Here is a 144,179-nt window from a genome sequence, read left to right on the forward strand (position 1 = left end):
ATCCACCTGCCAATGAGTGGGACATGGGTTTGATCTGGGAAGATCCCACATACCGCGAGCAACTAAGCCCATGCGCCACAACTACTGAGCCTGCGAGCCACAACTACTGAGCCCACGTGCTGCAACTACTGCAGCCTGCATGCCTAGAGCCCATGCTCCGCAACAAAAGAAGCCACCACAATGAAGAGTAGCCCCTGCTCTCCACAACTAGAGAAAGCCTGCGCACAGCAAGGAAGACCCAATGCAGCCAAAAATAAGTAAAATAAAATAATTTTTTTTAAAAAGATACTGTTTGTTGGCTTTGTTAAATACGCAGGTAAAATTTTATGACTAATTTTATGACTAATCGTAAAGAATGGAAATAGAGTGTTTACTTTCCACAGCAGGTAAAGGGCAAAAGTATGTAGGAGAAACAAACACAAGAGGCTTCTTTTCATCAAATAATAAATAACATCAACTAGGCTAGTAATTATGAAAGCTTTGTAGAGTCTTCAGGTATTAAAATTGGGTTGGGGTGGGGGGTACAGTGCTGGCAATTTCACAGTAATAATTAAAACTGGGCAGAAGAAGAAGAAGGGATATAAGAAGACTGTTGGTGGCATTGGTGGTGGTAGAAGCTGCAGGGGCTGTGTTGGCACAGACTGAGTTCTGTTCATGCCTCAGGCAGAGGCCAGGGCAGAGCCACAGCAGCTGATGAACCAGTGCATGGCTGACAGGTGCCGATACTTCTGTCCATCAGGTTGGGCACGTGCACTGCATCTCACAGAAGCCTTCCTCCTGGCCCCGGCCTTGGCCAGAGCAGTTTAAGGGAGCAGGCAGGAAGGAAAAGAGGCAGGAGAGCAAAAGGACATCTCCCCAGGCAGCACCCAGGACGGCTACGCCCTGCCACACCCTGCTTACCCAGTGAAGGAGGCTGAGGCAGAAGCCAGAGGGAATGGGCCCTGGCACAGGCCTCGGAGGAAAGACCCAGACGGACAGAGCTGGAAATCAGAGGGAAACACTGGATAGCATGGGCCCTGGCAACATGGGAAAGTGTGCCCAAACACAAGTGCTTCTATAGTTAATCACTAACTCCTTTCCTTCCCATATAAGAATCACAGTACCCTGACCTACACCCACCTCTGACCCTGCATGCCCACGAGTTCCCTTCTGCCATTTGCCATTGTTAATTTATTAGGGAGTTTGAGATTAGCAGAGGCAAACTATTATATATAGAATGGATAAACAAGGTCCTACTGTATAGCACAGGGAACTATATTCAATATCCTGTGATAAACCATAATGGAAAAGAATATTAAAAAAAATATATATCAACTATATGTCAATAAATTAAACTTAACAAAAAAAGAAAGTGTTAACTTATTAAATAGGAAAACATGTTTAGAGGAATATACCATAGATTTGAAGAGACATAAAAATGCATCTGAGTGATAATAGCTAATACTTACATCCTCCTTACTCTAAGCCAGGAACTATTCTAAGTGCTTGACACGTAAAATCACGTTTAATCTTAATGTGCTCAAGATCACACAGCTGACAAGAGGCAGAGCTTGGATTCAAACACACACTCTGGTTCCAGAGTCTTCACTCTCAAATACTGTGCTACTTCTGAACGGTTGGAGGACATTTTGCCTGAAGAAGGTACAATTCCAGTTTGGGGCTATGTATGGAATGTTTGTACCCCACCCCTATAATTCATATGTTAAAGCCCTCATCACTGGAAGCAACCTAAGTGTCCATCGACAGATGAATGGATAAAGAAGATGTGGCACATATATACAATGGAATATTACTCAGCCATAAAAAGGAACAAAACTGAGTTATTTGTAGTGAGGTGGATGGACCTAGAGGCTGTCATACAGAGTGAAGTGAAGTAAAAAAGCCCTGATCCCCAGTGCGATGGTATTTGGAGATGGGGCCTTTGGGGAGGTAGTTAGGTCATGAGGGCAAAGCCCTCATGAATGGGATTGGTGCCCTTATAAGAAGAGACACATGGAAAAGATGATCTCTCTTTGTGCCACATGAAGACACAGTGAGAAGACAACCATCTGCAAGCCAGGATGAGGGCCCCCAGAGAACCCGACCATACTTGCAACCTGATCTCAAACTTCCAGCCTCCAGAACTGGGAGAAATGTTTGTTGTTTAAGCCACCACGTCTATGGTATTTGTTATAGCAGCCCAGACTGATTAAGACAGTTGAGAAATGATGGGTTATCTTCAGATATTTGAAGAGCTATGTATGGAAGAAGGGTTTAACTTATTCTGTATGGACCAAGGAGATTAGAATTAAGAACATGACTCTCTTCAGCCTACTTTATCACAGCTGGAGGTCCCCAGAGAAGAAATAGGCTTTCTCAGAGGGTGCTGAGTTCTCCACCACTAGAGGCTAAATGCACCCAGGGCTGATAACATGGAGAGGATTTCAGCCTTGAGTGGTAGTTGAATGAGACTCTCTGTAAAATCTCTTCCAACTCTTGAGAGTCTGTAGGATTATTAGGGTCAAGACTAAGTGTTCAAATCCAAAGAGCTAGATGTTGAGGACTCACCTTTTACAACAGCAACATTGTTCCTGGGCATCTTGGAGCCAGAGCTTGCATTTGTATATCTTAAGACTCTACACACCTGGATACTCTTCCTTCAGCGCTCAGCTTAAGCAACACCTCCTCCAGGATACGTCCCCCATCCCATCCCTAATACTGGCTTAGGTGTCCACCTCAGCCCACCTTACTTCTACAAAGCCACTTCTCACACTACACTGAATTATCTGTTTCATCATCAATCACTCCCTGTATTAGTGTCCTAGGGCTACAGTAACAAATTTCCACAAACGGGATACCTTAAAACAATAAAAATTTACCGTTTCACAAATCTGGAGACTAGAAGTCCAAAATCAAGTTGTCAGGGGGCCAGGCTCCCTCTGAAGGCTTTAGGAGAGCATCCTTCTTTGTCTCTTCCTAGCTTCTGGTGGTTTCTGGCAAACCTTAGTGTTCCTTAGCTTGAAGTTGTAGCTCTCAGATTTCTGCCTCTTTCTTCAGACTGCCTTCTCCCCTCTGTGTGTGTGTCTCTGAATGTCTCTCTCCTCTTCTTATAAGGGCAACAATCATATTGGATTTAGGGCCCACAATCCTCCAGGATGAACTCATTTTAATTTAACTAGTTTCATCTTCGAACCTTTTATTTCCAAATAAGTTCACATTCACAGGTTCTGGTAATTAGGACTTCAGTATATCTTTTCAGGGGACATAATTCAACTGACAACATCCCTCAACCTCCTATGCTCACTAAACTGCGGGATCTTTGACGGCTATTTTTATTCCACATATTTTTATTGTGTCTGTGATGAATCACGCTCTGTTCTGGACACTGAGAACAAGTCACAGTCAAGGTCTCTACCCTTAGTGAAGCTTCCATTCTACATGGAGGCAGACAGCTTAAAAAGTGGCCATTCAATGTTAAAACCAAATACAAACATATTTGTGTGTGCATGTATGTATGTATTTATATAAATCATTGATATATGTTTGATGAAGGATACTAACACAAACAGTAAAAAAAAAAAAAAACCGAAGGATAAATTATTTCATCTAGACTCTGCTTTTTGGCAAGTTTATCAGAATCTAAAACTTTGGTGGTTCTCTGTCCGTTGTTTGTTTTCTGGTATTGTGTTCTTAACTCTCATTTGACACCCCTCTAAGCTAACCTCTCCTAAAATGTTTCTTAGTAGCAGAAAATAAAGCTTGTAAAATGTATTCCTAAACTTTTTTAAGCTCAAACTTGCAACTAAAGAAGAAAACACTTGTGCCCCCTCTGTCTTCCAGGGCAGTGTCAGTTCTGCTCAGTCTCCGTTTGGTCCAATGCCAGGTGAGTATTGCAGTTCAAGGGGCAATTCCTTCCCTTTTGAGCTAAATCAGGCATTTAGGCTTGCATTCTTTCATAGCTGCCTTACAGCACTTTCAAAATTTTGCAGCTTTAAAACATTTATTTTTAAAATGTAAAATCAGGGAAGGCAGACCTCATTCAGTCATTCCTGAATTTGGAACGCATTCTGTCCAGCATAAGCTTATTGGGCAAAAGCAATAGCAATTAAGCCCTTGATACAGTTTTAAAATGTTTAAGATTCTGGCACTGTGGTCTGATAGATTATGCACTTGCTTCAGAACAGAAAGAGAGAGACTTGAGGGCAGGTGGAATAACAATTATTTACTGGTGCTTTCTATATGCCAGGCACTTAGTTAAGCATCTTACATTCATTTTAATACATATGTCTCATTAAGTACTCCTGGTGGGATGGAATAGGGGCATTCTTAATAATAATTTGAGGCACTCTCATATGTGTGTGTATACACATGTAGACATACACACACACACACACACACACACACACACACATGTTCCTTCCAGATCCCAACTCAGAAGGGCATACGGTTCTCAATAATTTTGGTAATCTTCAGAGCTGGAAAAGGGAAAGGAATAAGAGCAGGAGACGATCCCACATATCTGAATGTCTCTATGCTGTGTTTCCCAATCATATTTATTGTCTCTGGAATCTGGTTGTATCTGCTCCATTCTACAGAAGAAAATTTCTGCAGCCTCTGTTATCATCTAGAATTATTCTTCCTCTTTTTAGGGAGAAAAATACATGCTTAAAAAGCAAAGGGTTTTCTTCTCTGTGTTTTTTTATTTGGAAATTGGAAATACAGACATGAGATCCTGGAAGCCTTGTTTACTTATTCTTCATTCTGTTCTCAGCCTTAACCACTACTGTGGATATAAATTCATGGCATGAAACAAAACCTTATTTATTGATATTAATTTTCACTTGCACAGTTTTTTTTCTGGAGAATTATGCTTACGATGAAACCTATAACTGCAGCTTTCAAATTCATGAGCAGATTAGAAGTTTGGGGCTATAGAATTTAAGATGAAAGTGGAGTGAGTGGAATTGTGCTTTAAGTTTCTACAGGGAATTTTGATTTCCTCTGAATGAATGAATAAATTCACATGTAATTGTTGAACACCGTATTATACGACTGGGTTTACAGAAAATGTGTAGGACATAAGCTCTGCCCCCATGGAGCTTGCAGGTCGACTGGAAAGAGGGCTGTAACTCAGGTAAGAGAGTATCGAGCATAATACAAAGTGCCACATCAGGTGGCAGAGGCCAAAGTGCTGTGTCTGGAGAGTCATGTACGACTAAGTCAGGGTAATAAGAAGGAGGGTCTTGATGAGTCTCTCTTCTCTCCCTGTGAAACAGTGGGCAGGGTGGGCAGGGACAAAGCTCAGAAGCGGTCCACTGTGGTTGGGGAAGGTGAAAAAGACAAGCACCCGCATCGTCCTCCCAGCTCAGCCTCTCTGTGACCTGAGGGAGTAGGTCTTAGCTAATTGGATCACATCCACCACCAGCTGGGGAAAAAAAATCAGTTTTACAGCCCTTGAGTCTGTGCTCCTGAACATGTTCTAAGTGATGAAGGGTTTCCTGCTACTACTGAGCTACGAGATCAGAAAGTCTTTAGCAAATACATCTCTTCTCCTCTGGGACTATTTCACTGGCCTTACCTTAAACGAGATTCTTCTCAGTTTCAGCCTCTCCAGGTTTCTACCAAGGGGAGCTTTCTGTGCCACGCATTCCCTTCTCACGCTTGCAGTGCCCAGGTGAGCTGAGTGAGAGACTCAACGTGGCCACAAGAGGGCAGCAAATAACACCAGACTCATCAAAGCCAGAAAACATTTTTTGTGGTCCTCTAACTTTGCTTCACAGAAGCAAAGCAAGCAGCTGTTTCTGGTGCCTAATAGGTACAAGTCACGGCCAGTGTACAAAAAAATTAGAAGAAGAGTACAGCCTGCCTCTGATTTGGGGCGGGGTTATTGTCTCACCTTATCTAGAGATGCTGAGTCTCACATAACATGCCCCAGAAGCAGCCTCTTGTAAACGGTCCTGTATCTACGGGGACAGAGCTCAGAAGCTGTGAAAAAGATACTTCATTAGAGGAAATGTAAATGCCAAAGGCTTCTTATTCTACCTCCTTAAGCCCAAAGAGATAGAATAAGCACAGCGCCTAGCACAGCACCTGGCACACTGAAGGTGCACAAGAAGTGAGAGACACTGAACAGTTATTGCTCCATCTAAAGTGAACTTATCCCCAAAGGCAGAGCGAACTTTAAATGTATGAATTATTTGGGCTGGACCAGTTAAAAGAGGTGATGCCGCTATATTTAATGCCTTTCAAGACATTTATTTATCTATTTAAATGTTGGCCTTGGCGTCAGGCCTGCGTTGGAAATACCATTTCACACGTGGAGAGACCTGGCTGCAACAGAGATGCCTTGACTTCCTCCGAGGAAACTTTTGCCCGTTTGTTTTCCCCTTGGCAACAGGCTCATGGGTGATGTCAGGTTACTATGGTGACAGGAGATCCCTCCTATCCGACTCGGACTTCCACAACAGTAAGCAGTTCGCAAACGATGCCTGCACCCGAACTGTGGCGAAGGACTTTGCCTGCGAGTCCTCGGCAGGGCAGGGCCACCCGGCCCACCTGGACTCCTACTTCCCGGAGCTCTACGGGGACCACCGCCCCACGGCCCTGACCCCCAACAGCGGCTCCCTGTTCAGCGCCTCACCCCTGCCACAGCTCCTGCCGCCGCCCTTCCCCAGCGAGCCCGCACACTTCGTGCTGGTGAGTATGCAGAGGCTTAGTTTAGGGGGTCACTAACGTCGGGGCTCCCGCGGCCCTGGTCAGCCCATGTGCTCAGCAACCAGGTCTGCTCGCCCCGGAGACCCCAGGGAGGCTGCTCTGCGCCGCCCCGGGAGATGCCAGGATCCACGCCCAGGGAGCCCTCCCCAAAGATCCGTGCCAGCCACGCGGCAGGAAGCTCTATCCAGGGATTTGGGCGGGGACGACTGATAAAACAGGATATATATCCATTTTGTTAATATTCTACCGATTGTGCCAGATGTTTCCCCATTATTCCTCCCGTGCGTAAGGAAAGAGCACTGAAGTTACCTCGCAGACAGCGAGGCTGTCAGCCAGGGCAGGTGCGTCAGGACTCCTCTCGCCCTCCCCCTCCCTGCCTCCCCTCTCCCACGATACTTCTACCCTCTAGAACCTTGTTCTCTCGCAGTCCTTCCAGAGACGAGTTCATAAAGAAGAATGCTAGTAACTTTCTTATACTGTAAAGCCCTCAACCACAAAGGCATGAATCTCTGGAGATGGGATTTTAGACAAAACAGGCTGTGGGAGAGTAGGAACTAACATTATGGAGTATCTACTGCAGCCAGGAACTTTTATGTGCATTTGTTCATTTGATACTTGCAACAACTCAGGGTATAGTTATTAAAGCCCCATCTCACAGATGCACAAAGTGACGTACTCAGAATCAGGAAGGTAGTAAGTGGCCCAGCCATGAATCGAATCCAAATCTTTCCAGCTCCAAGCCTATGAGGCTCTCTCTATCTCCTTGCTCACTGAGGGCAGGTAGCCCTCCTAGCCCACTCAGAAGCCCACTGTGTAGCTTAGAGTCTACTTCTTCCACGAGTAAATGATGAAACGCTGTCAAAATGTTCACTTTATTATTTTCACATTTAATGTTTTCTGGGGAAAGGACTCTCTCTCTCTCTCTCCACACACACACACACACACACACACACACACAATCTAATTCTACAGTAAGAAAGGAACTAAAACTTTCACTGCCAATGTCAAACACCAGAGGGGAGAGCTGCCTGGTAAGGAGGCTTTGGACAGCAGAGGGAGGACACCTAGTCTGCTTTGGAAGACATGGGCCAGCAGCACCCTGTGTTGGGAAGGAAATCTGCCCATGTCCGACGATCACCTAATGACTAACCCCAGTGACCTTTTCCATCCTCCTCAGAGGGACTCGTGGGAGCGAACGGTGCCCGAAGGCCTCAGCCAGCCAGACCCCGTGCCGGCCGATGCCCTGCAGAGCTTGGCGCCCAGCACAGGCTGCCTCTCCCAGCTAGAGTCGGGGAGCACTGCCCAGCACAGGAGCTCGAGTTGGGGGGCCCCCCTAGCGGGGGTTCAGTCCTACTCTCTGCACACACTGGAGGATCTGTACCACATGCAGGGGTACCCAACCCCATCCCCCTACCCCTTCACCTCTTTCATGACAATGTCCAATGACCCACCACCCAAGGTGGGGCCCTTCTCCCCGGACGAGGGGGCAGACACCTCTGTCCTCCAGGACCCTTCTCTGTGGACCAAAGAAGATGGGAGCCTGGCATGGGGGGCATATGAGTGCCGCCGAGCTTACTGAGCGCGCCAGAGGACTTCTGTGCTTTTCTTTGAGTCAGTGTCTGTATTCACAGACTGTTGTGGTGTGGCAGCTCTTTCAGAACTGGATTTTCAGGATAAGCCATCGTGCCACCCTTTGTTAATGGACGATAATGGCATTTATTTGTGATCCTGCCACTATAACCCCACTGAAACACACCACAATGTGAATTCAGTGTGTCAGGGACCATATTCTAGTTAGACAGCCTGACAGTGAGGTCTCTGGGGGAATTTAGTAACCCATTATGTTCTGAATCTTTTGTTATCTTTGAAGTATCATTTTTAGCACTGATAGTTTTTTCTTAAATTACATTAAAAACTTCATGCAGATCATAAAACATACTGATTTCCCTGTCCAGTTTTTCTTAGTTATGAACTATGTGTGTTCTTCAATAAAAGAGAATGCATAGGATATAATATAGATTAGGGTGCATAAAACAAAACTCATTTTATATCATGTGACTTTGTAAAGTGTGAAGCATTATATGCATTTATCCCCTTACAGTGACTTGCAAATAACAATAACTTGCAAGTAACAAATGTGACACCACATATAAATGCTTTATTGTCATTAAAATGAGGTCAGGACACTATGGCTTCATAAATAACATGGTTTTGACTCTGCACTAAAGCCCAGGATGTCCAAAAATCAGGCTAATCCAAAAAACAACAAAGACCAAAGGCTTTCTTTGATCATGGTAGCCTTAATTAAGCTAGACGTTGTCTCTCTGATGGAATAAACCGACAGTTATCAGAATGCATTAGCAAAATGGACATTCTATGATCAAATAAGAATGCATGCATTGTAAGGAAAACACAGAGAGCAGTCCTGGGCTGTCGACAAGAAACAACAGACTACAAAACACCAAGAAGCAAAGGTCTTTGGAGAAGGACATGTTGTCAGGTCCTTTGACAACATGGCCTTTGAAGAAAGACCTTGTTGATGGCTCACTGGTCAGAAATATATAGCACTTACTATGTATAAATGAAGAAACTGACATTTGAAGCATCAATCTGTCTCATGTAAGTCTGACTGGTGTGGACTCCTTTGGCAATTAAATTCCCATAGTAATTCCCACCAAGCAGTGTGCCTGTCTGCAGGCCAAGCCCATCATAAACACCTTGCACACACTTTAACTTTGCAAAGTGTGAGTCAAGGCTCACAGGTCACACCCACAATCTTCCTCTTGTCTTCCTACCACCTTCCTTTCTTTATTCCCTTCACCACATTTTTCTGACCCATCGGGTCTCTCCTGACACAGTGCTTTTTCCCTCCATCTCCTGGGGACCCAAAGCCCCTCAGTACAGTCTCCATTGCATCCTCTGTGACAGGGTTCCATGCTCTCGGTAGGAGTCTAGAGAGTCAAATACACATATTAATTCACACTTAGAAGTGAATAATTGATATTCTTCCTTCTCTAGGCCTTCAAGGGTATATTCTGGTTGAGCAAACACACACATAATTTGTGGAGTTCTCACAGAAATACTTGAATAGGAGCCTTCTTTTACCTCACACCCTTCATCCCCCTCCTGGGAAAGCATCCCTGGAGGAACAAACCAAGGAGCATTCGTGGTCCATAGCTGCTGGGCTGCACTCTCCCGGGTCCCCCGCCTAATCCTTCCCTCCCACCACTCCTTTTCACAACCTGATCTTTACTTTGCCCAATATTTGCTCTTCAATGGAAGGGGGCAGCTTCTACCATGGGAGAGAGCTGCCCTTCTCAAGTCTGCTGAGACTGGAGACCTTAGTCCTGGTTGCCAGCATCTTCGGTAGAGCCATCTGTCATCCAGCCTCACTCATACCTGGACGGCAGGCCCCACATCAGGAGGAAGAGATCTGGCCCTCCCTATAGATGCAGGGTCTTCACAAGGAAGGGTCTCGAAGTCACTTTTCTAGATTGGTTGTATAAATTTTATAATAATTACAGTCATCTACTGCTTACCATTTGTTACTAAGTAGCACAAAACACAATAATCATAAGGTTATGTGTAAGTCATAAATATGTGTTCCTATAACTTTAATTTTGGTTTAATTATAACACTAAATGTTAGGCATGCTTATTTCTCTTAGTTTGCTATTGTCTATTCACCTATTATGTTCATCTTCTCACAACCTGAGGATGCACTGGCTCTCAGATAAGTAGAGCTCAGTGACCAGTGGTGTCTACATTCTACTTAGAACATCCAAGCCCTTTCATAGTGTTTGGCAAATTTAATTTATAAAAAAGGAGACACACACAGGCCCATACTCTGTCTAGTATCCGTTTCAGTTCTCTAGTCTAAAGGATCAAGTGGAGTGGGGAATGGTGCTAATAATTCCAAATGGTAAATGACTTTTAAGAATTCTATTTAGCTTGACAGTGTTGCTATATTGCATATATTTTAATTTGGTTCTGTTTTATTGTTCTGGGAATTTACAATACTTTGTTAAAAAGTGAAACCAAGATATAAACTTATGCTAGGAAAATAAATTATATTTCCCTATTCCATTTCCCATTCAAGTACTCTCTATTTCCTACTGCATGCCAGGGACTAACTGCACCTTTATGTAATAATGCAGAATGCCAACATAAAGATTATACATGTTCTCCTCTCCCTCTCCTTCTTAAACCTGCTCTTCTCAGACTCACAGCTTTCCTGGGGAAGCCAGAGAAAATTTAAGTGTTCAGGTTCAAAACACCATCTCTTTTAGGTCCCTTAAGATTTAAAGTAAGCAGAGATGGTGATGTCAAATTCAAGCTAAGAAATCTCCCTAGTGGATAATGTCCAAAAAAAGTGGAAAGCAAAATTTTCCCATGCAAAAGCTAAAATATAGGCAATCACCCCATACATCACTGAAAACAGATATTATAGCATGTAGTTGAAAGTGTTTGTACTTCTCTTACAATGTTATACAAACCCCAAAGAAAGAAGAAAACCACAGCTTTACCTCATTTATTTAATAACTGCTTTTAAATCAGCGTTATGACTTGCTACAGCTCAGTTAATAATACAATATGATGGCAAGGGGAAGACTTCAGTACTAGAGTACTGTACAGAAAATTCCACAAAAGGAAAAGAATTACTAATCCCAATAGTAAAATATATATTTGCATACATACATATATATGTATATACACGTAAATGTAAACGTATATAAAGGAATTACTAGTACCTCTGTGATCCATTTTTAATATGTAAATCTAAATAATACATTCACAAGAAATAAAACATCAGGTATATTTAAAGAACTGAAATAACAATTGATGTCCAAGGTTTAAGTCACATTACGTTACAGTCATTCTACCAACCACACATCAAAATTATACTCTTTCTTTATGTTCTATCATTAGGTTCTGTCTAAGGTATCCTCTCTGTTCAAAACAATATTACACTGTTCATCTTACACACCATATTTGATAACTACTGACTCTTGAGAGGTTAAGTGCAAAATCGTACACTCTCGCTAAAAAGGATTCTCTAACTAGATTCATCAAGGGAAGGACAGTTCTGTGTCCTCAGCACCTGGCTTAGTGTCCAGCAGGTTGTAGGTGCTCAGTAAATCTCTGTTAAATTGAGGGAAAATTATACCACAAAGATGAGTAACAACTTCCCCAACACTGTGGGTGACAATTCTGATGTATAAGAAAGTCCTCACCATGCTTAGTATTTAACTTAGTCATACTCTTTGCAAATCATGACAGTACTGGCTATTGAGTTGTAGTGGTAATATATTTAAGACGACTGATTTAATATTTTTAAATGTCTTTAAGAAGGAAAACTACTGGGCTTCCCTGGTGGCGCAGTGATTGAGAGTCTGCCTGCTAGTGCAGGGGACATGGGTTCGAGCCCTGGTCTGGGAGGATCCCACGTGCTGCGGAGCGACTGGGCCCGTGGGCCACAGCTGCTGAGCCTGCGCGTCTGGAGCCTGTGCCCCGCGGCGGGAGGGGCCGCGATGGCGAGGGGCCCGCGCACCGCGATGAAGAGTGACCCCCCCGCACCGCGATGAAGAGTGGCCCCCGCTTGCCGCAGCTGGAGGGGGCCCTCGCACGAAACGAGGACCCAACACAGCCAAAATAAATAAATAAATAAATAAAGTAGCTATAAACCCATTGCTAAAAAAAAAAAAAAAAATTTAAAAAAAGAAGGAAAACTACTGAACCTTTGAAGTAGCATAGAAAAATGTTTATATATTCATTTAGTATCTATGTAGACTATAAATATTGCTAAGAATTCTTATAAATAAAAGTTATTCAGTGTTTGGTATTATCTCTGGTGTGATTAAAACACATATGATAAATAGATCAGGAATTAGAATCCCTAAAGATCAGGTTAAATAAATAATAAGAAAATCTTCTATAATTATTTGTAAATGATGACACCATGTTATATTTGATCTTTGCTATAAAAGTGTCCTCTAATCATAATCTCTGATAAATGTGTGGGTTTGCAATATGCAATGTCATTGTCAGTATATTAAAAGCCAAAAGGAAAAGAGAGAAAAAAAGAAAAATTTACAAATTCCAAAAGGAAAAAAATGTGGACAAAGCACATAATACCTAAGAATTAGCTTTTCAAATTGGGAAAATTGATAGCCATCCCTGCTAACCTTCTCTCTTAACCAAATATCTTGGGTGGATAATCTAAAAGTTTAAGGCTTAATAAATTAATTTAATCATAAATGAAATATCACTTATTTCTTAACCTTGATAATATATTCACAGGCTTTTATCACAGTAATCGTTATGTTTTTGTATGTCACAAATGTTGCATAATAAAAATGTCTTAGGAGGGTGGGAGGGAGGCAGATGCAAGAGGGAAGAGATATGGGGACATATGTATATGTATAACTGATTCACTTTGTTATAAAGCAGAAACTAACACACCACTGTAAAGCAATTATACTCCAATAAAGATGTTAAAAAAAATGTCTTAAGTAAAAGATGAACTTTTCAAGCAGAATCTGATGGTATCTTCCTAATTTAAATGATAAACTATCAAATGCTCATTCCCCATGGAAGTCTCTTAAAGTAAAAACTTTGGATATATTTTATGGGAAGAGACTGACTTACCACAAATCATTAAATAACCTTCATCTAACAGTCTTCCTGGTCATCTTCATATTGACCAAACATTCACATTGGACCCGGTAAGTACTTGTTTCCTCCATGTTTTTGGAACTTGATATTTCCCACAAGGTTTGGTAACAGTGTCCCACAGTCAGAATGACAAAAGAACTTTGCATTAATAAAGAGAATTTAGAGCCATAGTCAAATTTGGAGGGAATAAACTCCCTCTTTTTCTTCTACTGGAAGTCTTTTCATATTCATGTGTCTCATGTGTCTAATTTAATAATATCTTCTAAATATAATGTTCTGTAGTGTCATTTGCATACAAAAGCCTGCCAAAAAATTTCAGTTAAAATATTCGGTTTAAAACTTTTAAAAAAATGTATTCTATTCCCATTATTCTGGTGCTACAGGACTTTAAGAAGGCCAAGGACCAACTAAAGGGTTTCTGAGATCTGTGGCTCAGAGATTTGAAATACTACAACATATGAAGAACTAGAGAAATTACAGATGGTGAACCTTAAAAAGAGAAGGTTTGCAGTGGGGGAGGAAGGGGACATGATAACTTCTTCAGGCTTAGCCCTCGGCCTGGTCAGAGCAGATCATCAGTATACGCTTGTTGAATGAATGAATGAATGAACAAATGAATGAGCCAAACAGACCTGTAATGAAGGAGCAGTGGTGTGGACCTGGGAGAAAAGGTATTCCATGTTACTCACCAAGCAGCTGATGACAGAAAGCAGGACTATCAGTCTGTATTTCTGGTTCTTGGTACCAGGCCTGGTACATAGATGGTGCTCAGCTGATATACTGCATTGGATTTTGTCTCAGCCAATGATCATTATATTTAAAGCAGTCCAACAGTGGAACAGGCGGCCTGACACACTGTGATCTCCCACTTCCTCTATGGGCTGCCAGCTCAGCCAAGTGGCGGAGGGAGCCTGGGCCAGACAACCACCGGCAGGGATGTTGGAAAAACACTCCAAGTCTGTCTCAGTCCCTCAAAGATCCCTTCCAACATCCAGACATCTGGATCCTATGTTATATTTTGAAGCAAGTGAGCCTATTAAAACCCGCAACATTTTTTTCACTCTTTTATTTAAAACCCCAAAGAGATGATCAGGACCTCAGGGCAGACACCTTGAAGGTGACCATGACCCCAGCAAGAAAGAAGAGTTTCCGGTCTAAGACGCACAAACTGTCATTAGCCTAATTAGCAGCTTCCCCTCCCGTCAGCCTCTTCTCAGGGTTCCGGTGATCCCAGTGTTCACAGACCACTCTCCAGTCAGTATCTGCACTGCCCCAGCCTCCCCACACACCCCGACAGTAGAGCAGACAGGACACGCTGTCCACGCGCGCAACTCTGACAAGTGGGTTTGCATGTCTCACGGGCAATATTTTCCAATGTCAGTCACAACGCACTGGTGGGTCATTATATTAGTGACTCCGAATCAACATAGATTTTTTCATGAATAGAATGAGATGGAAAAGATGGAATAGAAATTTTCAGGATATCTCTTATGCCTAGGTGTACATTGTTCCATGAAAAGTTTGTTTTGTAAACATATAAATATTGTCATAGATATAGTATGTGAACATGTAAAATGAATTTCCTAGTGTGGGTTGAAGTCCGAAAAGTTTGAAAGCCTCTGCTATAAAAGATGAGGAAGACAACAATGTTAATTAAGAGGAAGGGTTTAGCATCTGATCTATCAAAGTTTGATTCCCAATCCTGCCCTGTGTGTGCTCAGTAATCTTGGTCATGTTGCTCATCCCTCTGAGCCTGTTTCCTCACCTGTGACATGGGGAGGCTATACCATACAGGGCCTGACATGCAATAAACACTCAATAAAGGACAAACTCTAAAAAGTCCATGAGGAACATCCAACTCCACGGGGTCTCAGAGCTGACCCGGTTATTCCAGGCCTCATGACACACGCGGCCTCACAAGGAGGGTTCACAGGACCCAATTTAAGAAGAACTCTCCCTCACCCCCACAGGTGTGGCATGTGGCTCTTAAACACCTGTGCTGGGGTTCTGCAATTATAGAAACAGGGGGAACGAAACTCCTTATTGTTGAGCTAAAAACTGGGGGGCTTCTTTCTCAAATCAGGGCTCAGGCCTAAGGAAACCCAGTTTTCTGAAGTTGCTGGCTAGCAACAGCACTGGAACATCCATCTCAGCAGCAGGGGCCAACGCAGAAGCCCCCAGAACTGCTGTCCTTCTTTGGGCAGAGGCTTCTGGAGGAAGGGACAAAGAGGTCTTTGCCGTCTCTACAGAGCCCGTGACTTCCAAGGAGCTCACCTCTCACTCAGCCCTGCCTGCCTTCTCCAAAGGGCAGCCAATCATCAGCATCAATTTCAATGATGTTGCCAAGCGCGCTCAATGGCCTCCTGCCGTCCCCGTCCACTTCCACATGAAAGGAGAGGTTAGGAAGGAGACGAAGCCTGAAAAAATGAGACAGCACCCCAGAACATGGGAAAACAGACACACACAGAAAGCCAGGGAGAAAAACAGCAATGTAGGTAAGAAATAGAAAGCAATGACAAGAAGAGAGACAAAGAGAAAGAAACTCAGAAAAAAATAAACACAGAGGCCATAGAGGAAGATTTTTTTAAAGCAAACCAAAAAATAAGTATAAAACAAAAAGGAGGACAAAAGAGGAAAGAAGTTATGGAAGAAGCTATGAGGACAAGAGACTGTCCCTAATTCTACGCTGCTTTGCTCACTGTTCCTTCAGAAGGGGCTGTGCCCACACACAGCAGGACAGGGAGAAAGAAATAGGGGCTCTCTGAACTCCCAGTGTCCTTCGCCTCCTCATGAGTCTGGTCTTGAGGTACATCAGGGAAACTCAGGACACAAGCTCGGTGCCTTTGGAGAAAGAGAGAGGCTCCAGAAGCTGATAGATTCCAGCTGGGCTGGGGACAAACACACCCCACACCTACTGCCAGGTGCCATCTCAAGTGTTCCCAGCCCTGATTCCCTCCCCCAGAGACACAGCTTCAGTTGCCAAGCAAGTCTGATCCATCACAGACCCTGGTGTCTTGTCACTCTTCGAGCCCCTTTCTTCCATTTCTGTGTGCTCCTTCCTGCATCCAACACATTCCAGGGCATTCGGGTATTTTTCTGGTGGCCTGAGGGGCTCAACTCCACTTCTTGCATTTCAGAGAATTCAGAGAACAAAGAACAGAGGCCTGTAACCATTGCCTGTCCTGGCAACATGGAAATGTCTTGGCTTATCTGGAAAGGGAGCGCCACCCTGCCCTCCCTTGGGGGCCAGGAGAGGATTTGGCCTGGCACCCACTCCCTCTCTGGACCACTCCTGTCTCCTCAGCTTCCAAATCACACAGACGAGGTACAGCAAGTGGTTGGAGAACGTAACCCAGCACAATCCCTGGTCATTTGTGAGGGGCTTAGTCCTGGACCAATGACGCAGTTGACTTCATATCCCTCCCACCTCTCACCCAAAGTGTGAAGGCCTGACACAAATCCATACCCTTTCAGCTAGAATGAGCAGAAGCCAAGCTTCTCATTTCTCTCAACACACGCTCCTGCAGCAAAATGGCAGGGATGGCTCTAGAGGGATAAAGAGGAGAAAAAAGGGAACTTCACAGTGAAAAATACACCAGCCTCAGAAACTCTCCAGAGGGTGAAGCCCCACAGGCATCCCCAGCTCTGTGGGGAGGAGCAAAGGGTCTTAACAGGCAGGCATTCTGTATTGAAACCCCAGTGTCTGGGGCACAGACAAAGAGCGGAAGAAAGGGGAGGGAAGCCAGCACGTGGCCAGGCGGGGCCAGAAGGAGATGAGGCACAGAGCTGAGGCCTCTGCAGGCCTCCAGCCTGCAACCTGGGCCCAGAGTGACTCCTTGCCAGGCCAGACCTACTGGCTGCCATGTTCATTCCCCAAAACCTGAGATTTTCTCTTAAAACAGAGACTGAAGAGATGGAAATCAGTCAGCCCGGCCAGCCTGGCTCAGGTGGTCCTGAAGGGCAGCCTAAGTCACTCAAGGCTCCCAGAGCTGCCTTTGAGGCAGAAATACAGAGCATCTTTGAGGACTCCTGCTCTGTCTGTGGGAAGGTGGGCAAAATGCTCAAAATACAATAAAAGCAAGGGCCAGGCCCCAAAGGGGTCTCACTCCCTGTTTCTGTGGACTCTCTGTGGGGTGCCTGTGTGCAGGATTTCTGCAGAAGATAGTCCATTTTGTTAAGCCTTTGAATATTCAAATTGAAAGTATCGCGCAATCATTGATTGTCAAATCATGGGTTTCTAGAGGTTTTAAATACTTGGCATGAGGGGGAAAAAACTCAAACCTATACCCGAAGGTATAAAACATTAATTCTGTTTGCCTCCTGCTCCAGGAACCTGGGTGCAGCTGGATGCTTTGTGAAACTTTAAAAATGTTGCATCTCTGCCTCTCCCCCTGCACAGGAGCCCTCCTAGGCGCTGAGTCCCTGCAGCTGCAGCATCCAGCCACCAACCCAGCTTCTGCTGACCACGATGTCGGGTAACTCGGCTGCTTGTCCTGGGGTAGGGTCACGAGGGCAAGGGGCGTTTTGATCCGGGTGTATTTCCACGGCTTTTCCTGCATGGAACAGAGAGGCACAAAGTCAGGGCATGCAAGTAGGAGCCGGGGATCCGGAGAGGGCACGGGCCACGCTGTGGCCGCTCCCACTCCGCGCCTGGTCCCGAGGGCAGAGGCCCACAGGCCCAGTTGGCCGCTGTGGCGTCCGCGTACCCCGGTCCACCACCGGTCCTTTCACTTGGCCATAGTTGTGACCCTGGGACTTCCCGGCGCGGACTTTGTGCGCCCAGCAGCGGCGGCGGGAGCTAGAGGCTCACGGTGAACCCGGGACTCAAGCCGGCTGAGCCGGCCGCACAGAGCTGAGCCGTGGCGGTCCCTGTGCGGACCCCGGGCCGCACCCGCTGTCCGCGGGGCCGCGGACGCGGCGAGGAAGTCGCAGGGAGACGCTGGACCGCGGAGAGGGCGCGGCGCCCAGGCCCTGCGGGCCAGGCGCGGGATTCCTTGGGTCTGGGCGACGAACACCGCGACCTCCTTACCCGGGGAGAAGCCTAGCTCCCAGGACCCGGCCCGGGGGGCTCCCAGCTGTCCTGCTGCGGTCTCCGCAGTGACCAGGCGAGGCGCTGGCGCCCCGGCCCTGTCGCCGGGCGCCCCGGCTGATCGCGCGGCCCGCCCCTCCCCGCGCGGCTCTCCCGCGCTCACTCCAGGGTCGACGTCAGGGCGGGAGTCGCTCCTGGGATCCCGCGGCCACCCCCGCCCGCAGACGCCAGCCCGGCCCGACCTACTCACCGCGGCTCCGCGGGGCCCGCCCGGGGCCGCGGCTGCCCCCGCTCCCGGCGCGCAGGACGCCCTCCCCGCCGACCCCTAGGGCGCGCTCGGCCTCTCCCGCGAGCCGGGCACCCAGGCCCGGCCCCGCCAGCCCCAGGGGCGGCCCCTTCCGGAGGGCGGCCTCCCGGCCGAGTACGCGGTCCTCGGCCGCCCCGCACGCCTTCCCCAGCTCGCGCTGCGCGGACTCGACTCGGAGTCTTCGGGCGCCGCGGAGAAATGCCTGCCCCAGAAAGGGAGGGGGTGGGGAGAGACGGGAAGAGGAGCGAGCTGGAGCGGAGACTAAGGAGGGAGGAGGAAAAGATGGAGAGCAGGAAAGGCGAGAAAGGGGGTGAGGGAGAGAAGGCAGAAGAAAAAGACGGGAGGGAGGGAGGGAGTTCTCGGGCCTGGTTTCTTTACTGGGGTCAGTCTGGCGAGTCCCTCACCGACCCAAGGACAGGGCTGGCCAAACCCACCTGGCCGCTGCTTGCCCCAGGGCTGGCTTCCAGACCAAGGGCACGTAGAGGTCAGAAGCTCCCCAGAAGCCACGTCTGCCCTGGCAGAGACGGAAGGGACTGAGAACTTACACTGGAGTGGGAGTGGAGTGGGCTAGGTCAGCTGCGGCGGCGCCCAGCCCCTCCCCAGGTTCTGGTGTGGGAGGGGTCTCCATCCTCTCCCAGACCAGAACCCTAGGTTCCCCTAACTTAGCCAAGGGGTGAGCTCCCCTAGACTGGTCTCCACATTCCTGAGCAGAAAAACCTGTGCTATTGGCCTAGGGATAGGGCTCAGCCTGGGGCAGGTAGCCCCACAGATTTCCATAGGTTTTGTTTCCACTGTGGCCCTGAAACCTGCCCACGGTATCTCTTCATCCTTTCGAGTCTGAGAAATTTGAGTTTCTTTCCCATCTGTCTTTTAGCGTTCTCTTTGCATTCTCCAGACCTAGAGATCTGACGTCAGGTGCCATAGTTTATAAAGAAGAACCCCCCCGCACCCCAGTCTGACACCCAAACCTCACACTTGACCACTGACTCGGTTGCCTTTCCCCAGAAAAACCTAAGGTGTATCAAGGTGTCCGGGTGAAGATCACAGTGAAGGAGCTGCTGCAGCAGAGAAGGGCACACCAGGCAGCCTCGGGGGGAACCGTAAGCATAAACCCTTCACTTCTTCCCAACTCGTGTTCAGCTTCATTCAGCCCTGTGTCTGGGAAGGTGTAGGCGGCCACCCTAGGCCCCAGTCACCATCCCCAGGCCTGGCCTTCCATAGCTGTTCTTATAACGTCTGTGCCCACCTTCATCCCAGTTCACCACAGAAAACCACGGAGAACAGCTGGGGCATGTTGTGGAGCTCAAGATTTGGGGGAGCCCATCCCTCACTGATCATAGTTGAGTATAAGAGCATATTGGTCCAATACAGGGAGAGAAGCAGCCAGCAGGTAAGTAGGTTGTTATTTTGTAGGAAGACAGTGTATGTGCCCTCACATACGCAAGAAAATCTCTCCCAGAAACTTCCTTTTAGGGAGCCCTTCAAGGAGAGGATCTCCGTGGAACATCTTCCCTGCCACCTCATTCTTCTGGAACCCAGCCTCTGAGGTCATTGATCTGTAAATCACCAGGCACTGAAATTTCCCAGCTGAAAGGGGTCGTGTAGCCTCAGAGGAGACAGCTTGAAATATAGAACCTCCTTAAGATGTAATGAAGCCTTGAGCAGTTCCAAGTTATCATGCGATTGATCTGGGCAGTCATAAGGGTACCCTGCCACTTTATGTATATCCTAAAGCAGAAAGTACTACAAAGAGTGCTCAGGGCAGCAGCAGAACCAAATAAACTAGGTGGGGTTATCCTCCAAGAGAGGGCAATTCATTGCTGAGAGCCCTTGATCACACAGTTGCCTCTGGGTTGGTTTGGGTGTGAATGTCAGATATGAAGGATAGAGCCCATATTGCCAGCGGTAAGACTGGTCCTGTCTCCAGCTTATTGGCATCTGTCGCACAACAGTTTTTGTGTCCAGTGCTGTTTGTGTGCAATGCCCGACTTCATGCAACTGGGCCTTTTCGGGAAGAGGCAGATGCCGTAGGGGTGATCAACACAGGTTTTAGAACCAATGGACTGGGTCAGACCTCAGCTCCTCCATGGCGTGAAGCCTCGAGCAAGTTACTCAGTCTCAGTTTCCTCATCTTTAAACTGGAGATAATGGGGTTTTGTGAGGATTAAATGAGTCACTGCACATAAGCACTTAGAAGAGTGCTTTCCACTTAGAAAGTGCTCAATACATGTTAACTATCATTATTATTATTTGCAAAAAGCAGCTAAAATAAAAGTACAACCAGGGATTGAAAGCCAGCTATTCAGTAATGTTCATTCATACCCTTTGCTCAGAGTTTAGAGTTCTGGTGTGAGCTTGCTGTGATATGGCATGCACAGCACAAATTTTTCCATTTGCTGGATGTAAAGTCAGTACCTCCATGTGTAGAATTTCAGCTAACACCATAAAACTTCCTTCCATTTGTACAGGGTTTTCCAGTGGTTCTTTTAAAGCACTTTTGCACACTCACTATTTCTTTTAATTCTTATGACAACCAGGGGAGGTAAGTAGATCGGGGATCTGTATGCCTCTATTACGTCTAAAGGTCAAAGCCTTACAGTCACTAATGGTAGAGCAAAAAGTGGAACCAAGATCTTCTTATTCTTAATATTTAAAGAAACTTCCCACCCACTGGCTCTTAAAATTCATCTTTCTGCAGATCCAGCTGTGCTGAGCAGGAGCCTGATAGCCTCAACCATCAACCCCTTCAGTTCAGAGATTATTATAAAATTAATAAAACCAGGAACAAGGGAACTGCGAAGTACTGCTGGTGCCAAAAAAAAAAAAAAATCATCAAGACGTTCTTAACAAAATGTAATCTTTTGTTAAGGAGCTTTGGTACCTGGTAGAATACTGCTCCAGCTGCAACCTGCACTGCAATTGCCCACTTGCACATGGCAGTTTTATTACTCTTGTCCTCTTACAGGTTGGTTTGGCCACTGTTCCCCTGTTAGCTAGCTGCTGGAAGGAAGGCAAGGCTGAAACATTTCACTTGTGTATCTGACCAGTATCTGTTCTCTGGAGCAGTCTGACTTATCTGAATTTTCTGAATTCCTCCCTGAGAAATAATCAAGCAGTACTTCTGAGCCAGTGCCTTTCAGGACCATGCAGAGCAAAGCCAGCCCTACTTTGCTTTCTGGAAGATTATATCCACCCAGGTCCTCAGAGACATGGAGGAGTCACACAGAGATGATTTAATTACGATAGCCAAATGTAAAATCTCTCACTGGGAACCATCAGAAGATCTAGGATTCTAGGAAAGCTGTGAGGTATACTCAGTAGGCAGGGATGGCAGGTAACAGGGCATGGTGTATGCCTGCTTCTGGTTTAACAGAGATCATCTCCAATTTGTTCAGTGGTTTAAGGATACCTCTGGAAAGCGTTAAGCCAAGGAAAGAGTTAACTTTATCAAAAAATAAAGCAGGAAGAAATTTATCGTAATTTGCTATAAAGTCAGAGTAGAATCCACAATTTGAAATTTTAAGAAGGCAATCCTGAATGGAAGTTATAGATTGAGACAAATATTAGGGTCTCAGTGCCAGGAGAAACATGTGTATGCCAGATTTGTCAGTTTGATTAAAAAACTTACTTCGGCCAGATCAATTTACAAACAGCCCTACACACATACATGCATGCACACACAACTCTTTTACCTTTAGGATAAAGAGAAACTGGAGTTAGTACTTATCAAAAGACATAATTTACCCTTTTCTTACCATTAATTTTTTTTAAACGGCCTTGATGTATTTTTATAAATTGTAGATTGTGGATTTTTGTGCTGTTTGAAATCTAAGAGAGAGGAGACTTTGTATTCTTGCAGCAAAGTAGAAAGTGAACCCATGACTAGAAAGATAATATCAAGTAGGGTATTGTAAACATACCTGAGGGAGATAACCTGGGGAGGCCTACAAACGGACCATTCCGGGGGAGGAATGGGGTTAACCAGAGCTCTACACTGAAGCAGAGTTTTTAAAACTCACTCCTTGCAAGTGCTTGAGCTTAAGCTGCAGCCAAATATTTGCATAAAGAACTGGTGAGGGATTCCAACTTCCTGGTTCATGACATTACAGCATGGATCGTTTTCAAAATTAACACCACCTCCTGTTTCAGCAGCGGCCGACTGTGCAGGCTCCCAGCGGCTCAGTGTACAGGAGTGAGAATACCCTGTAAACCAGGAGAGAGGCATGCTGAGCTCTGCTTCCCAGCACAGATTCTCAGAGCAAGGCTGGTCCCTTTAAACTTTAAAGCCACCACCTGAAATCTAAAAAAAAAGAAGTCCTAAATTACTCAGTACAATTATCAATTTAACTGGAAGACACAGGCTGCTTTACTTTGAATAGTTAAAAGGAACAGTCTCATAAACTTCAGGTATTTAACTATCGTAGTGAAAAAAAGCAACTTTTATAGAAAATAGTAAAAAACATACCGAGAGGTGAAATATTTCCCAGCCATTAACTAGAATGTAGATAGGCTCCAGTTCACTGACTACAACTTTAAGAAAATATTTTCTATTTTAATATTTCATAGCTAGGAAGAACATGTGACTATTTTTAGCTATCCAGGATTGAGCTGCCAGATAGTATATGAAAATTTTGAGGAAAATGATTGACTAAGTTACGGATAGTTGGGATTAAATAAATGTTAATCCTTATTTATTTTAAATTAAATAGTTTAATAGAAAGGCTATTTACTGTGTTTTCTTGCATTGTTCATTTATGTCATATAAAAATCATTTAAACTAATTTTTATCAAAATTAACAACCTGTATAATTTAAGTGGGAGATATTAGAAAAAAATCCCCAAGCAAAAATAAAAGTTGAATCCGAAGAAGATATAACATTGGTTGTATTTCACAACAGTGAGTTTTTTTCAGAAGAAAGAATCTGGCTTACCTTAAAGCAGAAGGCAACACAGTTCACGTCAACATGTCTTAGCTTTCCCTTTAAAGAACTTTTATTTCACTTTGCTTTGTGGTCATCTTCTTGCTTTGGCAGCTGTCCGGAGGCAACAATGTCCACCTTTCAGACCCAGTCCCACCATCTTCTGCAGGTCAGTAAAGCCAGCCTTACAATTCCCTCAAAAACTCTTCCAAAAGTCCATGTCGAAAGGCTTTCAGTACTTGATTCAGGGGTTAAGATAGGCACCACCATTTAATTGGAATCCAACCAATCAGAAGGTGAAAAAAGGCATGGTGACTCCAGATACAAGCCCAGCAAGGAAACAAGTACAACATTTTGTCCACATTTCTGAACTGTCTATTCCCTGCTACCTACTCTGCGCCAAGAGCTTGTTCTTCACATTAGTTCCAGGTCCTCATCTCCAAGTAACTAAACTCGATTAAAAGATCAGAATTGTTTTCAGAAACCTGTTATCTTTTTTAGTGTACTATTAGATGGAATACAGAACATCCTGAGGTCCTAGAATAATGCCTTTGCTCTTGTTTCGCTTAGTTTCTAGCCAACAGGGGCTTCCCTCCCCTTCTTTTCTCTCTTCCCAGAAAGCAGTTCAAACAAGTGTAAGTTTTCTCAGCCCGTTACGAATAACTCTATTACATAAACACTCCTACCTATGCCACTCAACGGCTCAGAGTTTAAGGAGGTCATATATAAGGAAACCAGTGCTATGGGAGCTCCTCACTGAATGTGCCACTTTAACTTAACCTTAAAGGAGCCTCGCGACTTCAAAAACTCCAGTGTTCTGTCGTTCCTCTGATGGACACACTCTAAACCTATCTTCTTTGAGCATTTAAGGGTAATAATCAGAAATGGGGCCTATTAATACTGAAATGGAAAAGGGAGGGGTTTCAGAACCATTCTTGTTTGGTATTTAACATATTAATTCCATGATCATGTGTAACATGTTCACTAAGGAAACATTTTGCTTTTTGTAATATAAAATGAGCAATACTAATTTGTTCTCGACATTCCTGGTTTCTCTACTTATAATATGCATTGCCATTTGTAATACTCCTCAAAGTTTAAGTTACTGAGTAAGTGTGAAAACTTTTGGAAAACAATTAACCCTAGATCAAGGGAATTATTTCCCATGGCATCAGAAGTTTTCTTAAAGTCTCAAACAACACTACACGTTACTTCTGAGAGATAAGGTTCACTTGGACTGCAGACAGGGACTGGGTGTTTGTGCTTTATAGTCTAAGAAAGTGGACAGTGGAAGTTTGAGCTTGACTGTGACAGTTGGACAGAAATGGGATCACCATTGTTTTCTTTTGCCCAGGCCACATTTACAGCCAGTTTCCACATTATTAACCAGATTCATTTCAGTGGGCTTGAATTATCTAAGGCAACGAAAAAATCCAGATTGCCTGCCTGCTTACTTTTCTCGAACTTCTTAAGCCCCCTTTCCCCCTAGAGGTAGTAAATATTCAGAATATAGAACAGAACGCCATTCAAATCTGTTAAGTGCAATTTTTAAACAAAAATCTCTCCTTTTCCTTTTTCTTCTAGGACAGTATTTTGAGCCTGAACCAATTCCTTCCACACCCAATTATTTCCAACCCCGAGAATTTTCCAGTTGTGTTTCTTGTGAAGAAAATCCAGGCTTCCTCGACCAGATATTTGATTCCTACCTTCAGACAGAGACACACCCGGACCCTTCGCCCCATTCCATGCAAAGTACTCCACACTATTTCCCAGACAGCTTCCAGGCTGCCCCTTTCTGCTTTAACCAGAGCCTGGTAATTTATCTCTGTTCTTTACAAAACTTCTTATTGTTTACTATGGGGCAGAGAGTTTGTATCATCTCGTGAGAAATCATAAAGACACTATCAACAAGAAAATCATCCAGGAAACAAGCAAAGAACCATTTAAAACTCAATGGAGGTAGAAATAGCCACGCACTGAAGGGCAAAAACCTTTGGATACACACGTAATTATGATTTCCCAAGTCAGCTACGCCCTAGTACGTTGGTGTGTGGCCATAAAAAGAGGTTTCTCGGCAATACTCATTTAATGTTTTTAAACTGTAAAGTTCAGAAATCTACTCATTGGAAATCACTGATTTAAACAATGGCCCTTGGATTTTGAGTTCTAGAAATTGGAATTAAGGCTGTTTCAACACAGTACAAACTGTCATCTGATAAGGGATTTTTTGTTTTATTCTGGCACTGAATTGGCTCTACTAACTGGTTGTTTTGGGCTGCTACAGGCACAAGAACTCATTTGGGTCTGAGATGGTTGGTAGAAAAATGAAGCCCTAATAGTTGAAAACGTTTGGATTGTCTGTTCTTCATGGACCTCAAATGTTTGAAAATGTGTTACCACTTAAAATGGAAATAAGGTGTCCATTGGTGGATACCAGTTGTTGAAGATGTCTTTTAGTTACTCATATAGTTATTTTTAAACCTTAGAAAGTAGTTTTTTAATGTAAATACTTTTTTCTTTTGGTTTGTCAAAAGTCCGTGTAGGTATCTGACTAAATTTTAAGGGGATAAGAAATTAACTGCACAGGATATGCACACAGGGCCCCAGTCATTCACGTCTCTTCCAGCTTCCAAGTTAGGCTTTCTCAGTAACAATTGTGGACCTGCTTAAGAGGAAGCAGAAAGTACCTTTCTCTGCAGGGGTCAAGACTTTAGCGCCTGTAACAGTAGTTTCGAGTCTTGGAGTCTCCCAGACACTGGCTCATTGAGGATCTCGGTTCTACCTGTGTATGTTCACCTTGTTCTCCACAGTCAAGGGTGAGGAGAAGCATCCAGGGGGTGCCACCTGCAGCTTATATCGTGGCACACCGCAGGATTTGATGTGCAGGTGATGAAGCACAATGGGATTTTGTGGTTTAAGAACAAAGCATGCTCTAAAGTATGCTTATAACAAAGAAAGCCAGTGAAGCAAGGCAATTTATTGTTGGGAAAGAAATAGGTTAAGTATAGAATGCGGTGTCATGAAATCACGCCAGCCAGCAAATAAAATTACTTCTGCAGACTTGGGTTGGGGTGGGTGTTTTGTTGTGCTTTTCTTTTTTTTTTTTTTCCCCCTAATGTTCTTACTCTGAGTTACTAAATCTACTCTATTCAGTTCTTTTAATCCTGTCTAATTTATCAAGCTTTCTGTTCCTTGGTTTTCATCTCTCTAGACCCCAGGATGGCCTTCGGATTCCTCCACTCTCTCTGGTTCCTTGGACTGCAGTTACTCTCCTGTTCAGCTACCTGCATACACTCCGGAGAATTACGACTCTGCCCCTTCTCTGGACACCAGAAACTGGGGCTACGCCTCGGAAGACTACTCCTACCCTCACCTGCCCTCACACACCCAGTGCAACCGCTCCTCCTCTGCCGCCGCCTCTGTCTGCTGCTCTGCATGCTGCGAGGCGGAGCACTCGGACACCTTCAGAGCTTCAGAGTGTTTTTCCTACCCCAGCACAGACTATGGGAACTTCACGCCCTCAGCAGCAGCAAGCAGTGATTTCTGTAGGAGGGAAACAAACTGGGACATCTGCTATAGTTAACAGAAATTACATTAGTTTGGAACATGGCATACATACATCTATTTTTTTACCACCTCTAGATGACAACTCAAAATATGCAACCTGCTGACAAAATATCACAGGCGCAGTTTACGTGTCACCATTTTCAATTTTCTGACACTAATTTAGGCATGAATATGAAATTCAGACCCGGTCATAGTGCCACGCCTACTTTGTATGCTTACAGTTAAAAATTGTTGTAGGGAATATTCGTTTTACTTTCTGTGTAACGAACAAATTATAATTTTTTAACTAATAAATAATTTTGTATTATTAAAAGTTGGCTTTTTTTTTTTTTTTTTTTTCCAATACTCATTCCCCAGTTGATTTGAGGAATATCAACTAATTCTGGAAATCACTAATTACTCTTCAGTATTTAATCTCACTTGTTCACGGATTGAAAATTATTTTAATATCGTGAGGTGCCTTGGCTCCCATGGAGATGGAGGGTAGACACGGCTGTGATGGCTGGAGAGGGACCATCAGCCTCACCGCTAGATGAGGGTGTACGTCTTGGGGCGACATCGGAGAAAGACATTTATGAATCATTAGTTTCTCATATCCATCAGTAGTCAGTGGAAGGTTAATATGACCAAAAAGCACATCTTGCCTACAGCACTGTTAACCTGTAGATAATTCTTTTTCATTTCCAAAATCCTTTTTTGTAAACTTTTGGGGCAAATACTTGATCTTTCTCTTGAGAGCTACCATGCAGTTGATGTACCAAAAAGGTTAGAATTCTCTGTTACCTTCTATTTCTGAATTTCTGCTTTAGGTCTTTAAATATACATCACTCGTGTTTACAGATTGATTTGTAGGCTTGACCATGTTGTTTACAACTGAACTTCCTCTGATTGATCTATTTGAACAAGGCCAACTGTCTTTCAAGCTGAAGAGGAGTTACTTAAGCCATCTGTGCTAGACTATACTGTTAAATCCTGTTTGCAGAGGGCGTTAAGGCACAGGACTTCATCCCTGCTGTGAGGTCTGGGGGACATTTTCCTCGTCTTGAGATTCAGCACAATGGCAGCAATACTGGTACTGTTGGTACTGGCCACAGCTACCATTTTCTGAGCCCTTCCTGTGTGCCAGAATTGTCTAAGGGTTTTCTCACACATTTAATTCTCTCATTTAATCTTTGCAACAACATTGATAGCAAAATGGGAGTCTGAGGCTCAGAGAAGTTGTCACCTGCCCAATGTCACCCAGCCAATAAGTGCCTGAACTTGGGTCTGAAAAACACCAAGTGGTGCTTCCTACTCTCCACTGGTGAAAAGTTTGTCGCCATTTGTGAAAGACTGTTCAGGAACCTGTGGAATCATCCTGCATTAAACCCCTGTACACACAAAGCTGTGTTCCCAGCTGACTACCAAAAATCAGAGCTCCCCAGACGGGTCAAGCTGTCCACAGGATACAAAGATGCCAAGCACAAGAGCTGCTAGAGTCCCCCACTCTGGGGACTGAGGGGAAGAAGGTGACAAACTGCTACCTCGGTGGGTTTCTTTTGATCAGGAGACAGATTTGCTTTCAAACTGACACCGTCTGATTGTCCCCTCACTGGGGACTCTGCTAAGGCTTGGGCAAACAGGACGAGTTACAACCTGCCTCATGGAATAGATATGCCAGGGGAACAGAACAATTACTGCCTTTCTGAGATGCCAATAAAACTAAATTTTTAATAGTTTCGAACTAAACTGAAACTGGCCTATTGTCAACAAACGTCTGTTCACACAACCCAAAGCCCCTGCACACCCTGCACCCCACCCCCAGCAGCTGTCCCAAAGGGACAAAGAACAGAGAACCCATAGATGTCCAGTGTTGACACCAAAATCTCTCTTTCCTGGATGCCATTCTTTTTTTTTTTTTATTCCCCACTTCTATCCTCTGCCTTCTGAATCAATGATCTTGCAGCTCTACCAAACAGAGAGCACTTCCTACCTCCCTGTTTCTTGTTCTTTCTTCACATGCCTCTGAGGTTTTCCCTAAATCTGGCATGGAAAAAGATTCACTTAAAAAATGGGAGACAAGAGCTAATATCGCTACTGTGCATTACAATGAATATCTCCAACCTTAAAATGGTCTTTAAGATCTTTGCAGAAATTTGGGGCAACAGATCACCTGGCACATTACAAAGTCTATCACAGCCCACCCAGTCTCTTACCCACTGCAGCTCACACAACAGCTCGGGAGCCCCGCAGCAGCAGTGGGGCAATCTAGAAGGCTTCTCATCAACAGATTACTGGGAAGCTGGGTAAAATACAGGTGCCTACACCTCAGTGTGAGAAAGTATGATCAGTAAGCCGGTGGTAGGGCCCAGGCATCTGCATTTTTAAATGTACCTAAGTTGATTCTGAAAAACACTTGAAAAACACTGATGTATTCAATGTCTGGATTGTTCCCTTGTAGAACCTAGAAGCACAATAATAATAGCTTACACGGACTAAGCTCTTTCTATGGGCCAGTGACGTGAACATTATCTCATTTAATCTTCAAACAAGCACACCCGATAGATACTATTATGGTTCTCATTTTTCTCAATGATAAAATTGCTGCTTCGAGAGATGAAATAACTTGCCCGAGGTCACACAACCTATAAATCGGGATCAGAGTTCTCCAATTCAGGTTATCTGATGCCACAGTCAGAACTTCCAATAGTCTCAGTATACTTTCCATGCATTAGACCTGGAGGCATAATCTGTTTGACACTTGATCTTTTGCCTTAAAAGTCATATATGTATCTGTACATGTATATCTGTAGCCAGTTCCTCATACCTCAGAGGCATTTAATAAGATTACAAATGGAAATTTAAATGAATGAATGTTATTCAGAACCATTAGAGAGATCAATAAAACAAAATATCAAGTGCTTACTGTGTGCAAGATGGATTACATGCCTTCAAAATCCAGTCAAAAATTTCAAAGAGGGTGTGATTTTAAAAATCTGAAACGGGGAGGATGGGCGTGGACTGACTTTCAAATTCTTGGGAAATTTACATTAGGGGTCAAGCCTTGAAGCCTGAGAGAGATAAGACGAGACAAAGTTTAAAGCAGTAAACATTTGGAAACTATTACCTCAAGCAATGGGCCAGAGCGGTGACATTTGGAAGCTTGCCTAAGACTGCAGGTGGACGTCAGAAGGCAAAGCACAGATAAGGATAACTGGAATGATGATGGGGCCAGGGCAGGAACGGGGAGGGAGGGGGCGCAGTGCTCCTTTTTGATAGAAATTGTTTTTTAAAATCATTGTTCATTCCAGAAAGATGAAGGCTACAGTGAGTTCAAATCAAAGCCAATGAAAACTGTGACTATAATAGACTAAAATAAACACAGATTTACAATCGTTTCTAAATCCTCAGACCCTCTGTGATACCTGCACAATGGTGGCAGGGCTGCTCAGGAAAATTAACCCTCACACTGCCTCCCTTCCTCTCACAGCTAAGGGGATGGGGATGCGCTGCCTAAGATACAAGATTTGGTCCAGGGTGGGGGGCGTATCACAAAGCCCGAGTGACTAGATTTTAGTGTGGCAACGGAGGGGGGATTCGGGGCTAGGTGGCTCTGTGCTTTAAAAGGCAGGGAAAGTAGACCCATTTCTTCTGCTCCAATAGGCCTCTGGGCAGGATGTAGGAGCTGGAAGATGAACAAATCTGAGTGGACACAGCTCTGCACGGTAATGAAGCTTCAAACTCATTGAGAGCAGGAATCTGCGTCCATTTAGAAAACAGTTTCTCTTGCTTAATTATAAAGAACATGCAGTTGGGTCTTGGAAAATGTGTGTGTGTGTGTGTGTGTGTGTGTGTGTGTGTGTGTGTGTGAGAGACATTCATTCATTGCCACTTGGGTGATCAGCAGGAAAGAAGAGATATTCACTTTTAACCTGTCAGGACTAAACCTGTCAAAGCTCACACGGGGCTGTCCTATCGAGGCCCACTTCCCTCCCTCCGTGTAACTCATAGTTGAATAAGCCAGATTTTGAGAAGAGCTCTGCTGGGGGTTACTCTAGTCCTAGGATTGCTCTGATGACCAGACGAGATCAATTTGTCGGTAGGTGACACTTTTCCTAAAAGTGGGTAGGGTAACAATTTCACTGTGGTTGTGAAAAGAAGGAGGTGTTCTCTGAAAAGACAGTTTTTCAGAGGGCAGAGGAGCTAGCATAAGAACAGGGGCACATCCTTAAGTGGGCTCCCTGGGAGAGGTTTAAGTTTGACGTGGTTTTCTTTCAGACGGTGAGCATAGTCCCATTCAGCATTATGCTTGAATCCTCCCCTTCCCACATTATAATTCCTATTGGTTACCCCCCAATGGCTCAGGAAAGTCTGGCTCCCCATAGGGCTCTGGGTGGAAGTCCAGAGAATAAAGAGACTTTAAAGGGAAGCCTGCCCGATTCACCCCTATCTGCCGAGACCCGTGCGGAGTTGGCAGCATCTAATGCAGGGACTTGTGGCCCAGGGTGAATAAGAAATGACCTGCAGGGGGCTTCCCTGGTGGCGCAGTGGTTGAGAATCTGCCTGCCAATGCAGGGGACACGGGTTCGAGCCCTGGTCTGGGAAGATCCCACATGCCGCGGAGCAACTGGGCCCGTGAGCCACAATTACTGAGCCTGCGCGTCTGGAGCCTGTGCCCTGCAACGAGAGAGGCCGCGATAATGAGAGGCCCGCGCACCGCGATGAAGAGTGGCCCCCACTTGCCGCAACTAGAGAAAGCCCTCGCACAGAAATGAAGACCCAACACAGACATACATACATACATACATACATACATACATAAACCCAAAGTTTAAAAAAAAAAAAAGAAATGACCCACAGCCAGTGAGTGGTGGCAATGGCATCACAGGGAAAGGGCATCAATTAGTAGCAGCAATTCCAAGATCCAGCTAGAGGATGACAGTGCTTGGAAATGAAAGAGGCTAACAGACAAGGGGTAACTTTAGGACAAATAAAAGAACGCCTTTACACAGTGGGTAATAAACTTTAAAAAATTACCCGTACAAGTTGAACATTTAAATAGTTTCAGGAAGGGGTTGAGATTAATTTGGCTGATAATATTTCAGGGCTGGAAAGGGACCCAGACATCATCTACTTCAGGAGTCTTCAACCCTGGCTGCGAATTACAATCACCACGGAGGTTTTAAAAAAATATTGCCATCCAAGCCCCAGACTAATGAATCACAATCTCTGGGGTAGAATTTGGGGATTAGGATTTTTTTAACTCCGTATTTTAAAATTACAGGAAGTTGCAAAAATAGTACTTAAAGTCCTATGTACCCTTCACAGAGCTGCCCTCACTGGTGACTGACATCTTAAATAACTACGGTACAATAGCAAAATCAGGAAGGTGACATTGGTACAATGCTGTTAACTAGACTACAGATCTTATGCAGTTTTCACCCTTTTCACATGCATGCGTTTATGTGTCATAGATGTGTGTGTGTGTCTATGAAATAAGCATTCGTATGTTTTAAGAACTTCCCCCGAAGATCCTAATGCAGAGTCAGGGTTGAGAACCAGTGGTTGTGTCCAACCAACCCTCATTCCGCAAGTGAGGAAACTGAGTCCAGAGGGGCAAGGTGACTTGTCTGAGCACACGACTGTCTTTCAGGAGAGAAGTTCTTTGCTGCACATAAAGCTGTTACAGGTCAACAATGAGCTACTGAGAAAGAGCTGACGGACAGGGGGAGCAAGAGGTAGAAGGGGCACGTGCCTAATTGCTTAGGTCCCCTTAAGGGACAAACAGAAAATCCAACCTCTGGCAGCCCTTCAAACCTCATAAGGTTATTGAAAGACATTTTTTAAAGTTTCATAAAAAGCATAGGCCCTGGCCAACAGAAAACCTCCCCCACCTTGATTATTACTATCAGAGAGCTCTGGCCTGGAGGGATCGCAGGCCTGGCATCACGTGGACATTCTCATATCCTTCGACCATTTCTCTGTGTGGCTCCTTTTTCTTGCTTCATGTTGCAAAGGAACTTTCAGTGGCAGGGACACATAGTCGGCCTTGTTCAGATGACCTCCTGCCATGCTCTCTCTGGGGACCCGTCTTCCCATCTCCACTGAGGCATTGAGCCAAGTGGTGGAGGCGATCACCTACTCTCTCTGGGGCTCTGTGTTCCATTTTATGTGCATTTTGGCCTGAGGAAGCCACAGGAATGTTTCCTCCTTCTGTAGTAGCCTACTCCTACACCGAGATGTTCCACAGTTTGATGGAACTGCTCTGTCCACCAAACACGGCACAGCCGGGGGAGGGCACGGAAGGTGGCCCCATGCGGGTGAGATGACTCCAGCCTGAGCACTTCCCCTGCCTGAGTAAATCTCTCTACGTGCCACCCTTTATCTGAGACAGAAAAACACAGCCAGGACATCCATCTAAACTTTAACTGGAGTCTGGCCCCAGGGCAGCACAGTGGGTTGAGGGCCTGCAGAGATGGGTGTGGCAGGTGAGAACCCTGGGGCTCCTGTCCCCCGCTCTCCGCCCTCCTGTTCGGCACACGCCAGCTGAAGCCAGTTTGAGCTGGGTCTGAGGGGCCAGGCTCGTCCAAGCAGCTTGTTCTCTGCCACAGGCTCAGCAAGCAGAGGTAGACAGACTGCAGGACAGTCTTCCTGTGGCTTCTTTCAAGTTCTTCTTCAAGAGTTTTAAGCGCTCGTTCACCGAGCTTTGTGAATAAGAAAATGAAAAGGCTGAAGTTTTCTCTGTGTTCCCAATGTTTTGCAGGAAGGATCAAAGCTAAGATGGGCTTGGCTGCCCTTTCCTGAGGCTTCCTCTCCCTGCGGTGGGAATGGCTGGAGGAAGTCCCCCACCCCACCCCCTACAGACCTGGCTGATCACCTGGAGGAGGTCACCTGGGGAGGACGAAATGAGCCTCCTGATCTGGGTAGCCAAGCAGAGCCTGAGCCTCCGTGTTCCTTCCCACCCCTGCAACGGAAGAAAGGAGCATTGGCTTCTGTCTGTCTCCTTCCTGCAGCAGGACGAGGGGAGTGGGAATCCAGCTCCCCAGGCACAAAGCAATACAGCCCAGACTTACAATCTTTCGAGCCAGACAGACCTGGGTTTGATTCCTGGTTCCACCACTTATTTCCTCTGTGATATTGGACAAGAGCCTTAACCTCTCTGGGCTACAATTTAGTGACCAAAGCACACAAATCAACGGAGTAAAACCTACTCATTCAGAAAAACTCTTCAAAATTGGTTTTGTCCTGGAAACAACTTATGGAATACTATTTTTTTTTTTTGCATGGATCAAAAGGAGCTCATACAGTCAAGGGGAAGCAATGTACAACATGAGAAATATAGTCAATAACATTGTAATAACATTGTATGGTGACAGATGGTAACTAGACTTATTGTGGTGATCATTTGTAATGTATAGAAACATAGAAACACTATTTGTGCACCGGGACTTACAGCGTTCTAGGTCAATTATACTTCAATTTAAAAAAAAGAGCTCAGAAAGTTGGGTCACATTGCATGGCCAGAGCATCCAAGACCTTTCCAAATTCTCTAAGACATTGAGACGAGAGGTCATCATGTCTCGGAGAGAATGGGGATTGTGAGAGCCTCATGAGTGTTACAGGGGTCTGAGAAGAGTCACATTTCTTCCTTTGGAAAAGACTTCCCTAACTATCTGGTTTTTCTCCTCTCTCTGCACTTTAGGAGAAAATCATGGTTTTGCTGATTTCAGCTGGTCACCCCTGCAGGTAGAGATCCCCAGTTACTTTGTTTCTGCTAGGCCACCTACCTGCCACTATCTCATTTGGTCCCCAAAACCAGCCAGTAAGGTAGGTATTGTTATCCCATTTTATAGATGAGAAAACTAAAATTCAGAAAGTTTGAGTCAAATGCCAAGCCAGTAAGCTAAAGGAGCATAATTCAAACCTAAATCTGTCTAATCCCATAGCCTATGACCTCCTTCCCCTAGGAAGGGCCCTAGGTGCTTCTAGAACAGAATTGTCCTGAGGTTCACACTACTGACCCACTCTTCATCCATGGACAAGTCAGCGCTATCTATCAGCAGAATGAGGGCATCTTTGACTAACAACAAAATGCTGAATTAGAAAGCTGTGGGGTAAAACATGGTACAGAACAGAAAAGGAACTAAGAGAATTTGATCAGATATTATCATGGCCTCTGCAAAAAAACTGCTCCACTACAACTCTGTTTCAAATGATGCCATGGAACTATTATTTTTAATGTCCTAAAGAAAAATCAAAAGGCTCCTTTAAGAAGCATCCTTGGGAAGAGCTTGGAGTTTCCGGGCTGTCCCACATTCAAAAGACATGTATTGTGCAACTACCCTATATAGAACACTGCACCAGGCACTCTGCAGGTGGAAACGTGACTAAGATAGCCCCTGTCAACAAAAAGTCACAATATTATATGAAATTCTCTTCTGTAAAATATATCAGAAGAGATGCAAATTGAAGTACCACACCAAAAAAATAATAGAAATATGAGTAACGTGTATTGACCCCAAGTAGAAGTACTTAATAAGTGGTGGCTATCTTTGTTCTTTTCTCTAATAAGTGCACACAGGTGGCTAAATGTTTTTGTTGAGTGATTTTCAACGATCTCATCCTGTGGAGTGACTCCGAAAGTCTCTAGGTGTTAGAATGAGAACAGGTGATGTTCAGTGAATGAAGTACTTGAGGTGTGCCCAGGTATTTGGATTCAGCTAAACGTCACTGTTTAACAGAAATGTTTTTATATGGTTAGTTCTTTTTTTTTCTTTTTATATTAATCAGTCATCAATTTTATACACATCACTGAATACATGTCAATCCCAATCGCCCAATTCAGCACACCACCATCCCCACCCCACCGCAGTTTTCCCCCCTTGGTGTCCATACGTTTGTTCTCTACATCTGTGTCTCAACGTCTGCCCTGCAACCCGGTTCATCTGTACCATTTTTCTAGGTTCCACATACATGCGTTAATATACGATATTTGTTTTTCTCTTTCTGACTTACTTCACTCTGTATGACAGTCTCTAGATCCATCCACGTCTCAACAAATGAGTCAATTTCGTTCCTTTTTATGGCTAAGTAATATTCCATTGTATATATGTACCACATCTTCTTTATCCATTCGTCTGTCGATGGGTATTTAGGTTGCTTCCATGACCTGGCTATTGTAAATAGTGCTGCAATGAACATTCGGGTGCATGTGTCTTTTTGAATTACAGTTTTCTCTGGGTATATGCCCAGTAGTGGGATTGCTGGGTCATATGGTAATTCTATTTTTAGTTTTTTCAGGAACCTCCATATTGTTCTCCATAGTGGCTGTATCAATTTACATTCCCACCAACAGTGCAAGAGGGTTCCCTTTTCTCCACACCCTCTCCAGCGTTTGTTGTTTGTAGATTTTCTGATGATGCCCATTCTAACTGGTGTGAGGTGATACCTCATTATACTTTTGATTTGCATTTCTCTAATAATTAGTGATGTTGAGCATATTTTCATGTGCTTCATGGCTGTCTGTATGTCTTCTTTGGAGAAATGTCTATTTAGGTCTTCTGCCCATTTTTGGATTGGGTTGTTTGTTTTTTTAATATTGAGCTGCATGAGCTGTTTGTATATTTTGGAGATTAATCCTTTGTCTGTTGATTCATTTGCGAATATTTTCTCCCATTCTGAGGGCTGTCTTTTCGTCTTGTTTATGGTTTCCTTTGCTGTGCAAAAGCTTTGACGTTTCATTAGGTCCCATTTGTGTATTTTTGTGTTTATTTCCATTACTCTAGGAGGTGGATCAAAAAAGGTCTTGCTGTGATTTATGTCAAAGAGTGTTCTTCCTATGTTTTCCTCTAAGAGTTTTATAGTGTCCGGTCTCACATTTAGGTCTCGAATCCATTTTGAGTTTATTTTTGTGTCTGGTGTTAGGGAGTGTTCTAATTTCATTCTTTTACATGTAGCTGTCCAGTTTTCCCAGCACCACTTATTGAAGAGACTGTCTTTTCTCCATTGTCTATCTTTGCCTCCTTTGTCATAGATTAGTTGACCGTAGGTGTGTGGGTTTATCTCTGGGCTTTCTATCTTGTTCCATTGATCAATGTTTCTGTTTTTGTGCCAGTACCATATTGTCTTCATTACTGTAGCTTTGTAGTATAGTCTGAAGTCAGGGAGTCTGATTCCTCCAGCTCCGTTTTTTTCCTTCAAGACTGCTTTGGCTATTCGGGGTCTTTTGTGTCTCCATACAAATTTTAGGATGATTTGCTCTAATTTCGTAAAAATTGCTGTTGGTAATTTGATAGGGATTGCATTGAATATATAGATTGCTTTGGGTAGTATAGTCATTTTCACAATATTGATTCTTCCAATGAAAGAACATGGTATATCTCTCCACCTGTTGGTATCATCTTTAATTTCTTTCATCAGTGTCTTATAGTTTTCTGCATACAGGTCTTTTGTCACCCTAGGTAGGTTTATTCCTAGGTATTTTATTCTTTTTTTTGCAATGGTAAATGGGAGTGTTTCCATAATTTCTCTTCCAGATTTTTCATCATTAGTGTATAGGAATGCAAGAGATTTCTATGCATTAATTTTGTATCCTGCAACTATACCAAATTCATTAATTAGCTCTAGTAGTTTTCTGGTGGCAGTTTTAGGATTCTCTATGTATAGTATCATGTCATCTGCAAACAGTGACAGTTTTACTTCTTCTTTTCCAATTTGGATTCCTTTTATTTCTTTTTCTTCTCTGATTGCCGTGGCTAGGACTTCCAAAACTATGTTGAATAATAGTGGTGAGAGTGGACATCTTTGTCTCGTTCCTGATCTTAGAGGAAATGCTTTCAGTTTTTCACCATTGAGAATGATGTTTGCTGTGGGTTTGTCGTATATGGCCTTTATTATGTTGAGGTAGGTTCCCTCTATGCCCACTTTCCAGAGAGTTTTTATCATAAATCGGTGTTGAATTTTGTCAAAAGCTTTTTCTGCATCTATTGAGATGATCATATGGTTTTTATTCTTCAATTTGTTAATATGGTGTGTCACATTGATTGATTTGCGTATACTGAGGAATCCTTGCATCCCTGGGATAAATCCCACTTGATCGTGGTGTATGATCCTTTTAATGTGTTGTTGGATTCTGTTTGTTAGTATTTTGTTGAGGATTTTTGCATCTATATTCATCAGTGATATTGGTCTGTAATTTTCTTTTTTTGTAGTATCTTTCTCTGGTTTTGGGATCAGGGTGATGGTGGCCTCATAGAATGAGTTTGGGAGTGTTCCTCCCTCTGTAATATTTTGGAAGAGTTTGAGAAGGATGGGTGTTAGCTCTTCTCTAAATGTTTGATAGAATTCACCCGTGAAGCCATCTGGTCCTGGACTTTTGTTTGTTGGAAGATTTTTTTTTTTTTTTTTTTTAGAAAGTATTTATTTATTTATTTATTTATTTATGGCTGTGTTGGGTCTTCGTTTCTGTGCGAGGGCTTTCTCTAGTTGTGGCAAGCGGGGGCCACTCTTCATCACGGTGTGCGGGCCTCTCACCATCACGGCCTCTCTTGTTGCGGAGCACAGGCTCCAGACGCGCAAGCTCAGTAATTGTGGCTCACGGGCCCAGTTGCTCCGCGGCATGTGGGATCTTCCCAGACCAAAGCTCGAACCTGTGTCCCCTGCATTGGCAGGCAGATTCTCAACCACTGTGCCACCAGGGAAGCCCCTGTTGGAAGATTTTTAATCACAGTTTCAATTTCATTACTTGTGATTGGTCTGTTCATATTTTCTGTTTCTTCCTGGTTCAATCTTGGAAGGTTATACCTTTCTAAGAATTTGTCCATTTCTTCCAGGTTGTCCATTTTATTGGCATAGAGCTGCTTGTAGTAGTCTCTTAGGATGCTTTGTATTTCTGTGGTGTCTGTTGTAACTTCTTCTTTTTCATTTCTGATTTTATTGATTTGAGCCCTGTCCCTCTTTTTCTTGATGAGTCTGGTTAATGGCTTATCAATTTTGTTTATCTTCGCAAAGAACCAGCTTTTAGTTTTATTGATCTTTGCTATTGTTTTCTTTGTTTCTATTTCATTTATTTCCGCTCTGATCTTTATGATTTCTTTCCTTCTGCTAACTTTGGGTTTTGTTTGTTCTTCTTTCTCTAGTTTCTTTAGGTGTAAGGTTAGACTCTTTACTTGAGATTTTTCTTGTTTCTTTAGGTAGGCTTGTATAGCTATAAACTTCCCTCTTAGAACTGCTTTTGCTGCATCCCATAGGTTTTGGGTCGTTGTGTTTTCATTGTCATTTGTCTCTAGGTATTTTTTGATTTCCTCTTTGATTTCTTCAGTGATCTCTTGGTTATTTAGTAACGTATTGTTTAGCCTCCATGTGTTTGTCTTTTTTACGTTTTTTTCCCTGTAATTCATTTCTAATCTCATAGAGTTGTGGTCAGAAAAGATGCTTGATATGATTTCAATATTCTTAAATTTAATGAGGCTTGATTTGTGACCCAACATGTGATCTATCCTGGAGAATGTTCTGTGCAAACTTGAGAAGAAAGTGTAATCTGCTGTTTTGGATGGAATGTCCTATATATATCAATTAAATCTATCTGGTCTATTGTGTCATTTAAAGCTTCTGTTTCCTTATTTATTTTCATTTTGGATGATCTGTCCATTGGTGTAAGTGAGGTGTTAAAGTCCCCCACTATTATTGTGTTACTGTCAATTTCCTCTTTTAGAGCTGTTAGCAGTTGCCTTATATATTGAGGTGCTCCTATGTTGGGTGCATATATATTTATAATTGTTATATCTTCTTCTTGGATTGATCCCTTGATCATTATGTAGTGTCCTTCCTTGTCTCTTGTAACATTCTTTATTTTAAAGTCTGTTTTATCTGATATGAGTATAGCTACTCCAGCTTTCTTTTGATTTCCATTTGCATGGAATATCTTTTTCCATCCCTTCACTTTCAGTCTGTATGTGTCCCTAGGTCTAAAGTGGGTCTCTTGTAGACAGCATATATATGGGTCTTGTTTTTGTATCCATTCAGCAAGCCTGTGTCTTTTGGTTGGAGCATTTAATCCATTCATGTTTTAGGTAATTATCGATATGTGTGTTCCTATGACCATTTTCTTAATTGTTTTGGGTTTGTTTTTGTAGGTTCTTTTCTTCTCTTGTGTTTCCCACTTAGAGAAGTTCCTTTAGCATTTGTTGTAGAGCTGGTTTGGTGGTGCTGAATTCTCTTAGCTTTTGCTTGTCTCTAAAGCTTTTGATTTCTCCATCAAATCTAAATGAGATCCTTGCTGGGTAGAGTAATCTTGGTTGTAGGTTCTTCCCTTTCATCACTTTAAGTATATCATGCCACTCCCTTCTGGCTTGTAGAGTTTCTGCTGAGAAATCAGCTGTTAACCTTATGGGAGTTCCCTTGTATGTTATTTGTCATTTTTCCCTTGCTGCTTTCAATAATTTTTCTTTGTCTTTAATTTTTGCCAATTTGATTACTATGTGTCTCGGTGTGTTTCTCCTTGGGTTTATCCTGTATGGGACTCTCTGTGCTTCCTGGACTTGGGTGGTTATTTCCTTTCCCATGTTAGGGAAGTTTTCGACTATAATCTCTTCAAATATTTCCTCTGGTCCTTTCTCTCTCTCTTCTCCTTCTGGGACCCCTATAATGCGAATGTTGTTGCGTTTAATGTTGTCCCAGAGGTCTCTAAGGCTGTCTTCATTTCTTTTCATTCTTTTTTCTTTAGTCTGTTCCACAGCTGTGAATTCCACCCTTTTGTCTTCCAGGTCACTTCTCCGTTCTTCTGTCTCAGTTATTCTGCTATTGATTCCTTCTAGTGTAGTTTTCATTTCAATTATTGTATTGGTCATCTCAGTTTGTTTGTTCTTTAATTCTTCTAGGTCTTTGTTAATCATTTCTTGCATCTTCTCAATCTTTGCCTCCATTCTTATTCCGAGGTCCTGGATCATCTTCACTATCATTATTCTGAATTCTTTTTCTGGAAGGTTGCCTATCTCCACTTCATTGAGTTGTTTTTCCGGGGTTTTTTCTTGTTCCTTCATCTGGTATATAGCCCTCTGCCTTTTCATCTTGTCTATCTTTCTGTGCATGTGGTTTTTGTTCCACAGGCTGCAGGATTGTAGTTTTTCTTGTTTCTGCTGTCTGCCCTCTGGTGGTTGAGGCTATCTAAGAGGCTTGATGGGAGGCTCTGGTGGTGGATAGAGCTGACCGTTGCTGTGGTGGTCAGAGCTCAGTAAAACTTTAATCCACTTGACTGTTGATGGGTGGGGCTGGGTTCCTCCCTGTTGGTTGTTTTGCCTGAGGCAACCCAACACTGGAGCCTACCTGGGCTCTTTGGTGGGGCTAATGACAGACTCTGGGAGGGCTCATGCCAAGGAATACTTCCCAGAACTTCTGGTGCCAGTGTCCTTGTCCCCACGGTGAAACAGAGCCACCCCCCGCCTCTGCAGGCGACCTTCCAACACTAGCACGTAGGTCTGGTTCAGTCTCCCCCGGGGTCAGTGCTCCTTCCCCTGGGTCCCGATGCGCACACTATTTTGTGTGTGCCCTCCAAGAGTGGGGTCTTTGTTTCCCCCAGTCCTGTCAAAGTCCTGCAATCACTTCCCACTAGGCTTCAAAGTCTGATTCTCTATGAATTCTTCCTCCCGTTGCCGGACCCCCCAGGTTGGGAAGCCTGATGTGGGGCTCAGAACCTTCACTCCAGTGGGTGGACTTCTGTGGTATAAGTGTTCACCAGTCTGTGAGTCACCCACCCACCAGTTATGGGATTTGATTTTACTCTGATTGCGCCCCTCCTACCGTCTCATTGTGGCTTCTCCTTGTCTTTGGATGCGGGGTATCTTTTTTTGGTGAGTTCCAGTGTCCTCCTGTCAATGATTGTCCAGCAACTAGTTGTGATTCTGGTGTTCTCGCAAGAGGGAGTGAGAGCACGTCCTTCTACCTGGGGTGGAGTTTCTGTCTCTCTAAATGGTTAGTTCTTATGAGCTAGTCATGGTTATCAGTTACATCATGATTGGTTAAATATTTTTTAAATAATAAAAAGTTGTGTTCCTTTAGAAAAATGGGTGGGCTGAATTATGAATCAATTAGCTCTGTCTTCTACTCTTGAGAAAAATCCAACTGCTTAGGTAACGTAGCCATAGGCCAAGGCTGTGAGCCCAACTCACTTCATGTGCACATGGGTCTCTGGGGGCTCTGGTTAGAGTGGAGACTGAGCTTGGGCAGGTAGGGTGGGTCTGAGATCCTGCATTTCTAGCAGGCTCCCAGCTGAGGCTGACACTGCTGGTCGGCTGGGACGGAACCTATGTGTTTATGGAGTTAGTAAACTCATCTAGGTATCTTCAGTGCCTTGCTCAGCCACACTCTGAGTAGCAAGGGACCAAGATGCTCATTCACTTGGTGGCAGCTACACAAATTGTAGTAATGGTGTCCAGAAGTAAAGAGTATACATTTTAGGGCTAGTCTAATGGACCCAAACATATAAAACAGAGGCAGGCATCATAATCCTCTTGTGATGACTTATTAATCTGAGAGTTCATTATCGATTGGATATCCTCACTTCAGGACCTGAAGGCTTTCCAAACTTGACACTATACTTCCTTTTGGAGGTAGTACAATATAGGAGCTAAGAACATAAGCACCAACCAGAGTCACCCCAGGTTTGAATCTCTAGGCACATATGGTTGTCTAAACTACTTAACCCTTCCTAAGCTTCAGTTTTTTCGTGTGTAAAACAGGCGTAAAAATAACACTTGCTTGCCTCCTAGGATTGTTTGCAGACTCAGTGAGAATGTACATGAAGCAGCTAACCGGGTGCCTGAAATTAGCTATTTACCTTAAGGTTTCAAATAAACCTTCCACGGAGACTTCCTGACCCCAACTCTCATGCATCTCTGCATTTTGGTCAGTCTCTAGCCATGAAAAGCCAAGATTTCACCCTTAAAGTTGGATAATGATATATGCTTGTCTGCAGTAATATCTTACAAGTAGAGTTGAACAAATTCATTTTTTTATTTTGTGTTATATTTTCAGACAGATTGGGTCAGACACTTACAGCTCAGATATTTTTTGGTTTTTCCAGCCACTAAGGCTTCTTGTTGCCAGCAGAGGAATAAAGAAATGCAGAGAACAGGGAACTTTAGACTCTCCTAGTTGCCGTCCAAGACCTTTTCTGCTGCTAAAAAAGAGTCTGTGCAATGGAGACAAGCAGCTGAGGACTGACCCTGGGCTGAGGACAGGACACGCCATCCAGGGCAGAGACAAGCCACCATCAGCTACTAAATCTGCCCCAACAGAGCCACAGCCCAGGAAAGTAGCCCAGGAGGGCTTGGGGAGGGAAGGCGGCACTCCTGCCTTGGTCTCTGCACTGGAGTCACAGGCCAGGAAGGACACAACCTCACTGAGAACCACACTGACAAATGTTTCAAGACAGTCTTTGCATATGCCAGATCGGGGTGCAAGTTCAGGCCGTGGTCCCTGGCCTCAGGGATCCCACGCTTCTGTTAAGGAGGCAAGATTGTCAGGTGTAGGGACCAAATCAATGCATCCAAACAAGGAAGGGGAAAGGCTGGGGAAAGAGAGAAAAGAAGAAGAGGAACAGAAAAGGTTAAAAGAAGAAGGGAGAGAGCAAGAGAGTGAGAGTGAGGGGAGGAGAGGGAGAGAAGGAGAAAGCAAGGACTCTATTCCTAGCATGTCTCAAGTGCTGATTAAGAAGAAAGAGAACAAGCATGAGGGCGCTAGCACATCCACTGTGGGACGCCTCCTGACTCCTCCGAGAAAAGGGAACGACCCACCGCATAAGCCAGGAAGAAGAGGTAGACACTCAAAGAGAGACTGATGTGTTCGCCAGCTTGTGGTACTGGGAAGGGCAGAACTGGGTTACCTTGGCTTCGAGGAAGACTTTGAGGCATCCTCTTGGTCCTCTATTCCCTTCACTTACAGCCTATGAAGTAGGGGGTGGGGAGGACGGGGAATTACACTCACCTAGAGGCTGGAGGGCTAAAGCTAAGAAGTCAGCCAGCTCCTGAGCCCCAGTCTCCAAATCTGCCAATCAAACCACTGCGTCTCCTATATACACCACCAAATGTAAAATAGATAGCTAGTGAGTGGGAAGCAGCCGCATAGCACAGGGAGATCAGCTCGGTGATTTGTGACCACCTAGAGGGGTGGGATAGGGATGGTGGAGGGATACGCAAGAGGGAGGAGACATGGGGATATATGTATACATATAGCTGATTCACTTTGTTATAAGGCAGAAACTAACACACCATTGTAAAGCAATTATACTCCAACAAAGATGTTAAAAAGAAAAAACACCACTGCATCTCCAGCTCTCGGCCTGACTCATGCAACCATTAGCTGCCTCTTTTTCGAACCTCAGCTCCCCATGTGGAGTGGGGATTGTCTCTCACTCTCCAAGCTGGGAGCTGGGCAAGTTAAGATCAAGCAGAGGTCTCAGAATCACCCGCAGCCTGATTTGCAGAAATCTGCTCCTCCTGGCGGAGTGCTATCCATCATTCACCTCCTCTTCCTCCCTGCTCGTCGCTCGGCTGCCACGTGCTCTTGTGGAGAAAACAGTGCTAAGGTTGCATCCACAAAAGCCACAGCTTCTCCTCCAGCCACTGTGAATTGTTCGTTTGCTGGAGGAAAATAAAATTTTTGTTTGATCCACGGGTCTGCCTCCTCTAAGGGGTCATTCTACTTTTTGAAACTCAGAAAAGAACCCCGAATTTACCAGAACTGCCTTCACCCTCTCGCCAACTCTGCATTGTGTTCACCTGACTGAGACTTCAGAGCTGTAGGCTGGTCGACCAGGTTTTTGAGAATAAAGTTGATTTCAGACTGAATTGATCAAAATCAAAACCCCAGGCCAATCTAGACTATTCTGTAGTGACTCTCCATAAAGCCAGACCTCCCCTCCCCAAAAATGTCTTTGCAGAACCACCTTGTAGTCCATTTTAGAGCTTTTTTAGCAACAGCCATCCAGAGAATTTTTACAATCCCCTGAAACAGTCAATCTACCCTATCTTCTCCATGCTGCAGACTGATGGTGCCTCATATAATTAGCCAACTTCTCATAAAATGGCAGATTTGGGGCCTGAGATTGTTCTCAGAGATACGCTATGCAAACATGCAGTCGGTATCACCAGAGGATAGGAATTTTGTTTGGAAAAGCACAGTGATTAAGAAGCCAAAGGAAGAACTCAAGGTCTCAAACTGGACCACTGGCCTAGAACTTTTTCGAGAGGATCCCGGGGAATCTAGATGAAATTTTCAACACATGAGGCTCAAGCCTGGTGTGACATCTTGTTTTCACTCTGGGTTTCTTACACAAGTGACCTCGGGCAAGTCACTTAAGTGATCCGAGCTTGTTTGCTCAATAATAATCATCATAACGCCAACCTCACAGGCTCTTGTAAATGCCAAGTGAAAGAAAGTGTAGAGGAATGCAGCCCTCCTGAGATGAGAGGGGGCTGAGAGAAGTGGAAGAACTTGCCCCGGATCACCTGAAGTTTAAACCCAAGCTGCAGTTTAAACCCAGGTTCATCTGACACATACTGTGTTCTTTCTCCACTGAGCCCCGGATATGAAGGACGAGAAACGTATACATGCATTTGCACGTTATGATCACTATAGCTCCCTACTGGGTGATGCATTTGAGCTAAACTCTCCTCAAACCCAGTTCCAGCCCAACAGAGACTTTGTAGGGGCAAAGTTTTATCACAGTCACACAGCCTTTCTGAGCAATCTGGTGAAGCACAGGATTTCTGGAAGCTCAAATTCCCTCACACAGTTGAGGACCGGGAGCTGGGGCTCCCCCGAGTCTGCACAAGCGAGACACTGTGGCAGCCTCACACCACACCCTTGTGTTCATCCCTGCGCACTCCCTTCTGAGCGCGATTTTGGAGCTTAGAACTCTCAATATTCCAGAAGCAGTGATTACCATTACAAATAATGATTATTAACTTTATGGAGCACCTAGCAAGGTAGGTCAGGGTCTTTATAATATTTGATATACAAGCTGAAACTGAGCGTAGGTATTTTTTACCATTTCCATTTTGGGTAAAGGAAGCTGAGGCTTAGAGAGGTTAGGTGACCTGCCCCAGATCATACAACCAAGAAAGGAGGGCAGGATTCAAAGCCAGGTCCTCTTACACTGGAACCACGCTTCTCCCAGGATGCAGTATGTCTCATTGTCACAAAGGGCAGCCGCCAAGGCAGTGGACCCCGGCACCCGCCCCCCACATCGCCAGGCCAGACTCTCAAAAATGCAAAAGTTGCAGGACAGTCAGCAATGCAAATGCACACACAGCCCAAAGTGGATCTACCCTGACAGGCAACCCAGGTGGCCACTTGGCCATGGAATGTGCCCAGCCTGATAAGAAGGCAAATGCCTGGCACCTTGTGGAGCCAAGACGCAGGTCGGGTTTCACTGCTGGACTGTGGCAAGGTAGGAGCTGTATGTGGTCTCCACCTGCCAGGACCGGCTGGCACTGATGCCCACTGCCTGTCAGGCGTGGCAAGCCCAGCGGTGGGTCCCAGGCAGAACTTCTAATGTCTTCCAAGCAGGGCCCAGCTCCAAGGGCCAAAGGCAGCAAACCAAGGAATAGAGCTCCCCTTCAACCTCTGCCTCTCCACACCCCACCCCTCTTTCCAGGTCAGCTCAAGCCCACCCTCCGTCATCCAGATTCCGATGCCAACTCCAGCCAATTCTACCTGGATGATCTCGAGCAGGTTATTTCACGTGTCTGAGCCTCAGTGCCCTCTGGTGAGTAAAACACGCGTGAAAATGTCCCCCTCCCGGGGCTACGGTAAGGACTGAGGGTCCAGTCCTGTGAAGCCAGCACATAGTAGGTCCTCAGTAAATGCTGGGCACCTCCTCACTTCTCACAGCCTCCCGCCTCCCTGAATCTCAATCGCTCTTATCACCGGTCTCGTTCAACTTAGCATTTTATTAGACACTGGCTTGGCTGTTCATTGGCTCATCATTTTCTATTCATGTGTGAGTCCTGTCTCTCCCAGAGCTCCTCAGAGCCAAGAAACAAGGCTAATCTTTCTCTTGTCTCCCCATGGAGCACGCAGCATGGTCTGGAACCACAGTATGACCCATCAGCTGCTAATGGGTTGGAGCTCCTTAGTTTGTTAATAATACATTAAACAAAGAATGAAACATTCTGTGAGGGAGTTTTCAAGTATCATGTGCTGTACTGTGTGATTGACATAATGACGTATTTCACCCTGGCAAAATGAAGCAGATGCTGTTTTGATTTCCATTTTACAGGTACTCAAGTCTTAGGGTGGTTATTGAAGTTCCCATAGTCACAAGGACAGGAACTGGAAAAAGTCAGGACTTGAATCCACATCTGTCCGTCTCTAAAGCTCATGCTTTTAACCATTATCTTAATCCCAATTAGTCAGGGACTGTTCTGTAGGGCCAGAGTGTCCCACAAAAGAAAGTCCATGAGGAGTTAAAGAAAAAGGAAAATTTGACAAAAAAGGACCAAAACAAGTCCTGTCCTCTCTGATCCAAGATTGACCCAACTGTCATCCAAACACAGCCCCCAACACACTCTTGCTAAACCCACACAGAAAGCGATGTGTCATATCCAAAAGTGGGGAGAAAAATCCTTCTTCTTAGAATTTTCTCCTTAAATGTTTTCCTCTTCAACACCACAGCCTAGAAGGACCATGGGATGGAAGAGACCCAAACAGTTTCTATAAATTGAAAGAATAATCTTGCTTTTCGGTGATCAGCTTTATGGCAGGAACCAAAAAAGTGCTGGCTTTCTAGTGTTAATTCCACCTGTCACACCTCAAATTAAAGCCATTTGCATATTGGCTAGAGGGCTTTGAAATTTAGAAGTTCATATGCTATAACTTGAAAGCCAAAAAAATCAATCAAAACCAGCCAGGACTTGTTCCCGGGAGATATAACTGAAATGCACAAGAATCTACCCCAGCAGTTTGGGGTGCTTTCCCTGCAGCGAGACTGTTGCCACCATCCGGGTTTCAGCCAAGTTTGGCCCCCTCTCAGGAGCCCAGCCTGGCTTTGTCAGTTACTGTAAGCCTAGGCTCCAAGCATGGGGCTAGTCAAAGATGCTTTGAGCCCTTCTTGATGCTTCCAGACTCAAGGAAGACAGAGCAGATGGTCAGAGAAGGTGGCCTCAGGATCAACACCTTAAGCAGATGAGGAGTGATTCCAAGCACAGAAGAGGAAGGAGCTCCTATTCTGGGCCAAGCCCTTTGACATGTGTGAGTCCCTGTAGCTGAACCAACCAGCTCAGAGGTCAACCGAGGCTTAGAGAGGTAAATTGACTTGATTAGTGTCACAAAGTTAGTAAATGGAGTCAGGATTTGAGCCCAGGCCTGCTGGCGCCAGAGCTCACCTCTTTGCCTTTGGTGGCGTCTCCTCGAAAGCTGACAGGGTCCTGCACCGCAGCTTGCAGACATGAGCGTGAATGTCACCTGCACATACCACAGCCAGCAGTTCAATAGCTTCATGGTGGGTCTCAGGTCAGATGGACCGATAACTGGGGCAGAGGGTCAGGTGAGGCAGCCTCAGGGATCACCGTCCGACTGGTTCCACATCCTAGCATCTGGCAGCAGAGATGGGGGGCTGGGCACATGCCAAGGCCATGGCCCAGGACAAAGGGCAGGCTCACAAAGGCCCTTGAGGCCACCTGGCCCCTCTCTCCCTGCTGGCTGCAGGGCCCTGGGCTTTACAGGCCTGCCCCAGACCCTGTTATCTCTCTCCAGGCTCCTGGCTTGGCCCTGCTCTGGCTTAGAGACACACAGAGGAATGCAGGTGACTGGCCCAGCATCCCCACTGCCCCAGCCATGCAACATAATAAACGTGCATAAGGCACATGCGCTCCTGGCTAAAAATCCATTCCTCATGGGTGCCAACCATCTGAGTCTAATAGTAATAGTAAGCAGACTATCTGTGGCCACGTGGCTCATTGTTTACAACAGAAAAGATCTGGGAGAAGGGAAGTAGCAAGTATTGAGTGTCTCCTCACTGCCAGTCACCAAGCACATAAAGTATCTCTTTTTTTTTTTTGTACACCTTTATTGGAGTATAAATGTTTTACAATGTTGTGTTAGTTTCCGCTGTACAACAAAGTGAATCAGCTATATGTATACATATATCCTCATATCTCCTCCCTCTTGCGCCTCCCTCCCACCCTCCCTATCCCACCCCTCTAGGTGGTCACAAAGCACCGAGCTGATCTCCCCGTGCTATGCGGCTGCTTCCCACTAGCTATCTATTTTACATTTGGTAGTGTATATATGTCAGTGCTACTCTCTCACTTCATCCCAGGTTACCCTTCCCCAACCCCGTGTGCTCAAGGCTATTCTCTACATCTGCGTCTTTATTCCAGTCCTGCCCCTAGGTTCATCAGAACCTTTTTTTTTTTTTTGATTCCATATATATGTGTTAGCATACGGTATTTGTTTTTCTCTTTCTGACTTACTTCACTCTGTATGACAGACTCTAGGTCCATCCACCTCACTACAAATAACTCAATTTCATTCCTTTTTATGGTTGAGTAATTCCATTGTACATATATGCCACGTCTTCTTCATCCATTCGTCTGTTGATGGACATTTAGGTTGCTTCCATGACCTGGCTATTGTAAATAGTGCTGCAATGAACACTGGGGTGCATGTGTCTTTTTGAATTATGGCTTTCTCAGGGTATATGCCCAGAAGCAGAGTTGGTGGGTCATATGGTAGTTTTATTTTTAGTTTTTTAAGGAACCTCCATACTGTTCTCCATAGTGGCTGTATCAATTTACATTCCCACCAACAGTGTAGGAGGGTTCCCTTTTCTCCACACCCTCTCCAGCATTTATTGTTTCTAGATTTTTTTGATGATTGATGGCCATTCTGACCAGTGTGAGGTGATACTTCATTGTGGTTTTGATTTGAATTTCTCTAATGATTAACGTATCTCTTTTTATCCTCCCAAGAGCTCAGCAAGGTAATAGGTATAGTAATAGCCCCATATTACAAAGGCTGTTTACCATGGTAATTAGGGGCTTAGGCTCTGAAAAAAAGATTGCCCGGTTTCAAATTTTGGCTCCTCTTCTTGCTGCTATGTGCCCTTGGGCAAGTTACTTTACCTCTCTGTGCCTCATTTTCCATGCTCATCAGTTCTTCCCTGGTCTGCAGCCTGCTGTTCCCCATCCCTACAGATTTTGGATTTCCCAGCCTCCTTAATCATGTGAGCTAATTCCTTAAAACAAATCTCTCCAGATAGATAGATGATAGATAGATAGATAGATAGATAGATAGATAGATAGATAGATAGACAGACAGACAGCTGGATAGATAGATGGATGGATGCACATCCTATTGATTCTGTTTCTCTGGGGAACTCTGACTAAAACAGATAATAATAATAATGCCTGATAATACAGATGATAATAATAATGCTCGTGAGATTGCTGTGAGGAATAACGAGTTAAGATATGGAAAGTTCTTAGCACTTTGTCTGGCACCTGATGAGAGCACAATATGTGTCATTTTATGCTGTACAGATGAGAACACCTGGTCAAATAACTTCCCCAAGAGTCAAAATCCAGGACTGTCTGACTCGAGTGGGTGAGGGAGATGAGATTGACAAGGCACAGAGGAGAGAAAGACATCAAGCCCATGGGCAAGAAAAGCAAGAAGCCCAGGTCCATTGCTAGACTCCAGTGGGTCAGAGCCAAGTGCATCTGGGTTTGGACTCAGCCCAAGACCAAGAGGCAGAAGGGCCTTGCCCTAGGCCTCCAGGAAGAGAGCTCGGGGAAGAGTTAGGGTGACCAATTTGACCAGTTTGCCTCAAATTTCTCAGTTTTACCACTCAACATCCCCCACACCTTTCTGGGGACTCCCTTAGTCCTGGGCAAACTGGGACAGTTGGTCACCCTAGGAACAGTGAGTGCCCCTGGCAAAACAGAGATCTGGAAGCTCAGAAGCTCCCCACACTGTGTGAGACCCTCAGACTCGCGAGCTTTGCTTTAGGACTTCTGAAGAAGTCGGTTCCGTGTGGAGCTGGTATTTGTCAGTTTCACCAAGGAAGCGACTAGCCTCCTTTGCTTAAACGCTCAGCTGCCTTCAATTCTGCGTGCTGTGGGGTGACTGTTTCCCCACTCAGAGCAGGCCAGCCCCGCACTCCGCTGAGAAGAAAACTGAAGCTCGGCGCCAAAGAGACCTGCCCTGGGTCACCCAACTACTTAACCCCGGTCTTAGGGCCCCCAATCCTGTTCTCGGTCAGCCACACCCTGGGCCAGAACACTGTCCCTGTTGAATTTGGAGGGGGGCAGCTCAGGCCCAGGCACAACCACACAAGAAACAGGTTTCCTTTAAAGATGGTGATGAGCCAGGTGCTGCTAGGCATGACCGTCGAAGGGCCCTGGGATGTCCAGTTTCATACAGATAAAGAGCTTCTGATGCCCAGACAGACCCATGTTCCTATGACTGGCTTCCCCCATGTCCTACCTGCTCAGGGAACAGGAGTTTCCAAGAGGCACTTGAGAAGGCAGAGCTCCCATCTGAGCTCCCAGGCTGCCCAGTGAGGACAGTATGACTGTTGTCACATCCTGAGAAGGGAGTTCACGGTCCCGGGGTTGATGGGGAGACAACTGAGTCACCAAGATGGGGATGGTCACAAGCATATAGATTTTCTTCAGAAGCCCCTTCCTTCTCTGTCTGTGTTTCTCTCTTTTGCTCCATGCTTAGGCCTGTTCTCCCGGGACAAGTCTCCAAACTTCTCCACCACCAAATCTTACCTCTGTGGTGTCCTGTTCTCTCACTGCCCTGTTCTCAGCATTCCTATCTGACAGGAAATCAGCTCTGATGAGTTCCAAGGTGCCAAGATGCTAAGGTGCTGCTCCCCCTGTAGAATTTCCCCCTTGGGTTTCAGCAGTTTAGAAGCTGGAGAAAAAGGGACTGAGTTTTGGCACCCTTCCTTTGGCACACGGAGTTGGGCATAGGGAAGGATGGAGAAGGGAGACGGCGGTTTAAGAAGCTCAAGATGGTTCAAGAGCTCTGGTTTCAGTCCCAATCTGCCATGCAAGTATCAGATCACCACGAAGGCTTCCGAGAAGCAGGTCGGGAGCACATGACCCTCTTTGCTGCCTCTCAAGCCAAGAATTGCCAGTACTGGTCTCATCTACCAGGCCCAAGAGAAGACCACTCCCCAGGAGAGCTGGGCCCAGCCTGGCACTTGGGGTCAGTTATTGCTAGTGGGTTTAAACCCAGATTTGCCTCCTGGACCACCACCCACTTCTACTTATTGTGAACATTAAATTAGGTAATAGCCTAATACTACATGTAAAGTGATTAGTTAGCACAATGTCTGGTACATTTTAAGTGTTCCATAAACATTAGCTTTACTTATAGATATTATTATCATCCAATTTTTACAAAGGATTTGAGACCTAAAGCGATTCCACATTTTTCTCAGGGCTATTCATACCAAGTGAAGGTCAGAGCCAAGATGACTATGCCATGCTGGTAGGAAAATAAAACCCACTAAATAAAGCATTACTACTCTAGCATTGCCTTGATGGCCTGAAATCCTGAATATTTGCCACACAGAATGTTAAAGAAGTTGGGGGTAAAAAGTCAAGATATTTCAAGGGCAAAAACATCAAGAGCATTTCTTATGACCTTGTAATTTTCATAAAATGGCAGTGAATGTCCATGCTGTATGGTCTTCTACCACTCCTGGGCTGGCCTGTCAAGCTCAAGGTCATGGCTAGTGGCTTATAGCTCTGCTTTTAAGTTGGCTGAGCATCAGTGCCCTGTCATCCAACTTTCTGCCTCCAGGGGACAGCACCTGGTTCCAGCCCAGATGTGGGTTTGCTGTCCTTAAAGATTTCCCAGGAAAGACAGCCCCGAACCTCCCCTAGGGCTAATGATAACCGTCATCAGGGCTTTATATACTAAGAGTTTTTCATGTATCATCTCAATTAATCCTCACAACAGCCCCCTGAGTTAGTGAGATTGTTGTCTCCATTTTGCAGATGTGAACACTGAGGTTCAGAGAGGTTGTCAGCTGCTCAACTAGAAGGTTGTGAAGTCACAGCTCAGTCACTTGCTGCCTGTTGCCTGTGTGTGTCCTATGGCCGTTTGAGCCCATTTTCTTTCGTGCCATCCTCACTGGAGAGACAGTACTTTTCCCCCAACATGTGTGTAACAATTGTTAAAGTTATTTATTGGTGCAGCCACTCTGGAGGATCATTTGCTGGTATCTATTAAAATGTTAAATTTGCATACTCTATCACACAGCAACCCCACTTCCTCTGTCCTAGAAAAATACTTACAAAAGTGTACAAGGAGCTATGTTCAAGGATCTTGGTTGAAACATTGTGATAATGGAAAGTGGATAACAATTCAAATGTTCACCAATTGCCGAACGACCAACAAAACAGAAAACTATGGTATATACACATAACATGAAACTTTAGGCAGTGATAGGAATGAACGAATCTGCTATGCTTACATGGAAAGAGAATCAAGACCTATTGTGAAAGGAAAGCAGCTTCAGAATGTTGCTTATAAGCATGATTCCACGTATTTATGCACAGCTAGTGATGCTGATGTTTTCTATGCATATATTTAGATGTATGTAAATATATAGGAAAAGGTCTGAAATTATATTAGCCAAACTGAGAATAACTACCCACCGAGTGAGGGAAAGTAACAAAGAATAGAGGATTTGATCAAAGGGGATTCCAGCTCTATCTGAGCAGTTTTAAGTTTTCACAAGAATAATGTATTCATGTGTTACTTGTGCAATTATAGTAAATTTAATATAAAGTTGTTTTAATTACTTACATTAGAAAAATGATAGCATGTGGTGGTAAAGGATGCAGTGTAGACTCAGACAGATCTGGGCTTCTACCCTGACTTGACCACTCAGTAGCTCTGTGATCTTAAATAAGTTACTTAACCTTTCTACGTCTCTTTAGCCTCAGCTATAAAATGAAGTTGATAATCACACTTAGCTCAGAAGGTGTAGTGAAGGATTAAATGAGGTAATGGATAAAGCTCTTAACCCTGTGCGTACATAGTGATCAATCATTGTAGGCAACTTTTATCGCTCCTAAACATCTGGAGGAGCTCTGATTTATGCCTTCAAGCTGGCAGAGATCTGCTGGGAAGTAACAATACCTCATCACAACTCCAGGATTTCTATCAGGGAAACAGCAAGAGCTCATGCCCCTCCTCCACCCCGCACACAGGCACATGCAGGTACACGCACCCCAAGGGAGAAGAAATGGGAGGGCAAGTGACATCCAAGAGGAGAGTTGGGTGGAGAACACGGGTGGAAGCATTTGTCTGTTGAGATCAAAGGATGTTTATGGAAGCAGGGCCGGGACCCAGGACTCAGCCTCAGAGCATCTATGGTCCTAACCCCGACTTGGCGGAGCCCGTTCGCTCTGAGGACAGCAGCTCGCCACCAAGGAGACCAAATCCCTAGAGTAAGTCATTTGGAAAGAGAAAGGTCAGATATAAGAACTTAAAGAGAGCATTTCTTCCTTCCTGTGAGGCCACCACGCGGTTGACCGCTCTCAGCGCTATCTGAGCAGAGAAGGTGAACAGAGCAGGTCTGGGCAATAAGGGGGCCTGGGAAGGTCCACTTAGGAAGACAAGGCTCTGTTCCTCCCAGCCCAACCCAGCACAGAACCGCAGCGTGGCTTTGAAGAGGTAGGGGTCTGGGGTTGCTATGCCGCTCAGTTATTCATGTGAATTCCTGTGACATACTTTGGGAGAAATTCTGTTATCTTGCCCTTAAAACATGGGAGGGACTAATACTTTCTTGGCGCTTGGCCAGCGTCTGCAAACACAAGTCCTGAGTGTTGCCTTTACAGAGCCGAATCCTTGTATCCGATTAAATATTGACAATAGTTCTACCTGCTTTATCTTGATTCGGTGGAAACACGGTCCCCGAGGAGCGCGCAGGGTGGAATTTGCCTCCCACACCAAGCGCCCTAGTCTTTCCTGAGCCATCTCGGCAAAGAAACTGCTCCACGATACACAGAATCTGAATCCACACTCCTCGGCAAAACAAGTTTTCCGGATTGTTAAATCCTAGAATAAAAGTCTGCTTCAGCCCTCTGGGTTTGGGGGCCTGAATAGCAGGAATATCACCTGTGGGACTTAATAAATCACTCATTAACTTCTACCGCCGTGATACCCTGCAGGTGCGGGCACCGGGGATGGGGAGGGGTGAAGAGTGGGGACCTGAGCCCTGCCTGAGGCTGGGAACCAAATCCAGGCCTTCCAACCCAGGGTCAGCAGGGTCTACTGGTCCGCGGGCGTCCAAGAGTCCCAGACCTAAAGAAAAGACCAGCCCGGATTGAAGTTTGGAAGGGGCAAAGGTGATCTTCAGTCCCAGGGTGCCTAGTTCTCCTGGTCCCACCAGGCCCTTCAGACTCTTCTGGACCAACCAGGACCCCAGCCTCTTCACTGAGTCTTTCCTGGGGACTTTCCAGGTCCCTGCTGAAGACTCCTGTCCTACCCCCTTACCCCCATTAATGGGGCAAGAATAGAAAACGATAGTCTCCTTGGAGATGAGGAGAAGGTGAGCCCACGTGCTAGGTCTCCTTGTTCACAGAGGCCGGCAGAGTCTTCCTAACCAGGAGGGCTTCTGATGGCAGGGATCCACAGAGGGGTAGATATTCATAAGGGCGGAGAGCTTAGGCTCTTGTAACTCCTTGGGGCCGGGGCCCTGCTGGCAGGTGTGATCCAGGAGTTTCTGCTCGTGCTGGTAGAGAAGTGAATCTGATCAGAGCGTAAGGCACAGCACTGAGTTTTCTGTTTGCACAGTGTCCTAAGACTCTTCTCGTGGGATATCTGATTCAGTGTCATCCCTTTCTCCCTTTCATCCCTCAATAGGCAGCAGATCATCTGAATGGATGGGGTGTCCCCATGCAGGAGGGACCCCTGGTCACCCCCGATGGAGCTGCAGAGTTCAGTGAGAGGGGGCCACATGTCTTTAGAACACTGCCGATGGTCTTCTGTTCAGGGGAGAATGTCAGATCTCACAGGTTCCAGAGAGGAATCTCTGAGAGCAGGTTTTCTTCCTTATCGTCATCACAGACACAAATCACTCAAGTCATCAGGCCCTAGGCTAAGTACTTTGCATATATTATATTATCTCATCTAATCCTCATGGCAATCCTTTGAGGACCCATTTTATAGATGGAGAAACGAGGGCAGAGGGTTACCAAGCAACTTGCCCTTGGTCACATGACTACCAGGATTTGAAACCAGGTCCGTATAGCCTCATAGGCGAAGCTCTCTGGCAGTCTCCTGAGCCCTATTGCTGATGCGATGAAATGAGGCGAGAATCACCTTCAGCATAACTCCAACCCCAGACAAAGGAAGTTCTGTCTCTACTTTGCTGTCCCTGGGGCCGGATGGGGAAGGGTGATCTGCAAGGGCTCCCAGGGACGGTCCAATCAGTCCCCCAAGCCTCGGAGGTTAATACAGCTGCAGTTCGTTTGCATTGGGATTGCAGGGCAGTGCATCGTCCAGGAGATAAGTCTTCCTTATGCAAATAACTTGTGCCAGGATTCTCCAGAAATTACCAAGCCACAGGGGAATTGCCTAACTGCTTAACCCTTTCTATCCAGCTATAGAGCAAAAACAGACACCATTGATCAATGCAAAGAGATTTCCCAGGACGTGACAACCTGATGAGCAGAGGGTGACCACCCAGGGCTGGTGTGACAGGCACACAACTCATCCCTCAGTCTTGTCCTTACAGTGGGTTTGAAGCCCAATCCCTGCCTCCCCACACATCTTGAAGGGGAAAGTGTTTCCTTCAGAGGATCCTTGGGGTTCACAGGAGGTGGAAGGATTTCTTCAGTGGACCTTGGGAGCTCAGAATCATTTACTCTGACCAGATGGTGAGGGTTTCTCAGAGAAGGCAGTATTTGAACTGGACACTGGAGATGAATCAACAGCAGAGAAAGGGCATGTCAAGGACACAGAGGCAGGAAGGTCCACAGCTTATTTTAGGAGGAGCAAGTGATTGAAGTAAAGTTGGCTAGGTGACAAATAAAGGCAAAGTGCTTTTTTTTTTTTTAAGAAAAATCACTGTAACAAAGCTAGGTATATTTTTAAAAATCACAAGTTCATGTCTATGAGATATAAAATTCATCACGAGCAAAAACCAAATAAACAACAAGCCAAAAAAAAGAAAAAAAAAACACTACTGTCCAAATTCCCTAGATAGATTCCTTCTGGTGGGCATTGGAGGTTTGAAAGCAAAAGGTGAGGTCAACACAAATACAAACTCATAATTGGTATTTGCATAGCTGAGCTCCTGGGTCCAGCTGGAGCAGCCCAGCCCCAGGAGGACCAATAAATTGGCCACCTGGGGCTTAGACTGCCAGGTGAGAATTAGGGAGGGGCTCCTTCAGGGAAGATCAGTTTCCCTAGTGAGTGGCAGCTTGAGACATCAGCTTCTCTTGTGGCTTACATAAGAAGGAGTCATGGAATCTTAGGGCAGGCAGCCAACCAGAGATCACCTTATCCAGCCCTCTGCCTCCAGGCCAAACTCTACTACGTACAACACAATGAAGACGAATAGCTGATGCTCATCAAATGTATGTTGTGACAGTGATGTTCATAGCCCAGCCCCTCCTCTGATATTCAGAGATCTGCATGAATACCTCAGTGGATCAAAAAAATCCAAATTAAGCACCAGTGTGATTTTTTTTAACTCTGCAATTAGGAATATAAGGGTATTTCCTCAATATGATAAAGGTTTTACATTTAAAAAAGACCTATAACTAATATCATATATAATGGTGAAATATTGAATTGTTTCTCTCTAAGATTGGGAATAAGACAAATACATTGTCTCTCACCATTTCTACTCAATATTTTACCCAAGGTTCTAACCAATACAATAAAACAAGGAGAAGAAATAATTCAGATTGGAAAGAAAAAAGTAAAACGTCTGCTCAGACATGAATGCTTACATGTGAAATCATTACGAATCTACAAAAAATAGATACTAGAGCCAATAAATAAGTTTAGCAGGTGAAGGATACAAGGTCAATCCACAAATAATAATTGCGTTGTATATACTAGTAGCAATTAGAAAATAAAATTTAAAAATATAATTTATTTCATAATAACATCAAAAACGTAAAATACTTAATAAATTTTAAAAACGCATGGACCTGTACACTGAAAAATACAAAACCTTACTGAGAAAAACTTTAAAGGTCTAAATACATGGAGAGACGTACTACGTTCATGGATTAGAAGATGCAATGTTTTAAGATGTCAATCTTCTACAAGTTGATCTACAAATTTAATGCAACCCAATCATAATCTCACCTGGTTTTTTGTAGGAATTGATAAGCTGATTCTAAAATTTACATGGAAATGAAAAGGACCTATAATATTCAAAGCAATCTTGAAAAAAGGAAAACAAGATTGGAGGGCTTACATATTTGATTTCAAGTTTTGCTATAAAGCTACATTAGTTAAAACAGTGTGGTAGTGGTATAAGAATAGATAGAAAGTATCAAAAGATCAGAAAATAAAGTTGAGAAATAGAATCACACTTATATAGTCACTTAATTTCAACAGAAACATCAGAGAAATCCAATGGAGAAAGGAAATGCTTTTCAACAAATGGTATTAGGAAAACTGAATGTTCATGTAGGAAAAAAAAAGAGCCTTGACTCCTATAAACTGAATGTTCACGTAGGAAAAAAAGAAACTTGACTCCTGTATCATACCACAGACACAAATGGATCTTAGGTTTCAATGTAAAGCATAAAACTACCAAGCCTCTGTGAGAAAACAGGATAATATCTTCACAACTTGGGGTTGGGGAGGGAAAGATTTCTTAGATAAGACACAGAAATAAACACCCATAAAAGAAAAGAATGATAAATTGTACTGCATCAAGTTTAAAAGCTTATCCTCATCAAAAGATACTACTAGAAAAATGATAAGCAAGCTGCAGCCTGGAGGAAATATTCACAAAATATATACCTAACAAAGGAATTGTATTCACAGTATATCAAGAACTCCTATAACTCAGTAAAAGGAAGACAAATTAACCTATTAAAAATGGACAAAAGATTTGAACAGACATTTCACAAAGGAAGATGAATGATCAATAAATAAATGTAGAACAAATTGTCCAACATCATTAGTCATCAAAGAAATGCAAATTAAAACCAAAATGAGATAGACCAAATGTTGGCAAGGCAGTGAAGTAACAGGAACTCTCATACATTTCTGGTGAGAGTGTAAAGTGGTATAACCACTCTGGAAAAAGATCTAAGTTTTCTTATAAAACTAAACATATATCTACTGTATGCTCCAGTAATTTTGTTCTTAGGTATTTACCCAAGAGAAATAAAAATGTATGTACACACACACACACACACATATACACACACAAAGTAAACCAACTTGTACAAGAATGTTCTTAGCAACTGTATCCATAATAACCTAAAACTGGAAACAGCCCAGGTGTCAATCAATAGGAAAATGGATAAACAAACTACAGTAGATATTCTTGCAATGGAATATTACTCAGCAATAAAAAAGAACAAACTACCTATACGTGCACAATACGGATGAATATAAAAAACATTATGCAGAGCAAAAGAATATTTACACAAGAGAGTGCACACTGTGTCATTCCATTCGTGTTAATTCTACAAGAGGCAACACTGATTAATCTATGGTGAAAAGAAAAATTGGTGGTTGCCTTTAAGGAGGTAGGCATGGAGATTAACTGAGAAGGGTCATGAGGAAATTTTGGGGTTGACGGTAATGTTCTATGTCTTGATAGAGATTTGAGTGACACAGGTGAACTAATTTAATGGTACCCTTAAGATTTATCTGTTTCACCATACACAAATTTGACCTGACAATTTAAAAACAAACAAACAAACAAACCCTAATCTAATATCAGTTTCTTGTATGCATCGTAAAGTATCTAGGGGTGAGTGTACTGGTATCAGCAACTCACTTTGAAATCTGTCTTAATACAAGACAGATCAAAGGAGAAATAGAGGGTGAGTAAATGAGCTAGACAGATTTGCGGTAAAATGTTAATTGTAGAATCTTAGGTGGTGAGTATATGGACGTTCACTGTACAATTCTTTAAATTTCTGTGCATGTTTGAACATTTGCATAATAAGATGATGGGTAGAAAAAAAGTAACACTGATGTGAAAGATCAAAACTCTCCCTGGTGACCTCAGGACATAACCCTGAGGAATTCAGCCCCTGGAAGATGTGCTCTCCGTGCCGCATACTAGCCCATCAGCCCATCTGCGCCATGCATGGGTTATCCAACACCCAGACTTCTCATAAACCCGGCTCATTCACTGCACTGAACTCTCCCAGAAAAAGAATATACAGCAAGTCATTACTACTTCAGCAAGTCTGTGTGTACATTCTAATTTTAAAAACTGTGATTACTAATATGATAAAGCTTATGACAACTACCTTATTTATGTAAAAAGTACTCTTATTTCAGACCTAAAATTGATGAAAAATGACAACTGTAAACAGGAAGGCAAATTATTTCCCAGCCAGGAGATTCTATTTCAACATCAGCTATATGAAAACTGATTTGCCTCTAAATTTTGTTTATATAAAGTATTTCTATCAAAACTGTGAGCTGTTTTTAAATTTTAAAAGCTTCAGATGCAGGACCTTCTAACCTTCTACTTAAGAGGTCTTAAATTTATGAAAGGCTTACGAAATGTCAGACATGACAGTGGTCTCTTTAATTATATTGTCACGTATATTATCCCCATTCAAACCGACTTTTGTCTGCTCCAAACTGTTCTTCCTTCCACTGTGCTCCATTGCCTCAGATGAGGTAACAATGGCTTTTGACATGTGAAAGAGACGGTTATTCCATGTCAAAAGTGCCCCTAATCAAGACTTGGACATGAAACACAGCAGCAAATGCACAGCAGTCTGAGCTAGTCTCTGTAAGTTGGTGCTGAGTCACTGTGGTGAGCAAAAGCCCCTTCAGCATCACGAGGATCTCCGGTCTGCCTCCTTGTCTTCAAGTACATAGACCAGAGTCACTGTTCCCAGGGGTGAACAGGGCCAAATGCTGCAAATGCTGCAACTCTGAAAACTCTTTATCCTGACTTACTTCCCTAGACATAAAGAAAGCACACCTCTAGAAATCCAGGTCTGCCGTGGCACTGAGGCATTTTTAGTGCATCTTAGCCCCAAAGCCCTTGGACTCTTTACTGGCTTGTGCAGAAAGAATTAGGCTATTTCTCGTTAATAGGTGGCTTGCAGATTTCCGTTTAAAAGGGGGAATGTGAATATGTAAATCTAAGTCTTTTGGAAAAACAAAAGAAAATCCTTTTCATAATCAAGTGAAATAGGTATTTCGAATTATCTCTGTAAAAACTTCATATTCATCATATCCTTCCTCTGAAAGTCATTTTTAACCAAATCTACAGATTAAGAGACTCTCACAAATACTTTAACAGAACTGAATATTGTGTTGAAATTGACCAAAATATTAATACATTTTATTTCAGCCCTTTAAATATTCTGATTTGTGTTAAGTATGCCAGGAACCAAGAAGGCAACAAATTCTTGATCTGTAAAGTGTCCCAGCACCAAGTCTGGACATATTAGTTGGTCACTATGATACTGTGATTTATAGTAAGAAATAGATATATTTGGTCTCCATCCCTACTCTTTGCCTCAAATGAGAAACCCCAGGACCATTCTCTGTTAGAATCCCTGGTGTTCCTAGACCTAGTACTGACTTAGAACCCATTATGACAGGGCTCTTCAGGCCAGAGCCAATGTTGTTGGCTGTATGACAAACTGATTAAAAGAATGGCATTGGACATGGTGGGTTTGAACACCAGCAGGGCCTTTTACTGAATGTGTGAACTTGGACGTGTTACTTAGCCTCTTTAAATCTGTGTCTTCCTCCCATAAATGGGAATTAAAATTGTACAGTCCTTATTTGCTTTTTGTGAAGATTAAATGAGATGGTAATAACGCTTTCACTGGTAAAGGAGGGACAGGTAAATCAACTGTGTTTAGATCTACCACTCATTTCACTCTACTGCAACCTTCCACTTGCCCCACTAACTCTGAGCTTCTTGTGGTCAGGGCCTGGAATTCCACGACAAGTACCCGGCACATAAATGCTGTTGCACCTGGTAAACAAAACAAGGGTCTCCAGTCTCATTTACCAGCAGTTGGTGACAACCTTCCTTACACTCCTGGGCCCCAAGTCCTCCAGTTCTCTCAGGCCCTCCAGACATCAAGATCTTTCTCCACTGAAATACATAGAATCTAAGATAGCAAATAAGGACGTTGGTCAAGACTTAGTTATATTCCATCACTGGAAGAAGCAGATTTCTCGGTCCTACATGGCTCATCCTTTAAGGTTTGGTTTGGTTTGAACATCATAAAGCCCTCTGCCCAGGGAGGCCCTTGACTTGACCACAAGCATAGGCTTATATGGGGGATTCTACCATAGCTGTTGTCCCCGTTATCTTTTCATCTGGCCCAAGCAGCTCCATATTGAATATATCAATCCATTACTGAAGTTTAAAAGCACACAGGTGAGGCAAGGGGAGATGATTCTAACATCCTGCTCTTTCCTTTATGTTTCATTCTTGCATTTACTTGTGGGAACTACACATATTAAAAGAAAATCCGTGTGCTATCAGATAATGGGCATCTGAAATGACTTTAGCTGCTATCTCTCAACTGATAGCAGCCCTCCTACAGTGATTGCTATGACCACCGGGCTTTCACCCTCTAATGAAGAGATGGTGCAGTCCTATACCCCTGCCGGGCTTGGTAGGAAAACAATGCTAATTAAATAGAACAGCATCAATTCTACATGTCATGCACAAGTCATTGAGATCTCTTTTTCAGCTTTCAGATATGACAGCTATCCCAAAACCACTGGCAGGGGAGGGTAGATGAGCAGTGGTTCTGGGCTTGGGCTGTACACTGGAATCACCTGAGAGCTTTAAAATTCCTGATGCCCAGTTCGCACTCCCAGCAATTCTGTTTTAGTTGATCTAAGTCTTGGTCTGGACACAGGGATTTTTTAAAACTCCCCCAAGAAGTTCTAGTATGCAGTCTAGGCAGAGACCCCTGTTAAAGTGTCCCACGTGATTGAATTGGGTAGAAGAAGCCATCACCTTGACTTTAGGAAAAATGTGCCTTCTCTTAAGATTTTCCCAAATGAGCTGACATTGTCATATTCGTACAGGTGTTGCTTTAAGATCGGGTTACATAAAGAAAACCTTTTGAGAGAACTTGACTTTAGTTTTAAGATAGTATGTAACATGTATCTCATGCTATTACCACTCAAATGAGCAACCCCAGGATCATTCCCTGGTAGAATCGCTGATGTTTCTAGACCTAGTATTGACTTAGAACCCATTAGGACAAGGTTCTTCAGGCCAGAGCCAGCTTCCCTCATGTGGTCCCCAGGGGAGCTTTTCCTGAGAATTTTAGCAAGCAAGAATCTCAGTTACAAGTTCTGAAGTGGGACGCATGTATCCTAGCAATCACATGAGGCAAACCATTGGCGTGCAGACCAAAAACCTACTAATTTGTAAGAAAAAAACAGAGAAAAGAAGAAATTAATATCTAGTTGTACCTAATATGTGGACTGAGGTGATCAAACGTCCCAATTTGCTCCAGACTAAAGGATTTCCTGGAACACAGGACTAAATCCAGGAAGGTCCCAGGCAAACCAGGACAAATTGGTCACCTAACATGGACTAATGATGGCATCCCGCTTGGTTATGTGTGATCCATGGTTCTGAAAGTGTCTGCAGGGACAAGTGGAAGTTATGCACGAGAGGAGGGGTGATGGTGATGCCCTTGCTCAGCTTATTCATTTCCATATCACACGGCAACCTTTGAAGTTTACAGGGCAATTACAAATGTGATTAATTTTATAGGTGCAATAGCTTTAAATGATACAGTCTTTATAATGATATGAGATTCTTCCACCACAAAGACAATCACTGATTATCTCATGGCAAAAAAACTCCAAAGAACTGTCAAACTTAAAAATAAATTATTAGTAATTTTTTTAAATACAATAGTACTAAATTTTCTGACCTTTTTTGGTTGATAAGTTGACTGTCCAAAATACGCTACCTGCAGATTTTTTTTAAGTAATAATCACAATTTGCATTTAATCCAGCCCATCAAGGTATAGATGACATTTTAATAGTGCTTTTAGAAAGTAAATGAATGGGGAAAACTTTAGAAAGTGAAGTCTAGTGCATGTTTAGGAATGATTCCACCATTATGTGATATTATTTCTAACAACAATGTAGGTATGTGTCACCAGTAAAACCTCTTATCTTTCCACTTTTTTAAAAAGTAGAAGCAGAATTTTTTAGTTTATTTTAAATTTTCCAAATAAAGAATTTGAGTGGTTTTTACTCAATGTGTTAAAAAATAAAAAGTCAACCCCCTTAACAAGTTTGCAAGACTAGCTGACATAAACTAAGATGAAATTTACTAGACAAATTTTAAAATAAAGCCTTTGCAAAATTGATGGAAGGAATTTCGAAATGAGTTTTGTAATTTACTTAGCACAGCCAATTATATACTATTTTATTTGGATGTAAATATCTTTGTATGGTATCTTTTTCAGCTATGACATCTATTCAAGCAGAGAACTGAAATCAATTGAACTTAGACCCAGATCTTCAAATTGGTATATTACAAAGATTTTTAAAAGCAATTAGACATATTCAATAACATTTCTCCCTCTAAATATTATTTATAGTAAATGAGGTCAAAAGTACTTTTATACCGCTAATAAATAAAATAATTAGTTAAAGTATTATCTATTTTATACTTACTTCATCTTTTAAATTTCTATTATTGTGACTGTTTTATATTGGATGTTATATTTATAGAATAGTTCAGGGATACAATTTAAAAATTACTAAATATACATATATAAGAAGCTGGCCACCCTCTTCACATCCCAGAGCAAGTGGTTCACGCTTCTATCACATAAGGAGGTGAGGACTGCAAAGTGCTTTTTTTTTAAAATAAATTTATTTATTTTATTTATTTTTATTTTTGGCTGCATTGGGTTTCCGTTGCCGCGCGTGGGCTTTTCTCTAGTTGTGGCGAGCCGGGGCTCGCAGTGCATGGCTTCTCATCGCGGTGGCTTCTCTTGTTGCGGAGCACGGGCTGTAGGCTCACGGGCTTCAGTAGTTGTGGCTCACAGGCTTCAGTAGTTGTGGTGCACGGGCTTAGTTGCTCCGCGGCATGTGGGATCTTCCCGGACCAGGGCTCGAACCCATGTCCCCTGCATTGGCAGGTGGACTCTTAACCACTGCGCCACCAGGGAAGCCCCTGCAAAATGCATTTTTAAAAGATCTTCCCCTACAGTTGTACCTTAGTAAAGCTGGAGAAAAAACCTCAAATCCCTTTCTTTCCGTATCTTTTTTTTCTGGATTATGATCTATATGGAGAATAAACAAAAAAGACAATGGTGATGATAATCTAAACTGAGGTAAATAATTGGATGTACTTTTGTCCCCCTAAACTAGAAATAAGACACACAGCAGAAAAAAGTGGATCATTAAAAAAATCACCCCTGTAAATATGACCAGTGAAGGCAATGAGCTCAGAGGTTCTCAGCAACTCAGAAAATCGCCAGGAAAAGGAGATCCCTCCAAACTGTTACTCATTCCGAGGACTGGTGTTAGAGGAGGCTGGCTGGCGTCTTGAGTTTCCATTTCATTGTGATGTCTGGTCCTAAGAGATGGCTCCGTTTGTGCATAGCGCTCAGCACCGTGTACACGGCCCTGGGTTCTGACTGGTGGACGCTAAGAACCTGCTGTGGAAATGCCAGCGATTGATTTATCCCCGGATGCCCAGCATCATGAGCAGGTATTCACGTACCAAGAATAACAGGAAGAGTAATAGGGTTACAAAGATTTTCTTCCTCTCCTCAGATCCCTACTCTCCTGGAGACCAAGCCTCCTGGCCTCACATATCCTGCTTGGGATAATCGGACTGCAAGCCTAGTGGGGCTGGTTTTATCTTCCCTGGCAGCCAGTCATGTTGCAAAATCAACAAGACTAGTATAAGCTCCTTCCTAGAATGGCACTGCCTGACATGGGACTGCAAGCTAAGGGGATTCATCTGATAAGAAATAAAACACTTCAGCACAGAAAAGTCTGAGCAAATCTTTATTGAAAATGTTTCCATCTTAACAGAAAAACTCAGGAAGAAACCTAGATGGATGGCTGCAACCAAGATATCCGACCTCAAGATAAGAAGAAAAAAAAAAAACACCATTTAAATCTTAGCAAATATGTCAAGTACTTTATTTCTTTGCTAGTTTTGTCAGCTGAAACTCCCTTATGGAGATCGCTTCTGCATCTTCTCAAATCCCCAAACAGTAAGCGGAAAAATCTTGCATAGTGTTTTTTATAGGAAGCCAGGGCTTTTGATCAAACGGGCCTGAGACCCCCCCTTCTCCCTTTCCTACTCACATCACTGCCAACAAAGATAGAAATTTGTTATCTAAAATGATATCTTAACCTTTTAAATCTAAAAATTGTCTAAATCAGAACAATTCAAGATATCTGTTTGGGGATTTTAGGCAGATACCAAAAATTTGGATCAAAAATAAACCCAAAGCAGAAAAATCCAAAAAAGGCAATTTTTCTCCAAAGTCTTTATGTAAAATGACAATATATATATCAAAGAAAGGGTCACTTCCCAGAGAAGTCCATTACTTCTATGCGGACTCCTCCAACTAACGCATCTGCCTAATAGGGACAATGGTGTCCTTAGCAGACAGATGTGCTAGTTCCCAAAGGACACAGCCACTGCCAGGAGCTTGTGCACCCCTGGTGACAACTGTGCTCAGGCCCCTGCAAATCTGATGTTTCTCCAGCAAAAGAATAAAAATAAAAATTGAAATGAAATCTAATGGTCCTTCTGGCTGAGGCTCTAGAACCCCCAGGAAGGATGGTGCTTGGGGAGGGGGTCTTGGCTCCACATAAGCGTGGCCCATGTAGGCTTAAGACACTAAAGAAGCACATGTGGCCACACTCAACCAGGTCTCGGTCACCCCCGGGCCTCAGTGGCTCTTGGCCTGCACACGGCCCCAAAGAGGGTCTGGACACGGAAAGATGCAGTCAGACACATCCCATCATCCTGTTTACAAAAGCTCGGCTCTCCTTGCAAGCATCCTGAAGGAGAGCAGCAAAACCACCTATTAAAGCCATATTTTTCTTAAATGTATTCCCCTTCTTAATAACCAAGTAATCTAAAGCAAACCATTCCTCAGCCCTCCTGCTCGCCCCTCCCCCCACGTACACACTCCATGCCCCCATCCCTCCTTTGGCCCTCTGACCCAGCCCCTACACACTCTGATGTTCCCTTTCCCCCCACCCTCCACCCACTGAGCCCCAGGCCTTGAGACCTCAGCCTCGCTGAGCCCCAGGCCTTGAGACCCTGCCATCAAGACTGTAAATCTGGCCAAAGCTGAGAACAGCAAACAAAGGAGCAACTGTGGGAACTGACAGCTCAAGGCCTCTGGCATTGGTTCTGCCCTTGGAGATGCTGGCAGGGCTGGTCTTCTCACAGGGCACCCCATCCATCTCAAAATGACAGAGCACAGGGCATCGCTGCCTGAAGGCGGCTCAGCAGGGCAGCTGCTCCCATGAAGCAGTGGGCATTGGAGAGAGGGGCCTTCTCCAGGAAGGAAACGTGGCAGAAATGAAAGCCCTGGGCCACAGATTAGGCAACACTTGGCATCAAATATTATCTTTAAAATCCCTATAATTCCCTCCCAAAAGGAAACAGAAATGGAAAAAGAAATAAGAAAGGGAGAGTAAGAAAGAGAGGAAGGGAGGAAGGGAGGGAGGGAGGGAGGAAGGAAGTCTGGTTTACAATTCTAGTTTGGGGTAGAAACTGCAGTTTGTAGTTATGAAACTCCAAACAGATATGAATCTGAGGCTCAGTCCCAGGCTCATTTTCAAATCCCAGTTTCAGGGGACAGGATGCTCGGGTGGGAGCCAGCCCTAAAAGCCTTCCACGGAAAGCGTGTGGTTGAGCGCGTAGGTATCGCTATCCTCTTCCTCCAAAAGCAGCTTGTCGATGGTCAGGGAACTGATGGCTCTCCTGGGGTCTTCCACGTCCTGAAGGACTGGCTCCGGGATAGAGATAGGGAGCTGGACAAACTGGGGCCCCGGCAGGGCTGGGGCTGGAGGCTGGTACTGCAGGGTGGGGGTGGGCAGCGTGGACAGGGGCTGAGGCCACGGGAAATAGGTGAGAGGTGCCTGGTGCTCTGGGCCCTCCAGCTGGGGTCCCACTGTGGGTGTGGCAGCACTTCTCGTCTGTGATGGGGGAGACACTGGTTGGTTAGCAGCCCTGGGGTATATCTACTGCCCACCCTGGTCCTCATGGGGGTCTCTGTTTCCCTCACCTCAGCCCTTTCCTGCCCTCTCACTCCAGAGGGCTCCGTCTCTCCCTGCTCAAAGTCTTCCCCAAGGGAGAAGCCAGACACACTTCCGCACCCCTTACCCTGTCACTCACTAGCTATATGTCCTTGCCCATGCTACTTCCCCATCTGAAGCGTCTGTAAAATAGATTACACAAAGGACTGACATCATAGGGCTGAGCGAATTAGAGATGCTTTTCCAGATTTCACTGAATATAAAATGCAACCCGACTTCAGAGATATTAAAATATGTGTGAGGAGGGGGGAGGTGTGCATCTTAAAATCAATGAAAACACAGCATGTTAAACAACAAGCCCATCACACAGCATAGCAGCTGTATCCCAAAGCGGCCACTGCTGTGCCCAGACACAGAGACTGTCCAGGCTCCACACAGCAGCTTTGGCATTTTAAGGACCCCTTGGACTCAGCTCCACTAGCCTCCCACTACCTCACCCTCCGCTGCCTCTTAGCTGGGCCCCGTGTGGCCACCCCAGGGACCTCCAAAGGTCAGCGCCGGTCTCCCAGGTCCCCTGTAAACAACATCTTTCACCTGCACAGCAGCTGCCCTACGAATCCCAGCTCAAGCCTGCAAAGCCAGGGCCTGGATTCTTACTGTCTTCCACTGTTGAGGCAGCAGGTGGGGGAGGAAGGTCTTTGCATGGAAAGATGTGTGTGTGATAGGCCAAAACCTCCCCCTACCACACTCCCTTCTCTGTCATAGCTCCTCCAGTTGCCACTGTGTCTTGGGAGCAAACTATTAGAGTCATTCAGGGAAGAGCTTATTTTAATCTCCTGGGACCATGTTGCAATGCAGATTCTGGTACAGGAGGTCTGGTCAGGCCTGGATACTGCGTGTCTAATTGGATCCCAGGTGACGCCAGTGCAACTAGGCCAGGGACCACAGTTTGAGTAGCAAGGCTTTAGGATGTTTTTCTATAGAATGATGGAGCTGCAAAGGGTCTCAGAGGACTTCCAGCCTCCCAACAAAGCCTTGTTATTTCTAGTATTTCAAAAATCCAAACAGAAATCCTACAGTTTTGAGTCATAAACCTGTGCAGGTCAACTGCAACTGCAGGTTTCTTGACTCAGGGATAGAATTACATCAACCTATCATCATAACAGGTCTTATCTCCTGCTGATCTGGAGTGCTGATTGGCAGCTCTAACCAGCTTTGATGAGTTAATTTACAAAATGGCAAAACAAATAAATTATTTCTTAATAAATATAGTTTGTTTGTTACACAGAACCTTTCAAAGCAAGAGGTGAGATTGAGGAAAGGATTAAATAATGAAAGGAATGTTTGGTCCTGAAATGGTTGGGAAACCATTGTGTCTACCACTCCCCACCTCCATCCCAGGCCTCTGATATGGAAATGAGCTGCCTGGGAGAGGTGTTGAATTAACTCCTTCCCATCCACCATCATTCAGGCCCCACAACTGGTTTGCTGAGTAGCCAGGTGGGCATGGAGTGGGAGGGCTCCTGCAGCCTGTGCCTGGACGGTGCTTGAGGGGCAGGAGCATCAGGGTGACAAGGGACCTTGAGGTAAACAGAGGGGGTTTGGGGCACCAAAGCAAGTTCCATCATCAAGGGTGGGTTCTGCAGTGACTCATGAGGCCCACAGTTTTCCTTGGACTGGAGCTGGATGTAGCTGTAACCACAGGTCTTTTCTCCTCTGAACACTTGGAGGATTCCCATTCCTTTGGTCAAACAGACATCATTCACATAAAACTGTTTCTCTTCCTTCCTCCGTTCCGGGGGAGCAAGCACTTCCTTTCCTATCCGGCACTTGAAGACGGCCCTTGGTTAGTATTGTTGGCCAACTTGGTGACGATCATAATAACTAGCATCTATCGGGTGCTTTCTGTATTCTAGGAACTATGCTGAGCTCAGGAAGTGTTCTAAGCCCTCTACGTGCATCATGTCATTGATCCTGACATCAACCCATTTTATAGATGAGGACACTGAGACTCAGAGCATTAAGTCACCAAGCTCAGGATCACATAGCTAGTGAGTGAAGGGGCAGAGATTTGAACCCAGGCAATCTGACACTAGAGGCGGAACTCAAAACATTACCCTGCAGGTGGGTCTGACTCCATCAAAAGTAGTTTTCTGAAAAATTGTGTCACCTGTTGTGCTGCTTAAAAATGTTCTAGTAACTCCCATTATTGGGTGAACAATCACCCCCTAAATAATCTGAGTAGGAAGGAGAGGCTGGCTCTGGCAAGAGACCCCACACAAGTATCACCATTCAATAAAAATTTAGACTCATCACCGAGACTCACTGCATACGGGGCAGCAGCGGAGACTTAGGACAGAGAGGCAGGAGGATGTGCCAACCCCGAGGAGCACAAAGCATGACAAAGGAGGCCATAAGCCTTTTCTAGGAAAGATATTTGAAGTCATTGGGAATGAAAGTAGGCCTTCCTGGAGGATGGGGTGGGCTTAGATGATGGGATTATCCTGGGAATCAACAGCAAGGAAGATCAGGGGTCTGGAAGTCAGCCCCGGTTCTAAAAGGGTGCCCTCGGCATGGGTGGGTATAGAAAAGGCCTTTGTGTGACGTACCGTGACATTGGTGATGAGCGGCTGGGAGGCGTAGGTCAGCACCGAGGAGGGTCCCACAACCGTGTAGCTGGGGCACACGGGCTGCACATACATGTCAGCTGAGTAGGGGCAGCTGACAGCCTCGTGGGACACATACTCCGTATAGGGTGTCCACGGGGCCAGGGGCTGCAGGGTGGCCGGGGCGGGCTGGGAGAGCCAGCCGGCACACAGGGCCCCCTCCTCCGTCACTGTGGAAGCAGAGACCTCCATGTCGAGGCAGGAAGGACCTGTGGGAAGGAGGAAGTTACAGAGCTGCAGGTGTCACCCAGATGAGGGGCCGGGAGGAGGCCCGGGCTGTGGGGAGCTCTTACCTACTGTGGTGTAGGTCGCCAGGGGCTGATGGGGCAGCACCACCTAGAGGGGAGAAGGAAGATCGGGATCAGGGTTCAGCCATCTCCCGCTGGCCCTCTGCAGGGAGCTCGCCCAGTGGGCCCCAGGGCAGGAGAGTATCGGGTGGGGCGCAAGAAGCTCCCTTGTTAGAACTAAGCCCCATGTCCCAACCATCACCACCTATACTTTCGAGGGATCGGTGTTCCCGTTTAGCAAGAAGGCTGTGCACTGAGGGAACTGGCTTCATCAAGGTCCCAGGGGGAGCCCTCAACTCACACCAGGACGTGTGAGACACTTGCTGTTCAGGGGACCAAGCCAGCCGGCCCATATTCCTCATCCCACTTCAAGGCACTTCTTCCTGGGCACGTTCTCCGGCAGCCACACCAGGGCAACGTGCAGCCTCCGTGCCCTCGAGGAGTATCCCGTGGAGCGGGACATACACCGCCACCTGACCACCCCCAGCCCCCTACACACACACACACACACACACACACACACACACACACTCTGGCCACAGTGGCCCCCTCACCGCGGTCGGTGCCACCGGCGGCCCGCTGCTGGCGTGGCCACGTTTCCTCCGCAGCAGCTCCTTCACTGGTTCCTTCACCCGCACGCCCTGATACGGCCGGGGTGGGGCCGGGGCTTGCTCTGGAGCTGTGGCTGTGAAGAGAGCATCACTGGTACTCGTCTCCCTTCTCAGACAGGCCCCACCCCAACGTGCCCCCTCTCCTCGAGGGTCTGCCTGCTCACCAAAGTTGTGCCTGAACGTGCAGGACCACACGAGACTTCCCAGGGTGTTCCTCCCGCTATTATCACTCCTCCTGCCCCAAACCTTCTACGGCTCCCCTGTACCCAGAGGATTAAGGCCCGAGCACCACAGGGCGATCTCAACCCATTTTCCCAACTTCTTTGTACACTAACCACTGTGGAAAGCCTGACTCCAGCCAGAAGGTCTACCTAGACTCCTCTCCACTTCCCTTGAATGTCTCCCCTCCTCGTCTCTACTTGCAGTTTCCCATGGTCAGGATTCCCTCTCACTTTTCTCGACCTCTGGATTCTTCCTGACCCAAGACTACGACTGCAAGCCTCCTAGCTGACCACAGAGCCCACAGAATTTGCTTCATCCTACAACCTCTTCAACACTTCCAGACAGGTTAGTATTCTTCACAGGGGGCAGCAGAGGACGGCATAAGAGCAGGGACTCTGAGTCAGATGCCTCAAAACCTGCCCCTGCCACTTTCTAGCTGTGTGATCCTGGGCGAGTTACTAAACCTCTCTGTGCCTCTTAACCTGCAGTTTCTTATCAAAGGAGTGTCGTAAGGAGTCACTGACATAGTAAATGGGAAGCGTAATACATGCTAAGTATAAAATCAGGTGCAGAGTAAGCATTCAATAAATTTGTAGTCTGCTATGTAATAATTAGTAATCCTTTTGGGGGTAAATTTCTTATGCCCCTAGCTAGATTATAAACTTCTCATGGTGAAATATTATACCTTATTTCTCTATATCATCCCAAGTAGCATGTCCATAATAAGCTCAGTAAGTTATTTGTTGATTAATTGGTTGGATGATTATTCAAAATGTGCTGTCGTTCATCTTCCCTTCACCTCTCCTGGAACTTTAGAATGGGCTGCAGTGAATGCTTCCCAGGTTCTCTGTGTCTCCCAGGACAAATACCCAATGGTGATCCACGTGCCCTGGGGCCAGAGAGTATCCAGCCTTGCCTCTGAGAGAAGGTTCCATCTGCCTTTTGCCATCAATGCCAGGAAACCAAAGCACCATGAGCTGGAACACAGGGCTCTCCCTGGCAGGAGAAGAAGTCCAAAGCAGCCATGGCTGGGCAGTGACAATCTGCCCTCCCAGATGGCCCACAGCCGGAGGCCTTGGGCCCTTGGAGGGCAGGCCTGGGTCAGCCAAGAAAGGCAAGTAGCACTGGGCCTTACGACTCACATGGGAGTCCATTATCATCCACTGATAAGGGCCCAGGGACCTGGGCTCTGAATCAAAGGCCCGGAAGCCTGGGTATCTATTAAAGCCGGATCTGCAGTGCTGCCCTAACCAAACTTTGCTCAGTAAATACCCACCTGATAAGACCCCAAGCCTGACAAGCACCAGACCTCCATCCATGCTCCAGGCACACACATGGCCTGGCCTGGAAGCCCAGGCAGAGAAGCAGGGGGAAGAGAGAAGGGTTGTCCAAGAGCCCCAGGAACACATGAGAGTCAGAGAACCCCAGACTCAGATGCATTTATGGGGGCTTCCTAACCTGGCCAAGTAGCAGAAGCGACCAGGGAGTGATGCAAAATACAGATATCCAGGCCCCGCTCCTGGAGTGTCTGATTCCAGGGGTCTGATGTGGACTTACGAATCTATATTTATAAAAATCCCTCAGGTGATTCTGAAGCTCTGCTGGGATTAGAACCACTGCTAATGCATCCCTGATCTCCCTCTAACATCCCAAGAGGAGATTAAACATCCTCTTTCTAACCTCCCCTGTCATAACAAGGGATCTCTACTGGTATTCATTCATTCTTTCAAATATCGATGGGCACTAGGAATACAGCATTGAGCAAGATAGATGTGGCCACTGCCCACACGCATCTTGCAGTCTAGTGGGACAGGCAAGCAATAAAACAGTTACAACTTGTGAAATTCAGGCTGAAGCAGGAGTGTACAGCAGAGAGAGCCAGACTGGTACCTGCACCCTGGGACCACCTGTGCACCATCATCTTTGTTTTAACAGCAGTGACAATGGACTTAAGAGCTCAAGGTACCTGGGCTGTCAGTTTCTGGTGGAAAGGTCTCAGTTGATTTATTTTACATCCCTAAGCCTCAGTTTCCTCATCTGTAAAATAGGGATAATAGTTCCTGTCTCACACGGTTCTGGTGAGGATTAACTGAAATAACACACGGGAAGCTCCCAAAGCCATGTCCAGCATGCGGTCGATGTTCAACACACGTTATTTTCCTTCCCCTTCCTCCACCCATGTTTACCTTCCTCTGGAGAGTGCAAATGTCAGAAAGCTCTTCCTCCTACTGGACCTGCCCCATGGTGACAAGCACCATTTTTCCTGGCATTACCTTCTAATGAAACTCACAATTCATAATCCATTTACAGCTTTCTCATCTACAGAATGAGGATCATAATGGTATATACCCGGTGAGATAATTTGAGAATTACATGTAAATGCTTAGAATAGAGCTTACACTGAGGAAGCATTGAAAAAATGTGAGCTAATATCATCATTAGTATTAGTAGTAGTATCCCTTCCCAGCATCTGAAGACAGACCCCCCCAGGTCCCCTGTAGAGTCTGAACGAACATTCCACTCCTTCAGCTATTTCTTAATGACATGTTTTGAATCCCTCTAACCTTCCTTCTGGCCGCTTCACTCCTCCACAAGTTCATTTGCCACTTCCCCTTATGATGGGTGATGCCCAGGGGTGACCAGAGACCCCAGGTATGGCCTGACATGGCAGAGAACAAGGGCCTCCCGCACTCTGTTCACTCATTCTCAGGGTCACCCACAACTACACCAGCTTATGTTCACACCCGTATCACTCAACCTACACTTGTCTCCGGTTGGGTTTCCAGCTAGTCTTAGGCATAAAGTGCAGCCTGAGGCCTTGTGCATTTGGGAGAAACTCAAGGGACAGGGTTATTTGGGGGTCTGAGCATGGTGATCACACTCTTAATTCAGTTGGGGGACAAGAAAGGCTCCATCACACATGCACACCTCTCAGACCAGATCAAAGACAGGTATACGGCTCATGCCCCTCTGATCTGCATGTACACTTCTGGGGAAGGGCCCAGAGGACTTCCAATCCCACTCCCCCCTGGGAAGTGGACACATGGACCACTTGGCTGCAAAGGGGACAGCTGGGCACTTCCAGCTTCTTGGCAAGTGAGAGCTTCCTGCCTCCTGTTGTTCTTGAATCAATGAACAAAGAGGGCTTGGGGAGGTGCTGTGAGCAGAGGTCATCACCCTCTGATGTCTGGACTCCCTTGGAACCCACAGTGTCAACAGGTGTGCCCTGGAACAACCACCACATGGAGAACAGTTTCAAAGTCCCCACCTCTTCCTATTGCAGTCATGAAACTCCTACAGCTCCCAAGGACCTCCTGACTGCCCACCCAGGAGTCCCCAGCCAGCTGCCAAGGAATCCTGTGACTGCTGCCAGGTGAGTAGGCAAGAGTGAGGGCACTTCTGATAGTGTCTTTGCAAAGTGCCCATGAAATATCAAAATCTGCAGCCTCAAGACAATTTCCACAGGACCCCAACGGCTAAGTGTATTTGCAAGGTGAAAACTTGCCGTTGGTGCCTTTCACACCAACCTTTGTGAAGCAGCAATAAACATTTCTAATTCCACAGTAAACACTGGACTCCCTACTGCTGCTAGCATGAGATATGAGCCCACAAATACAAATTTGGAAGAGGAAAAGAAGTTTGTCTGCAGTCATGATTGCTCTGACTTGGGTCTTCTGGATCCCCGAATAAAACAACTAAACTAAAATATTTAAAAGAAAAATTTAAGATTATTAAAATAATTTCTTCAAATAATAATACTAAATAAAAGAAGAGCCAAGGAAAATAAAACAGGAGATCAAAATAGTAATACACAAGCAGAGAAAGATGAAAGTCCAATTTCCCAAAGTAGAGTTGACCAGAGATTTTCATAGCACCGGTTGAATTGCAGCTCCATGCAGCACGCTTTCAAAGCCTGAAGCTTTCTCACAATTTATCCTGTGGTTTGAAGGCCCTTTAAGTCCCCTGTGGGCATCCAAGTGTCCAGCACTGAGAAAAATCTTTCCACTTAAACGCAAGCCTCTTGACCCTCTTTGGGAATCTCCTTTTTCAGTCTGAGAAGTTCAGCCACATTACCTCTCCACCACGGCAAGTCAGTCACCAATGTTGTTTGGGAAAAAAAAAAAACAACACTCATTTACAGAAAAACCTATGAATTTGGCCCCAGTGAGGGCTTCCCTTTTCCAAAATGAGCAACGAAAAAATCTGAAAGTATAAAAAGTCAGCAGAGGCTATTTCAGTTCCCCCTGCCGCATACCCGGACATGCTTCACATCACAAAAATAAGAGCCCTGCAGCTGCTGTCCCACTGGAAGGCACAGACCGTGACAGATTCAAGCCGGAGGGTCACCTGAGACAGCACTCTGGCTGCATGTGGGCACTGCTCTTGCTTTGCACCAAGCTTCGGGAACATAGGATTCTACAGATTTAAATAAACATGGCCCTCGGTCCTTTGATGAGGTATAATAAACATCACCAAGGAAATATGCAAAACTGCCAGCACTTGTTTATTTAATGACCCCATGGAAACCATGTTCACACCACAGTGAGAAAGCTAGGCTAAGGAGGTAGGTCCTAGTGGAGCCAACACCCAGCCATCTCCTCAGGGCAGCTTTAAGAGAGCCCTCTTCAGGCAGGCAGTACCTAGAACAGCCTCCGATATATTCTTGAAAGAATACTCTTCTCCCAGCCATTGTCCTGTTACAGATTTCCCATGAGCCACCAGGGCCAGGCAGTGAGGTGGACACCAGTCAGGATTGCTGCTCTTAAGTTTAGAATCTAAGGTGGGATCCATGGTAAGCCTACATTTCCATCATCAGGGAACCAGGAAGAGGAACCCATCCCACCCGTCTTGACGACCTAGCTCATTGAAAGCGCTTCCCATTTACAACTGACTAGTTGAAACTTGAGGATGCAGCCACATGGGGCCATTTTGAAAGACAAAGCTTTCCTACCCCAGAAGGACACATAACACATTATTGATCAGTCCAAATAACCACAGTACATATGATTCACTTTTGCTGCTGAACCTTCAGTAGTATTTTAAAAAATAAAAAAGACCCGCTAAGGAGAAATACAATAATATTCTTGTTACTTAGAGCAAAACCAAAAACAAATAATTGAACAATAGGAATTCAAGCCTAGGGCTAACAAACTTGTCCTAGCTTCTAACTGAAAACAAAGTCACACAAGTTGCTGACACTTTTCACTTTAATGTAAACAAGTTTGCTTGTGTTCTTGACCTAAGACAGATGAGGACTCCCAGGAAAGTTTAGCTCCTTTCAGCTGAAGGATTATCCATATCCTTAATTGAAACACTACAGCAAGTGTTCTTGGTGAAGGTCTGAGTCAAAGTTTTAAAATTTGTTCTTTGCATTCATGGACAATGGCTGATTTTTTTCCAAACAGGAAGAAAGAACTTGGGCTTTGGCCAAAGATTGGACTTGACATGCTACAGAAAGGCTTTCCCACCCAATTTACACTAGATTGTAGTTTACTTTTTTTTTAATGTAGGCCAACGAAGAAATCCCATATACATGTAAATTTAGGTTTTCTATTCACTAATGTTTGAACCGAGAAGGACCCTGTAGCCAGGAAATATTAAAGTGTCACTCACATATTCTAGCAATCTGCATAACAGGGAAGAGGAGAAATAGATAGATGGACAAAAAGGGTGGCTTTAAAGGTATACAGAAGATATAGGAAAGTGGAACCTCAACTGAATTAGGATTTGATGTTGCTTGAAGGCTACTGGTCAGCCAATCAAGAGTAAGTCTTGACAACTTCATGTGTAGACTAGGATGTCTCCATCAGGAGATCTCAAAGATGGCGGCTGAGCCCATGTTCTCTGTCCTGGTCACAGAAAGGAAGGGAACAGTCGGCATTCCCCTCCCTGTGTCCCCATTCTAAGAGGCATATCCCCATCAGCCCCCACAGAGCTCACTGATCAACCATAGGCAGGTCGCTGGGAAAGCTAAACGAGGGCCACAGTCACTTAGGACTTCCCCAGACCTGGCCAGGTCAAAAGGACCTAAAGGGAACACCCTGATAAACAGGAGCCAGGGGAAGTGCCTAAGGTACATCTGGGGGGACTGCAGAGCGTTGTTCAGTCTTAGAACCACAGGACTCCAGAGGGGTCTAGAGGCTGAGTAATCGCTATTTAAAGGAAGCCACAGCCGGCGTGGAATGAACACCTAGTGTGATAACACTCCTCCCAAATTATGTTAGGCTTAAGTAGAGCGCCCGTTTACCCACCAGACTCCTACCTGAGTGTCCCACTCTGCAGCTCAGTATTACCTGGATTGTCCCAAAAGTTTTGGATGTCCCACCCCATGACCTTGGGTAGACTCGGCCACAAGGCCTCTAGTGCCAGAGCCTTCAGACTTTTCCCTCACAGGCACTGCTGCTAAGGTGTCCCTCCCCCAGAGCCCTCAGCAGCCCTCACACCACACATCCATCCTCCCTCCAACCCTCCCACAGAACAAAGGGAGCACGGAAGGCTCTTGGATTCTGCTCCCTCCTCCCAGAGACAGTGTCAGTGTGAGGCCTCTTTTCTGTGGAGACGGAAGTATGTTGAATGCATGACTGCCAAAGGTCTGTGTGATTCCTGGCCATGATCTTAACTCCCAGGAACTCAGAAATCAGCACGCTCACCTTTGCATGATGTCCTGTGGCTCACAGAGGATTTGACACAAATGATTTCACGTGAAGACTCACCACAACTTCTGAAATAGGCAGGGGAGGTCTTCTTCTCACCCTCCTTTTCACTGATGAGGAAAGTGATGCTCAGAGATTTTAAGTGATTTGCCTGAGGACTGTGCTTGTAGACAGCAGGGCCGTCAACTAAACCCAGGACCTCTGATTCCAAGTGCAGTCCGCTTCTGCCTCACATCCTGCCTCCTGCCGCGGTAAATCCCATTTATTTCTCTGGGGGACACTGGCGGTGGGCCACTGAATGGTCCCCTGCTCAGTTCTAACCCTCTTCCCTCCAGGCTGGGAGTCTGGGCTCGCACCGCCCTGATCCAGTCTCCCTTGACTGCCAATTCCCGCAAGAGAGGGCGTCTCCCAGCCGAGGAGGGAGAGAGAAGTCCATGAGAAGCTTACCAGCAGTCTGCTCACATGAGGGGTGGCGAGAACTGAGAGACCCACACAATTCCCCGCAAAGTTTTATTTTTGGTATTTTTCGACTGAAATGACAGCGGATAGGTCCACCTGAGAAACCAGCTGCATCTGCCCGCCTTTTACAGAAACTGGGGTCACCAGAGCAGAAAGAGCTCCCATCTCAGACACCATGTCTCAGGGTGGAGTCAACAGTAGGAGACCCCTGGCAGTGCATTCTGTGAACAGAGCGGAGGAAACCATACCCCTGCCATCATGGAGCTTACTGTCGAGTCTAGGAGGGAATATAGATTTAATCAAATAATTGCACAAGCAAACCTAGAATTACAAACGGTGACAGAGCTGCATCTGCCTCATAATTGAATTATTATTGTTTGATTGAATAATAGTAACCTAATTAGGTTTTTAATAATAAAAACCTAAATTTACATGTATATGGGATTTCTTTGTTGGCCAACACTGAAAAAAAAGTAAACTACAATCTAGTGTAAATTGGGTGGGAAAGCCTTTCTGTAGCATGTCAAGTCCAAGCCTCACTTGATTCAGTTGGGCTTGAATGAGCAGCAAGCTAGGGGCCCCAGCCTCCAGGGGCTGTATAAAGAGAAGAGTGCATGAGGCTCGACTGTTCTGTCTCCAGTGCAGGGAGATGGCTCTGGGGTCAGGCTCAGCCCACACCATGAATAAAAGCCTTGCCCAAGATGTAACAAAGGAGCCCCAGACGTTCAGGATCCTTCCTCAGCCTAGGGACCCTGGATAAACCCCAAAGATGTTTCACTTATCCTATCTTGGCTGATTAGCCCACTAACGGAAGAAGACCAGTCCTAGGAATTCAGATTCCAAGATGGAAAGCAGCTGGCTTCAGAAGTTCTAGGCTGAGTCTCAAATCTAACTTTCTGAGATTCATAATTGCAGGGACTTTTGAGTCAGGCTACAATTACTCTCAGTGAAGTCAGAGACCACCTCCTTCTAATGGTGCATTTATTTTAATTAGGAAGGGAAGAAGCATCTAATGCAACCCTAAAATCCTTGGCATTGAAAAGCGGTGTGGCGTTGTTTGGAACCGAAGCAGATCTAGTTTGGAAAGCCTACTACATAGCTTATCACTATGTGACCCTTGGCAACTAATTTAGCTTGTGTGTGCCTCAGTTTCTCCATTTGTTAAATGAGAATAATGATCTCCATCTCATGGGGTTATCATGAGGATTGTATGAAATTAACCAAAAACACCTAGCATGTAATAGGTTTTCAAGAGATGGCTGTTTCTCCTTTGTTCTCAGCCAAAAATCTGTGGTCTATCACTCATCAGAGAAGTAGCCTTGGTACAGTGACCCTAACTTGCCCTCATCCTGCTGCATCCTGATACTGAATGTCTCTATCCTCAATATACCCAGGGTCTTCTTCCTCCAACAAAGCCTGTCTGCCTTCCTTGTATTCCTGGAAGTCATCCCTCAGGTACGTGGGCCTTTGTCCCCAGCAGCAGGATGGCCCTGTTTAGGGAGGCCAGTGATGCCGCAGAGAGACTGGTCGAAGACCTCACATGCAAACAGAGCAAGCCCGGAGAGGAGACATCAAAATCCTGGCACTGACCTATCGTGAAGATACCATGAGCTAAGCAGAAGGACTTTTTTCTTCCAAAGCCACCAGAGGATTAGCTTTGTGGCAGATTTGACTTTTTAAAGGACAACTCCAGAAAGGAGTGCCTTGGAGATTTTTGAGTGGCAGACAGAGTAAGATGTCGCCCCTCAAGGAACCTGTATGTATCTCCAAAAGGACAGGGACGCAGCCATGACTGAGGCCATAGTCATGGATACATCTTCAAAGGACTAGAAACCTAGAAGCACATATCACATACAGGATGCAAACATGGCAGTGTATGAGGGAGGGCTCTTCAGTGGACAGAGAGGGAAGTTTTATCAGCTATAGAGCAAGACAGACTTCTGGCTGACATATTGGGTATTGCCTCAGCTTTATCTAGAGCAACAGGGATCAAAATGGGGGAAGAAGGGACCCACACTGAGAGCACGAGACCACATCAGGGAGTGAACCAACCCAGGGTTCCCACCCAAATTCTACAGAAAGGCAGCACCAGAATGAGGAGATGGAGCAGAGGAGACAGATACATCTTCCCTCTTTAGACTAAGACACAAAGCCTAAATCTATAATTGCCAGTATGATCGAGAACAGGAAAAACCTGTGGTTAGGAACTGAGGACATTCAGTTGTTTGTTCCTTGATTTAAGCAATATCTAGTTTAGGATTTCCAAAACCAAAGACTCTTATAAAATAAATAGGGCTTCCCTGGTGGCGCCGTGGTTGAGAATCTGCCTTCTAATGCAGGGGACACAGGTTCGAGCCCTGGTGTGAGACGATCCCACATGCCGCGGAGCAACTAGGCCCGTGAGCCACAACTACTGAGCCTGCGCGTCTGGAGCCTGTGCTCCGCAACAAGAGAGGCCGCGACAGTGAGAGGCCCGCGCACCTCAATGAAGAGTGGCCCCCGCTCGCCGCAACCAGAGGAAGCCCTCGCACAGAAACGAAGACCCAACACAGCCAAAAAATAAAAATAAATAAATAAATAATTTTTTTAAAAAATAAATAAATAAATAAAATTTTCCTGAGACCCTCAGGTAGGGACCACTTCCTTGGAGGAAGGACTCTTCAGACCCAGCATCAGCTATGTATTTGGGGTCAGACCCAACTGCCCAAGACTCAAGGCTCATGGTGGCCTGGGTACAGCCTACGTTGAGTGAAGGCAGCCCTAATAATTGATTCATGATGTGAGATGTAATTGCCAGTCAAAAGGAGCTTTTTTGTTAAGTCTCTGGTTTACTAACCAATGACCTTATGATGTGGGGGAAATCCCTTGTGAAGGACACTGAAGAACTTAGAACAGCAAGCCTGGGAAAGACGTCACTAGGTCAATCTTTGAGGAATGTACCCCCTTCCTTATTCACAAGATACCTATGTAGACTGAAAACACGACTTTCACAGTCTCAAAGCTTCATGGAAACCAATACAACATGCTTCACAGTGACTCATTTTTCTCTAGGAGTGAGATCCTTACCCTGGAAGTATTTAAACCAAGGATCTGTGACCAGGTATTAGAGTTCTTGCTAAGGAGTAGAGGACTGGTCCAGGTCAGGATTGTCAGGCTGTAATCAAAAACTCTGGAATAGAGTAAACGTGCCTATAAAGGGAATTTTTTGCCAAGAAAGGGAAGGAAGCAGGGGAGTCTGGGGGTGAATGAGCAATCAGAGCTCCAAGAGCCTCCCACAAGTGCTCCATTTTTACTTTTGTATCAGAGGTCTCCCGCAGATTTGGTTTGAATAAAGGGGTTTGTGACACAAATGTTTTAGACACCAGCCTAGATACATAGAGTTGGATTTTCTTCCCAATGATAATATTTTACATCCTAAGATGCCTCTTCCTTCCCCAGAATCTAAGCAAGAAGGCTGATTACCATTTATTCTTTAGGATCCACATCCGAAGCCATATATATGCTCCATGACACCTTCCCTGATTCCACTTTCCTCTCCCTCCTGATGAAGGGATTTACTTCATTGGTTGATTTCCCTAGCTGGAAATAACTCCATTACTGGATGGATGCATGGTTGCATGGGATGATAAACGGATGGTTGATTTTCCTTCTATACCTTTCTTTCCTGAGTTGGTGTTGCTTTCATCCAGCATTAAAACTTGTTTCTATCTTCAACTCTCTTGCCTCCCTTTTTCCTTTCTTTTCTGTCTTCCCAGCATTTCTCAGTCCTGGAAGGTTATAGCAATCTTTGTACTCCGCTTCCAATTAAATTTATGATTCTTTCTAGAGAATTAATAAGTAATTCATCTTTCTTAAGTGTGGTCAAATCCTTTTTGGTCCCAACACCTGGTCTGAGTTTGACTCTGGTTTGTAATTCTTTGGCTACCTGCTCTTCCCAGAAAGTGATACTAATGAAACCATTACTAAGAAAAGGAGGCAGCACATTGCTGTTTCAGTTTTCAGTATCATTTGTTCTATTTTTTGCATACTTCAAGCTAGATTACAACACCTCAAGTCCAATCTTGTGAATTTAAAAAACAAACACAAGTTTGCCAGTCAATACAAGCCTTCCACCATCCCACCTTATGAGGCTGGTAGGAAACTGTGGTCCAAGTTCCAAGTTTGGTCACAGGATGGCCAGCTTAACCATCCGTGTAAGCCCTGATGACTAACCCCACCATGAGTTATAAGACTGGAAATATGCATCCTGCTATTTCACAAGAAAGGCGGAACTCAGAGGCCATACAAACTGTAATCTAGGCTTAGATGCATAAACTTTGTCCTCAGAGGTAGAGTGAGCGAGAACAGGAACATAATAATAGTAACTAATAGCTATTGAGTGTTGACTTAATGTCAAGCACAGTAGTAAACACTTACCACAACCCTATGAAGAACTGCACTCCCCTTGTACATACAAGGAAATGGCAGCAAAGCGAGCTAAAGGAATTTGCCGGCTTCATAAAACCAGTGAGGCATAAATCTAGGATTCAAACTCAGATCTGCCTGCCCCAGAGGCTGAGCTTTCAACCACTGACGGGAGAGAAAGAACAGAGCTGTCACTCTCTAATTCAAAATAATCCCCTCTACCTTGCTTTCCACACCTCACTTACACACACACACACACACACACACACACACACACACACACAACGTGAAGGGAGAGCCTGAGTCTTCCAAACTCTAGACAGTTCAGAATGAAGGAAGTGCTGAGAAGGCAAAAGCCTTGGCTCCCAGCACAGGCTGCCACACAGGGCTCCCAAGAAAACAGACAGGCTATGTTATTTTGGGGCAATTCTAGGTCCTTCCCTCCCCTTTGAACCCTCCATTTCAGCTAAAGTATCTGCAAAGAGCCCAGTGAAGGAGGTATAGCAGGAAAGCAAAAACTTCATTTCCTTCAATAAGCAAGCTGAAACACGCGCACCAAAAATGTTTCCAAAGTATGAACAGACATCTGCCAGCTGGGGTACTTCATTTTGTCATTGGTCCTTTATCTAACATGGAAGGCCTGTGCTTCTACCAAGAGCATCTCCTAAGCCCTGTGAGTGAGACGGGCACCATGGTAGAGAGACAGGACAGCTTAGCAAGACAGCACTCAGGGTGAGTTACTAACCTCATCTTTAAGCTTCAGTTTTCTCATCTATGAAACAGAGCTTAAAACAGAATCTACCTCATGAATTTTTATGAGGATTAAATGAGATAATACATTCAAAGTGTGGCAAAGACTGGCGGTTGCCACACCCAACATCTGCCCCCTCCTTCCTTACTGTCAACCCCGACATTTTGGAAGGTTGGCAATGTACCCCGCTAAACAATTACACTATTCTCCCTTGCAGACAGGAGTGGCCATTCGATGTCAGCAGAAGTTGTGTGTTGGTGGGGAGACGCCATGATAGAGAGGCATGATTTTTTTGCCTTTCCCTTTTCTTCTTCTTCATTGTCTGAAACACAGATGTGACGGTTGGAGCTACAGTGCAACTATGAAGCAAACTTGAGGACAAAGGCCACATGCCAAGGATCTCAGACCAGAAAGACAGAAGTAGCCTGAGACACTGTTGGCACTTAGAGCCTCCATACAGCCCCTGCAGACTACTATGAACTTTTTTGTGTGAGAGAAAGTATACCACTGTCTTATTTATTTAAATCCATGTATTTTCTGGTCTCTTCAATAACCACCAAATGCAATCCAAACTGATGCAACAGAACATCTGGTATACTGCATGGCACCAGGGAAGCACTCAACACCCCAGAGCTGATATTTATCCCTATGAAAAGGATTGAACATGTTCTGCTCATAGTGGTGCAATGTCCAAAAGTATATTATAAGCCACCAATTTCAGCCTCCAGGTCAACAGTTCTCAGCTCTACTGCACATTAGAATCACCTGGGATGCATTTGAAAATATGTATTTATTTTTTATAAGCACTCATGAAGACTCAGCAACTCGAGGTGGAAAAGGATTTCAGTCAAGTCCAGTCTCCTTGTCCTCAGCCAGGAAAACAGAAGTCCCATTTTACAGCTGGAGCACTTGAGACCCACAGTGGTTAGGTGGCTTGCCTAAGGCTCCACACCTAATTACCCAGAGGTTGGAAAGTAGAATCCATGTTTCCTGCCTGCAAGAGTAACGCTTTGTCTGAGCATCACACAACCAGGACAAGAGGGTTTCAGAGGAAGCCTCTCCATCCCAGGCAGGCCCACTCTTATCAGGCAGTTTCTCTACAAAAATGAGAAAGCCACAAAGTTACTAAGTATTTCATAAAGCTGAAAAATATGTTAATGATCATAATCAATTAGCCAACCCTGGTTTCTTTGGCTCAAAGTGAGAAATTGGTGGACATCTTCATTTAGTAGGAAACAAGCCACTTTAGAAAGAAGTCAGAAGGAAAAAACCCTAATATCTTTACTTTGTAATGAGAAAGTTTAAAAACAAAAATTTACAGCACTTCTAAGTGAATTAAATGTCCAGATATTTAGCTAATAAGTGTGGACAACCCTGGTCCTTTTTTGTTCCTCACAACAGAACAGATTTGCAGCTTTGAAACAGAAGAGAGCTTTCAAAACCTCTGACTCATAAACTTTTGGGCTGTAGAGGGGGACAAGGTTGGTTTTTCATTTAGTTAATATAGGGAGAAGAAGTAAAGTGTCCACCTTGAAAATCATCAGCTCTTTTACCGATTAATCTGTGTGCTTAGTAGACGTGTGTCACTTATTTCACCTCCCCCTGTGCACGTGAATTCGTGAATATCTTTTGGATCTTAATTGCCCTTATCAACAAGAACCACTGCATCAATAGATAAACTTGGTAAGAAGTAAAGGTGTTTATTAGGCTTATTAAGTAAGCAAAGGTTATAACACAGACTAGAAATATTAGAAGCAGTCCACAGACCGAAATTACTTCTTGTTGTAAGTTCATCTGAATTTACGCAGGAGATAGAGTTCAAAAAATTATATGTATATTACAAGGTTTTCTTATCTTTAACTGAACTTTTAACTGTCCTCAAAAAGTTGGCTATTTAGTGGAAGCTTGGAGAAAGTATAGAGTTCTATGTCAATGAGGATTTTGAGACCTTAATTTATCTATTTGGTGAACCTCTGCTCGGTTCAAGCTGTCTGAAAGTAAACGTTCATGCCATAATAATTTGATAATAAGTATTTCCTGTTCTTAAGATGCCTCCTTGAGCACTACAGCAAAGAAACACCAAGACCAAGTCTATGGGGCATCAAGACAAGCAGTCAATTCAAAGAAAATCAGTCAAGCAGGCCTTCTGTTATCATGTAGATCTTTCTCTAACATAAATAACAATAAAAAGCAGTTGTTCAATTCATTCATTTTCTAACAAGTGGTGTTGAGTTTATTATACACAGTTCCATTGCTTTTAAGGAAGAAGTCAACCAAGTCAAATTTCGGCATTGTGTAAATCATGTAATCGGTTGACTGCAAGCTTTGTCTCCCATTGGTGCTGGCATTGTGCAAGCCCATGATACCCAGTAACTTAGGGAAATAAACATCCTAAGTACTACCCAAATCATCTTAAACCAGAGGTCGGCAAACGTTGTCTGTAAAGGGCCAGATAGTAGTATTGTTTGCAGGCCATATGGTCTCTGTGGCACCTACTCAACTCTTCCATTGTAGCAGAAGCAGCCCTAGACAATATGTAAATGAATAGACATGGCCGTGTCCCAATGAATTTTTATTTATGAAAACAGGCGGTGGGACTGATTTGGCACTCAGGCCATATTTGGCAGACCTCTGACTTAGACCCTTGGAAAACTGTATGTAAGGTCCTATCGTTCAAAAATATTTTGATGCGCCTTTTTAACTATGCTAATCAAAGTGTGGGAAATGATTAGAAAAGATGTGGCATAGCCCTAATCACTCGAGATGGGCCCAAAAAAGGTGTCCCAGGAGGGAAGGTGCTCTCTTACCACTGTCATTAATTCTCAGGAGACATGATGACACTTTCCCTATTCTCTACTTAGTTCTGACAAAAACCTTGTAAAGCAGGCATTAGAACCCCCATTTTCCAGATTTGTAAGAATGCGAAAAGGTTAAATAATTAAGCGGCAGAGCCAACTTTCAAACCCAGGCCTGTCTCACCCCAACGTGCCTGCTATTTCTACAGCACCGTTACTAGTTGGCCTTAACAAGGGCTTCTTGCTGGGGTGGATGTCAGTTCTTCACATCCACGCGGCACCTGCTGGACCAAGTGCAGAACCTGGGTGGGGGGCGGGTGCCGGGGGTGGGGGGAGGTGTGGTGGCAGTGGATGGATCTGCAGGGAGCATGACTTCTTTGTCCAACTGGCCGGTCAAGCAAATCTCAAATTCATGGTTATGACTTGAAGATTTCTACCTCTGTGTGCCCACAGTTCTGAGCTGATCTGAACCAAAGCCCATGTTCACATTTAGTCCACAAACAGGGGTCACAGGCCAGGTAGGGAGGAGGCAACATCTACAAAGTGAATGTTTTCTTAACCCTTTCCAGAACCCCATAGTACAGTCATTTCAGCTCAGGCCTCAAGGGTGTTTTCTGAAAAAAGAAAGTGCCTTTTCAGCACTCTTGGTGCCTGATTTCAAATTCTGACCTTCCATCAGGTGATTCTAAGTGGGCTGACAATGCTGCCCTGTTTTACTGGTTTTCCCACAGGGTTTAGTCACCCACGTGCCCTCAGTGTCTTAGACAAGGGCCTCACTTAGGGTAAGGGGATGGGCCCAGTGCCCAGGGCCTTTCCTAATTTCCTTTAAGGTGCCAAAGAGCAATTAAAAAGAATTTTGATTATGTGCATCTGAACAGGTAGAATCGTTCACCCCAGTTTTTCCACTGACGAATTTACAACGTGGTCTCCCTGGGGATGGAGTTTTGCTGCACCTGACTGACCTCCAGGGAGTGAGCAGGAAACGTGCCTCTAGCATCCCTTTTAAAAAAAAATTGTTAATCTCTTAGGTGGAGCTAAAGAAGAAAAAATGCAGTGTGTAACAAAGAGGGGGAAATATGGCACCTCATGAGCACAGGGAAGCAACCCATATCTCAGGCACTGAAGCAGAACCAGAGCGATCAACATCATCCCGGTGGCATCTCATCTTACTAAGGGTATCTCTGTGGAATGGGTATCATTTTTACCCCATTTTACATATAAGAAACCTGAGGATTAAAAAAAGAAGAAAGTGACTTTCTCTGAGTAGGTAGGAATAAAGGCAGAAGTCCCTCCAGGGGCTCACATGAAATCCACAGATCGAGCTCTAAGTGTCGGGGTCGGGGCATATGGACCCTCAGCAGCTCCCAGTAGGGACATTAATGCCCACCTACCACCATTAATGCACTCCCACAGGGCCGGCTGCCTTTGCCCCCGCAGGGGAGGGTCTTGCTCTATCCTGCTGCTGGGAGCGGTGGCCACCACCCATACTAGAATATCCCTAGTTACCTTGGAAGGATTCCATAACTCTCAAATGCAAATTAGAATTCACTTCTTTCATTGAAGAAAAAAATTGCATCTTGCCAACATCGAACAATGATGAGACTTCACAATCTGAGAAATTTTGAAATCGCTCCTTCACATTACACATTAACAAGCTCAGCTGAAGAGAATTTACACAAGAAATAAAGGAAACAATGAACTGCTGATAAGTGACTGTAAGTTATGACTTAATCAATGATGGTATATTTTCAGAACTGTAAGGTCTCCATTAGAATATCTTTTGTAAAATAAATAAACACTCCCGAATGTATCTTTCTCTGTAAATCTAGTTTCTCTTATATTAAGTTTGCTTGAGGTAGGGTGTACCTGAATTCATTAAAAGGCATTTTAAAGACCTAAGCACCTTTAAAAAGACAGAGAAACTTTTTGGTACTACTTCTTTCTTGAGGAAGTACAGAACTGAGCCCCAGGAAGGTTCGACTCTCATGAGGCCATTGAGTTGACTCTGTTTTTCTGAGAAAGGAATGCTGTTGATAATCTCTGTGTGATTTCAATTATTAATAACACGAGTCTCTGTTCAGTCCCACATATGGAAAATAAAGTTCACAGATGTTCCATCCAACTCCAGGGATAAACATCAAGGTTAGAGGTAAACCCGCGCCCTGTTGCGCGGGGACACAGGAGCCTTGCCACAAGAGGGGAAGAAGAATGACAGGAGAAAGACAGCAAAGCAGGCGAGGAGAGGCTTGACAAGCCAAGTTTCCACATCGTCCCGATGCAGTCACAGAGACACATCGTGCCTTTGGCAGAAAGCTCAGTAACTCAGAGAGAAACAGGCCCACGGAACTGAACCACAGGCTAAAGAGTAGCTGTTTAGAAAAGTAAAGGCACTCTGGTAAAGAGCTGCACGCTTCCCCCTCCAAATTGTGTTTAGTGAATCATCAGCTGCCCTTTCTTCACCACAGTGATTCACGCGGGCAGCGGAGACAGGATGAGCCGTCCCGCCTTGGAACACTAGTTCGTTCCCCTCCAGCCTGGAAAATCAGCATCACCTCTGACAGGTTGGTTTCTCCACCCGGCTGCATCTCGCCCACCTCGCCCCTCCTGCTCCCCTGGCTGGGGACTGGGACCCCGCTGCCGGTACCACCCACCCCCCCACCGCACCTCCCCTGCTCCCGGATGCCTGGCGAAGCCCAGGCCCTCCCTCGCTGACTCGGCTCCGACAGCCACGGCCAAACCACTTACGTTTTTGCCAGAGCATGGCCTGCGACAGGATGTTGCCTTTTCTCTTTGAAGCAGACAGTTTGGCTTCTTTAATGTGAGACCCGGGTGTGCTTGCCTCCAGTGGAGCCACCGCCTGCTCGAGGCTGTTTCCTCGGCTTTTAAAGGCCCGAGTTCCCGCGGCGGGGGCACAGCGTCATCACATCCTCCCACCCCGGGCGCCGCCGCCGCCCCTCTTCTCCAGCGGGGCGCCCGTCACCCCCCTGCGCGCGCTCACGGGCCCCCCGGCGGCCCACCCCGCCATGCCCGCGGCCAGCCGGCTGGATCTGCACACCCAGGCGGCGCAGGAGGCCGTGGGCCGCGGGACGCAACCCCACGGGGTGCCAGGGTGCGCGGGGCGTGGGCAAGTGTGCGTGAGTGTGAACTCCGTGAGCGTGTGTGTCCAGTCGTGCGCCCCTCTGCACTGCGATGGGCCCTAAGACCCCCTGGAAGGCTCTGGGTTTTCTGTGGCGCCCGTTCAGGCCTCTCCACCACCGGGGTGCCGGCAGCGCTCAGTCCGCCCTGGGCCCTGCTCGACGGGAAATGCGATTCCCAGGGGACACCGGTTCTCAACACAGGAGGAAACACCTGTAGACTCTTCAGGCCTCACTAAACAACCTCTTCGTTCTTTTAATATTGCTTTTCTGTGTATTCCATTTTGAACCACGTTAGCGCTTCCCCTTGCCCCCCAGCTACCACCAAAATGGCCAGGCCTAATCATGCTTAAATAGGGGGAACACCGGTTCTGATGGTCCACATGCCCACGGAGAAAGAGGCCAGCTCGCTCAGCGCAGATAGAAGACGCCCGGGCTCTTTGACTGGAGCTGGGTACTCGAACAGAACTTGCAGACGTGATGTGAACGGAGCCTCCCTCCTAGCCGGCACCACCTGTCCAAATGAAGTGACTCGGCGGTAAAAGTAATGGGGTTCACCCTCTGATAGTGTTTGGGGTGTTAGGCCTTGGCCTTCTTCCCAGTTTGGTTGCCTTCTGCCACTGGGTACCTGAAGTCCACATGCTTAGGCCCTTATGACCCCATCAGTCTGGGGTCAAGACCACCTCACTTGGGCCCCCTCCGGCCGGTCTGGGGCCTTGCTGCTCTGCCCTCCACGCTGCCTCAGAGCCGTGTCACACAACCTAGATCGAATGATGCCATTCTCCAGCTTAAAAAGCCTTCACCTGGTCCCTTCAGCCACAGAGCTGGGGGCATAGAAGGCCGCTGGCAATCTAATCCTTGTCTACCTTCCCAGGCTCGTGGCCCACTTACGCCCACCCCTGCCACTGGTCCCCAGTGCCTTCTAAGCACCACTCTGCACCCGTGCAGCTCCTGCCTTTGACACTTCTGTCCTCTCTTTCTCGGTTCCTCTTCTCCAGTTCCTCACCCGAAAATCATCTCCTCATTTTTCAGGATCCTTCCAGTGGAAAATGTTCTGACCCATCAAACCTCCTCATCCAGAAAATATCCGTCCCTCTTTCCTCAGGTCCTGGAGCACTTTGTCTGTTTGTTATGTGGCAGTAAATTGTTGCATGCCTCTGTAGGCTCTGCAAGGAGGTTTCATCTTTGTCTCCCCAGTGCCAACAAAGGACCTGGAGCATATCTGTCTCTCAATAAAAGTTCATTCAAATGAGGTGATGAATTTAATGAATTACTGTCTCTAATGGGTTGTTGGTTTGAAAGCAGGTCTTGAGAAGAAATGTTGTCCACATATACCAGCCACATAAACCAACCAAACTCACTCAAAAAACAAAGTCTATCTCCTGGCTGAGTTATGAGCCCTCAACACAAAGCCTCTGGGCTTAAGGACATGGAGGCTCCAGTCAATGGCCTGGCAGGCAGCAGTGCTACAAGGCCTTGGGCCACACTGAAGAGTATCCACGGAAACAGGGACACATCCATCAGGCCTGGCTCCGTCAGAGAAGACATGGGTTCCCAACAAGGCTCTGGCACTCACTAGCTATGTCCCCTTAACCAAGTCACATAACCCTTCTGAGTCTCAGTTTCCTTGTTTATAAAATGAAGAAGCAGTTCTCTGAATGTCTCACAGGCTTCTTAGGAGGATATGTGACCTCACTGGTCCTCTCTCACATTGCTCTGTAGTTTGGGCATCTGTCTTATTCTCTCCAAGTCCATGAAATTAAGAACGTTTTTCTTATTCATCTTTGTGTCTCCTCACAGGCCTAGCATAATGATTTCCATGAAGTAATAATAACAACTTGTTATGCACCAAGCTCCATGTGGAGCCTTAACTACATTATCTCGTCACCACAACTCTACGAGAAAACTTCTACCCATATTGTTCAGAAGAACAAACAAATGCTTAGGAAATTTAATTTGCCCAGTATCACAGGGCTATTAGGTGATAAGCTGGGTGTAAGACACAAGTCCATCTGACTAGAGCTGGAATTTTAAATAATTAACACAAATAGATATTCGTTAAGTTGAAATCAGTGAAAGCCAAATGTGAACTATGTTTATTAGCAGAAATATAGGATCACTAATGTTAAAACCTGGAGCAGATCAATAGAAGTTTATATCCCCAGGGATAAATCCTCTGGAAAGAGGGGAGGACAAGGACAAACCCGGAGGTGCTGTAAGAAATCAAATCTTGTACAGTGGCAGAGAAAAACATGTCAGCACATCCACCGTCATGGCCAGCTTTAAACCCTGCCACTGCTGACAACCTCAAAGCTCAGGAAGCAGAGTCCAACTCAGTGTCTCCAGCAAAGAAAGTGGATATCAATGACCACATATAGGCAGGTATTTGGGAACCAAGATTTGATCAAAAAGGCAAATATTTGCTGGGAAGACATTTTCCATAAGTCAGAATCAAAAGTCAAACTACATGGCATAGTTTGAAAGAGGACAAGGTGTCCATGTTTGTGCAATACCTCAAGAAGTGGAGGAAAAAAATTCTGTTAATGCCATCCAGATATCTTGAAACACCGGTGTGTTCACATTTTTTAAAAATTGATATGCCAAAATCAAAACTCCTAAAATAATTCAGTAAAGAACTCTTAGCTTTGCAAAACTGATTCACCACAGACTGCATTTCTTCATTCAACAAATGTTTACTAAGTGCTCATTATGTGCCATTGTCTACATTAGGTTATTTTTCCCTTTTCATTTGGGCTTTAATCATCCTCTTCATCCATGGCACTTTATCATCATTGGTCCATGATGGACTCATTTATTTATTTATTTATTTGTTCATTCATTCATTTGTTCATTAATTTATTCATTAATTCACTCTCTTCCCTATCTACCATGGCTATTCTTTTTTCTGACTCCCCTCACCTCCACCAGATACCCACCATTCCAATCAAAGCAACTATTTTCATCTGGTTGATGTCAATCCCTTTATCTGTAGACATTTGTATCTGTTCTCACACAATGTGTATTGTTTTGCTCACATAGATCTTTAATTCACGTAAGTGGTGCTGTAGTATAGAGCTCATACTGTTTCTTACTTTTTAACTCAGAACTATGTTGTAAGATCCATCCCCATTGCTATGTATACATTCCATCTGTCACTCCTAATGGCTTGAAAGTATTCAGTGGAATGCAGCACTGCATCATACTTAACCAGATTGTTTCCAACCTCTCCCTCCACAAACAATACATCAACATTCTGATATGCATTGACATTCTGATATGCATCGACATTCTGATATGCATCCTTTTACAGAGGCATGTGAACATTTCCTTGGAATTATACGCCCAGAAGTAGAATTACTAGGTCAAAGGATATGCAGGTATTTAAGTTGACTAAATGCAACCAGGACTCCCACCAGCAGTTCCGTGAGGCTTTAGGTATTTCCATTTCACCACCAAACTTGGTATCATGCAGCTTTCTAATTTTTGCCAAACTAATAGATGTAGTGATATTTCATTGTGGTTTTATTTTACATTACTAATGCTAATAAATTTGGGCATCTCTTCATACACTTCCTAACCTCCTGGATTCCCTCTTCTCTAAAATGTTTTTTCATTTCTTTGCCAATTTCTCTACTGGGGTTGCTCTCTTTTTCTTGTTGACTACCTGGAGTTATTCGTATATTTTATATGTATAATTCTAGATATAATAAGTTTTACTCAATACAAATTTCGTCTCCTAATCTGCCATTTAACTTTATTCTTGGTGATCTTCTGATAAGAAGATCATATTAACAGGTGAGGAACAAGAATCATACTGATAGTACAATTTTCAATAGCAAAACTGGATGCAAATAGACAATGAAAAAATATTTTTAAAGTATAGAAGAAAAGACCATTGAACCTATAACTTTAAATCCAACCAAACTGCCATTCAACTATTGTAGCATAACAAAAGTATCCTTAAGCATACCTGACCTGACATTAAAATTGCTCTTGGAGGAAGCAATCAGATAAAAAGGGCAACCCAAGAGGATGACACAAAAAATACAGGAGTAAAAGGTGGTCAAACACCTGGATAAAGTTTATTGTAGGAATTTTCTTAAGACTGGAAAAAAAAAAGAGAAAATACATCCATAAGAACCCAGAACAGACTAGAGCATAGAAAATCTGATGCCTGCGGGTTGAACAGCCCCTGGACTATATATAAAGATTGTCTGTGGCCCAGAAAGTCAGAGCAATTTGTAAAGTTACGTATTTGGAGAAAGATTTCTTGACATTAGAGGTGTGGTGGAACAGGAAGGAAGGACCTGGGTGATTTTAAAGGAAGGGTCGTATGTGTATATATTTTCCTTGGGACACAATCCATAGTGATTACAAGAATTCCAAGGTTAAGAACCACTGTTTATTTTAGATAAATATTATGAGATCAAAAATTTTAATATATGAAGGATAAATTAACTAAGTTCAGCTAGAACAAGAATGAGACCCCAAGTGATACGAGTAATCCCTGTGTTTAATATCAAGTTCCATTGCTGCCTATACTCAATCTCCTGTGTTTCCTTTACACACTGAGTCAACTAAATCCATTTCTCATTTCTCCTGCAAATGAATATCATTTCATTCTTCCGCAGAATTTGCCTCTGGTCAAGGCATCCGGGCATCACAGAGAGATTTAAGAGAGCCTGGGGGCTTCCCTGGTGGCTCAGGGGTTGAGAATCTGCCTGCCAATGCAGGGGATACGGGTTCGAGCCCTGGTCTGGGAAGATCCCACATGCCGCGGAGCAACTAGGCCCGTGAGCCACAACTACTGAGCCTGCGCGTCTGGAGCCTGTGCCCCGCAACAAGAGAGGCCGCGATAGTGAGAGGCCCGCACACCGCGATGAAGAGTGGCCCCTGCTCGCCGCAACTAGAGAAAGCCCTCGCACAGAAACGAACACCCAACACAGCCAAAAGTAAAAATAAATAAATAAATTAATTAATAAAATAAAAAAAAAGAGAGCCTGGTTTGAAATATGGCTGCACTGCTAGCAGTGTGGCCTTGGGTAATTGTTTGAACTCTCCTAGCTTTAGTTTCCTCCTCTTCCAAATCAAAGTAATAATAAGAATAGTTGCAACGATTAAATGTAACAGCCTAGTATAGAGTCCTCTCTGTACACTAATTTTCATTGTTTCACTTTGATCAAGAGACTACATAATTGAATTCCCTTTCATGTTTTTGTTCTCAAATTCATGCACACTAGGGACCCCTTCAAGTTTCGCCAATTTGTACTTTTCCAAGAGAAGAGCAGTTCCCACACACAACCCCTGCCAAAGAAGTAGTGGGATTCACACCACATCTCAGCACCCCCAGTCCCCAGGCACCATCTACAAACATGGCCGACAGCTACTTGGCAGGTCCTTATCAAAGAATATCCTTAATGGTTGAGATTTCCAGCTTTATAGTGCTTTAAATAATTAGACGTTATGACTAGGAACAATTATAAAAGGAAATCACTTTCATTCTGATCAAATAAAGATTGCAGAGACCTATGTCAGAGCGACTTGAATGGATGCCAGTGTTCAGAAGCTAGTGCCTTATTGTACATAACAGCCTGGCCTCCATGGCGGGCTGCAGGATGCCCAACTCTTTATGGCTGTACTTGAATGCCCTCTGACGCTAGACAGACGGCCTCTAGTCATACTGACAAACTCTCTCCAACACAGGCAGCTGGCAAGTGTTCATGCCCCCTTTTTGCCGATGAGAAAACCAAGGGTCAGGTTGGTATAACTATGATCTATGTCCCAAGACTGTCATAAATAATCCTGGAAGATAGTCATAAAAACTTGGTGGTTAATACCTTTGATGCCCTTGTTACCATGAGCTTTGGAAAACAGCCCATGCAAAAGAAAAAGTCTCCAGGTTATTCTTTCCACCATGTTGTCCTTCCAATACTTGGCAGTACACGCCAAATAATAGGCTTAGTTAATTTCACCTCCACGTCACAAACAATACTTTCCCCCACAGTCTTGCACAGCTGATGGCCAACTTCAAGAAATATCTTCCATGATACTTCTACAAAGGCTTACTGAACACTAACTCTGTGCTAGGAATTATGCTAGATGTCAGTGTTATAGAGGTGAGGAAGACATAGGCCCTGTGCTCAAGCAATTATCACTGGGGTGAAAAACCTGCTTTTTTTAATAATGGAAAGTCCCACAAGAGTTCCTAGTAAGTAGTTCCAATTACATGGAATAATTATAAGAGATATTTCTGGGCCCCACCCTCTAAAAACCTGACTCAGTAGGTCTGGAGTGGTCCATGACTCGGTTGGTTGGTTGGTTTTTGTGAAAAAAAAAAAAAAAAATTCAGGTGACATTACTTTGGGATTTAGGAAGCACTAACTTAGGCAGTCAAACGCTGGTCCTTCCTTTCTTCTCAAGATTTCTTTTTCTATCTTCTTTCAACTCTTATTCATTGGAATGCCCCTAGAAAGCCCTAATTAAGAAGAAAAACAAAAAGCTCCAGCTTAAGTGTAGCATGGAAGATCTCTTGTCTACTTAAGCACATAACCATCATTTCCCACACACAGGAGGGAGCTTGGCACCATGAATGCTCTGAACCCAGAGACAATCCCTTTCCTGTAGTCCGCCCCCCCTACAGGGAAGAGTGATCAGGTGACCCTGTGACCTGGCACCCACTCTGCATGCCCATGACTCAGACCGCCCAGTCTCACTGCTTCTCTGTGTAGCATTAAAAGGTCCCCCAAGTGACCAGAGCCTCCAAAACAACAGACATCAGGGATGCCGCTGGACCCTGTTCCCCTTGAGCTAAAGGCTCAAAGGAGTAAAGTGAAGTGGGTTTGTCCAATGATTGAGATGATGCTTGTCAACCACCCTTCCTTCTGAAAATGCAACAAAGAACCTCCTCCTCTTCCTCTTTCTGAAACACCAAGCCCTCCAGTGACTCAGTATTTTCACTAAGTGTAGTTCATGATTTGTGCCCAAACACTATCGAAATAGGAATTACAATAGAGCTAAAGTCCATTTCCTTGTGAATCAAACGTTTAGTTTACTACAAAAAGGAAAAAGCTCCAGCACGTCAGGACAAGTCTATTTGCATGTGTGCCATGCTCCTGGGCTACTCTTGGTCACAGGTGGAGCTGTGGGGCGGGCAGCTGTGCTGCTTTTTTTGAACTGCCACTTCTCTAATTTGGTAGGAGAGCAACTTGAATGAATGAATGAAGACATGGAGAAGATGAAAAGGAGATAAAAATAGAAATGGAAATGGAAGAAAAGAAAAGGCAAGAAAGGGACAAAGACAACTCAGAATTTTAGACATCTCAAGGGTCCAAAGGAAAAACAGATCTGCCTCCAAAGACAAAGCAGTTAATTCAATGAAGCAGTAACTCTAAGTGAGGCATGTGTGGTCAAACTAACACCAGAGAGAAACTAGTGAACGAAGCTAAGCTTGGCCTCAGCAAACCCAGAGACAAAGTCAGATACGACAGTCAGTCAGTACCTGGGTATCCATGACCCCTGATCCAGGCAATTACTTAGCCAGAAAAGTATACAATGCCCAGCACACAAACTCTATAAAAGGTAGCCATTATGGTTGTTATTATTACTTTTATTAACAATGAATATGGAAGTTTTTGACTTGAGCCCAGCATTTCTACCACTGTCTATGGGAGCAAATACAAAACAAAAACAGGGCAAGAAATGTAACAGGATCACAATAATATAAACTGAATGGCATGAGAACCTTAAAAAAACAAAACAAAACAAATTTCAGTTAGTTAGTGTGTTCCACAAATACACAGTCACACCATGAAAAAAAAGTGTTGGCAGTGGGGCAGAAGACAGAGATCCAACAGCTCCAGGAAACCCACATGTATCTTCCTGTTCACAAAGCCAATGATAGCCAAGATTTCTGGACTTTTCTATAGGCCAGGAACTGTTCTAGATACTTTGCACATATTACTTCATTTAATCCTCATAGAAATGCTTTGAAGTATTAGCCTCATTTTACAGATGAAGAAATAGAATGAGGTTAAGAAACTTGGCTAAAACATACAACTCATCAAAAGAGCCAGGGTTCCAACCTGGGCACTCTGATTCCACACCTCTTAATCACCATATGACACTACCTTCCAAGAGAGTTAAGTCCCACGTAACCAATGATTCTTCCCTCCATCCCTCAATCTATTCGTCCATCCATCCATTCATCTATCTATTCATTCAGCAAATATTTGTTGATTGTCACCCTACTATCATCCAGTCTGTATTTGGCACTGAGGATACAGCAGTGAACAAGTAAAGTAAGGTCCCTGACTTCAAAGAGCTTCCATTTTCGTGGGAGTTGGGAGGAGGTGGAAGAGAGACAGCACAAATTTCTTCTCACCAGAACAAGGAAAGCAGTAGATCAGAAAGAATCTCTTCAAATAAACATCTTGAGGCCTCCAGCCTTATATTTCCACAGGGCACATTTAGAAAAACATTTCTAAAAATTCAGCTAAGGGATACAGATAAAACCATCAATGGCATTAAAACCAGATATTCTACATTCAACAAATTCCACAAACACCAGCTAAGCAACAGCCACTGCCCTCACAGTGGCAAAGTAGAAACTGAGCTCAGGGAGACCCAAGCTCGGTCAGATAAGCAGGAAGCGGGGCCAAAGCTCTGGTGAGCTTCCCACTCCGCCACAGATGCCTAGAAGGATTTTACCAGGGGATGCTGAGCCCAAAAGCTAACAGTCTAATACGACCTGAACATCCTTGCCTTCCTTCTTTCTCCAAAGGTTTCCAGTCCTACATGCACAGCCAAAGATGCAACTCAGAACACGTATCTTTCTGAAACAGTGGGACCATTTTGTACCAGTGAGGTGGCCTTCACAGGAAGATGCACCTACTCAGAGCAAACATGCAGACAGATTGCTAAGCAGTCCCAGAACCACCTCAGCTCAAGCGCAGATTGCCCAGTGTGTAGATGCCACCAAGCTGAGGGTTGCAGAAGCCTTGGAAGACTGCCTCTTCTGGTGCAAGAAGTGTTGAGTTCCTGGGGAATCATCTCAGGTTTCTTTTTTAATCAAGAAAAATTGACACAATGCCAGTTGTAGAGTATGTGCTCACTAAACTCTCATGGATTCGTTGATCACCAGTTCTTCGTTCTTTTTCAGAGGGTGAGACAACCATGTAGACAGTAGCGGCTGCACTTGAACCTGGAGAGCAAATTCCCAGCCTATCGAGGTTAACTGCAGTCCTTAAGTCCCAGGGGCTTGATTCAGGCTGCTGACTGATGAGCACAACAGCTCCAGTTGCCACAGCAGACCAAACACGCTGGTGAGAGTACTGGGCCAACAAATCCATTTTCTTCTGCTCTGAACATTTTGTAGGTTTTGAAATGCAGGCAGGAAATTTAACCAGGTTTACCTGGGGAAATGTCATGTGATCCCCAAGAAAGAGCAAAGTTTTGCCAAATGTTGCATAAGATTCTTACCCTTTCCTTCTTTCATCCACGGGATGCATGTTCTGTAGAACTTAGGACCTTCGCTGGCCAGGAGTCCTTACTCCTAACCATCCTGCAGGCCTATGTGTCCCGAGCAGAGGTGTGTCTGAGGCCTCTGACATTTCCAAGTATCACAAGCAGCCTGGGCCTTCATTGTGATCCACTTGGAAAGCATAGACGATAGGGAGCCATTGGAGGTTTTTAACCAAGGAGAAATAGGGTCAATTATGCTCCTTTTAAATGTGGTTTTGCCAACAGTGTGGAGATATATTGGAGTTAGGAGAAAGGGGAGGTACAAAGAGAATGTTTCTAACAATTGTTCCAGCAAGAGTCAGCTAGGGTTGAACCTACAGTGGTGACCAGAGATGACCCCAAGCCACCTGGTTGTCATTTTTTTCCATTCTGAAGGCACGGTGTTTTTGTAGTCTCAGAATCTGTCACCTGGTAGGTATTTGTTGGATTAATAAAAAGTAAATGAATCTGGAGTGAGCCATTCATTTTAAAGATGAGGAAACCAGGATCAGAAATTACCTGCCCATTGTCATTTAGATAGGCAAGGGCAGAGATGGGTTAGTGATTTTCACACTTTGTCATGTGTCAAAATCATGATTCTCAGAGTCTGTGATTTGGTGCGTCTGAGATAGGACCAGAGAATTTGCATTTCTACCAAGCTCCAAAGGGTGATACTGCTGCTGCTGGTTCCGGGATCACATTTGAGAACCCCTTGCCTTACCCAGTTGCCCTCTACAAAAAAAGAGGGGAGGGGCCTGGCCTGGTCCTGTCACCCCTCATTGCTTGGCTCTGAGCTTTGGGGAGAATAGGCATTCCAGGCTGTGCAATGGTGCATATATAACTTGGTGGTTGAGAGTCCAGACTCACAAGCCAAATACCTAGCCTTGATCCTGCCTCCACCAACTTTGAGCAGGTTACTTATCGTCTCTGAGTACATATATTATAACATTTCTATGAGGGTTAGATTAGTTATATGTAAAGCATACATGTAAAACACCATCCGTGGTGAAGTCGAGCCAACAGTCCGACTTTCAGAACTTGCCATGACCAGCTCTTTCTGTTGGCTCACAGAAACGATGTTTCTGTGATGTTTTCCATATACGATGTTCAGATTAATGCCAGATACATGTCCCACCCGTACTGCCCCCTCATTTTTACTATTTATCTCCTCGTGGGCCCACTCCTACTCCTTCACAGACACTTGTGCCCAACCCGATTCCTGGTCCGAGAGGCAGGCCGCCTCCCTGAGTCATCAACACCAGGAACGGTGTCGTCTTGTCATACAGTTACTCCCACCCACCAAGATATGGTTAGACTTGTGTTGGCCCAAGAGTCTTCACACAGTGGGAGAGCCCCAGCATGCTCATAGAACCGTCTATTCCGCGTGTGTCAAGGAGAGTCTACGCGATGCCCTGTCCCCGTCGGACCCTTCCCCCTTGGCAGCTGTTTCATTAGATCTTAGTGCCCCACCTGGCTCAGTACATGATCCCCGGACAGTGAGGCCATGAGGTGACTAAGAAAGAAGGCTGAGCAACCCGAGTGCAGTGGAGAATCCTTCCTGGAGTGGGGACGGGGAGGAGCCCTCAAGCACAACCACGAAATCAGGAACAAATTGGCCCTGCCAGGCGGACTGGGGCGGGCTTCCCAGCAACAGCTCCCACCATCCTCAAGGTGCCCGGGGCTCCGCTGCAGTTGAGGTCAGGAGACGTGCCAAGGGAGGCTGGCTCAGGATCCCCTGTGGCTTCCTGCCTGGACAAACACACCTCCACAGTCCTGGTGGACCGTCACCTCCGCAGACCCTCGGGCACACTCACACTGGCCCGTTGTTCTTCCTCCTGCCGGCAGCTCTCTGCCTCTTCCTCCCCATCGCTGCCCCCGCGACCCCAGCAGAGCCTCACCACTCTGGACACGCTGAGCCGGCCTTGGGGCTCAGCACTGCCACCCCGGTGTGCACCACAGAATCGGGGTGCTTAACAAGCACTTTCCTAGTTGGGGGACACTCTTTCCAGCAGGAACCAAAGCAGCGTGTTGTGGGACAGTCATTTAACTGACAAAGATTTTTAACTGATTTCTGTCATCAGAATCCTTTTTTTTTTTCCCCAAATGAGTTATTAAGCAGATCCCCAAAGTATAAAACAGATAAAAGAGGACCCACTCCAGGGAAAACAGGGTGGGTCCGTAGGCTGTCTCTGGGTCTCCCCACATTTCAGCTTCCCTGGCCCTCAGTCCAGGCAGCCCCACAAGCACCTGCACAGAACACACACAGCTGGAAATGTTCTGCCTCAGAATATCCCCTTTGAGCTCACCTCACAGACTCTGAGACACACTCCTGCATCACCCCCATCACCTGGCTCAGCCTCTCATCCTGGCCCACTGGCCATGACAGACGGCTCCCAGGAGCCACCTCAGAGACACGCCTGTCTTCCCCCAGCCTGGTCCAGAACTAACTCTGCTGTTACAGGGTCCCGTTTCCGTCCCTCTGCCCTTCCACCGCCTCCCTAACCCCTGCCCAGGATGACGGCAGGTGGCCATCCAGTGGCATTTTGCACCTGAAACTTGAGGGCAATTCAGAGCCAAATCTACCCTTCAGAACAGTTGAGCTTCCTGCACAAGGCAGACTGCCTCAGTGCTAAGGGGCAAAGCATTAGGGCTTCTGGGGGAGTGAGGGGTGGGGCTTCAGAAATGAGCCCTCCTGTTACATGTAACTTCTAAACTGCCTTGGTATTAGGTAATGCTCTAAAAACCAGAACACTCTGACTTCTGGGCTGACAGGTCAGTTAGTGAAGGCCCACTGCGCTCCTCTGCAGCAGAGCCTAGGCCCCTCACCCACCCTTGACAGGCCTCCTCCAAGTCAACCCCAAATCCCTTTCCAGCAAGTCTACCCACAGGCCCCTGTTCTGCTGAAGTTCCAACAGGTACAGCAGAAAAATGACCACTAATTAAGATGGCAACATTCACCACTCCCTTCTTCTTTGCCAAAAGCTAGTGTGCTTTACTGTCATGTCTGAGGTTTGGTTGACTTTCCCTGAAAACCAAGACAACTTGAAACCACAAATGTGGATCCAACCACAAGGCCCACTGTTCATCCTACTCCCCCACCTGGAATGTCCTCCCCATGCTTGTCCGTCTACTCACTTCCCAGGATCCTCAAAGCCTTGCCCAAGACCTATATCTTCCATGAAACTACTTATGATTCCATCTTCAATTGTGATCATTAATCACATACTGCCTCAATTTTCAATGGACATTGAAGTGTTTTTGTTTATTTCCATAACTCAGTTGTTGGTTTCTTGTAGGCAAGGACCAAGCCTTCCTGGAATCCCCCATGGTGTCCAGCACCATGTTTTCTGTTGTGATTTGAAAACAATTAGTATTTAACTAGTGTTGGTTGTGTTACCCATGCACTGTCTAGGTCCGCCACATGTTAGATACTTACACACTCTTTGAAGATGGCTGCCATAGACCTGCTTCATCCAAAGAAAAAAAGGCTGAAAAAAGAATGTAAGAGCAAACACAATTTTAATCTCATAATTTCTTAGTTCATTTCAGATTTTTCCTAAGCAAACATTCATAAGTTTGGTCTGTATAATGCATGTCTCCTGTCTCACAATACACCCTCTACCCCCCTCCAATGCACTTTCCAAAACGCATCCAAGAGATTTATTTATCATGCAAATCTGTCATCTTCTTCCACTGCTTTAAACCTCTCAGAGGCTTCCAATCGCCCTTAGGCCCTAGTCCAAATCCCTCACCTAACTTCCTAGGCCCTGGGGGATCCGGACTTGCTGCCCTTCTAACCTCACCTTCTATTGAGTCCGCTGTGCTTTCTAGGATTTGCATATTCAGCTTGCAGTTCTTAAAACTTCCATACTATGCTCTCTATCGACTCCAGGCCTTCACATGAGCTCTTCCGCTGTCTATATATGTTCTTCTCCTCGCTCTTTCCTTCCCTCCCCTGCATGCCTTCACCTGGTTGATTCCTGGTAAATCTTCAGTTTTCAGATTAAGCACCACTTACCCAGAGAGGACCTCACCTGGGCCCCAGAACTAAGATCAGAGAAACTGCCAGTTGCTCACACAGCATCCTTCCTGTGTCTCCTCTTCATTAGCCATCTTCCCACCTGTTTGTCTTTCCTTCTGGCCCCTGAGGCTAGGGAATGTGTCCCTCTTGCTCATCCATGTACCCCCAGTACCAAGAAGAGTGCTGGTTGAGTAAAACTGAAACATCCTCACATTTCAGCCAATGTTCAGGACATCTTCCCCACGTATGCTTCAGGCCATGAAGACATCCTTCAGGTGAGCACTTTAGGACCCCTGTTTTTGAGATAGTTTACAATTAAAGAAATACTTACTGTGCAGAAGAGCTCCACGGCCTCTAATTCAGTCCACTTTAGCTTAACAAATCAAATCATTTACTTCCCCTACCACAATCTTATTCTCTGCCTCTGCCCTGTCCACCAGGCTCACTTGTGGTCTGTGGCTTGTAGAGCACAGGAGGAAGGAAAGGAGCCAGTCACGGCCACCAGCATAACCACCACCAATCAATACTACGACCCAGTATGTTGTTGCCACTTTAAATAAAGCTGTCTTTCCTACTGGAAGAAAAGGTTCTAACACAGCTGATGGTCTGCAAATCTCAAACAGCTTCTGTTGATTGATCAACAAGTAACCACAGATGGCTTTATGTGTACACAGACTAGCCCACCATTTATGGAATGTGGTTTCAGAGGGCACCCCTGGCCTCCATCCACATTTCCCCCACACTTGATCCAAGGTCTACCAGTTAGACTTTGGTTCTTTTGCTGAAATCAGTGGTTCTCAAACTTTAACATGCATTGAAATCATCTGGAAGATCTAATAAAAGACAGATGGCTGGGCCCCACCCCCAGAGTTTCCCGTTCAGGAGGCCAGGCTCAGGCCCACAGATCAGTATTCCTAAGTTCCAGGCAATGTTGATGCTGCCGGTCCGGGACCACACACAGAGCCTCTCACTTAACTAGGACTTGTTTCCAGGCCTGGTTGTGCATGAGAATCACCTGTGGAGCTTTTTAATATTCCGGAGTTTGAGTGGAGCCCGGGCTTCCTTATTTCTCAATGAACCACCAGTGATGCGGCTGCACGGCCAAGACTGAAAACCACAAGTAAGTGTTTATCCCTGTGTAAAGGCAATCGTCCCCCTAAAGGGCTAACACACTGAAGTGGAATCAGTGATTTACATGTTAGTATGAATGAGTTCCTGAGCTTTCCTGAGAGATTTTAGTGGAGGGAAGGGAGTGAGTACTGAAGACCATAGACCGAGGGACACATGTGGATAAGGCACACCCAGGGGAGGGAAACCAAGGCGGCCAAAACTATCTTTACTCACCTCACCAAGGGGGTCGTCCAGCCTGTGAAAGCCCTTTGCAGCAGCCCTGGATCAGACAGTTGCAGCCAACTCCTTGGACACTCTCACTAACTTGACTTTGCTTCTCAGGCTCACTGACTGTGGCCAAGACCATCAAAATGGCAACGTGCAAAACCCAGCTGGTCGGATATTCTGACTGAAACCCCGGACACCACTTAGTCTCGGGCCGTGGGCCGGCCCTGCCCCTGACCTCTTGTGCCCTTCCTTGTCCAGGGAGCCCCTGGAGAACACTGCCTTATGGATTTGATCATTGGTGCTCCCCTCCTGCATGGGAGGGGAGTGGACTTTAAGCTTTATTTCTTTTATTAGGAGAAATGACAGCTCTCTTTAGCTGAGCTTACTCAGATGTTTATCTCACTGCCTTTCAACCCCAGCTGGAGTGACTGATAGGTGGAAAGGGAACAACTTTTTTCCAGTTTCCTCTCCCAAATGCAAGCTTTGGGTTCTCACTGCCCCTCAACTATTAGCTTGGTTCTTTCATGGCTTTAAGCCGGCTCAGTCTTCTAAGGGAACTGCTCTCGCTGCTCCTGCAACACTAGTCTCTAACAAGAAACTCCAAATTTAAGAGAGAGTTTCCACTTTCAAACTGCAGCATCTCCAGCCAGGGGCAGGGCCTGGCTAAACTGGGAGTGAGGCTGGTGTGACTGGAGGTGCCGGAAAGTGGCTGCAGAACAGGAAGTTTTCGTGCTCCCAGAGTGGTAGAAGTGCACTGTGTGGGAGTGGGGCCTGAGGGTGTTTGCAAAATGTGTTTCTCTTAATCCTGTGTTGTGCTTAGGATGGCCTGAATGCAGGCCTCATTCCTGATCTGCCGAAAGAATGGAAGGCCTTGCACTGTGGAAAGAGCTGGGATGGGTCAGGGGAAGAAGGTACAGATTCCCTCGGTTGCTGAGGAGGTCAGACAGAGGGTTTACAGGAAAAGATCCCTGAGAAACAGGAGGCCGAGGCTCCCTCTGACCAGGTGAACAACCTCAGAAAAGCCATGCCTCTGTATATATATATACACCACATCTTCTTTATCCACTCATCTGTTGATGAGCACTTAGGTTGCGTCCATGTGTTGGCTATTGCAAATAGTGCTGCTATGAACATTAGGGTGCCTGTATCTTTTCAAATTAGTATTTTTTCTTCGATATATACCCAGCAGTGGAATTGCTGGGTCGTATGGTAGTTCTATTTTTAGTTTTGTGAGGAACGTCCACACTATTTTCCCTAGTGACTGCAACAATTTATGTTCCCATCAGCAGCGTACTAGGGTTCCCTTTTCTCCACATTTTCGCCAACATTTGTTATTTGTGTGATTTTTGATGATAGCCATTCTGACAGGTGTGAGGTGATATCTCATTGTGGTTTTTGTTACTCAGCCATAAAAAGGAATGAAATTATGCCATTTGCAACAATGTGGATGACCTAGAGGGTATTATGCTTAGTGAAATAAGTAAACGGAGAAAGACGAATACTCCATGTTATCACTTATATGTGGAATCTAAAACAATAAAACATACAAATGTATATAGCAAACAGAAACAGACAAAGATATAGAGAACAAACTCTGTTTACCGGGGTGGGGGGGGGAGAAAGAGGGAGGGGTGAGATAGGGGTAGGGGATTAAGAGACACAAACTACTATGTATTAAATAGATAAGCAACTAGAATATATTGTACAGCACAGGAAAATATAGCCATTATTTTGTAATAAGGTTAAATGGAGTATAATCTATAAAAATACTGAATCACTATGTTGTACACCTAAACTAATATAATAGTGTAAATCAACTATACTTCAATTTAAAAAAAAGAAACAGAAAAGCCATGCCTCCTTGCTAGGCCTCAATTTCCTCATCTGTAAATTGAGGAGGCTGAATGACGTGATTCTTATATCACGCAGGCCCGATGTTCTATGATTCCACAATTGAACTGGTATTGAGCCACTTACCCTAAAATGCAATAAGCAATTGCTAAAATTGCATTAAACTGAATACAAAGTATTTCATCTGTAGTACTGGAGTGAATTTACAAATAACAAGAACTTCAGAACCTCCAATGAAAACATTCACTCTCTGTCTCCCTGAAAGTTTGTGTAAAATGATGAAGGACTTTCTAAACAAGGTCCTGTGCAAAGAGGTTCGATTTATGAACTTTAACATCACTTAAAGGGGAAATAATACTATGATCCCTAAAGCCCTTAAGCCCCAAAAGACAGGACATGTAAGTGAGGAAAACTCAAGAAGAAAGTAAGCCTTCCTCCAGGAGGTAGATTGAATACCTCTCCCTTTGAGTACAGACTAACTAGCTTCTAACATGTGGAGTATATAAAGGAGGGGAGTAACTACGGTGGAGAAACCTGGCAGACACCACTTTAACCAAGTGACCAAGGTCAACACAACCAGTGATAAGTCATGCACCCCTGATGCCACGAGAAAGGCACTACCTCTCTGTGACGTTCTTCCCCCAAAATCCATAACTCTGGTCTAATCATGAGGAAATATCAGGCAACCCAAATTCAGACACATTCTACAAAATGCCTGAATGGTGCTTTTCAAAACTGTCCAAGTCATAAAAACAAGGTAAGCCTGAGAAATTTTTACAGATCAGAGGCGATTAAGGGGACATGATAACTAAATGCCGCAGGATATCCTGGATTGGATCCTGGTACAGAAAAAAAAGACATTAATGGAAAAACTGGTGAAATGCAAATAAAGTCTATACTCTAGTTAACAGTATTATACCGATGTTCATTTCTTAGTTTTGATAAATGTACCATAGTTATATAAGATCTTAACATTAGGGGAAGCTGGGTGAAGAGTATCCAGGAATCCTCTGTACTTTATTTTAGCAACTCTTCTGTAAAGCTAAAATTATCTCAAAATAAAAAGCTAAAAAAAAGACTACAAGGGATAGACAAAGTTATTAATGCTGAAAATGTGTCAGCTAACAATGAATATGGCATTACCCTTTGGATGTAAGTCATATCTTTTTAAACATAAGATTTTAAATTAGTACATCATTAAACCTGAATGAAATATCAAATAACCATGGCATCACTATCTTTGTCTCCATATTCACTAAGTTACACTATAATCTGTATAAGAGATGTTCTGTCTTGTTCATCACTGTATCCCCATCACCTAACTCAGAGTAGACATTCAGAAAGAATGTGTTGAGTGAATGAATGATGTGATTCTGGGCTTTGTACACAGATAATTAGATAAACTCAACTCCTGAATTCTTGGAACATACAATCTAAGAAGATATATTTTAAATTATTTTATTTATATTTTTATGTGTTATTTGTATATAAATCTGAGAAGTCTAAGATTTATATGTAAAATCTAAGAATATACATATATAAAAAATATATACATATATGTGTGTGTATATATATAATCAAAGAGAACACTATAACAATATTAAGCCAATTTGAGAAAAAGTGAATTTATGTCAGGTGGGATTTTTGCCTTATTTTGCTCACTGCTGTATCCTCAGCACTTAGAATAGCTTTGGCATGAGCTGACACTCAATATATATTTGTTCAATGGATGAATGGATCAAACCTCATGTACCTGCCAAGGGGATGTCTTCCAGTTCCTTTCAGTTGAGTGTGTAGTAAGAGTGGGGTTGCTGCAGAGAAACCCTCGGTCTCCCAGCCTTGAGGCAAGTTGGCGTGTGCTGTGTTTGTGCTCAGTGTTCCCCTGGGATGCCTTACAGGTTCTCCCACTCTGCCTTCCATGGCCTTTCAGAATCTTCATTGTACACAAAGGTCTGACTGTGTTTTTATCCAAAGGTAAGAAAAGAAATACCACATCGGAAATGTCTCTGCACTCATTTCCACATTGCAATTCGTGTTGACGTGGTGAAGAAATTCAACGGAACTGAACAGCTCTTTGCAGAACGGAATGTTACATGAGAGCCCCCAAGCAAGAATCGCAGAATGAGTCCCTTTACCCTCCTGAATTACCAAATAAACATCTCTCCAGGGAAGAGCTTCTCTTGTGGGGTCCTTAAGTGGTATTTATGCCCATACTCATGTGAGCTCTTAACTCTGGATACAACACAGGTAATTTCTCTACTTCAGGAACTCTCAAAGTATAGCCATGGTTCCAAACATGCAACACAACTGTGTACATAGAAATCTGCCTGGGAATCCAAAGGTAATTAACTCTGTGCTTTTTTTTGCTTCAGAATCTCAACCTCGAACATTTTTGTTGTTCTCCTCCAGGCCCTCCCACTATTAGGGACTAAAATTGAAATGAAGTGTCTTCTCTTCACCAGGACTCTATAATTAATGGAGAAAAGGGAAATGATTTTAGTGGGCTAAGGTCTCCTTTACCTGCATTGTTTCCACTGTTATTCATGGGAAAACAGAGAGAACTCGGTGAAAGAATTTATCTCGGGGACAGACCTAACAGCTGCAAAAGAGGCGATTTGAGGAGCATCCAGAAGTCCATCCAACCAAAACTAACTTCCTTTCTCTCCCACCACAGGGACTAAAACTGTCAGTATTCATTTTCAGCAAGTCACTCCCTGTCTGTGAAAATTTGAATAAAGATATTATCTGAGTGGGGTGACAAATTAAGCCATTGTCATGCAAGGAGAGGTTGATATTTATCAGATTAGCCAGCCAGTCATTTTAAAAAGTTCTTAAGAAAAGGGACATGGGAATGTACTGGCTAAATGATGAAGGGGATGCTGCTGCTGCTGATGGTGATGATGATAGAAATGACGGTAATGATGAGGAAGAGGATGATGATGACGATAGTGATGATGGTAATGATGAGGTAGGAGGAGGAGGAGGAGGAGGATGATAGCGATGATATGGCTAATGATGGTGGGGATGATGACGGTGGTGATAGTGACTGAGGTTATTGGTAGTAGAGCTGTTAACAAAAAATATACCATTTCTGAAAAACGTGCTATGTACCACTCACTACAATAAGCACTCTGTATTATTTCACTTCGTCCTCACATTCACTTTTTTTTGAATTTTATTTTTTTATACAACAGGTTCTTATTAGTTATCTATTTTATACGTATTAGTGTATATATGTCAATCCCAATCTCCCAGTTCATCCCACCACCACCACCACTCCCCACCCCACTCTCCCCACTTGGTGTCCATACGTTTGTTCTCTACATCTGTGTCTCTATTTCTGCCTTGCAAACCAGTTCATCTGTACCATTTTTCTAGGTTCCACATATATGCGTTAATAGATGATATTTGTTTTTCTCTTTCTGACTTACTTCACTCTGTATGACAGTCTCTACAAATGACCGAATTTCATTCCTTTTTACGGCTGAGTAATACTCCATTGTATGTATATATATACCATATCTTCTTTATCCATTTGTCTCTCGATGGGCATTTACATTGCTTCCATGACCTGGCTATTGTAAATAACGCTGAAATGAATATTGGGGTGCATGTGTCTTTTGGAATTATGGTTTTCTGTGGGTATGTGCACAGTAATGGGATTGCTGGGTCACATGCTAATTCTATTTTTAGTTTTTTAAGGAACCTCCATACTGTTCTCCATAGTGGCTGTATCAATTTACATTCCCACCAACAGTGCAAGAGGGTTCCCTTTTCTCCACACCCGCTCTAGCATTTGTTGTTTGTAGATTTTCTGATGTTGCCCATTCTAACCCGTGTTAGGTGATACCTCATTGTAGTTTTGATTAGCATTTCTCTAATAATTAGTGATGTTGAGCAGCTTTTCATGTGCGTCTTGGCCATCTGTATGTCTTCTTTGGTGAAATGTCTATTTAGGTCTTCTGCCCATTTTTGGATTGGGTTGTTTGTTTTTTTAATATTGAGCTGCATGAGCTGTTTATATATTTTGGAGATTACTCCTTTGTCTGTTGATTCATTTGCAAATATTTTCTCCCGTTCTGAGGGTTGTCTTTTCGTCTTGTTTATGGTTTCCTTTGCTATGCAAAAGCCTTTAAGTTTCATTAGGTCCCATTTGTTTATTTTTGTTTTTATTTCCATTACTCTAGGAGGTGGGTCAAAAAAGATCTTGCTGTGATTTATGTCAAAGGGTGGTCTTCCTATGCTTTCCTCTAAGAGTTTTATAGTGTCCAGTCTTACATTTAGGTCTTTAATCCATTTTGAGTTTATTTTTGTGTATGGTGTTAGGGAGTTCTAATTTCATTTTTTACATGTAGCTCTCCAGTTTTCCCAGCACCACTTATTGAACAGACTGTCTTTTCTCCATTATATATCCTTGCCTCCTTTGTCATAGATTAGTTGATCATAGGTGTGTGGTTTATCTCTGGGCTTTCTATCCTGTTCCATTGATCTATATTTCTGTTTTTGTGCCAGTACCATATTGTCTTGATTATTGTATCTTTGTAGTATAGTCTGAAGTCGGGGAGCCTGATTCCTCCAGCTCTGTTTTTCTTTCTTAAGATTGCTTTTGCTATTTGGGGTTTTTTGTGTTTCCATACAAATTGTAAAATTTCTTGTTCTAATTCTGTGAAAAGTGCCATTGGTAATTTGATAGGGATTGCATTAAACCTGTAGATTGCTTTGGGTAGTATACTCATTTTCACAACATTGATTCTTCCAATCCAAGAGCATGGTATATCTCTCCATCTGTTTAAGTTACCCTTGATTTCTTTCATCCGTGTTTTATAGTTTTCTGAGTAAAGGTCTTTTGCCTCCTTAGGTAGGTTTATTCCTAGGTATTTTATTCTTTTTGTTGAGATGGTAAATGGGACAATTTCCTTAATTTCTCTTTCTCATCTTTCTTTTTAGTGTATAGGAATGCAAGATATTTCTGTGCATTAATTTTGTATCCTGCAACCTTACCAAATTCATTGATTAGTTCTAGTATTTTTCTGGTAGCATCTGTAGGATTTTCTATGTATAGTATCATGTCACTGGTGAACAGTGACAGTTTTACTTCTTTTCCAATTTGGATTCCTTTTATTTCTTTTGCTTCTCTGATTGCTGTGGATAGGACTTCCAATACCATGTTGAATAACAGTGGCAAGAGTGAACATCCTTTTCTTGTTCCTCATCTCAGAGGAAATGCTTTCACTTTTTCACCATTGAGAATGACGTTTGCTGTGGGTTTGTCGTATATGGCTTTTATCATGTGGAGGTACGTTCCCTCAATGCCCACATTCTGGAGAGTTTTTATCATAAATCGGTGTTGAATTTTATCAAAAGCTTTTTCTGCATCCATTGAGATGATCATATGGTTTTTATTCTTCAATTTGTTAATATGGTGTATCACATTGATTGATTTGCATATACTGAAGAATCTTTGCATCCCTGGGATAAATCTCACTTGATCATGGTGTATGACCCTTTTAATGTGTTGTTGGATTTTGTTTGCTAGTATTATGTTGAGGATTTTTGCATCTATATTCATCAGTGATATTGGTCTGTAATTTTCTTTTTTTGTAGTATCTTTGTCTGGTTTTGGTATCAGAGTGATGGTGGTCTCATAGAATGAGTTTGGGAGTGTTCCTTCCTCTGCCATTTTTTGAAAGAGTTTGAGAAGGATGGGTGTTAGCTCTTCTCTAAATGTTTGATAGAATTCACCTGTGAAGCCATCTGGTCCTGGACTTTTGTTTGTTGGAAGATTTTTCATCACAGTTTCAATTTCATTATTTGTGATTGGTCTGTTCATACCTTCTATTTCTTCCTGGTTCAGTCTTAGAAGATTATACTTTTCTATGAATTTGTCCATTTCTTCCAGGTTGTTCATTTTATTGGCATAGACTTGCTTGTAATAGTCTCTTATGATGCTTTGTATTTCTGCGGCATCTTTTGTAACTTCTCCTTTTTCATTTCTAATTTTATTGATTTGAGTCCTCTCCCTCTTTTTCTTGATGTGTCTGGCTAAAGGTTTATCAGTTTTGTTTATCTTCTTAAAGAATCAGCTTTTAGCTTTATTGATCTTTGCTATTGTTTTCTTTGTTTGTATTTATTTCTGCTCTGATCTTTATGATTTCTTTCCTTCTACTAAAGTTGGGTTTTGTTTGTTCTTCTTTCTCTAGTTCCTTTAGGTGTAAGGTTAGACTGTTTATTTGAGATTTTTCTTATTTCTCGAGGTAGGATTGTATTGCTATAGACTTCCCTCTTAGAACTGCTTTTGCTGCATCCCATAGGTTTTGGATTGTCGTGTTTTCCTTGTCATTTGTCTCTAAGTATTTTTTGATTTCCTCTTTGGTTACTTCAGTGATCTCTTGGCTATTTAGTAACATATTATTTAGCTTCCATGTGTTTGTGTTTTTTACATTTTTTTCCCTGTAATTTATTTCTAATCTCATAGCATTGTGGTCAGAAAAAATGCTTGATATAATTTCAATTTTCTTAAATTTATCAAGGCTGGATTTGTGACCCAAGATGTGATCTGTCCTGGAGAATGTTCCATGCGCACTTGAGAAGAAAGTGTAATTTGCTGTTTTTGGATGGAATGTCCTATAAATATCAATTAAGTCCATCTGATCTATTGTGTCATTTAAAGCTTGTGTTTCCTTATTAATTTTCTGTCTGGATGATCTGTCCGTTGGTGTAAGTGAGGTGTTAAAGTCCCCCACTGTTATTGTGTTACTGTCAATTTCCTCTTTTATAGCTGTTAGCAGTTGCCTTATGTATTGAGGTGCTCCTATGTTGGGTGCATATATATTTTTAATTGTTGTATCTTCTTCTTGGATTGATCCCTTGATCATTATGTAGTGCCCTTCCTTGTCTCTTGTAATAGTCTTTATTTTAAATCTATTTTGTCTGATATGAGTATTGCTACTCCAGCTTTCTTTTGATTTTCATTTGCATGGAATATCTTTTTCCATCCTCTCCCTTTCAGTCTGTATGTGTCCTAGGTCTGAAGTGGGTCTCTTGTAGACAGCATATATATGGGTCTTGTTTTTGTATCCATTCAGTGAGCCTGTATCTTTTGGTTAGAGCATTTAATCCATTCAAATTTAAGGTAATTATTCATATGTATATCTCTGTTACTATTTTCTTAATTGTTTTGAGTTTGTTTTTTAGGTCCTTTTCTTCTCTTGTGTTTCCCACTTAGAAAAGTTCCTTTCGCATTTACTGTAGAGCTGGTTTGGTGGTGCTGAATTCTCTTAGCTTTTGCTTGTCTGTAAAGCTTTTGATTTCTCCACCGAATCTGAATGAGATCCTTGCTGGGTAGAGTAATCTTGGTTTTAGGTTCTTCCCTTTCATCACTTTAAATATATCATGCCACTCCCTTCTGGCTTGTAGAGTTTCTGCTGAGAAATCTGCTAACCTTATGGGAGTTCCCTTGTATGTTATTTGTCGTTTTTCCCTTGCTGCTTTCAATAATTTTTCTTTGTCTTTAATTTTTATCAGTTTGATTACTATATGTCTCGGCATGTTTCTCCTTGGGTTTATCCTGCCTGGGACTCTCTGCACTTCCTGGGCTTGGGTGGCTATTTCCTTTCCCATGTTAGGGAAGTTTTTGACTATAATCTCTTCAAATATTCTCTCAGGTCCTTTCTCTCTCTCTTCTCCTTCTGGGACCCCTGTAATGTAAATGTTGGTGCATTTAATGTTGTCCCAGAGGTCTCTTAGGCTGTCTTCATTTCTTTTCATTCTTTTTTCTTATTCTGTTCCATGGCAGTGAATTCCACCCTTCTGCCTTCCAGGTCACTTATCCGTTCTTCTGCCTCAGTTATTCTGCTATTGATTCCTTCTAGTGTATTTTTCTTTTCAGTTATTGTATTGTTCATTGCCGGTTTTTTGTTTTTTAATTCTTCTAGGTGTTTTTTCTTTAATTCTTCTAGGTCTTTGTTATACATTTCTTGCATCTTCTTTTTTTTTTTTTTTTTAAGATAATGTTCTTTTTTTTTTTTTTTTAATAGCTACTTTATTTATTTATTTATTTATTTTGGCTGTGTTGGGTCTTCGGTTCGTGCGAGGGCTTTCTCTAGTTGCGGCAAGCGGGGGCCACTCTTCATCGCGGTGCGGGGACCGCTCTTCATCGCGGTGCGTGGGCCTTTCACTATCGCGGCCCCTCCCGTTGCGGGGCACAGGCTCCAGACGCGCAGGCTCAGTAGTTGTGGCTCACGGGCCCAGCTGCTCCGTGGCATGTGGGATCTTCCCAGACCAGGGCTCGAACCCGTGTCCTCTGCATTAGCAGGCAGATTCTCAACCACTGCGCCACCAGGAAAGCCCTCTTGCATCTTCTTGACCTTTGCCTACATTCTTTTTTTGAGGTCCTGGATCATCTTCACTATCATTATTCTGAATTCTTTTTCTGGAAAGTTTCCTATCTCCACTTCATTTAGTTGTTTTTCTGAGGTTTTATCTTGTTCTTTCATCTGATACATAGTCCTCTGCCTTTTCATTTTGTCTGTCTTTCTGTGAATGTGGTTTTCGTTCCACATTCTGCAGGACTGTACTTCTTCTTGCTTCTGCTGTCTGCCTTCTGGTGGATGAGGCTATCTAAGAGACTTGTGCAAGCTTCCTGATGGGTGGGACTGGTGGTGGGTAGAGCTGGGTGTTGCTCTGGTGGGCAGAGCTCAGTAAAACTTTAATCCGCTTGTCTGCTGATGGGTGGGGCTGAGTTCCCTCTCTGTTGGTTGTTTGGCCTGAGGCAACCCAGCACTGGAGGCTACAGGCTCTTTGGTGGGGCTAATGGCAGACTCCAGGAGGGCTCATGCCTAGGAGTACTTCCCAGAACTTCTGCTGCCAGTGTCTTTGTCCCCACAGTGAGCCACAGCCACTGCCTGCCTCTGCAGGAGACCCTCCTACACTAGCAGGTAGGTCTGGTTCAGTCTCCTATGGGGTCACCGCTCCTTCCCCTGCGTCCCGATACACACGCTACTTTGTGTGTGCCCTCCAAGAGCAGAGTCTCTGTTTCCCCCAATCCTGCCAAAGTCCTGCAATCAAATCTCTCTATCCTTCAAAGTCTGATTCTCTGGGAATTCCTCCTCCCATTGCCGGTCCCCCAGGTTGGGAAACCTGACATGGGGCTCACAACCTTCACTCCAGTGGGTGGGCTTCTGTGGTACAATTGTTCTCCAGTTTGTGAGTCACCCACCCAGCAGTTATGGGATTTGATTTTATTGTGATTGCGCCCCTCATACCATCTCACTGCGGCTTCCCCTTTGTCTTTGGATGTGGGGTATCTTTTTTGGTGAGTTCCAGTGTCTTCCTCTCGATGATTGTTCAGCAGTTAGTTGTGATTCCAGTGCTCTCGCAAGAGGGAGTGAGAGCACGTCCTTCTACTCCACCATCTTGAACCAATCTGCACATTCATGTTTATATATCCATTGTACAGATGAGAAAAACTAAAGCTGAAAGAGATTAAGCAACTTGCCCAAAGTCACCCAGCTAGGAGAGAAAGGGCTGAAGCCTGCCAAAGATTTCAGATGGTCCCCTGGCTGAAGCACCCTACATTTCCAGGGTTAGGAAGGAGCTTCAAGTTTCCTGGGGAAGTAAGAACACACCTTGAAAGGAGGAGAGGGAAGGGCATCTCTGACTTACCTTTTGACCTCAAGTCTCCTCTGCTGATGTCACTATGACAGTTATTACAGGGGTAACAGACCTGAAATCAACTTCTCTACCATCTCTGATGGAAAACTACATAGGAAAAGGCAAAGACACATCTTGGTGAATATGGCATGAGCTGCTGGGAAAAGAATGTTCTTCTACATGGAATTTTGTCTTCTTCACTGGGAAGGGAGGATGGGTTACCCATGCTGCATACAGTGTCCCTACAAAAACCTTTGAGAAAAAGACCAAGAGATGAATGGGACACAGTTAGCAATATGTTCCATTCATCTCCTACAGCCTTGTTTTCAATACCAAAAGATTTCATGTTATCCCATTATTACTTAATGGCATTACTTTGTTTATTAATTAATCTATCGTTTCATCTGTTTGATCTTTCCTACTAGACTGCTAACTGTTTGTAAATGGAGACCATATCCTGCTTCTTTATACAGGATATATACATGCCTGTGCTGGGCATGGTGTAGGTGCCCAGTGAATATCTGAGTTCTGATTTATTGAGGAACCTCCACTCAGCCAGGGTCAGCTCCTGTCTGATGGACACTGAGATGCCAGACACTGGGAATCCAGAGAGTTTGGAGAGGTTATCTGTCCTACCTATAAGAACAAAGATGACCCTCGGTATTTTTCTGCAAGCATTAGGCAAGCTTTCCCAAGGTTTGGGATCTGTAGCAGACTCAAGACCCTTCTCCAAGAGGCAGATTCAGCTCAGTGCCAGGAATTGCCCAAGTTCCCCTGTGCCAATGAGTTGTCCTGTACGGGGAGCAGGGAGGATTACCTGAGATGATGGATAAAGGCATACTTTATAAACGCTCACATTCATCTTTACATGGTGGTTAAGAGCATAGACTTGGAGCCAGATTGCCTGCCTTTGAATGCCAGCTGTGCTACTTACCAGCTGTGTGACTTTGGACAATCGATTTAACCTCTCTGTGCCTCAGTTTTTCTTCTGTAAAATGGATATAATACTACTTATCTCATAAAATTGTTGTGAGGGTTAAATATACAAAAGCACTTAGAAGAGTTCCTGGCATATAGCAAGTGCTGTATATAGGTTAGGTGTTATTATTGCTATTATTTTTATTATTATTAAAACATTCTGCAGACATAAGTTATCTTTACCGCTCTTCACAATGAAGATATTTCACTGTCTCCCAACAAACTCATGAGACAGATTTTATTATCATCTTCACTTCGGAGAAGAAAAAAATTAAAATCAGGAGACTTAAATGACTTGTTAACAACGCTACACTCAGTTTGACACACCATTTTGTCCTTTGATGATGGTGCAGATAGTGGTCTTCAGATGATGGTCAGATCCTGCTGGGCCTGGAGAGGGGCAGGGGCAGATGGCTCAACAGGGCCCCGCTGGCCTGAATAGGTTTTTCTCTTGGATAGAATCCTGGGATCATCTCTCTTTATTGGCTGACTGACCCCCACATAATCAAATCCATGCTTGTGCCCCACATCTCACCTCTGCTCACTCCTCAAATACGGTCCCTAGCTGCAAAATGAACCTTTATTTTTCTTGTTCTAATTAGCCTCGTGGTGATTTTGCCCCATTATTGGAAGCCTTGCATACTCTAAGTGCTTTTCCCTGGGGGAAAAATTCTTCTATCTGCTGCCAGGGACGAGCAGGAGGACCTTGACAACTGGGCACTGGGCGGTGGGTACCTGAGCACCAGGAAGCCAACATCCTCCCTCCCCGGGCAGTTAGCTACTGAAGAGCTGGTATTTTCTGATGGCATCTCTTTTGTACAGGTATCCAAAAACAATGCAAACCTGGAGCAAAGCGCTGGGAAGGTTACAAAGATGAATCAGAAACAGGTAATGCACCCGTGAGACTTACAGGCCAGGAGTGGGTGCACAGCCCACATACAGCAAACTCTAATACTGGAGCCACCCGCCGCCTTTCAAATGCTGCTCTTCCTCTTACTAACTTTATATCCCTAGGCAAGTTGCTTGACTTGTCTGCGCCTCAGTTTCTCATTTATAAAATTTGGATAACGATTATACCTATCTTGAGAGGATTCAGTGAATTAATACATATAAAGCTCATAGAATAATGTCTGCACATGGTAAGCATTTAATAAAAGTTGGTTATTATTATCATATATTATATATTATTAAATATACTTAGTATATACTACATAGAGTATGTAGCATATATACTATATACAGTTATACCGTATAAGTATATACTCTACATATACTATAGAGCAGTGGTCCCCAACCTTTTTGGCACCAGGGACCAGTTTCATGGAAGACAATTTTTCCACTGAAAAATTGTGGGGGAAGGTGTGGAATGGTTCAGGCGGTAATGAGAGTGATGCGGGGGATGGTTCAGGCAATAATGCAAGCGATGGGGAGAGGCAGATGAAGCTTCGCTCTCCCGTCTGCTGTCACCTCCTGCTGTGTGCCCCAGGGGTTGGGGACCCCTGCTATAGAGCATATAGCCTACATATCGCATATTATTACATACACTATTCTCAAATATTTATTATTGTTACAATGTTCTGTAGTAACAGCAAGGAAAGAGTGATTATTTCTGACAAGGTATATCTGAGACAGATATAGTTATAAAACAACGTAATAATCACTATTTGTTAAGAGCTCAAAATATACTAAGTCCTTTATGAGTATTATCTAATATAATCCTCAGAAAACTCCATGAGTGGATAATATTTGCCACATTTTGGATGAGAAAACTAATCTTCAGAGCAGATAAGTAACTTACATAGCAGTCCATGGCGGGACCAGGGTTCACACCAGGGTCAGACTGCCTCCAGAGTTCAAGTTCTTAACCTTATTAAGTTATTGCCTTATTCCGCAGGACACGTGACTTTTGATGCAGGTCAGAAGGCAGGAAAAGTGTAGTGTGTGGGAATTAGAATGGAAAGGAACACGGAGGCCTCTACAGCCGGAGAACAGTACTGGGGTAAAGGGGCTCTGTCAGCGCAAGTGAAAGTATGCTAAAGACTCCCCACACACACACCGCAGTCTCGCCTTTACTGAAGCCGGGCTCACATATTACTCAACCCTCCCCATCCGAAGCTTCCAAGTTCATGTTGTACACCAGACGGATGTCCCGGAAGACAGATGGAAATGGGTGTGCAGAGTCACTGGAGCTGGGACCACACTTGATTGACAGAGTGGTAGGAGGCAAGAAGCCACCCCCGCCCCCTTCTCATCTGTCTCTCCTACATCCCCCGCTGTCTTTTGTCTCTTGGTTGCTTCAATACCAATCACTGATACCAATTACCACGACCTACTCAGAGCCTGACTCACTGGCCCTGGGAAGAGAGTCTTTGAGGGCAGAGGCTGCTGCAGCCCCTCAGGGAAGGTTCCCAGCAGAAGAAAGAGGAGGAGCACGCTTGCGGCTGGGAGAAACAGGAGCTTCTTTTTTTTTTTTTCAATTTATAATCTTTTTTAAATTTTTTATTTATTTATTTTTTATACAGCAGGTTCTTATTAGTTTTCAATTTTATGTATATTAATGTATATATGTCAATCCCTATCTCTCAATTCATCCCACCACCCCCACTTTCCCCCCTTGGTGTCCATATGTTTAGAACCGGGAGCTTCTAACTCCTGGCCAGGCCAGACCTGCCTCCTCCAGAAGCCATCCTCAACATCCTCACCTCTACCATATAAGAGAGGATTTCAGACACAGGGCACGGGTATACAGTGGGGCATAGTCAAAAGAGAGCACCTCTGCTTTCATTCATTTCTGCCTGAGGCTGGGAGGTGTAAACAGAGCCTGGGCAACCTGGAGACTCTTCTCTCACCAGGACATTCAAACCCACCAGGTGTGGTAAAACAGAAACTGATGAAGTCATCTTCAGGGCAACCCAAATAAGCATTACACATGCATTCATTTACCCAAAAACACGTTTATGGAGAACATATATGTGCCAGGCACTAGGTAGGTAGAGAGGTAAATAGAATCCCTACATTCTAGCGAGGGAGGTTTTCAAGTAAACAAATATGTAAGACAACGGGATTCATGCTTGGAGAGGGTGTTCTTGGAGAACAGAAGAAGGGTACCAATTAGCCAAGGGAGGGTGGATAAGGATGGGTGCCATGACCTCTGAGCTGAGTTGTGAAGGATACGTGGAAATTGGAGTTAACCAAGGGAAGAAGCAGGATAATGCCATTTTAGAAACAGGAAAAGGTGGAAATGAAGGTGTATGCAGACGTTTGTTAGCTGTAGTTACAGGAGATTGAAGGAACTGTCATTCATCAGCCAATGTTTTCTCTGAGAGTGATGGAAGAGGTGATGGAAAACAGTAAGTTTTAAAAATCATCCCTTTAGGAGATGAAGGGAGCTGAAAAAGGAGTTGACTAGATACGTTAGTGAGGTTCGTGCATCTCTCCCATGTCAGTGTCCTCTTCCTAATGCCGATGCAGTTTGGATTATGATTATTTCCTCTCTTTTGGATGGTTTTGGCATAAGAAATGCTATATATTATGGTAGGGAAAAAGCAGTTTCATAAAACAATCTTATGTAAATCATTTCATTTGATCAACCCCCCCACCCCCCCTTTTACAAATGAAGAAGCTGAGGTCTACGGGGGAAGGTAAGGGACTTGGCTAATGGAAATGATGGGAGGCAAACATAGATCTTCCAACTCCAGATCTTAAACTTTGCACTGTGATTCAGGAGACTTAGCTCTGGGCTTGGGCCTGCTGCTAACCTGCAGTGGGATCTTGAATTAGTCACTTAACTTCTCTAAGCCTCAATTTCCCTATTTGGATATGAATCTATGAGTCTCTCTGAAACCCTTTGTTAATCTCAGTTTGCCCAGAGCCCTCCTTAAGTGTCTTAGAAAGAACTTGCACCGTCACTGTCCTTCACCCCTAAGTGTTCCTTGTTTAGGACCGATGTGATTAGAGATTCAAGAATTGCCTCGTGGGAGTCAACCCATGAGCCTTCTGATTTAGAAATGAAGCTTTGACAGGAAATATCAGAGATGGCTTTTCTTATACTTCCACAACCCCACAAGGTTTGGGAATTCCCCGAAATAAACCAATTCATTGACCTAGACACCATGTAAGAAAAGATGGGGTGTCATGAGTAGAAAAGGCCAAAAATAAGCTCTACAACCAACTAATTGTGTGCCCTTGGTCAAGGCCTGTTCACATCACACAACTCATCTCATTCATCTGTGAAATGAGGTGGTTGGAAGAAACAATCATTACAGTCCAGTAAAAGTCTCTCATAAATCTGAATTCATGAAAGCAACTGCCTTCTCAATATGTCTACTTGATTTTCTAGAGACTGTTTCCAACCTAACATGGCCCATGGACTACACTTTGATTAGCAAGGACATAGGGTACGTAGTAAGCATTAATTTGTTCATTTTTTTCTCTCCCCCAACTAAAGCTCTATGGGGGCCAGAACTTTTTGTTTACTTCTACCTTCCCTAGTGACTTATATCAGTGATTGGCATAGAAGAGACATAAAATAAATTTCACTGAGTGAATGAATCAGGGAAGCATGAGGGTATGGAGCAAGCATAGCAAGAACCCCAGAAAACCATCTAATAAAGTCCTAGGAGCTCGAGTGGAAGCCAACAGGCTGATTTCCAGAAGCTGACAGAGATGCCATAAGCCAGAGAAGGCAACAGGATCAAATCAGTTCAGCTGAATCCAGTCATTAGGTTTAAGAGATGAGTTGGGCCAGGTGAGAAAAGTGAGCCCAAGAGTCAGGAGCTGGAACGGACTAGAACGCTAGAGCAAGGGCAAAAGAGAAGTGAACAGGTTCAAGAAAATTGCTCCAGGCACGACTGCAATGCTCAAAGCCCACTCTGTGGTGCGGAGGTTCTATGGTACATCCATGGACTGCGCTTGTTTAAAGGCACACAGTTGGGGAGGACAAATTCCATTCCCTTTCAGCCCGTCTTGGGACTACCTGATTTTGGAATATAAGAAATAGGTACTATAAACAAATTATTTAATTTGTTCTAAATTTATTTCTTTCTAGTTTAAAAGTTGTCCCATAACTCAAGTACTCCAGGATAATATGATCATTTTGTGGTCTATTGTATAACACTTTAATGTCAGCATGGTTTTTCTGATGATGCTGATGATGAGGATGATAATGATGATGGTGATGACAATTGTACCCATCTTGCTTTCCAAAGGATTTGAAGTATTTTATCAAATAACAGCAACAATAAATAACACTCACGTGATGCTTACCATGTGCCAAGCACTCTTCTAAGGACTCTACAGATACTACCTCATTTAATCAACCCCCAAATTTTATGAGGTAGGTACTATTATTATCCCCACTTCATAGGGGAGAAAACTGAATCCCAGGGAGGTGAAGTGACTTACCCAAGATCACTCTGCTAGCAAATGGCAACATACACAACAAAACAAGAAATAAATTATTTAAGAAACAAGTCATAAAAGAAGAGAAGGATGAAGGATGGCACGTGGGAAAAAACTAACTTTATCAGAAAACTTGGGGAGAGGACTCTGCTAAAACTCACCTTAAACTTAACTGTGAGCTTCCTAACAGTCCAGGGGAAAAGGGAAATGGGATGGGTTTTAGCCAAAGGTGACCTCTGGCAAATTGTAAGAGAACTTTGTGAGACGAAGCCAGAAACATTAAAGAGGGGTATCTGTGTGAGCAATGCCACTCTAGAGGGCAAAGTCTAGCAGAGAGAAGTGTAGAGTCAGAGGCCTAAGGGGTCAAAGTGCCAAGAAGGTCAGGAACAGGGGTGGAGCAAAACAGAGACCAGAATGATGAGGCAGGACGTTCCAAATACAGAGAAAGCATGAGTCAGTGTAAGCAGTGGACACCCAAGGAAATCCTGGAAATGCAGGATTCTGACCATAAAGTCCTTTAGTACCTTGCTACTGAGTGTGATCCCTGGACCAGCAGCATCTGCGTCAATGGGGAACTTACCAGAAATGTAGAATTTCAAGCCCCACTGACTTCTACTGAATCAGAATCTGCATTTGTAACAAGATCCCCAGGTGATGAATGCACATGCCCGTTTGAGAAGCACTGCTTTAGCATAGACTGTGGTGAATTTCCCCACGGCAAGAGACTTCGAACACACACCAGGCATTTCACGTTCATGACCCCTTTTGATCCTCATAATAACAATATAATAAAGGTATCATTTTTGTACCCACTTTACAGATGGGGAAATTGAGGCCCACAGTCACAGCCACATGCCTAATGAATGAAGAGCTGGGATTTGTTCCCAAACCAATTTGCTTCAAATTCAATGTATTTCTATGAATAATTTGATGGAAATCCATCCTAAGGGTCTGAGAAAAGAGTGCCCTAGCCAAGACATGAACAGAGAAGTGGCTGCCGGCAGGTGTTAAAGTATGTTGCAGTGGACAGTGGAGAAAGGCCCCTGCAGCAGGGATGGAAAGAAAGAGGGCAGATGCGAGCGGGTATGACTGATGTCAGGAGACACGGCCAGGGCCTCTGAGAGCACGGCAAACTTGGCCCCAAATCCATTTCGGAAAACAAGTCCATCCGACAGCACAACAGGGGACCGTGGAGGTAGCTCCAGCCATGACCTGCTGCCACACTGGGAACACCCACTCCTCCCCTCCGCCAGCGCAGCCAGCTGCAGTGCTGCGCCCTCCTTCTGTTCCGTTCCTCAGCAAAATGTCAGTGTGGGAGCAAAGCGAGGGTGAACGTGTCTTTAATTTGCCAATTACTCATGTACCACTTGCAACCGCTCCTGTGTGTGATTTCTCTGTGTGCGTGTGTGTGTTGTACGTTATTTAACTTCTCCTTTATTTGTGATTGGTCTCCCCACCGGCTTTTCACTAAGTTCCCCGTGGGCCAAGACTGTCTTGTATTTAATTGGATTCCCCAGACCACAAGGCAGATACACAGTGTGTATTTAATAAGCGTGGGGTGATGGATTGCCCCTTCTAGAGAGCAAAAGCAGCCCAGCCTCTCCCGGGTCCCTCCAGGGAGAGCCGACAGGTGGAGGTGATGCGTCCTGATTGCTACGTGAGTCGTGTCCATGGACCGGCCCCTCCTCATCCGGGGCTCAGGGAATCCCTGCCGTGCCACACTCTTCGCTTTCATCTTCGTGGGAAACGGCAACTTCACCACACGGGGGTGTGTGGTGTAAAGACACTAGGTGGTGTTCTCGGCTGGCAGCTGTCTTGCTGTGTTGTTTTCCTGCCCCTTCCTGAGGAGATAAGATCTGGACAGGCTTGTGGTTTCCCCCCCACCGACCCTCAAAGGCAACAAGCAAGACAAGTTCCCATTTCTCAGGCGCCTCCTCAGAATCACGCCCCATTTCAATATCTGTAATGAGATCCAGGTCGCTTGAAAGCAGCAGCGGAAAAAAAACGCAGCTTCCCAGAACACAGGGCAAGATCAATGTCTCTGAGCTTCCCTTTCTTCTCAGAAGATCTCCGGGAAAAAACTGATGTGCATAGGCTGCCAACTCGGTACCTCACAGGGGGAGCCTCAAAGCTGACACTGCGGAGATGCCGCCACCTTCCTGGCTCTAAGGGGTCGGGGGAGATGAGTACTTAAAAGAGAACAAATAGTGGGGGTCTTTGGGGGGCCTGGGAAGAGGCAAGCAGACTGCTCTGGAAAGACTGAAGGAGAATACGAACTCATATATCCTTGGAGAGAGAGAAACAGCTAAAAAGAATTAAAATGGCTATGCCCACAAACCCTTGGCTCTGAGCTGGGATTTCAGTTGCAAGATGCCCTAAGAGAGGGACTAATTCCTCTGGAACCCAGCTGGAAGCAGAGATAGTGACCGCCGGCCTCACCCCATGCAGAGTGCAGAACTAGCCCTGCTCAGTACAACCCTGTGACTGGTTTGCTGATTCCCAGCGTGTTCTGCCAGCCCCACAGCAGGGAAATGTAATTGTGATCACTCCTTCCTCCTCCAAGGCTTCTCCTTCTCCTTCCTTCCACTTTAGACCCCTTGTTTTATAAGTTGACAGCTAGTAATACCAGTCACTTTGAGGCTAATGTTTCCTGAGAAATCAGAGAGAGAGAATATAAAAGATGATAGCACTGTGTAGAGGGCTTGAAAGGATAGAGGGTAAAAGAATTAGAGATTCTCCCTTAGTTTAAAAAGAATCTTGCCCTCCTAAAATAGTACAGATGAACCGGTTTGCAAGGCAGAAATAGAGACACAGATGTAGAGAACAAACGTATGGACACCAAGAGGGGAAAGGGTGGGGTGGGATGAATTGGGAGATTGGGATTGACATATATACACTGATATGTATAAAATAGACAACTAATAAGAACCTGCTGTATAAAAATAAATAAATAAAATAAAATTCAATAAATAAATAAATAAAAAGAATCTTGCCCTCCTGCGCTTCCATCCCAGAGGTCAGGCTGAGAAGAGAGAGAGAGATTGAGATCTCTTATGTATCTCCCAGCGTGAAGAATAGGGGATGAGGAGGGAATGTGGCTTGTGGCCCCGTATGGCCTAGGGATGTCCTCCACAAATGGGCAGCCCAACAGCTTCCCAAAACACAACCTCATTAAACAAGAAAGAGAAACTGGCTTCCAGATACGAAGTCGATCAGGTCACAGAGCTTGAAGGGGAGGATGTGGCAGTCCTGAGGGCTGGGGTGGGAGGGGGGTCATGGGGGTGGTGGCAGGTAAAGGTGCGGAGGCCCAGAGGTTAGAAATACAATGGAATCTGGCAGCTCCTTTGTTAAGTTTCAGGACATTTTTCATTCCAGGCAACCTAGGACATCTAGCTGTTAAGGGAGAAGGGCTCGGAGGGTGTGCAGAAGGGAAAGCTCGGGTGGTCCTGACGGGGTGGCCTGGTTGTGGGAATGGGGTTGGAGAGACTAAGTCTATAGCGCCTTCTTGGCCCCTGGATATAAACAACTGAGCCTCCCTCTCTCTCTGACCTCTTCTTGGTTATACTTATTTATAATATTTTATTATATAAATATTAAATATATAAATATTAAATATATAATATATTAAATATTTATACATTTATTCCCAGGTAAGGTGTGCCCCTCACTTCGGGTCCCCAGACATACATACCCCAGACTTCAAGGGACTCTGGCTTCCTGAAGTCAGGTCAGAAAAATAGATTCGAGAAGTTGTCAGTCACGCCAATGGAAAGGAATAATTTGGTGTACTTCAGATAGATCCAGAGCACACCTTGATTCTCGTTCAATACCCATGCCTCCTCCCAGCATAGCCTGGAACCCCTGGAAGGAACAGAAGGTCTCTGCCCATAAACAGGTCACACTGACCCACAAACTTTCGGGTTAGAGCCCCTGGATTTGCATTCTGGCTCCACCATGTACTCTGTGACCTTGAGAAAGTCATTTGACTTCTCTGAGCCTTGTTTTCTCAGATGTAGAAAGGGGATAATAATGGTCTTGACAGGACTAAATGAGATGCTGTGATGCCTAGCACGGCACCTGAGCAGATCAAACGCTCAGTAAGTAATACTCATCCTTATTATTTTTATTACTATTATCACTGTTTTCCCCCAGATCGGTAGCCTCACTGGGCCTGCAGTGAATTCTCTTAAAGTAGATTTTTGAGGCTGCGGGTCCCCCAGCACTTCCCAAGTCCCAGCGAACCCTTGAGGGTGTGGGTGTGCACACGGTGCCATATGTTAGTTTAACCCTGAGGGGCTCAGGCCCCAGCACAGCCTCAGGGTGGGCCTATATTTTAGGCAGAATTTGGTGACTCCAACGCCTCTGTCTTATGCCCCTGGATCTGAACCAGCTTTTTTACAGATTGAGAGATTAACTACAAGGGCTTGTCCATATCAAATTTTATCATCTCTGGTTGAAGGATTAAAAATGATGTTAACCAGCATCTGTGACTAGGTTCCTGCCAATCACTGCTTCGCATGGCTGCCTCCCTTCCTCTTCCTCTTCCTGCCCTCTCTTTGCTGATCTGGACTCGGCCGGGTATTCTTGTCACAAGGTCATCGCCCAGGTGAGCTCAGCTCAGCGTGAAACAAAACAGTTCATCTGAAGGCACCACACCCCCCCGCACAGGGAGGGGGACAGCTCTCCTCCATCTCCTGTCCTCCCCGCAGTGGGCTCTTTCGGTTCCATCTTGCAGCAGCCTGGCAGAAAGGCTTTTCATCGAAACTCTTGGAGCCCTCAGACAGGGAGCAGGAGCTGCCCCTAATGCTTTGGGTGCTGGGCGGTCTGCACCCACTCCCTCGGAGCACTGTCTGGGGGGTCCACCCCTCGGCTTTAAAAGACATCTGGGCACAGTTTGGTTTCAAAGGGCTTGGATGTTTGTTATTTTTCGAGCTTCGGCTTTAGATCCGTTTGGGTGTCCCCCAGAAGAGAGCCACGCGGATTTGGCATTCAACCGTCCCATCTCCCACACCCTCCTCCCCACTCCCAAGCATCTTGAATCCCTGCTGCACCAGCTGCCAGCTTGTGTGTCTGAGGCGTTGTCATGTTCTTGGGCCCTGGGGCGTATTTTATAAACACACGGTCAGTTTACACTGCCTGGGAACTTAGGGGCTTTCCTCTCTGTGGGAAACAGCTGTGAGGGGCTTGACCAACCTCTGCTTTGTGGAGAGTGAGACGTCGCTTCTGATCACGCACGTGGGGCAGGTGCACTGGCAGGGTTCCTGCTGTTATGCCTGAGGATTCTCCCAGAGACACCAAGTTGCAAAGGATGCTCATATGCTCTCCTCCCTCCTCCCAGCTTAATCACTCATAAGTGACTTTGCATACTACAAACCCCCGTCTCTGTTTACCCCTCATGCTGTCTGCCAGTAGCACCCTCCACCATCTTACTGCTGTGGGCCTCTGAGATCACAGAATCGTAGACTCATAAAGCTGGAAGGGACTTCAAGAGGGTCATTCACCCAACAAACGAGATGAGCACTTACTATATGCAAAGAACTGTGTCAGATTCCACGGGTGAAGGCAGGTGAGCAAGACCAAGTTCCTACCTTCACAGAAGTAACAGACTTCCAGCTCTGCCATCACCTCCAGGAAGCCTTCCAGGACCTCCCAAGGCAGGCTCGAATTGTCTTCCTCTTTGGTCCCCTCTGCTGACCACTAGCACGCACCTACCATGCTGCAGTGAAATGATCTCCATGACTTTCTCCCCCATAGAACGTGAGCTTCCAGTGGGCAGGACCAGCCACGCTGGGTGACAGTGAGATTCTGCAGCTCATATCATAAGGTTTTCATAAAAAGGAAATAAAAGTTGAAATGTTTTATTTTTTAGCCACCAATAACAGTGGCTATTTGGCCAACCAGCAAAACAAGATGAAATTGGTGGCTGCCTGAAGAAGAAAGAACTAGAAAAGCCAGAGGGATACCACCAATCTGGAGAGCCCGTGAAGAAGCTGGTCAAAATGGGGTCATCTAATCTACTGCTCTCTTGGCCCTTCTGCAAATCTTCTCTGCTATGTCTGGAGGAGGTTTTATTTGCTTGCTAGAGGAGCTGCCATAACAAAGTACCACAGACTGGGTGGTTTAAACAACAGAAATTTATTTTCTCATACTTCTGGAGGGTAGAAGTTGAAGATCAAGGTATCAGTAGAGTTAGTTTTTTCTGAGGGCCTCTCTCCTTGGCTTGCATGCCTTCCCCTCTTTATCTTCACATGGTCTTTTCTCTAATCTCCTCTTCTTTTTTTTCCTTTGGCCGTGCCACAAGGCTTGTGGGATCTTATTCCCTGACTGGGTATCAAACCCGGGCCCCCTGCATTGGAAACATGGAGTCCTAACCACTGGACCACCAGGGAATTCCCTCTAATCTCCTCTTCTTATAAGAACACCAGTCATACTGCATTAGGGTCCACCTATATGACCTCATTTTACCTTAATTACCTTTCATAAAGATTCTCTCTCCAAAGTTATTTTCTGAGGTACTAGGGTTAGGACTTCAACACACGAATTAGGGTGGGAAGGGATGAGATTCAGCCCATGACAGAGGTCAACCTGGTGTTCACAGAAGCGCCAGCGAATTCCTGATAAAAGCCACAGCCAATCAATCCAGGAGCCAAGAAATAGGCCTGTGACTACCTCCTCTCTTCGCTGACTTACAACCCTGCAGGTTCAAAGCTTCACCCAGTACAGGTGACCAAACATAACCTGATTTGGCCATCCACACCTCCTACATGAGCCCCCTTATCACTTCCCTCCCCTCAGCATTGATACTACCTGAGGTTTCTGTGTTTGAGCCAAGGGCAAGAGAAGGTGTCGATGTGGAAAAAAATAAAGGGACATGTCTCCCTCGGGACTAGAATGGGAAATGACGTCCATGGAGGCTATTTCTAAGGAGGCCCACTGGCTTGCTTCCCAAACTCCTAAACAGAACATAGAAAAAGGTCCAAATTCCCTGGCTAAATGGAGGAGAGCCAAGCCACCAGCAAGCACCAGCAGTGGGCTGCTGACTGCCAGCCAAAGCCACGTGCTGCTAGACAGGACCCAACATGGAGCAAAAAGAGAGGCCTGGTGGCAGGACGGCCTTCCCCTCGACATGGCCCTGGCTTCTGGCTTGTGCAGGGTCATGAGTCCTGAGCAGCCTCGGTTCCCAGGGTTGTTCTTCACTGCTGGGTGCCAGTTGGCTAAATGTCATATTAGAAAAGAGTACAGGATGTGAGGTTCCAGATGAACTGACTCATTGTAACCAGACTTGGCTTGACTTGGCTACACAACGCCGAGACGGCGGTGGGGGGGACGTTGCTGACTCAGCGCAGGGGAGCCCAAGGACATGCAGGCGAGGGAGCGGCTGGGGGTGGAGCAAGCCCACTGCAGACAACTGGAGTGGCCTAGAGACACTCAGAGCTCACCCGGCAAGCTGCAGTCCCGTCGTCTAGGCGACGGGAAGCTCCTAGGCAGGCTTCTCAGCTGCCCCTGATCCAGGTCTCAAGGCACAGAGTCCTGGGGGACCGGCAGAAACCAGACGCTGACTGCTCCAGGAGATAGTAAAGCTTCTTCCGAGATCATCCCACGCAGATCAGATGACCTGCACCTCAATCTCATCCTGAAATTGCGTCTGAGGCAGGGGAGACCAAGCTAAGCAGCCTAGCTCTGGAGCTAGAACTCAGGGGAAAAGAGCCGACAACCTTCCCTGGACCAAGAAGCATCCTGGGCTTTGCCTAAAGAAAGGCACATTCTGCACACAACGATTATAAGCCTAAGAATAGAGAGAAAGAAAGGCAGTGGGCATGGTAAGGAATGGACCCTACCTTAGCAAAGATTCTCTGGGAGAGATAAAAGAGGAGGAGATGAGACTAGTGACCATCTCACAAGAGCTAAGCCTCAAAAATCACAGGAGCTACATGTAGAACCACTTATCTTAGTTGTGGTTCTCCCCTTCAATGGGTAAGAACATAAAAAAGCATCCACACAATCTAAGACAGGAGTCTGTCTGCTGGAAGGTGAGAGGGATTCCATAGGCAACCTGGTGACCCCCCTTCATTCACTCATTCAGCAGGTATTTGCTGAGTATCTACTTTGTGCCAGGTGCTATGCTGCGTGGTGAACAAAATTCTCATAGGCCCCACCCTCATGGAGCTTAAATTCTAGCAGAGGGAAGAGAAAATAATCACACAATTTAAAGTATTTATAATTGTGGCACATGCTACCGAGGGCTTTAAGAGCATATAACAGGACCTAATCTGGGAGGTCTGGGAAGGCTTCCTTGGAAGTGACACCTAGGCTTCACTCTGAAGGATGAATGGGAATTACCTAGATAAAAGTATGGAATGGGGGTGGGGAGAGCATGCTGGGAAATAGGAGTAACATATGCAAAGGCCTTGAGGTTGGAAAGAGCATGACAGAATCAAGAAACTAAGAGACCCCCAGTGGCTGGGGTCCAGAGAGTGATGAAAGCTGGGCCTGAAGAGCATCTTTCTCCAGAAGGTATACTATGTGGGGGCCTTGTAGACTTTCCAAAGAGTTTTGATGTTTATCTACGAGAAGTGGGGAGCCATAGACGGGCTCAGGGCAGGAAGAGATGACATAATTAGGTATGCCAACCTGAGCCCTCTGCCTTCCCCTTTTACATAACGTTGCCTAGATGCAGATGGAGAGAATTGACCTTGAGTATGCGTCCACGGTGATCTGAAAACTCTAACCTGGACAATTCAAGAGGGTTACTCTGTTTCTAGTGAACAGAGCTGGCCAACTGATTTGTAAAGATAAAGTTTAGGTTTGCACTTATGTGTGCAGAAGGTCAGGCGGTCAACATGGGCTCCTACCTGGGCTACACATTAAGTGGTATCTGTACTGCAGAGGGTCTAGACCGCCCAGTCTGCCGGAAAGAGAAAGTGAGGCTGGCTTGGCCAGCAGTGCTACACACTGAGGCCTATAAATGGTGGAGATGTTGGCATGTTACAGTGATTTTCATGGTACCACTGACACCAAGCTCACCGGACTTAGCACAGAAGCAACTAAAGTCGGGTGTCAGCCTCTCTTCCTCTCTGAAACTCTGTGGTTCACTGCAAATTCCATCCTAAACAGGAAGGTGGTTCCTTCTCCATTCACTCAAAGGGAATTTCTAATCCCTCAGTCTGGTAGGATTCTCCTAAGGTGCTCCAAGTCAGGCAGTCTTTTTTTTTTTTTTTTTTTGGCTGTGTTGGGTCTTCCTTTCTGTGCGAGGACTTTCTCTAGTTGCGGCGAGTGGGGGCCACTCTTCATCGCGGTGCACGGGCCTCTCACTGTCGCGGCCTCTCTTGTTGCGGAGCACAGGCTCCAGATGCGCAGGTTCAGTAGTTGTGGCTCACGGGCCTAGTTGCTCCGCGGCATGTGGGATCTTCCCAGACCAGGGCTCGAACCCGTGTCCCCTGCATTGGCGGGCAGATTCTCAACCACTGTGCCACCAGGGAAGCCCCCAGGCAGTCTTTTTGAGGTAGGAGATAGATGGGTGTCTGGGCTGGTGGATGGACAGCTGGTGTTTGTCAAGTGGAGTAAAATTGAGCTTTGTTTCCCCAGGCACTCCAAGGACAAAGCCAGTGGCAGAAGCTGAGCTCTGCTGGAATAAGGAGATAAGATTCCTGAGGTCAAGGAAAACTTACCTGTCTGCACATGCGCAGGAGGGCTCACTGGGGGTAAAAAGGGAGAGGGCGCCACCCCATAATAAGTGTTGACATACTCCCACAGGCCTCTGTGGTGGAATACATCTTAGCAAAAATTTGGGCACCCATGTTGGGGAGGGTCCTAGGGCAGGTCAGGTGTGAAAAAAGAAACAAAATAATTGGCCAAAGGTAAACAAAGACCCAGAAGGACTGTCCTATATAAGGGATTTAAATCACCTCCTCATTAGAGAGGACACCCACACCCTTTCTCTCTGGGTGTGTATTTCTGCCTTGCTTCTGTCTTAAATAAACGAACTGCTTCTCTGTGTGCTCTCCCACATGTTATGCTGTGTCTCTAATAATAAACTTTGTACCTGCCTTTATAGTTTTTGCCTCCTTGAGAAATGCATTTTTCAATGGGGGTAAGAGCTAGGGGAACTTTGCTTCTATCCTCTAGCCCCTGGTGGTCTAGTGGCTAGGATTCCTGGTTTTCATCCAGGCTACCCAGATTCAATTCCTGGGCAGGGAACTAAGATCTCTCTACAAAACCACTCACTGCTGTCTCTCTCACTTCTGTCTCTTCAAGATCATTTACTCTGACCCCAAGGAAGAAGGATGCAGGGAAGGTCCTTCTGGTCCCAGAGACCATCAGTAAGGAATCTAGCAAATCCCTCCCCGACTCTGAGCCAGCTGCCCTCCCTGACACTCCAAACTGAATCTCAATCTCAGTTGTAAGGCTCAATTTGTCTCAGAAGTCGCCAGGAAGGGTAGGGAGGTTCTGAACAAAACCACAGGGCCGCACTTCTGCTGGACTTCCTCCCCACCTGCCGAGGAGAAATGGCTCCGTGCTCAGCCTCTCACACCTTCTAGGCCCGTCCTGCTCCAAAGCCTGGACCCACTCCACACAGCCAGCCACAACTCACACGTATGCAGGACTGACAACAAACCTACTGTCCTGTCCTCAGCTTCCCAGGGCCTCATCTGGCATGAAATGGAGAAGAAGTGACCCTGAGGCCTCCTGAGAGAAGGAAAATGCAAGTCCCATCTGTGACTAAGACTTTCTGCAGGAGATGGGCGTCCGTGCTGCTCCCCCCACCCTCCACCACGGGAGCCCCGAACACACACGCGCGCACACACACACACACACACACACACACACACACACACACACACACATCTGTCCCCCTAAATGCTCACATGGCCACCGCAAGCCCTGGAACACAAGGATGTCTCCCTTTATCTTTTCTTCACCTCTTCCCCATCTGAGTGCACGTGAAGACACTCAGCCTGAGTCAAGGAGGACTTGCTACCACTGGATACCCTCTCATTTAGAAGCTTTCTGCCTTTGGGTGCAGCAGACCAGCGAGGGCCAGGGCGGGCACTTCCCCGAGGGCTGCTCAGGGAGCATGGACTCGAGGTCCCCACACAGGACCCACTCAGGAGCTCTGGGTTCCACGTTGCCCCCCTCCCCTGCTACAGCCAGTCCCTGTGGACAGCCTTGCTCAAGGGAGGGAGGGCAATCTCAGTAGGTAGGAGCTGTGGCAGCTTCCATCTTAGTGAGGCCACACCCCTCCGTCCTTTCCTCCCTAACTAAGTCTCCCCAAGTCAGGACATTTGTGCATTTTCTTTGTGTGCTGAGCATCTTTCCAACCCCTGGGCACCTGGCACAGTGGATTTCCACTTCTTTTCCAGCTATGGCTCCTGCAGCCCTGACTCTGGACACGGCTACTCTTCAGCACACGCCTACAGAAGAGAGCCCCCATTGGCCGCTCCTCAAGCTCCCCCTCAGGCCCCCAGACAGACCGTCACGCCAGCTGCCGCAAGAGTAGGCACCACGGTGACAGAGCTCCCCCTACTGACAGCTCACGGTGGTGGCAGGCCCAGGAAGGCTTGCGGGCTCGGTCTCCCTCCCCAGTCACCAGTCTGTGAAATTAGGTTCCGCCCCCTCAATCCACCGTTCATAAATGAGGGCAGCGTTATCCAGGAGATCTTGAGAAGCAGAGGCCTTTATATCAGTGCCAGGGCTCCCCAGACAGCACAGAACTTCAAGCAGAACTTGAAACGACGCCCAGGACAGGGCCTTTTAACCCAGCACTGGGCCAGCCTGATGGGACCAGTTCCAGGGTGCTTGCTGCACCAAGCTAAAGAATCATGTGTGCCAGGCAATTCAACTGCGTCCACGCTGACTGCCACCCAGAGAGCTGGCCTACCCTCCCCAAGGGAATCCTTAGACACTTCGCCCACCTCTTATGCCACCGGCAGCTAAACACAAGCCTACAATGTCTAAGGGACATGTTGATGTCCATGAAGTGAGTAATAACATAATACACTTGGTGCTCAAAGCACCATGACATTCATTATCTCATTTAATCCTCAACAACTCCACATCAACCCCCCATAAAGCAGATGTCACCAGCAGCTGAGGCATGGAGAGATGAGGTAACGTGCCAGGAGGAAAGCTCAGCTCCTCCTACATTTTGTCACTTTCGTGAAGAGCTGGGAAACCTAAGGAGGAGGGACTGGGAACCAGGAAGCTTCTGAGGCCTGATCTCCTCTGAGGATCCTGCCAGAAGAAGAGAGGGCCAGACCTCTCCCTCCCCAGACACTGAGTTCGCCATAAGGACCCTGCTCAGCTCTTCAGAGCCTTAGAACCACCAACACTAGTAGGTTAAAGGCTTAATGGAGAAGCGAAACAGGCAAAGGGAATTAACAAAGGCGCATAGACTTGATCAGCCTCTCCTGTCCTGTCCATGACCATGCAATGCATCTTTGGAAGGATCCAGGAGAGCAGTCAGCTGGGGGAATGCTGGGGGCCCTCCTGGATAAAACTTCAGGGCATCTCCCATCTGCAACCCTAGTTTATACAATCCAGCACCTTCTGAACTTGGCATGGGATTCACCTTGATGTCATTTTTGCTGTAGGACAACAAATGCTAATTTGTTCACATTTATTGGACTTGGATTAATCAACCCAGCAGCAGCAGCATAAATGAATGCTAATTGGCCTCAGAGTCATTTATCATCGTTAGAGCTGTAAGACTGTGTGGTTAGTAATCAACTAGGCTTGTAGATAAGAGTAAAAGATTTACCAGTCACCTAGGTATTCATTTATTGATTCAATAAAATTTACCTAGTACCTTTCAGAGGAAGACACTGTATTAGGGACAGTAAGTCCCCTACATATGAATCTTCAAGTTGCAGACTTTCAAAGATGTGAACGTGCGTTTGCATGTCTAATCACATAAGTTAGTTCATGTGTCTGGCGTACATTGTCACGTGCTTGCATCTTCTATAAGTAGTTGTGCTTTTATGTACTTTATACTGTATAGAGTACAATAGTACAGTATCTTTATTTGAAGCTCAGGATGTCCAGAAGGAAGAGGGTAGATAGAATTGAATCCAACGAGGAACCAGAACCTGTGCCATCAGCAACAGGCATGAGTAAAATTGCAGCTTGCCCTCCGTCTCCCATTGCTGACGATTCTTCAGCTCTGCCATCTCCCACCTCCTCTCCCTCCTCCAGTCAGTAACTCTTCTTGCCTGTTCACTTGAGGCCAGCCCCTGTATGCCAGCTGCTGTACTGTACTACTGTACTTTTCAAGGTACTGTGTTCGGTTTTTTATGTATTATTTGTGTAAAAAGTATTATAAACCTATTACAGTACAGTACCATATAGCCGATTGTGTTAGTTGGGTACCTAGGCTAACTTTGTTGGACTTACAGACACGCTCTCGGAACGGAACTTGTTCATATGTAGGAGACTTACTGTACTTCAAAGGATGAATAAAAAAGATCCCTGCCCTCAAGTAGGTCAAACCTTAGTAGAGCAAGATGTGAGAAATCCTCGAATAAAGGTAAACTATGCCAAGTGCCATAGGAGGGTACAAACTGCCACAACAGTTCAGAGAGGAGTGATCGTATCTCTCTGGGGAATCACAGAGGGCTTCATGAAGGAGGCAAGGTTTGGGCTGGACCTTGAAAAGTGGGTAGGCGTAGAACAGACATGGTGGGACGTGCATTCCAGGGTGAACGTGTGCAATGGCGGAGGTGGGGGAAATGAAGGGTGTTTTTTGGAAGCAGTGAGGCTCGTGGTAGGCAGCAGCAGCATGTATGTGTAGGGAAGTAGTTCACAAGCACTGCTCAGGCCCTGTGGCAGAGGCCAGGCCCTGTGCGCTGTATTTAAGGCCCATGCCGGCCATGGGGATACACCAGGGAACAAAACACGTAAAGTCCCTGACCTCACAGAGCTGACAGTCCCTCCAAGGATAAGGCCAAAAAGGAAGATTGGAGAACCCCAAATTCTGCCCTTCTAAGTCACTTGGGGATTTGTGGGTTGGTACTGGAGAGTTAGTGACAATTTTTAATGCTGAAAGGATATGATTAGAGACTTTTGGAAGATTAATCTGGCCCCAGATTATAAGGCAAATTTAAGAAGAAAGAAAAAAATTGAAAGTCCAGTTAGGAAGCTATTGCAGTAACATAGATGAGAGATTATGACCAAAACCAGGGCAATAAGTAGGAAGAAAAATAAAGGTGTGAATGGAAGAGATACTACCCAGGTAGACTGTACCAATTTGGGAACCAACTGGATGTAGAAGGCGGGCAAGGAAAGCATTAAACGGGTCTGGGCTCTTGAGCCTGGGTAACTTAGAGAATGTTGGTGCCATGATCCAAAACCAGGGAGTCGAGAGGAATACATCGGGACAGGAAAGGAGAGGAGGGGTTAAAGTAGGGTGTGCCCGGTGCCTGACCCACCAAGGAGACAAGGGCTGTTCCGTCTGCAGAGAGATCAGAATAGCCAAGAAACCATGGAGAGAGGGCCAGCGGGCATTTGCAGCAACATGGATGGACCTAGAAATTATCAGACTAAGTGAAGTAAGTCAGAAAGAGAAAGACAAATATCATATGATATCGCTTATATGTGGAGTCTAAAATATGACACAAATGAACTTGCTTACAAAACAGAAACAGACTCACAGACATAGAAAACAAATTTATGGTTACCAAAGGGGAAAGGGGGAGAGGGAGGGATAAATTAGGAGTTTGGGATTAGCAGATACAAACTACTACATATAAAATAAACAACAATGTCCTACTGCATAGCACAGGGAAGTATATTTAATATCCTGTATTAAACCATAATGGAAAAGAATATGAAAAAGAATACGTATATATATGTATAACTGAATTGTTTTGCTGTACACCTGAAACTAACACAACATTGTAAATCAACTATACTTCAATTTAAAAAGAGAGAGAGGGCCAATGGGAAAGGAAAGTAGATGAAAAAAATGGTAAAGGAGGGCGAGATAGTGAGCAGTTACATATCCTCAAGACCCTAGCACCTACTGTTCTCTCTTGATGTTTCCAAAGCTCTTTAGAAAGACACTTTCTCTTCCAAAAACCATAGTGCTCCCCCAGGAGACCACGCGATAGTAGAAATATGTGTGACAAATGAAGTGGGGATATTGAGGCAAGATTTGGGGTCTTCACTTTCAATGTCTCTCGTAGTTCTAATACTTTTTCTTGGTTTTTCCACTGACATTTATTCTCCCTCTACACTCTAGAAACCCCAACTCCTGGTCCAGAGATCCTGACTTGTCCGTTTCCCCATTATCCCCAGAGCCCAGACAATGACCACCACTGGCATCAGAAAGACCAGATCAGAAGTCACCCTCTTGGCCAGCAATCAGGGCCTCTTACCTACACCCCACCTCCCCTCAGTATCACGCTACATCAGACACAGACAGGTCCAGGCAGGTCTGGCAGGGCAGCTCCCAGGCTGGGGTGGGAAAGTTGACATCTCCTGAGAGTTTACTCAAAATGCGTGTGCCCTGACAGAGCATGTCCTCTGGGGTCACATCACAGGGACTCAGGAGGCACAATCAGGACATTTGTCAGCCTTGCAGCAGCCAAATGCAGACACCTCCAACTTGCAATCCCACCGCCAAAGTCTCAAAAACAGAATGAAAATCAATTTCCCACAAAGGAGCTGGTTTCCTTGGAGATCTAGAATTCCCTCAGTGGCAGAGTCTCTTCATAAATGGGTAAGAAAAGTCACTGCTGCTTCCAATTTTTTTATTGGAACATCTGTTTTCTCTCATAATGCCATTAAACAAACCCAGCAAATTGGAGCTACCAAATTGAAAAATAATTAATAAATGATCAGTTCTCTACTCATCTCCAGCTCTGGAGATTAGGGGAGAAATGAGATCCATTCACAAAAGGATTCTCCTCTTTTTGGAGAAAGCCAGCCACATTATAGACATCTCTGGGCTGTGAAATTGAGCAGGATTCTCCAGTAGCGACTGAGAGGGACAGTCCGTGGCTGGAAAGGAGAACCATCACCACTTGCTCAGCATTGCCAATAACCCAGATATGGGACCTCTGCTCACAGCTCACAGAGGGCTGCTCTTGTCTCACCCAGACAATATATGGCCAACTCCACATAAAAGGGCAGAAGAATGAAAAACTTTTTTCTAATAAATATTCTTTTGCTGCTAATCCACCCTTTGTAACTGTCAGGCTTCAGGGAGCTGGCAGTGAGCCCATCAGATAACAATGCAGCTGTGACCTGAGAAATGTGAGAAGAGGAGCAGATTAATAAAGATGAAAAACATGTTTGGTAACTGTGTCTGAGGGGAGGTCCAAGGCGAGTCCTCAGACGGGTATCCTGGCAGCTCTGGGACCCCCAAACTAATGCCACCCAGAAGTTGAGGCTACCCCACAGACATAGGGGTCAGATGTGTGGGTCCCGAAAGCAGGCAGCTAGTTTCTCTAACTTTCTCCACAGGTATTTGCTCCCTGCGCCTTCCCAAGTTGGCTTAACGGAAAATGGAAACAGCGTGACAGAGGTGTCCCACCACAAGGCACATGCTTTTGGTGCCCCACCCCCAGCATTAGGCTGAGAACACACACAGGTCTCCAGGGAGGCAGCCAAGGCAGTAGCATGCTCCCCTCCTGCTCTCTGACAAGCCCCCAGCAAGCAGCCCCATCCGAAAATGAAGCTGTAGGGAGAGGGATTTGACTAATGGCTATGTTTTCCTAACCAAGAGTTAGGACAAGTGACTCGACCAGTCACGACCAAGGGTAAGATGGAGCAATCAGGACAGAACACTTCTGAGCTAGGGCTGCCCTGAAAACTCTGGGTTTTGTATGAATGACAGAAGAGAGGATGGAAATACTGGTCTTCTAGACCAAGTGATATGACAAGAATTATTCCATAGATGGAACAGGAAGAAGATGAAGGGATAGAGGTCCATGTTTACACCTCTACATCTTTCTCCAGTTTTCCTCCCTCCATCATCATCTATGATTACATCCTACAGAAAGGTCTGCCCCAGATCAGCCTCCAGGATTTCCCCAAACCCTACCACAGTGTTCCTGCTGCTTTTCCCTGCATCTCTGTCCTGCAAGCTGACCCAGACCCCACTGACCACAGAGTTTTGCAGAGGCTCCAACCAGGCAACGGCTTCTCTTTTCAGGAGGAACTGGGGACTACAGGCATGGTTCATAGTCACCACGCAGGGACAGCAGACTAGCGAGGAGACCTGGGGAGAAGAGTCAGGCATCGTCAGTGCTGTTCATTATTCAATTAAACTTTGGCCCAGAGGCCCAGAGGCCCCGGACCCAAAGCCCAATACCAGACCCTTTGTTTTGACTTTCCTCTGCCACCCAGCCATTCTCACCTATGAGGGGTTACTCCCAACCCCGGGCAACAGCTGTCTGGAGCAATTCTGGAGGAGTGGGAGTGCTAGTATTCACTCCACATCCTGGGGAGCCAGCTGGAGAGACACCAGCAGGAGACACAGGAAGACCCCCGGCAGCTAGGCTGCGATAACCAGGAAGACAGCACGAGGGTCTCGGTAGCTCAGAGGACAGCCAATCCTGTTACAGCCCACCAAGTAATTCATCAAAATTACAGTCACTGTGATAGACCACTCACTTTGTTCCAAGCACTGTTCTAAACTTTTTCCATTCACTAATTTGTCCCAGCATCACAACCTACTTATTTTTGTGGAGGTAAATATCACGTAATGTAAAGTTCACCATTTTAACCACACTAAATTGTACAATTATGTGATTTTCAGGACATTCACAGTATTATGCAACTATCACCCTATGGGATTCCAGAACATTTTTATCACCCCCAAAAAGAAACCGGTACCTTTTAAGCCATTTTTCGCAAGAACCTGTTTCTGAGGTAGCGCCCTCTATTGACAAAGCGTCACATCACACTCATGGGAGGGAGAAAGGCTTGGGGTCCAGCCAGAGCTGCAGAGCAGGTATGGAAGGAGAACCTGTTGCTGACAGGCAATAAATGCATTACTGGCACATTACTCAAATTTTGCACATGAGGAAATAGAGCTGGGAGGTTAAGTAACTTGCTCCAGGTCACGCAGTAAGTGGCAAAGCCAGGCTGTCTGACTCCAAAATGAGGTAGATACTTCTGTCTGGAAGATAAAGGCTGAGAAGAAGATGCTGCATATCATCTCATGAACAACCCAGATAAGGTTCCATGAATTTGCTGAACAAATCTGAAGCTCTTAGGAAAAAGGGACATCTATAGAGCTTTGAACCAGGAAATTGAATGGAAGCACTCGAGAAGGTAGGAAACCTGTGAAATTCCTTAGCTGTGAAAGCCACAGTCCATCTAATCAGGCCAAGAATTTCAGTAGCAGATAATCAGCACTGGCTGAGGCAAGTATCACGTGAGGCGCGTGGAGAAGACAAAGAGGCAGCTCCTCGACTTCAATTCTCCTCCAGCTGGTCCCACTGCATTTCTCATATCTTCCCAGCTCGTGTTCTCCCCTCGAGTCCTGATACATCCCATTGTCCTTTTGTTTTTAACTTTTTATTTTATATGGGAGTATAGTTGATTAAAAATTTTGTGCTAGTTTCAGGTGTGCAGCAAAGTGATTCAGTTATACATATACATGTATCTATTCTTTTTCAAATTCTTTGTCCGTAAACATTCCATTGTCCTTAAACATTCCGTAACCTATCTTGGCTCTGTGCCATTGTTGTTTGTTTTGCTTTGCTTGTTTTCCATCTACAGCGCATTCTCCTCTTCTCTTAATTTATCTGAACCCCATTCCTCCCGAATAGCACAGGCCTCCATGAGCTCTTTTTTCTGAATGCAGAAAGCGCATAATAACAATTGGAGTTAACACTTAGGAGGCCCTTGCTACATGGCATGCACTGTGCTGAACGCTTTCCAGTACATGACCTCCTTTAATCTTCACCAAGGAGCCCAGATGAGGCAACTGAGACCTAGAGAGGTTGAATGACTTCCACAAAGTCACACAAGCACCAAGTGGCAGAACCAAGATTAGAACCCTGGTCTTTGTGATTCCAGAACTAACCTCTTAACCACCATATTAAAGAGCCTCTCAGCTGTGTTCTGCCATTACAATGTAGCTCCAATATTTGGAGCTAATATTGTTTCCTAATTATTCCCCACACACTGGCCTTTCCTTCCTACCAGACTCCAAGCTCTCCAAGGGCAGGCACCGTGATACAAGGCAGCTCAGCAAAGAGCCTCACATTCAGATTTGTTTCCTTCTTCTCTTCTGGTCCCCCATAGTGTCTACATCAGTGACGAAATAGTTCCACATCCAGAAGCAGAAATTAATGGGCTTACCTGAAGGGAGAACTAACTGACCCTTGTACCTTGACCCAAAGAATAAAGGAGGACTATGGTTTCAGTATTGTATTGAGAGGTGAACTGAGGACAGGAAAGTGCTAGGTGCGAGCTACATATTGCTTTGTGACTGGCCTAGAACCCCAGGTCAAATATTAATGTCAGCCTAATAATAATAACAACTCCCATCTTTAGAGCCCCTGGTACATATCAGGTCCTGTACTAAGCACTGAATTTACAATAGCTCATAAGTCCACACACCAAGCTTATGAGATAGGTACTGCTATTATCACTGCTTTGTAGATGAGGAAATCAAGACTCAGAGAAGATACTTTCCTAAAGGTTCATAGTTGCTAAATGGCAGAGTTGGAATTTAACCCAGGGTTTTCCAGTTCTAAAGCTTGAGGGAAGGGGAGGACCACCAAAACCTATTTAGGGAACAGCACCTCTCACCTAAGTTCAAATATTCAAACTTTTCATATCATAAATATTTACTATTTTTAAACGGAGGTTAATTGATCCACATAATACATGGCCACTGTGGTCGAGAGGCTTACAATTTAGACAAGAGGACAGTGAAGGGAGAGAAGCAAGATGCAGGACAACCACTGGGCCTGGACAACAAGGAAACGGGCTGCCTTGTGAGGGAACTGATGGGCGTAGAGAAAAGCATGGGAAGTTTAGGAAAGGGATCTAATTAGATGACTTCTAAGTTTCCTTCCAAAACTATTAATAATATTCTGTGATTCTGTTAATTGGCTGACCGTCAACGGGAGATGTAAGAACTTAACTCTAGCAAAGTTCAGGGCTAAGGACACACTTTATAGCCATCAGCATGGAAGAAGTAGATGCTGTCACAAATAGTGGCTGGAGTTCCCAATGGAGGACACGAGAGGGGTGGGAGCAGAAGCCAGAGATAAACACTGGGAGCTAGAGGCAAGAAGGCTGTGGGAGAGGGAAGGAAAAAAAGGAGGATGAGGAGGAGGAGAAGGAGAAGAAGAAAGAGAGGAAGGAGAGGAAGAAGGAGAAGAAGAAGAAGGGGGAGGGGGAGGAGGAGGGGGGAAGAAGAGGAGGAGGAGGAGAAGAGGAGGAGGAGGAGGAAGAAGAAAAAGAAGAAGGAGGAGGAGACAGAGAAGGAGACGAAGGAGAGGAAGGAGGAGAAGAAGAAGAAGGGGGAGGGGGATGGGGAGGAGGAGGAAGGGAAGAAGAGGAAGAAAAAGGAGGAGGGGGAAGGGGAGAGGGAGAGGGAAGGGAGGGAAGAAGAGAAAGAAGGAGACAAACACCAGTTAATCCAAGGGCAGCAGCAAGGGAGAGAATGGCTCATTGCAAATCAGGAAGCACTTGTGAGTACTTATTCTTCATGCGTTTGACATTCTATTCATTCAACAAATAATCTCTGAGTATTACTGTGCGCCAGGCATCATTCCTGGAGCTGGAAAGCACGGTGAACACACAGGTAAAGCCTGGCTCTCAGGCACTAACACTCTTGGACGATGCTTATGAGCAAGACATTTCATTGTGGGTGACATGAA

General features: G+C 44.9%; 3 protein-coding genes and 1 long non-coding RNA gene across 6 annotated transcripts; 2 read left to right on the plus strand and 2 right to left on the minus strand.

The window, feature by feature from the left end:
- The first annotated feature begins 1,305 nt into the window (after positions 1-1,305).
- POU2AF2 (POU class 2 homeobox associating factor 2) lies at positions 1,306-8,627 on the plus strand. 2 transcript variants are annotated; one of them, XM_082476915.1, is made up of 3 exons: positions 3,841-3,862; positions 6,377-6,675; positions 7,871-8,627. In XM_082476915.1, exons 1-3 carry the CDS (start codon positions 3,856-3,858, stop codon positions 8,270-8,272), a joined length of 708 nt encoding a protein of 235 aa, XP_082333041.1. In that variant the 5' UTR covers positions 3,841-3,855; the 3' UTR covers positions 8,273-8,627. The 2 variants fall into 2 exon arrangements, with proteins under 2 accessions (XP_082333040.1, XP_082333041.1); XM_082476914.1 differs by having other exon boundaries at positions 1,306-6,675.
- Positions 8,628-17,597: 8,970 nt separating this feature from the next.
- Positions 17,598-25,194, minus strand: LOC309667921. The gene is made up of 3 exons (XR_014267997.1): positions 23,635-25,194; positions 22,624-23,003; positions 17,598-17,920 (listed from the first exon to the last, which is right to left on the minus strand). It is a non-coding gene; the product is annotated as an uncharacterized lncRNA (long non-coding RNA).
- Positions 18,687-37,404, plus strand: POU2AF3 (POU class 2 homeobox associating factor 3). Of its 2 annotated transcripts, XM_082476912.1 has the most exons (5): positions 18,687-19,013; positions 19,709-19,803; positions 23,737-23,791; positions 25,207-25,436; positions 26,834-37,404. In XM_082476912.1, the coding sequence occupies exons 1-5, from the start codon at positions 18,902-18,904 to the stop codon at positions 27,203-27,205; spliced, it is 864 nt and encodes a 287-aa protein (XP_082333038.1). In that variant the 5' UTR covers positions 18,687-18,901; the 3' UTR covers positions 27,206-37,404. The 2 variants fall into 2 exon arrangements, with proteins under 2 accessions (XP_082333038.1, XP_082333039.1); XM_082476913.1 differs by lacking the exons at positions 18,687-19,013; positions 19,709-19,803 and adding an exon at positions 19,810-20,407.
- A 28,151-nt stretch (positions 37,405-65,555) lies between these two features.
- Positions 65,556-90,386, minus strand: POU2AF1 (POU class 2 homeobox associating factor 1; the record flags this gene model as incomplete). Its single annotated transcript, XM_082476906.1, is given in 6 exon segments — positions 65,556-68,557; positions 71,227-71,492; positions 71,577-71,619; positions 72,125-72,255; positions 90,211-90,371; positions 90,373-90,386. Coding segments are annotated over 6 exon segments (930 nt in total). The 3' UTR covers positions 65,556-68,242.
- Positions 90,387-144,179: the final 53,793 nt, after the last annotated feature.

Source organism: Balaenoptera physalus (genome assembly GCF_965194825.1).
Source record: "Balaenoptera physalus genome assembly, chromosome: 10".
Classification (NCBI taxonomy): domain Eukaryota; kingdom Metazoa; phylum Chordata; class Mammalia; order Artiodactyla; family Balaenopteridae; genus Balaenoptera; species Balaenoptera physalus.

What these genes read in the sequence shown, in the direction of transcription:
- POU2AF2 (XM_082476914.1), top strand. Translation starts at nt 6,250, where the DNA reads ATGTTGGCCTTGGCGTCAGGCCTGCGTTGGAAATACCATTTCACACGT. An exon ending in AGCCCGCACACTTCGTGCTG is followed by an intron (nt 6,676 to 7,870) that starts GTGAGTATGCAG and finishes CATCCTCCTCAG; the next exon opens with AGGGACTCGTGGGAGCGAAC.
- POU2AF3 (XM_082476912.1), top strand. Translation starts at nt 18,902, where the DNA reads ATGCCTGCCCCAGAAAGGGAGGGGGTGGGGAGAGACGGGAAGAGGAGC. An exon ending in CAGGAAAGGCGAGAAAGGGG is followed by an intron (nt 19,014 to 19,708) that starts GTGAGGGAGAGA and finishes GCCTTTCCCCAG; the next exon opens with AAAAACCTAAGGTGTATCAA. An exon ending in AGTCCCACCATCTTCTGCAG is followed by an intron (nt 23,792 to 25,206) that starts GTCAGTAAAGCC and finishes TTTTTCTTCTAG; the next exon opens with GACAGTATTTTGAGCCTGAA.